This window comes from Macaca nemestrina, chromosome 6 (genome assembly GCF_043159975.1).
Source record: "Macaca nemestrina isolate mMacNem1 chromosome 6, mMacNem.hap1, whole genome shotgun sequence".
Taxonomy (NCBI): Eukaryota; Metazoa; Chordata; class Mammalia; order Primates; family Cercopithecidae; genus Macaca; species Macaca nemestrina.
Genome location: NC_092130.1, coordinates 88,073,486 through 88,217,664, shown reverse-complemented (window position 1 = coordinate 88,217,664; position 144,179 = coordinate 88,073,486). Strand labels below are relative to the sequence as shown.

Here is a 144,179-nt window from a genome sequence, read left to right as displayed (position 1 = left end):
TATTTATTTATTTTTAAATGGCTTTTTGTCCTTTTTAAATTTTTTTATTTTATTTTATTTTTTAATGTTCTCATTGGCATTACCCTTGAACAGGCTTGGGAAAATGTTGTTGTCACTGGGGGGAAAAAAAAATGCCACCTGTAAGCCATTAGGCCTGGGATGAAAATCAAGCCTGAAAGCTGCCAGTGGCTCTACGTTTAATTTTAAATGAGAGGGGGGAACAAGTCAGAGGCAGAGAGTAACTCTATGAGTCCAAGACCCAAAACAGAACATTTGGGACTCCATGCATTTAATCAGTGCCACCATGTTGCTTGAGCCTACACCTGCAGAATGTGTTGTCTTTGTCATTTGTTCTCGGGGAGAATAAATGGAACTTCTGGAAGTGAAGCTTCAGGGATTGGAAGCATAATACGATAGTAAAATTAATATTTAATCAACAAAAGCATAACTATATCAACCCTTTTCAGGATGAGAATAATCCTAAATTTAGAAAAATACCCCAACTTGCCATCGCCCATCATTCAAGTTAAAACTTTCATGATCAAAAGTTTCCACAATTTTTTTCTAGCAGACTGGTATGGTATGGTAAGGGGAGGTAGAGTCTAATGGTAGAATTTTGATAGCTTCTGGAATGCTGAGTTTCTATGTGTGATAATTGCCCTTTCATCAAATAAAATTGCTCGTGACTAGAAAAACTGTAAAAAGACTACTGTATAAAACATTCATATCGAAATTAAAACAAGTCAGAGCAAAGAGCAATTTTGTAGCTTCTCTTGTGTCAAGCACTTTAAAAATTGCATTTACACTTTAATTCTACCTCAGTTGCACTTAGAAATTATGAAATCAGCTTCCAGCTGTCCTTATTATCTAGCATGGGGTCTCAGAGGTGTCTTAACAAAATGAATGTTAAACCCTGTTAAGTGCATTTTAGGAAATTGATCCAAATTAAATGCCTCTATTAAACAATGACCAATGTATTCATGTATTCATTGTATCACTCTCAAATTTGTTAATGAAAACTTTTAAAATGCTTATAAATATTCTGGTATTTTTTGACTCATTTTTCAAGAAATACTTCCAAGATTTGGTCCTTGTTCATAGTACATAACGTATTTAGAAGAACTAACATCCTCATTTAATGTAAAATATCCAACATTCAGTAAAAGCTCAGTGTCTTAGTAAAGCCGATAGCTACAACCAATATGTTTCTTCCTCCATTTCTCAAATCCTTTCCAAACAGACACAATGGTCTTCAATTTTTCCCTTTTTATCTCCTACAAAACATTTCTCCATCAGTTATTCCCCTATATATTGGTATCTTCTTCATCTCCACTGGCTCATTCCCTTATAATTATAAGTAAAAACTGATTTCTTTCTTTCAAAGAATTGAAAACAGGTATTCAAACAAATATTTGTAAACAAACTTTTACAACAGCACCATTCACAATAGCCAAAATGTGGAAACAACCCACATGTCTATCCACGATTAATGGATAAACAAAATGCAGTGTGCCCATAGAATGGATATAATATTCAATTCTAAAAATGAATAAAGTGCTGATACATGCTATACGTAGATAAACCTCAAAAACAGTATGCTAAGTGAAAGAAATCAGACACATATGATTCCATTTATAAGAAATATCCAGAATAGATAAATCCATTGGCAGAAAGGAAATTAATGGTTTCCAGGACCTGGGGGTAGGGAGTGGGGGAAATAGGGAGTGGGGGAAATAGGGAGTAGTCATTATGTTTTATCAATTGAGTCCTACTCACCAAATCCCCAGGAATATCCTTTCCATCTTTAGTTCATTTGACTACAAGTCCTTCCAAAGCAGGGACTGTGTCTGTCTTGTTTACCCATTAATAACACAGTATCTAGGACAGTTTCTAGAAAAATAACAGGTACTTAACTAATATTTATTGATTGACATTTAGAAGAAATTTCTTTTCCAGCTTTCCCTCTCTAGAGGGAAATTAATCTGTCTCCATGGACAGATTATTTTAAGTAAATTAAATATGTAACAGAGAAGACTACCAAGTTACCACCCAGGTAGCTAGAGATCCAAACCCAAAGAGAAGGCTCTGAATTTGCACTAGTTGTTACTGACACAGTAAGTTAATGGAACCAGTAGATCTACTGAATACTGACATTACTGAGCATTCTCTCCTTCTTGACTTTTATAACATCACAGCTTCTGGGTTCTACCTCTTTCAACACTTTATTTCCATTACTGAATTATCATTCCAAACCTGTTTTCTCCTTTCCCTGCACGTTAAACCTTGAAGTCCCCGGGATTTCCTCCTCCAGGTGTGTTTGTCTCATTTCACTCTATTTCTCACCCAAAGCAATCTCCTGCTCCTTCCCACTTTCATCTGCTGTTGATCAATCTCAAATCCATTAAAATGGTCTTTTTCTCACTCATCACCTTAATAAATGTTACTTACCTTTCAGGCCTCAGGTCATTTGTGGCTTCCCAGGAAAGCCAACTTGGAGGTTCCTCCCATTCGCCTTGAAAGATTAGATATCCCTTTCTTTTCTTTATATCACCTTATACTCACCCTTTTGAGAATGCAACCATATTGAATGATGTTTGATTGCTTACTTGTCTTTCTCTCCAAGTAAGCTTCCTGAGTGAGAATGAGGAATATGACTTACTTATTGCTATATTTCCAATGCCTAACACAGAGTGAAAAACCAGTTAAAAAATGAATTTATCTGTACCCCCAACCTCCCTTTCTAAGAACATATCCAATACTTAAAACTGCTTATTTGCCCAGACACGGTGGCTCACGCCTATAATCCCAGCTCTTGGGGAGGCAGAGGCAGAAGAATAGTTTGAGCCCAGGAGTTCAAGACCTGCCTGGGCAATATAGTAAGATCCTGTTCTCCACAAAAAGTAAAAAAAAAAAAAAAAAAAAAAAAAAAAAAAAGAACAACAACCAAAAACCCTGCTTATTTGATCTCCCCGGAGGATCTGCAAGCACTCCAAACTTGCAGATAAAGTCATTATCCCACTCACACTCCAACCAAGCTTTCTAAACACCTAACATAGTAACAACTTCATCCACCATGTTAACTAAACTAAATATTTGTCAATCATCTTGACAATTACTTCTCCTTTGCTCCTAACACTGAGACTCTAGATCCTGATGTCCTGCCTCTTTTTACAATTCATTCTCTCTTCCCAGTTGCTTTGCCACTACATGAGCTCTGATTTTCATCCACCATATTGGCCTTGGATTACCACAGAAACACTTGAAATTTGTTTTCCTTCCCCCAATCTATACCTCGCCTTTCCAGCCTCCTCACTGCCACAGAGCTATCTTTCTAAGCAGATCATATTATGTCACTACTGAAAAATCTTCAGTGCCTCCCTGTCACCTACTGGTTAAAGTACAAACACCTTCCTATAATATAAAACATGCTCTGAAACCTAATCATTTACTGTGCTTGCTGTATCTCCCATTCATTCTGATGAAAATATCTTACCCTCATACCCATACTTAACTAGTCTTTTTAAACAAAACTACAAGTTTCTTCCATGCATCCATGTCTGCACATGTGCTTATAAAAACTTACCCATCTTTTAAGGTCCAACACAAAGACCCTAACCTATTTGAGGCATTCCCAGCTTCTCCAGAAAGACTTCCTTCCTTTTTGTTCGCTGGTAGAGCTCCATCACAATGCATTCTAATTATCACTTTGAACTGATCACATTAAAATTATTTGTTTCTAAGGCTTTCTCCCCACCCCCTCTGAAAGCCAGCTCATTTTGTACAAGTCTTCTTGGCTTCTACTGCAGTGCTGGATATAGACTAAGACACTCAATGAATGTTTGATGAATGAATGAGTGTATGTGTGTATACATACATGTATTTATTTACATATATACATATATATAATACATTGAATATGAAAGTAAATTTGATTATATTTGATTTAAAGTATATTTGTAATTTAATACATCTGTGAATTTCCAAGTAAATGTTACACATTCTGAAGTAGTTATTAAAGAATTCACACTATGGACAGATGGTAAAGAATAACTGAGAATCCTGAAGGATACATATGCGCTCACACATTCTCCTTCATTCTCTCTGCCTCACTTATGCCTTCCTGGCCCCACCAAGCCTGTCACTTTTCATCTTCCCACCCTGCCAATTCCCATGATCAGAGAAGGCAAACTGAAAAGGGTGCCATTGGAGGGGGTAATGGGTACAGAAGGGCCATGTAGTCTCAGCGGCTTGGAAAGAATGCTGTTCTATATAATAAAAAGCAAGTATTGTGAAAACCACTCCTATCCGCCAAACCCGACAGTTAATGAGTTTCCTGATGCCCACGCATCATGTCAGATTGAGACACGTAGGAAAAGAAAAGCTCTCCAGCTTTCCCGTCTTACCTGGGACTGTTATCGTACGGAAATGCAGGTTTGTTCTTCCAAGTAGCACCTTTAGAGAGAGTGGTAGCTTTTGTCTGTTTTTCTACCTATAACATTTTATTAGTCACAAAATCGTTGTTAATGATAAAAATATGAATAAAGCCATATGCCTTGATAATGATGTAGTATCATCCCAAATCTCTGAATTCAAGGGAGTCCTCTTTTTGTTTTCAAATAATGAATATCGTGATAGTCATTATAGATGATAAAAACATCCAAGGATAAATATGAATATTTTGAGGGAATAAAGTTTGGAACTACATAAAATACACCAGGAAAATAAAAACTCGTAATTAGAGGCTGTTAATCAATAGTTTTAAATCTGTAATTTAGATATCAAAATATCTAAAGTCATCTAAATTTGAAGACCCAAGGATTATTGTGGGAGATTAAAACCAAGCTAACATAATCAAAGTACCAGATATTTACAAAAACACTAGATCACCATTTGATTTGTTATTAATGTACTATATCCATAGAGGAAGAGCTCGAATATTTAATATTGCTAATCAGAAGAAAAACAAACATCTAGAATAAAAGTATAAATATCCAAACTACTGTCTTGGGAAGCAATTTATAAAAGTAAGGCATAATTACTTGAATTACTCAGTTTTCAAGTCACTCTTAATTACTGTCAACACAAATTAATATGTTCTCATTTGTCTTCATGTTTAAATAATACCATCAACAATAACAATGGCAAACTCAGAAAGACTCATGGCACCCTGCTCTCTCAAATCTGATGTTGCCCTGAAGAGGCCAGTTCATACCTGTAGGCCACCTGTGGATAGGACCATAGATCAAGATGGCATAACTACTAAATAAGTTCCCCAAATAAGGCTATTGAAACAAAGAATAAAAGCAATAAAACTAGATTTATTTCTGGGCAGAGAGAATGGAAAGCAGGAAGGAGATGTTGTGAAACTGAATTTCAGGTAAACCTATTATAGATGAGGGGACTTGTTAGCACTGTGATCTTTCCTCATACCCTACGTCCTTAACTTCTATTAGTGTGAACACTCCAGTTCTTTAAAATACAGCCATACCATTTTTTCAAGATTAATATATAAAAGAGTAAAAGATTGCTTCTGGGCTAGGAACCTGTATGCTAAGTTTCAGCCTGGAGCACATTTTTATAGCTGAGTTATAAACCTTTGAAAATAGGTGTTTAGAATGGAAATGTTAAGAGACTCCTAACTGTAGTGGCACAAATAGTACTGGCATCATTCATCTGGAAAAGGTATATAGGCAGCTATCGTATTAAAGTTTACATTTCAGATAAAGGAGACTGAAAGTGGTCAGATATATTCGACTGAAGATTTAATTGTTCTTTGGAAAAAAATTGTGGTGAGTCGGGGTGGGAGGGTGCCGGGGATGGGGTGTCAAGGAAGAGGGAAAGAAAGGTTGATATGTCATTTGTATTCTTTTTTAACATGTCATTGAAATATTTTATGACAAACTGAGCTAACTAAAACTGACAGCAAGCAAATAATGGCTGGATCATTACATTGTAATGAATTGTATTGCTCTCAAATTGTGCCTTGCTATTTAACATATTCTGTAAATAAAGTTATGTTGCCCTTATAGAAAACAAATTTTGATTCAGAACACATTATGTCCGTATACACATAGAAGAGGAAAGTTGGAGAAAAAATCAAATTTCTCATTTATATTAGTTGAAAGAGTGGAGCATTTTGAATCCTCTAGATTGTTTGCCTACCTCTATTTTCCTTTTGGAAATAAATTTTCATGTTTTGAAACACAGCACTTCCACAATAAGTTTTGCCTACTTTATATTGTGTCTCTTGACATTTGGAATATATTTTGCAATACACTCTCCTTCCAAATATCTTTTACTTCTGATAAACTCTTCCCTGAAGTTTCCATGCATTCTCAGAAGTATAGTTCTTCACTGACTTACTTATTTTTTTCCTGGACAGATAATTTAATAATATTGTTCAAACAAGGTAAATCTATGAGCGTATCTGAGAGCATGATTACTTAGTAAACTTCATATAAAAATAGTGTATGGTAGTATAGCCAAAATTAGAAATTAGGACCTAAATACTCAAATAATTGAAATCATTCACTTCTGTAGCCATTACTTGGCCATAAAAAAAAAGATGTGAAGGAGGAGGCAGAGAAAAATTAATCTGTCTCCATGGACAGATTATTTTAAGTAAATTAAATATGTAACAGAGAAGACTATCAAGTTACCACTCAAGTAGCTGGAGATTCAAACCCAAGGAGAAGGCTCTGAATTTGCACTAGTTGTTACTGACACAGTAAGTTAATGGAACCGGTAGATCTACTGAATACATTCTGGTATGTGAATCCTCTAATTTATCACAAAACTTAAGTTTGTGAATTCCTATAAAAAAAAACATAGAGGCTTAAATCATGTGATTCCTTGATTCATGTGATCCTTGAGATTTTTACACTCTCTCAAGTTACAGAGAAAAATTATTAAAGTTACTCAGATATTGGGTACTAATCTTTCAGGTGCATATTCAAACCTGATTGGCAAAATCCATGAGACTTCCTGTTTGAAAATATAGCAAATCCTTTATATGTAATAATCACATAAATACAATACAACAATATTTCTAAAACTAACTTTTCAAACTGCTAGAAGAATACATTTTAAAAATCTATTGTCTGATACTGTATAAATAAATCACATGGGTGTTGGTTTTTGTTTTGATTTTTTACTTTCCTACCCTTTGTTGTTATATTGCAGAGCTACAAAAATTCAAAACAATTAAATTAATATGTTTTAATTAACATGTTGATGATTTAATATGTATTTAAAAGAATGACTTAGATATCTAAACTTCCTGAAGAGAAAATACAGCATTTGTGTTCACTGTACTTTTCGCAGAATGACTACATCGTTCAGTGTTCTCTTCACCAACAGATAGAGACACCTAACTGAGACTTGGAAGGTTATAAAAAATCACCCAGCTGTTCACCTCTCAAATACACTTATTTGTCATTTTCAGGATTCTATATTTGTCCTCTCTAGGTGTCTCAAATAGTTAAAAGCAAACACAAGAAGCATTTTAAAGAAATATCTCAATTCCTTAGTAATTTTAAATGCTGTGGATTTTACGAATGCAAAAGTACAGCTAAAAGATTTTTTTTGGGGGGGGTCACATAAACATTCGATGGATCTATTTGTGGTTCTTAATATTTAATAATGTTGTTGCAGGAATTCATTCCTAATCAGGAAATGTGTCATTTGCCCTTGAGCACTGGTCTATGGTCTGAGAATAGTGCCAGGCACATTCCATAGGTCATGTAAGGCGGCCACTTTGTGACTAGCTGTTATAAATAAGGGCTCTGGGGTCAAACCTGTCTGTTCTTTGAAGAGGTTGGGAAGTTTCACCCTGAAAGCAACACCAGACTCGGTCTGGAAACCAAGTCCCCAAGGAGACCCTGGGCAAGCCTTTCAAATAGCTAGGAGTGAGACAGGAGGAACAGCAAATGTCAACTTACATAAACCCATAAGATAAGAGATGAGAAAATAATGTTCTTTTTGCAAGGGCAGAAGTCTAACTTTCTCAGAAAAATAATGTGCAAAAATGGTGGCACTCAAAAATGTAACGGTGTGGAAAAGGCTAGTAAATAAATCCAGGTGTTAGACTGCTTTATAGGTAAATGAAGAGTTTGGATTAAATTACCTGCCAGGAGAAGGGACACACGGAGTTTGGCTTTCCCTGTCCCCGAAAGGGGTGTTTTAGAAAGGCTGTCGGCTTTTTATACAATGAGGTCAGTAAGAATAGTTGGTCTTATTAAACAAGTGCTCTGAATAAATAGACTTATTATAAAGACTTCTACAATGTCACTGATATTTATAGGAAAATACACACCAAGGAAAATGCATAATTCTATCATCCAACAGTTTATGAAATGTAAATTCCCCCCAAAGGTTACCTTTTCAATGCCCACCTTTGACCAATTCTCTCTTGAATTTCTAAGGCCCAGGACATTATCCCCACAGTCCTCTTCCAGGACCAGTCCACCATTTCCATTTCATTGAGCTAAAATAAAATCATTGTCTCCATTACCTCTTCCATTACTTGTCATTCTCATGTCTTATTCATATTTTACACTTAGCGTTTTTATACCTTTTCCCAGAATCCTAAAATCAAAGTTTACCAGACTAATTACACGGTAAGAGGCTGGACAATATTATTTTTATTGTCACCACATCCATTTGTGCTATGGAAACATCTTACATTAGAAAGTATATTTTAACCTAAAACAGTTTTCTACACTCACAAATGGCTGATTTCACATTACTGTCCTGAGAAATGTGTAAAGTAATATATATATATATGTAAATATATATGCATACATGTGTGTATATAAAGTCAGTAAATTTTTTTCTACTTTAAACTCTACTGTATTAATCACAATATCATCCATATATAGCTTAAAGGTAGTATATGATTTATTATGATTTTACATATAATCAAGACTTTGTTATATATGTCCTTGAGGCATTTTCAATAGCTCTGCCCCAAGCATCACTACATAAGAGCACACAGTCTCTAGGTAGAGAACTACTGTACCAAGCATTAGGGAGCTGCCTGCATTTGGTAGTCTAGGCAATAATAATAATGATAATCATCTGACCTAAATTATCATCTCCATCTAATAGAAGTTCCTTCCGTGGTACTTTTACAAAATAACTGGACACCAGTGCTAGTTAGCGGAATCTGAGTTTTGCTCTTCCCAAGTGTAATGTCCTCCCTGCCATCTAAGCAGGCCATGCCAACTCTTAGTTGTGATGCCCCACACCTCTGTACTATTACACTGACCTTTCTTTATAGACATCAACATTTACTTGATGTGAGTCGCAATTTCTTCTGGTTCTATTATGGAAAAAAGTAAAAGGTCATTACAGAGTAACCCCATAGGATGAATACTAATGCTGACAAGATCAGACATCATACAAGTGGGACAGGGGAAAAAAATCCTTTCAGTGGCTCTCTGATTGTCATGTTCTCCGTATAAGCAAGTTGTGTCAAAACACTCTTTAGTGGGAGATACTGCTCTAAACAAGGCAGATGTGAATACAAAGAGAAGTATCTTAAGTCTTAAGATCTTAAGTCAAACATCTTAAGTCTTGACCTGTGAACGGCTAACTTGAATTTGTACTGACTGTTGGAAACGCTCTCTGTCCTGCTGAATGGGGTGGTACTAAAAAAAAGTTCCTCACTTCAGGAACCCAGTGATAGTCATCATGTTTCAGGCAAGAGCCAAAGAATTTCTTTGTTTCAGAGGGCTCAGAATGAGACATTTTTTGTATGTGCATGTTCACCCACCCTGTGGTTTTACAGATACCGACCAACGTAATTGCAATCTCCTGAGGATGCTTATGAGGAAGGTCAACGCTTACTCACTTTTCCCAAGGCAGTCCTAGATTATACCTGTTGTACTGAACACACCCCTTCATGCTCAAAAGTATCCTAGTTTTGAGGATAACTATATATTTATGCTAATTATAAAGTATTCCCAAGTGTTAAGCAATCTAGGACATCACACAGAACTGTAATGTTTACAACCTAGTCCAGATTTTTTGACTGATTATGGTGGTCCCAGAAGGTCTCTCTAAAATGCATATTCCTGAACCCAGTTCTAAGGAGAGACTTAGGAATGTGTTTGCTTAACAGGTGCTGCAGTTGATTCTTCTAAACGATAAAGTCCAATCATTGCCATTCTCAATCATTCCCAAGAGTCTTATCCTATGTGCTGTATTTAACTACATCACTATTTTTTACACTTCCTCTTTCTCCTTTGCCTTAGGAAGATTTCCACTTCCTAAACTTTCCCAAGCTTAATCTTGAATCCGAAGTGCTTCTGCACCTACTTTGCCACATTCCACCCACTGACAGACCCTCCCGCAGGGTGTGTTGGAGGTGGATAGTACCAGCGTGCAAGGGGTGGGGGTGCATGTCTCCTCCCAACTCAGTGATGTCATGTTGCTAGATTAAAATTACCCATGATGAGATTACTGACACCATTCAGCAAACGCTACAAATAAAACCTTTCTCCTTCACCCCTAAAGTCATTTATTAACATTAACCAGCACACCGCCAGCTAAGCATTTACTGCTAATTATTCCATTACCCCTGTAGACAAACGAAACATCAAATGTTCCCTATAGAGAGCCAGTCTTTGTTTTATGTATGTTTAGGTAAGCCAGGGAAAACATTCCACATCAGAAAAATAACACAGTTATCACCTATGATATTTTATCAGAAAATGTTCATTTCCTAAATAACTCAAAAAATTATTTGTACTATAGAATTTTGACTTCAAGTTGAAGCTGTCCTCCTGAATTTCAGTTTTCCATTCAAGCTTAGAAATTAAAGAATCATTTTTATTATAAGAAAGTTTATTTTTATTGATAATGTATAAAATAGATGTATACTTATTATAGAAATATCACATAAACAATTCCTCTTCGCCCCTTATAGCCAAAGATATCTAGTATCAACCCTTTGTTTGGTTAGCTACACATTTCACCCAATATTTTATCATGAATGTTTTTCTACATTAGTAAGTATACTTTTACATGTATATATGAGTTATATAATGCTCTGTTCTATGCATGTCATTTGGTTTAGCTGATAACCTCTTTCTTTAAAATTTTGGTAGTTTCCAAATTTGTATTATTTAACATAGCAATAATAGGAGTGTTGCTGATGATGTTTTTGCATACATCTTTAATTGCACTCAGAATAAATTTATTAATGAATAATTACTCTGTTAAAGGGTACTTATTTTAACACTTTTAGTAAATAATATTAAACTTGTCTTTCAGAAAAGTTGTGCCGGCCCGGTGACCTAAGCATATTGAATTACCCATCTTCTAATGCTGATAAGAATATATTTATTAAAATATATATGCATATATATAAATATATAAATTGATATTATATATTATCTAATTGTTTTTATATCTTTCAGCTTTTTGGTTCTTTTCTGTAATTCTGTGATTGTGATTCCTTCAATGAAATGATCAAGTCATTAAGAAAATAAAAATGTTGAACTTTCATGAGAGATTCATTACAGTGGCTTTGGATTAAATTTGACCTTTTAAATATAAGCTTGAACCCCAAACCAATGCAAATACAGAATCTTTTCACTTATGATCAGAAGCCTCACATTACTTTTTTAAGAACATACTCCAAGGCTTCAGCAATAGATTCATTTGCTATTATTAATATTGAGAGAATGAGAGAGAGAAAATTCTCTTTATTTTCTAAGATAGGAAACTAGAAGAGTTCAGGCTTTATAGAATCTAGAGTCTACAGTGGTGAACAATAGTTCAGCCAACAATCACAGTCTAGTAAAAGGGCAGAGTGTTTTTTCCAATAATACAAAACAGCAGCAATCCATAAATTCTATAAAGACAGTTTAAAAGGCACTTAAGCACAGTTAAGTTAATACAAATATTTTAATCTTTTATATGCATGGTTGAGGTTTCCTTAGATTTCAATCCACTTCATTTCTTAAATAGCACATCATTATTTTGCCTAGTTGAAGAATTATCATGTAAATATTGGTATTGTACTTCAAAGGCAAAAAAGGCTGTTGATTTTCAACATAAATATTCAAAGATTTCTGATATATTTGATAGTTGTTCAAGTAGGTAAGCTCTGTGGGTAAGAACATTTTACTGGAATATATCCAGTGGTTAAAAAACTATCATATGCTCTTATTGGATGTTGCTCATTTAGGCATAGAAGAATTAATACACTTCTCATGTCAAATAATTCCAAGAAGTAGTAGTAGTAAAAACCTGCCTCCTAGGAAACGTACATCTGGTAAAGGAAAAAAATATAAAGGATGATGACTCAAAATTGTATTCACCTTTTATATGCATGTGACAAATGTTTCCTTTTTCTTCTTGTATGACCATGACATTCTGGACCACTTATGTGGATTAGGATGTTATGATTCTTAAAATAAAAATATGTTATACTTATTGAATTAAAGAATGCTAAATAGTCAACTCTTTCAATTTATGAAATTATTCATGCTGGAGGCAAATCCCTTTGTATTTCATGTCAGAGACCTAGTGGGAATCTTCAAATAGAAATAATAAAAAGAAATGTCTACTGATTATAACACATTTTCTTTTGAATGAAAATCCTGTGTTTTGTTTACAAAAAGGAACATCTTGCATATCAAGGAAAAGGCCTGATCTTAAACAGAACCCAGTAATGCTCACAGCAAATCCAATTAGCAAACCTCTGGAAAAAAAACAGAAGAAAAGATTTCCCTCTCTCTCTCTCTGTTTATGTCACATTACTAAGTATATCTAAATCCAAACATACGTATTTTTCTATCAGCATCAGTCTATGGAGAATTTAGTAGACAAAACAGAAGATGCAGTTTCAAAGACAATACATTTTGTCCTCTCTATACTATTGTTTAATAGAAAACTAACAATGACTATTAAATTCAATCGGCTGTCTTGGAGTTTAAGATCTATTTCTTCCTTTCCTTTTCATAGGGACTTTTTTAACCACTAAATTTGTGTTTATGACTATCTGATAAGGAAGTTAGCTATAGGAAAAAAAAAAAGTTGTAGTATGTTAAAGAAACTTGAAAACACATAAGTATAACTTGTATAATAGATAACTAAATTCATGAAATTGGCCAGGTGCGGTGGCTCACAACTGTAATCAATCCCAGCACTTTGGGAGGCTGAGGCAGGCAGATCACTTGAGGCCAGGAGTTTGAGATCAGCCTGACCAACAAGGCAAAACCCCAACCCTACTAAAAATACAAAAATTAGCCAGGCATGATGGTGGGCGCCTGCAATCTCAGCTACTTGGAAGGCTGAGGTACTAGTATCGCTTGAACTTGGAGGTTGGAGGTTGCAGTAAGCCTAGATCACTCCAGCCTGGGCAACAGAGTGAGACTCTGTCTCAAAAAAAAAAAAAAAAAAAATTTGTGAAATGGTTATACAAAATGTCTTTGAATGCCCCCAATTTCTAAACATATGTCACTAATCAGAGCCACCGATTATATCTAAATGTTCCATTTGTCTACATTCTCAAAAACTGGTAATAACAAAGAATAAACAAGTCTTGAACATTTACAAGAAATATTACACAACAGTTTCTATACTAGAGGAAATTCACTGAAAACATTTTATTCTAATTCTTTATAGGACACAAAACCATTTATTATTTTTTCCACCCTTTCTTTTAATCTGCATAAGGTAATCTGGCTAAACGACCTGACCAATCAGAAGAGATGGTTGACACTCTAATGCAGGGGTCCCCAACCCCCAGTCTGCGGACCAGTACCTGTCCACAGCCTGTTAGGAAACAGGCCGCAGAGCAGGAGGTCGGCCAGCTAACATTACCGCCTGAACTCTGCCTCCTGTCAGATAAGCCGTGGCATTAGATTCTCCTGGGAGCACGAACCCTATCGTGCATTGTGCATGCAAGGGATCTAGGTTGTGTACCCCTTATGAGAATTTAACTAATGCCTGATGATCTGAGATGTAACAGTTCCATCTGGAAATCATGCCCCTCTGCTACTCGTCTGTGGAAAAATTGTCTAACACAAAACCAGTCCCTAGTGCCAAAAAGGTTGGGGATCGCTGCTTTAATGTCTTAAAAAGTTGTTTCATATCTAAGAAGAGCAACTAAGGAAAGCCAGGGCTCAGCCAAGGTCCCAGCTAGTGAGAAAACCTGCCCTCATCACTGAACAGAGTGATGATGTCAGACCGCAGCCCAAACACGTCATAAGATGAATGGAGCACAGGTGTGCTCTAGTGAAAGGGGCACAGATACTAACATAAGACCATGTGGATGCAGATGCTGGTTCCAATTTTGTCACTGTGTAAATCTGAGCAATTTATATAACATCAGTGAGATGCCCTTTTTCTAATCTGTAAGATGTGAATAATAATAGTGTCATTTCTTGACTGTTTCGAGAATTAAATGAGATAATGTGTGTAATGATGTTAGTGCTGTGGCTAGAATAATAAATGTGAGCATTTATTGTCAGTAAACATCCAGCCTATGGTAGTACACATGTTGAGAAAATCAGCCCAATGCATACGCCTTCTTCTTAAACAGAAAATGCTAGCTAGAAAAGTTTTTTGTATTTTTCTAATGATTTGAAACTGGTTTCTGTATTTTGGGCTCCAGCAGGTCTGAAAATTGATGTAAGACACGGTGTTCTGTGGCAAACAAAGGGAGACTGAGACAGTCATCCATCCCTATAGGCACACCATCCAACTTGGACAGAGTTAATTTTATAGACCCAGGATATCTGCAAAACCCTAAAGGGACTGTAGAGTGGCTGCCCTGAGATGTCTCAGGTTCTGTGAAGCAGCCAGTCTTCTGGTGGGCTGAGAGACCACAGGAGAGGCCTCTAAAGGCCTCCTGGCTCAAATGTGCATTCTCTATGGTCCCCCCTGAGTGTCACTAACTGATTATACACCAAAAAGTGGGTGGGAGGTTCAGAATAGGTGACGACTCACAGTTATTTAAAATGCATGTCTATGTTACCTGGAGGGAGCCTCCAAGCCCCCAAGAGCAGATTAGCATAGATTAATTTGTCAGATTAGCTAGCTGACATTTGGGGCCCTGAGGGGAAGAACAGGAAACTTTCCGTGAGAGGAGCAGAATGGCAGGGAGAAGGGAGGGTGCAGGCCCAGGATAGAGTAGGAGGGAGAAGCTGTGCAAAGAAGAGAGGAGCAGTCACAGCAACTTTCTCCAAACCACACAGCCCACACGTGACCCTGGAAGGAAAGGACTGCTTCACAGAGGTGCAGGAGAATTCAACCAGGTCCTTGACAATGTCCCAGCAATTCAGTAAGAAAAAAGAAATCCTCCATAGAGGACAAGGAGTACCTCCTCATTATGAACCAGCCTCGGGACACCCAAGACAAAGTGTTTTGCCTATACCAGGTTCAATAATTTTTAGTAATAGGAACTACAATCCATTATAGAGGAAGAGGAGCTTTATCAACAAACAAAAATACTGCTCTGAGTAAACAAAAGAGAACTCCATACAGAAAAGTGCCTCAGAAGCGCTGTTATAAATCTGGTACCACAGTCTCTGTTTTTCCCTCTCCGTCATAGTTTTGGCTACTGACAATCTGCAAAATACTCAATAGGAATCGAGATGATGTGTATGTGCTAATAGGCCGGAATGCATCCCAGGGAGCTGATAGAATTCTAAGTAATATTAAAAGAACCACTTTAAAATATGTACATATGTTACCCAACTGAAATTTTGTTTATTTATCAAAATTAAAATTAATTTTTTGTGGCCAATAGCTATTTTGCAGCATCTAATTTCCCACAGGAAACTTGAAACTTTGAAATTCATTACAGGCCCTTGTGCTGTGAAATAAGTATTAAAAATATGAGAAAATGCCCTTCTTGGTCTTACTGAATTTACCAAGTGTCAAAAGCAAATAGTAAATTAATATTTTGGAGCCCAAGAATCAAAATTTGAGAAAAGGCTCTGTTCTTTAAGAAAAAAAAAGTATATTTTCTCATTTGTTTATTCAAATACTACTTTTTTGCAACTTCATAGATAATCCTGGACACCCAGAACTATTTTCCCAACAAGAAAACTATCTGATAATTAGATCTGAATGAGTTGACTAGTTATGAGGTGAGTAAGAAGCAATATTTGCATCTCTTTAAATATCTGTGTATATATTTGTCATGACCAAGTGAAGCTTTGTCCATTTATGCAAAGCAAACTTCAGCAGAATTTGGAGAGTGAGTCAGAACATCCCTAGGAGCCAAAAAGGCCATTTGCTCTCTCAATCTTTTATACAGAGGATCCAAGTATAATCAAAGGACAGCAGTACCCTTCACTATTTCAATAAATAAACATGAGTGAAAGAAAAACACAGGCAAAAGAATTCAGCCGCTAAAACTCCTTTCCTACATTACATTTTCAGCTTTGAGCACAAGTTTTAAAAATACAGTTTAGGCTTGGGAAACATTAGTTTTCAGGCCATCTAGTCAATTTCCTACAAATGTTGAATGACTAATCATAGAATAATTTCATAGGGTTTTTTGTTGAGTTATTGTTGTTTTGAATGTTCGGTTAAATGATTTACCAATGGAGTCAGCAGTGAAAATTGTTATCACTGGTATAAAACCTTTCTGTTTTTCATCTGGGAGCATAATTTGGTTATTCTTACTCTCTCAGTTGTGTTACTAATGAGTACTAAAAATAATTGTTGTATAACCACTGTTATTCATCACTAAACTTGGAATTTAGAAACTCTAAAAAAGAAAAAAAGCTATTGAGCTATTGACTAGAAAGTCAAGACATGAGAAATAGACTGGAAGTGACATAGTTTCGAGGATGAGCTGTCCTATTGCAGCACACTCAACTTCTGTCACTAGGATATTAAGTTCATGCCCAGTTTACATGGGTGGCATTTAGGAGTTAATGAATTTCTGCCAAAGTGAGTAATGTGGTTCTTTCTCACTGATAAGATTAAGACCAGTACCTTTCCCAAGTAGTGTTAAGTAGCAATGAACTTCTTCATCCTTGTGAACAGAGCTTGACAGACATTGTCAGACTCTCACTCCTGAGGTATCATTGTCATTCACTCTGCATTAACCCTGCTAGGAGCTACTGCTGGATTTAGCCTTCAAAGTCTCCTCATTATTTGACAAGTTAGAAGAGGTAGTGGAACTTCTAGTAATTGGGGAACTACAACTCTATCCCAGCAAGTGACCTTGTCCCCAAACTAAGCTCTCGCTGGCCCCAGGTAGAACAACCTTAATTGGCAGAGTAGTTATTATTGCGGCTCTTCAACAGGCGTATTCCAGGCAAGGAATGGGTGAGAAGAATTTCAGCACAATGCAGTGCAGATGAAATGCTGATAACTCCATCTGAGGCTGGCATATTGTGTGCAAGTGTCACTAACTTTGGATTTATCTCTGTCACTTATTTTCCATCTTAAAGAAGAACTTGATTTAGAGCTTCAAATAATTACCTCCAAATGAATGAGAGGTGAACATATGCAAACAAAATTTTAAGTGGGAGCTGAGGTTTCCTTCTGCCCTCTGACTTTAAAAATCTGATCCCCAGCACAGAGTCAGATTGATATTAAGTTGATATTCAAATAACTTTGGTGAACTTTTAATTCGCTTTTACATTTTTCAGCCCTCTATGCTCCCAAGTACCATCTGAAGCTGGAAACTACAAATAATACAAAGACTATTTCTTGGTTCCTAATAGTTTGTTTTCATGATCAAGTGGATTAAACATTTTAGATCTTACTAGAAAACTCTGAAAACGAAAAGGTTTGAATTCTAATGAAACAATTTTCGTAAATACCTTAACATTGAGATGCCATACTATAATTAAAAATAAATCAGCATGCAGAAGTTTGTCTAACCCTTTGAACAATGGAATATCTCTTTGGTTAGTTATTATGAAATATTCAAGTACTATGGAATATTTTGAAATAATGCTCAAAATCTGTTTGGTTTCTTGAAGCCAAAGCATTGTTATATTAGTCTTTTGACATATAGAAAAATGTGTATCTTAAACCCAAAACTAGAGTTCAACATATTCCTTTGTAACTTAATTCCAGTGGAAAATAGTTCAATGCTCCTCTCCCTGCTGTTAAAGAAAAAAGATCCAGTCTCTTCCGTGTACTTTATCATTATGCGGCACTTGCAGAAGTGTGGAATGGGAACATCCACAAAATGTACATGCTTGTGGCTATTTGTCAAAATAACAACTAAGGAAGGAGGCGCTAGTTTTCTCAAATATTTTCCACAAACTTCCCATGTGAAATATGTCTTACATTCCTCTTTGTTATAAGTAACTTACTAATCTAAGTTGAGTTTTAAAGACTTGGTAAAACTTCAGTGTTTTCAAAAATCATTTATAGTCTATATGCAGCAAAGCAAAAATTTAGAAATGGGGCCATCACTATCACCCTCTGAATTTACATATTTGTGTGGCCAAGGAGCCATTCAAAATGAATGAAGCAAGACTAAAAGACAAAAAATGCACTTATCTTCAGATTAAAGTATGGGAATATTCAGATAAAGGTACAAGTATAAATCTAAATTATCCAAATCCACTACATTATTCTGTAATATTTGTTTTTTTATCATCAAATAAATATGAACTGTATCAATTTAATTACAAGTAAATGTATATGAAAAGCAAAAATTTCTCACCTTGATTTAGGACTACAGGTGTTATATATTTGAGATCTACTAATCCTAAACTTAATCAAACATATTCTTTAGTTTCTCTCTGATAGCTTCTATGATTGGCTCTCATACCTGAGAATTATTATTGAAGTCATATTCATTTTCTCATTTTTTTTTTGCATTGAATGTAAATCCTAAGCTATTCCAAAATACAGAGAAAAAACAGCAATCTTTGACATGCTTAAGAAACTTCAACGTGTGGGATTAGATATATTAACAAAACATAGGAATCTTAAGTGGTCAGGGAGTTAGGGTAACCCACAGTTCCTATTTGCCCAAGACCGAGAAGGATTCCTGGGACATAGAACTTTGAGTGTTTAGTGTAAAACCAGGACAAGTTGGTCCTCTTCAAGGAGACAGTACCTTAGCTCAACTCATATGGATACATTTGTCAAACTTTCCTGCAGCAAATGTGTAGTCAAGTCAAAACAGTTGCTCTTCACCTTAGGGAAATAAAGGATGCAATGGGGAATTTGTTTACAGTGTTGGTTTTAAGATTGTAGAGCATTAGGAATATGAGGAAGTTTCTGCACTCACTTTGGTGGCTTTTTATGAGTATTTTCACCACATCTTTCAAACTCCTGTTCTTAAACACTGCCAAGGTTTCATTAAAAATACAAGCACTACTGCCAAGACAAGAGAGCTGCACTTTATGAAGAAGTAGTAGAAACCTAAGTACAGTTGTATATATTTTACGTTTTCTATCCCAATAAAACATGATGGTTAGTTATGTTGTTTGCTTTAAAAGTCTCTTAAGATTCTATTTTTTCATCATGTCCATAAGCTAAGGAATTGTCTGGAGTAATCTAATGCAATGATATAGGCTGAACCCAGAAAAAAAGAGTATGTCAAGGCACCAGGTAATGGTTAAAAGATTAATAAGTATAAGGGTTTGAGCAGAACACCTAATAACTTCTCAGTAGTCTTCTAAAGTAGCTGAGATCCACAGCTATAGCCCTTGCTGAATTAAACATTTCAGCCCAGCTTACTAGCACCACAATACACAGGTAGAAGTAATAAGTAATAATGAGTTTTGGGCCATTGAACACTGTGAATTTTCCCAGTGTACTGCAATTATAGAAACATCTGTGCTAAATAAGTTCCTACTGAAAGCTAGGAGTGTTTAATAATCCTCACAATTTCTCATTATCAACCCTAATAGAAGAGAGAGTAAACTCTGCAAAAGTTTACCATTTTCAAAGAAAATTGCCATGAATGTGATCATTTCTGGTACTACATTTCCCTGGACGATAAAAACACCAGAGACAACCTCCTTGGAAAAGAACATTAAACAGCAGCCTTAATAACATGTACCATAGCACAAGGCAAATTATGCCACTTTCAACACCCAAACCACTCTTGCTAGAGTATCCCCTGCACTATGACCTGACAACTAGGAGATGGATGTTGCTTCTCAGTTTTCTCTACTGCCTCTGACAGGAGAATGTGGCCTAAAAATACACAAAGCTTTCCTCAGATCTGTCCTGACCACTAAGGCCTCAATTGAAATGGCTCCACACCAGCTGACTGCTTCCCGCAGGGCTCATTCCAAAACAAGCCTAGATTTTAGAGCCAGCATCTGAAAAATCTTAACAACCACGAAGGGTCAGCTATTGCTACTGAAGGGAATGTCACCCCTCTAGAGAATATGAGTGACTTGGATGTGACTAGCAATAGTTGAATAGATGCCTCTTTAATTAGTTTGGGAACAATGCAGCAGATATTACTTTGGAAGAAGGTAGCATATGAGAGCCAGTGAATCTCCATAGCTGGAACTAGTTTATGGAAAAAAAAAAAGTGGCAAACAGAGCCCATCACAGTGTATGACTGCTTCATTATTAGCAAAGAGAAAAAAAGTGATTTGCATCCAACCCTGTCAAAATAATAGCTGGCTTGAGTTCTGTGACTGAAGTGATGGCCTCACTGGTACCAGACAACACACTGAAACTTTTAAAGCATGGTTAAGATGCTTTGGAACTATGCTGATTAAATTTATGTGCTGTCGTGGGTGGGCCAAGATACTCAGACATGTGGTCAAGCACTCTACTGAATGTTTCTGTGAGAGTGTGTTGGATGAAATTAACATTTTAAGCATTGGACTTTGAGTAATGCAGATTGCATCCCATAATGTGGGTGAGCCTGATCCAATCAGTTGAAGGCCTGAATAGCACAGAAAAGTAACCTCCACCAAGCAAAGAGGAATCCTACAGTAGACTGCCTTACAACTTCATCTGCAGCATCAGCTCTTCCCTGGATCTCCAGCTTGCCAGCCCGCCATGAAGACTTTAAATTCACCAGCTCCATAATCACACAAGCTAGTTCTTTAAAATAAATCTTTCTTTGGTTCTGAATCTCTGGAAAGCCCTGACTAATACTGGAACAAAAACAATATTTAGCCTCTATCCAATCTTTCCATTCATTCTACTAGTTAATATCAGCAATATCTAATATTTATATACTAGATAATATGCTAAATTTATTGCATGGCATACATGATACCATTACTGTCTTCATTTGACAAATTGAGGCTTAGAGAAGTTGGTTAAGTTGCCCAAGCCCACATCTCTAGTAAGTGATAAAGGCAGGATGCCAGTCCAGATCTGACCCTTCCAGCTCCTGCATTCACCATCTCCATGATCGACCGCCCCTTCAACAAAGGGATAGCAACAAGAGAGATTATCACCAGTCAATGTGGGTTCAAAGCAGATACAACGTATGTTCAAAGTACACATTTAGGGTAGGGGAAAATATTTTATCTTTGATCACTTTTGTTACTTGTTTTGCAAAGCGGAATCCCAAGGCTGGGATTCAAACCACAGTGCATACTCAATTCAGCTTACTCAACAACTGGATACATTGCCTTACTGAAATTATTTGTGCTTTTAGACCAATGTCTTACTCATCTGTCAACTGTACAGGACCCTGAATAAGTCCCTAAACTTCTCTGAGTGTCAATCTTTTCTCTATTAAAAACATAAAGGATATTCAGGCTAAATGATCTTTCTTATAACCTGGTGATAAAGGAGCTTCAGTTTGAATAGAGAAGTATTTTTTGCTTTAAAAATTCTCTTGAGGACTAAATAAAAATAAATTTGTAAGTGCAGGGGGAAATGAAAAGGCATTAGGCACATATTTGATCTTCTAAAAATCGCTTAAGAGAAAATACTGCCCTGCTCAATGTGGGAACACAAGTAATAATTGGAATAAAGTTTTGATTCCTGTGATTGTGATTCATGAAGCATTTTAACTGGAGGACTTGGTTCAAAGAAGATTTTTTTTTCTGCTGCTGCTTTGTGGAGATGCTGCTTTCATGAACTCTTATTATAACACATTTCCATGAAGTCTAATCTTGGAACAGCCCAGAATGACCTATCCGTTTGTTGCCCCTGACTCTCCACTCCCCTAAATTGCCCTATCAGGCTCAGCCACTCTGAGAATATCACTAGCACTACATTTGGCTCTGTCATTATTTACATGCTTGTCCCTCTAACATTTGATCATAAATGCCACAAAGGCAGGAAAGATACCTTTCATCCTTCAATATTGACAGCCTAACACAGTACCGAGTAATCAATTAGATAGTAAATGCTCATATTTGTGAAATGAGTAAATAAATGATTTAGTGGCTCAGATTCCTCTTCAAAATGACCCATGTTGGTATTTTTAAATAATCAAGATAGCTAATTTATCGAGTATTTATTTGTGCTGGCATTATTTTAAATGGTTAATATACAATGTCTCATTTAATTATACTCTATGAGGCAGGTGAAACTTGGGGAACATTTCATTCACAAAGCTGTTTTAAGCAAATGTGTTTATCCCACTGTTAGCCTACCTAACGGACAACATGCCAAAACATTTGGGCAAGACTCTGTTCAAATTTACAATCTGAAAAGCTCAAACTACAGTGTTTATTTGCTACTTTCTGGTTGCCCAATATCCATTCTGACTGTGTTGGACAATGGACCCAAAATTCCTTTTAAGAAATTAATTCTCCCTTACTGTTTAATAGGAACTTTTTCATAGGAATATAACAAAAAAATCTGTGACCCAAGCTCAGCCAACCAGACTCTTCTGTTGTTTTTTTTTTTTTTTCAATCTATAGCTTGAGCAGAATGAAGCAAAGACAGGAAGTATGGGAGCATGAGAGTTGGAGCCTATAGCTTCTAGCAACAATGGTTCCTTCTACCAGAACCTCAGAATTGTTCCCTGCCCTTCCTAAATCTTGTTCTTCAAATTTCCTTTCCACCATAGAAGCCACTCCAATATTTTTCTCAAAAGTTTTCTTCCCCCCCACCCCCCCTCCACCCACTGGATAAAGTCAGTTCTGTTGCTTACAACCATAAGGTCTTAATTGACGTTGATGCCTACCCCTGGAGAGCAGAATTCTCTCCCCCATCCCCAAGTACCTGCTATTATTTTTGTAGCCCACAGGTAGAAGCATAATAAAGATGCAATTCACATTCTTGGAAGCTTGATGTTCTCTCTGAAAGATTTGCTTTCAATCAGGGTCTGTGACTAGGATGAAACAAGCAAGTACCAAGAGTGCAAAATAGAAGGCACAACCTTATGGTTGTGCAGGTCCCAGACCAGCTCCTGAGAGTAAGAACCTCCTGACATTTTGCACAACTGTGGCTTCTTGACTCATCCTAGTCCAGCTCTGTTCTCAAGCTATGTTTTCTGACAGAGGTGTGTTTCTTTTATGAAGAAATGTTTCTGGCTGTAGGTCCGCAGGACTTCATATTGCACCAATTCTCTCCCAGATACTGTGATTTCAAGGCTGCAGAAGCAGTAGTTGCTTGAGGACTGGGAAACATGAGAGGCTGCAAGGGACATTTGAGGATTTTGAAGAATTGCCCACTCAACTTTTCAGGATCTATGCAGGACTGTCTCCTACTATCATTATTCAAGGCCCAATTCATAGGCAGAGCACACACTGGCTGGTGCCACATCACCACAATATTGAACAATTAGGAAAAGAATATGCTTCTCAGGTCATTTCACAACCACAAAACGTTTTAGGAGGACTGACAACCCCTGAGGCTTTACCAAAATCAGAAAGGGAAACGTAGTGGAACTAACAGGAAGTGGAGCAGGGAAGATTTCAACAGGACTTCAGCAGGAACCTTGTAATTAGAAGAGTGATAAAATGCAGAAGACTTTTAAGAGAGATTGTGAGTCTTTGAACTCTTGAGGGCTTTATAAAAACCATATAAAACTATCTCTCCTGTTAGACATTCACTGGACTTATTATTTTGATTCCATAGCTTAAAACTCTTGGGTGGTTAGCCACATGCTTGTTGAGGGTTCACAAACATTATTAATACTGGAAGAAATAACTGTGTTTATATATATATATATATTTATATATATATAATATATCATTTCTATAATGTTGAATATACTGTTTGCCTCATATTTTTTAATATCATGTTGGTGATGATGTCTGTTTCATACATTATTGGTTTTTATCTCTACTAAAAGAAATCCTACAGCTGAAATTTTCCATGGATCAACAGAGCACATATGGAAATAAAATATGTAGGTCTTGCATCTGTAATAAATAGTTTTTGAAAGAAAGAGGTCATTTCTTCACTTGGTGCAGGCAGCTGGCACAAGCAGAGTAGAAAAAAATCAATTTATTTGAATTAGAACTTTGCAGATATGATTGTATCATAATTACAATGATTCTATCATAGGATGGTGTTCAGCACAGCACTCCTAAGTAGGATAGACATTAAAAAAAAATTGAGTCGTAGCCTTATTCAGAGGTTTTATGTCTATGAAGAATTGACTAGAATCCTTAAGAAAATTACATTCTTTTGATTCCTTTCTGTTACTGTATTTGCATTTTGTTCTGAATTTCCTTTTTTAAATAGTAACCTTCTTGTGTCCTGAAAGTCATCTGTTACTTCTTTCTTGCCCTATGGCCTCACATTCAATCACTTGCCAAGGCCTGTTCATTGTTTCACTCTCTCCCAACCATCCCTTCTTTCCATTTCTTCCACTTGGACAAATGCAATAGCCTCCTATTCCCTAACCATCTTAGCCTTCCTTAAACATTACTGTCTTTTCTTCATGCTCTGAAGCAGTTAATGGCTCCCCATTACCTCAAAGAGAAACTACAAAACCCTTTAAATAGCTTTAAAGTACCTCCATGATCTGGCCTTCATTTATCTTATATTTCTGATTTATAGTTTAGTGTTTCTATTCATAAACTACTTGCTGTTCACTATTTGAACTCTCACTTTTCTGCTTGCATAACTTTATCTATGCTATTTCCTTCAATTGGAATGACCTTACAAATTTCCTACAATCATCAAGTCACAGCTAAAATATCATTTTTTTCCATAGAGCTTTTCTTGATCATACCAGCCAGAAGTCCTCTGAACATAAAATTATTTCTGGACTTGTTCGTGAAGTAGATACTATAATTTTTTATTGCCATAAATTCTGTGCCTATTAGCCTACATGCACATTAATGTAAAATTTCCTGATTAATTAGCCTTCACTTTCTCATATGGTAAGCTAGCCATGTACCTTGTACACAACAGATGAAGCATGAATATTAATGTATATGAGTGAATATAAATGTATATTCTGTCACATATATGTGTGTGTATGTATATATATGGCTGGTCCTTATATTTGTTTACAGTTTCTTTTTCTCCTTTAGTTTTACTAAATATTGGCATAACCATCACACCATTTATTCAGCTGTGCACATTCTCAAATAATGTACATTTCCTTAGGTCTTACACAGGTAAATTATTCTATTTTCATAGGATCATAGAAAGGAGGAAAATCTGCCACCTCATTCTCAACTCCTTCTACCAGCCCTAGAAGTTCATCTCTTCCAGCCCAACTTTAAGATTTTTAGTTAAAGTTTAGTATTTCAGACCTGTGGGGTTGCCCCATATTCAGGGGACTCCCGAAAGCTGAGACTCCCCAGGACTCAATGGGACCAGTGCCACTGTGTTGTCCCTGCCTTTGTTCCACTACTGCTCAGATCTGCAGGTTGTCAGATATAAGCAGCCATTTCTCTTGTAGGTGCCACAGAACTCAGATTCTAGCAGAAAAGTTAAATGCAAAAAGGAAGTATTAGTGTCTATTATACTGAGACTGATCCTCAACATTCCAACTTGATAAACATTTAGCTGCACTCCCTTCTGTAACTCTGGTGTGTTGAAGACCAAAACGGATCCTGCTGCGAGCTGTGACTACAACCTACCAGTGCCTGGTTGTGAAAACTACAATCAGAGCAGTCAAGGACAACATTTCTTAAAACCATTTAATTCTAACATTTTTGAAGGGGTCTTTTTGTTCTGGGTGGAATTGTATCATTTAGAAAGTGAAGAAGAATTTTATTTAACTGTTTTAAAAAGAACTTAGTGGAAGGGTCTTCTACAGTTTCAAAAATTCCCCACAAAAGTTTTATCTTATGTTTTTAATTAAATTGTACAATATTGTTTTAAAATAAATATTATAACTTGCAGACTCTTAAGCTATTTGATCATTGATACAAAAAAAAAATAAAAATCCTAAAAACCTCCAAAAAAAACATAAAGAAACTATGTATCATTTAACTGGATTAACTAAAGTTAAGTGAGAACAAAAGAAAAGGTTTTTCATGGGTTAATATGAGGAGACAACATCAAATAATAATTGGCAAAATGTTATAATAGAAATTTGCAATAATTTATTGAGTATGAAGGAACTGGTGTTTTTAGAGGAGCATCAAAATTACTTGCATACAATTATTATTTGAGTGACATCTGTCAATTGTCTATTTTCCTTTGATGACATTAGATTTAATCAATAACATGTATCTAGACATTATATATGGCAAAAATTTTCCAGAATACAACTATATATTGGGGAAACACCTTTATTTAAAACAAAATACCATGTGAAAAATTGACCTTTCTCAGCTTCAAAATGTCTTAATACTAAAGTTCCTAGTGTTAGACCCATTCTGTAAACATTGTACTTAAAATCATAGGTTTCTCCTTCTTAGGTGCTGTTTCATAAACGAGGAGAAAAAAGTTTAGTACTGTATTAATCAGAACTCTTTTCGATGCACATGGTAGATAAACCAAGGAAACCCAGCTCTAACAAATGTTTTCTTTCCATCACTTCTGTCTGGCTTCTGCTGTGTCAGCTTCAGTTTCATCTCCACCTAGAGTTAGAATGATTTCCGCAGGCTCCACTTCACTATTTTCCTCTGTCTTAGAAGTCCTAACCGTCTCTTGACATCTGATTATCTATGATGGGATCACATGCCTATTTCTGAACCAATTCCTATGGTCCTAAGAGATTCAGAGTCTCATTGGTCAGGTCTGAATTACATGTCATCCTTGGAGCTGAAAATCAAGTCAACTCTACTCAAATCACAGAAACTGGTTGTGAGAAGGGGAAGAACCCCCAGATAAAATGGAAGTGGGATAAATGGATGATGTGGAGTTCAAAAAGCAACAAGTGCCTGTTATGAGTAAGAACAACGCAGTCCTGTTCTTCAAGGAACCTAGAAGTAATGCCAGTTCTACCACAGTTCTGCAGCCTTGGGAAGGTCACTGCTGGGCTTTTGGGATTTTTTTGGTTCACTCACTGTTTTAGTCTCCTAACCCACAGGAATCCCTTTCTAGTCTCTTCTGCACTGTTCCCAGGATAAGGCCCCAAATTCTGAAGAAAGCCCTACATGAGCAGCCTCGGTTTACCTCTACAGCCTTATCTCAAAACTCACTCCGAGTGGCACTCTCAGCTCAAACCACCCAGGCCCTTTGTTAATTTCTTAAACAGGTCACGACCTTCCTGTAACAGGGCCTTTGCACACTCTCTACCTATTCCCTAAACAGCTCTCCTTTCTCCTATTTGCTCAGTGAAACCCTGTTCAACCTTCAGATATTATTCAAGCATTATTTACACAAAGAAGTTTTCCTAACACCACCCCTATTGGGGTCACACTCTACTATAATACTCTCTCATAAATCATATCATTTAATAACATACATCATAGTTTTTATTTTATACATATTTTTGTGATCAGTTGATTAATGTTTTCATCCCCCACTAAAGTATAAGCTCCGTGAGGAATAGAACTATTTTTGCTTACCACTATATCCCTGTGCCAAGGACATAGTCAATACTCAATAAAGATCTGCAGACTAAATGAAAGAATAAATAAAGACACTTTATGACAATGAGTCTCTGAAGTAATCTCTTTCATTTCTGAAGTAATAGGGTTAAACCAAAAGATTTCAAAACATCAATTCCAGCTCTAAAATTCTCTGATTCTAATTAAGCTCTATAAATGCTTCATATTATTAATTGGTTAAATGTTTTGGAATAACACTTCTGAAGAAACCAGTAAAGAAATATGCTTATTTAGCCAGTGGATGTTATAAGTCAATGAATTAAGTTAGTGAAATATTGCCATCAAAATTATAACAACCAGTTCTCCATTTCCATTGATTTAGAATTAAACAAATATTCTCTACCCTCGTATAAGACCATTTAAGGTGGTTTAAAATCACTGTAAGAGTGGTGATTAACAAAATGAACTTTTTTGGAGGACTAAGGCCAGGGCTAGCAATATTATGTGGTAAGTAAACTTTGTCCTCCACACGTTTCCTTTTGTTTTCCATTTCTCTTACTTGGGAGCCATACATACCCCACTATCTACAATAAATGCTCAGTGCCTTCTTTCTCTCCACTGGCTATCCCTATATTAGATCCCCCACATCCACATAAGACCTGCATAATACCCCAATACACACACTGTGAATCACTGTCTTCTAATTCTCCATTAAAACTTACCTGCCCTTGCCTCTATTTCTTCAGAGCCTTGATCTTTACTGGGTGTCAATGGTTGTAATGGGTTATTAACAAGAAAACTCATCCATTCTAATATGTTATGTAGTTAATTAATGTTACCTCCCTCAAGATAATAGGGCATATGTCCGCTTAAAGGCTTTTAAGAAATGACAGTAATGGTGGAAATTTCAGGCACCACTGCAGACTGATGAGGGAGATGGATTTTAAAGCATGGGAGCCTCTCATTGATCCTCAAATTATTCCATGTAGGCAGCTGCCGACTCTGCCCATGAGTAAGCCAGTCTCTCTCTGGAGAACTTTATAAACAGCATGAATTTCACTGTTTGACATGGGTGAAGCATAGTTCTCCCAGCAAATAACCTCTTTTAAGGTATCATCTGTTTATGAAGCTGTGGTTTAGATGTTCTCAAGACTAGGAAGATACTTCTGGCTTCAAAATTGAACAGGTCAGCCTGCCCTGGGAAATAGATGAATTTGAAGGTGTCTTTAAGTAGCCAGCTGATTTACTTATTGTTTTCATTTTGGATTCCTATTCAAGCTATATGCTGCTAGAAATGAAAGAGAAAAGCTGAAATCTCATTGTGTGCCCTGCTCTCCCAGAACATAATTTTTCCCTCCATCTGTGAATATGCTGTTGATATCAGGGGGAGTCACCACGTGCAGAGAGGGGAGACACATGCCAGGAGAGAGAAGCCCATTATGTAGTTGAGAGCTAATTTTGCTTAATCTTCTTGATCTCCATAAAGAGCATTCTAAGACCCCACAGGATTTAAACAAAAAAGATAAAGATGAAGAGGGACTGCTCAAGCAGAGCCAGTGTAATACTTATTTATTAATGTCGTCCATCACAGTGTGTTTACGCAGCTAACCAAAATTTAAAACTGTCTGATTGAGAACAGAGGAGGAAAATGGATTGCTGTATCAAGGCAAAAACACTCACTCCATCGCTATTTACTTATATTTGGAAAATGAAAAGAAAGAATATGAGTGCCACATTAAAGACCTCTGCTTCCATTTAAAATGAAAAGAACGGTATGTAAAATCATAAATCTGTGACCCTAGGTTTATCTTTAAATAGAAAACTCCTCTTGAGAAACTCTCCATGCTTAATACAAAATTAATATTAAAGGAGGCTTATCCTTCATTTTCTCCAATTTCTCCAGAGGAAGGAGCTGGAACAGGGGATCCCAAAATGGCAGCAGGAGAAGAAAAGCTCACAGCTTAATAAGACCAACTTGGAGAGCAGACATATTGTGTCAGTATCTCAGTGGAGAGCAGACATATTGTGTCAGTATCTCAGCTTTGTAAAATACTTTAAAAGCCTCCCGTTCAAGCAAGAGGTAGTGCATTTTGTGGTTGAACTCTTCCAGTGACAAGAAACTCATCACCCCTCAGGCAGCCTATTCTAGTTCTGGATAACTTAGCACATTAGAAATTTCTCCCTTGTAATATTCTGAAATGTGTGCCCTTGTAATTTTCCTTTATTGCTCCTACTCTGCCCCATGGAGCCAACCACACAGAATGAATCAAATGTGTTTTGCACAGTATGGGCCCTCAAATATCAGAAGATAGTTTTCTCTGAACACTACCACCTTTTCTTTCTCAGTGCTTTAATCTGCAGCTTTATAGCTATGAGACCATCGCTGAAAATTTTCCAAACTTCCTGAAGCCTTCTTCCTTCCAGAGGCTTACATCATGAAGCCAGACTTACCTTTTTACTAAATTTTGAAATCTGCCCTCTCTTATGTGGGCTGCTGGTTTACACACAAGATTATCTACTTGGGCTAACAATTTTGGATGTTATAAAATCAATAGGGACCTGTCTGGAGAGGGGAAAAATTAGTTCCTTGTGTATCTTTGAATCCTTTACAGTGGTCCCCAACCTTTTTGGCACCAGTGACCAGTTTCATGGAAAACAATTTTTCTATGGACTGGGGCATGGTGGGGGGTGGGGGGAACAGTTTTGGGATGATTCAATTGCTTTACATTTATTGTGCACTTTTTTCTATTATTATTACATTGTAATATATAATGAAATAACTATACAACTCACCATAATGTAGAATCTGTGGGAGCCCTGAGCTTGTTTTCCTGCAACTAAATGGTGGCAGATCATCAGGCATTAGATTCTCATAGGGAGCACACAAACTAGATCCCTTGCATTCACAGTTCACAATAGGGTTCACGCTCCTGTGAGAATCTAATGCCACCGCTGAGCTGACAGGAGGCAGAGATCAGGCAGTAATGTGAGTGATGGGGAGCAGCCGTAAATAGAGATGAAGCTTTGCTCATTCACCACCTGCTGTGCAGCCCGGTTCCTAACAGGCCATCAACCTGGGCCCAGGGATTGGAGACCCATGCTCTATAACACCTGCACCTACTAGCTTTCTTACAAACAAGGGCTGTAAAATGCATTGAGTGAATAAATGAATGAATGAAGAATCCTTATATTCTAATGTTTGCATAAGGCTTGACATCTTATAACTTTAATTCATTATTTATTCATTATTCATCACAATAAATTTAAGAGGTCAGTGAAAGAAGTATTATTATCCTTATCCTGTAAATGAGAATACTATAACTCAGAAATAAGTGTATTTTGAAGAAAATGTTTTTACTGGGACAAAAACAACTTTGGACTTACTCTACCCTACATTACTGCAGCATACCTTTATAGGCTCTGAAAAAAACAAGATTTCCATAAAATATATTTGTATTATAAAGTCACAGTTAATTTATATTTTAGTACATTTCTTGGCTAGAAGGGAAATACCTAAAAGTATTTTTCCTGATGTAATGAAAGGCCCCAGTAACAAACTATGCCTGCATTAAGGAGGCCATTTAAAAAAAAAAAAAAAAGTCTCAATTTTTTTTTGACAATTAACACTACATTTATAATAAGGAAACACCTCCTTTTTAGATGAGATGTAAGGAGGAATACAAATACAATCTTATTAATCTATTAAATAAACATTTATTGAGAATCTATTGTGTCCAGAATAGCTTAGCATAATAAAGAAAGTCACAAAGAACAAAAGATGGGGCCCAACCCCAAACAGGATAGCCTAATAGGTATGTGAAATAAGGAGAGAATAAAAATAAATGTATGCTAGTGGGATACATTTATAAAGAGTGAAGACTTTCCATGGAAAACCTTAAAGGAATTGTTTTGGAGGATGGAGATAAAGTACATTCCAGGTAATTTATATGAATTGCTCGGCCTTAGATAAACCTTGTAAGGGGATTCAGTATGTCTTGGGCTCCCTTCATTTACCCTCTCTCATCTCTTTCAGGCAACCTTGTTCAGACCTAACTTCTTGCTGCCCAAGGTCCATTGCTGGAAGACAATGGAGGATAAAAAACTTATTCCACAGTAGCAGAGACTTCTTTTATTACTGCTTCCAGGAAAGTTAGAAACTTGCGGATTTATGAAGCTGTGAGCCTCACTCTGCCTCTGGTCAGTGTGCCACGCTCTGCCACTGCTCAATGCGCCCCACCCTGCCTCTGCTCAGTGTGCCCCCACTCTGCCACTGCTCAATGCGCCTTTTTGCCTCTGCTCTCCCTTGTACATCCCACTGACATAGGGAGAAAACCCCCTTCCAGCTGTGCTCAGGCACAAAGAAACCCTTCATAGTCAACATCCATGCATCCAATCGCTCACTCAGTTAAATGGCCCCAGTGAGGGAGATCCTTGTAAGGGCCACCTACTCATCCTATGACTTACTAAACTACTTTTCAGCCTTCACTTCTTGTCCGATGATCTCAAATCCTTTACCTTTTAGTCAATGTGCGTGCTTTACAATTCTTAAATTCTATTTGTGTGTTTTTTCTATATCTCAGTGAAATTTTTCTGAGTCTAATTTGAAATTCAAACCTGGACCCAGTGTTCTCTCAAAATCCCTACTAGTACTATGTATTCATGATGAATTTTTTTTAATTCCTACAAATAAAAGGATTTCCATAAACTTCCCCAACAGTCTACAAATATTTCATGAGTAATGCATGCCAAAATGAGACTCTCGCTCTGGTAAATAGTGACTTGGCATACATGCCATCAAAGCATTTGCAGATTGATCTCTGTTAGATACTCAGGGCCTGGTGGACTGATAACTGCAGCTGTAGAGAAGAGGGGAGGGAATGTTAGGCTTACTCCCAGCTCCCCTGCATACACTCAGTGTCCCTGAATGAGCTAGCAAACCTCGTATGACAATTTGTGGTAACGAAATTGTGATCTTGACACAGCTCCTAGAACAACAGAGTACTGAATAACAACAACAAAAATTGCAGTGAGTGCCATCACCATGAAATGATGATTCATTTGGCAACTGCCATACAATATAACAAAAATATACTCAGATGAAATGAAAGTCACTTCAAATTTATAAAATACAAAAAATCTTTAACTATATATTCAAACCCCAATATCATATAGTTCTAGGATAGATTATATGATGTAGAATGATCTTCTCAAAGATGATTTAAAACTTATGAGGTCATGATTCCCTATATTTCAGGAGCTTGCTTCTCCATTCTCAACTTGACTCTGCTTAAACTGAAGAGGATGGGCTGCAGACCTTGACATATTCTGTGAAACCCTGAAGTAGTTGCATCCCCATCTGTTGTTTTTTTGAGCAGCATATCACACACAGATCTGATGTCCACAGTCACCCCTCCCATTCATGGGCTCCCTTTGTCAGCATTCTCTAATGGCTCACATTTTGGTTCTAGCTTGTCTTAGTGTGTTTTCTGTTGTTGTAACAGAACACCACAAGCTATGTAATTTATGAAGAAAAGAGACTTATCTGGCTCACTGTTGTAGAGGCTGAGAAGTCTAAGATCGAGGGGCCTCATCTGATAAGGGTCTTCTTGCCACGTCATAACATGGCAGAAGGGTAAGCAGGCACCAAGACCAGAGAGAAAGGGGCTAAACTCTCAAGATATTGCACCCAGTCCTGTATTGACAGCACTGATCATTCATGAAAGCAGAGTCCTCATGACCTAATCACCTCTTAAAGTTCCCTACTCTCAACACTGTTAAAATGGCAATTAAGTTTCAACATGAGTTTTGGAGGGGACATACAGACCACGGGATAGCCTTTCACCTGTCAGTCCCTGACTACAGAGATTCCCATTCTGTCCCAGGAAACTTCTGTGGACCTCTGGGCCCTATTTTCCTTTAGGTATCATCTTTTCAATGAGTGTCTACACCCTACATCAGAGTTTATAATTTTCAGAGCACCCACTTACTCTAGAGGAATATTTTTAAAGATCTTCTGAAGAGTTTGTGTCTGTTTCTACTCAACCTTATAGTAGTCTATCAATTTATTAGGTCCTGGGTAAAAGAAAAAAATAGAAACCAATATACAATGCTAATAACTGTGAGATAACTTAATAGATATAAATATTTCACAAAGGTGTTGCACAAGAAGAGGCCCATTAAGTAGATGTGTGAATCTGGAAGAAGAGAAAGGGTAATTCTGTTTAATAAGATGTTTCCAGCATTATCTTACTAATTTGCTTAGGAGCAGGTACAGGCCATACAGCACTTATAAAGTAATTAGAAATCCTTGATAATTGTTTTTTTAATTAACAACAAAATTTGAAGAAAAAAAAAAAAACCTGACATCCATTCCCACTTCTCTTCTGGATTAATTGTATTAGATTCAGGAAAAGCAGTTTATGCACAAGAGATTTTTTTCATTCCAAATTACAGGGTGAAGAGGAGACTCTTGGATACTCTTGTGATTTATGAAAGCAGAGGGCCCCTTTATTTCTACTCCTTTTAATGTTCCAAGAAAACGTGCTGATCATTTCTGACAAACTTTTGGTCTCTTATTAGGGGAGAGAAGATCTCACTGTAGACACTTCCCCCTTAGCCCTTAATATAATGTTCCATCCTCAATTATTGAAGGTTACTGAGTCACATAAGTCCAACCAAGAGAATTTTGATCATCAGCAGTGATGATAAGGCCATCAGCATAAATATAATGAGCCCTGCATGGTCTACAGAAAGCAAACAAGAATATTACTGTGATAAATCTAGACACTTCATACTGTAAGCAAATGACTGATCACTCAGCTGGAATTGCTTCCCCATGGATTTCGGCTTCTATTTTATTTCATGTCAACCATTATGCCTACTACTATGTTCCTCTAAGTCAAGATCAAATATCTCTTCCAGTGAAAGAAAAAGTGCTGATAGGTGTTCCCACCAAAATTGAGTCCATTCTTTTCATTAGAATCTTACCAAATTTTAAAGCTTATAATTTAAAATTCCAATAATCTCTTGAAAATCAGTTTTCTCTGAGAATTTCACCTGCTGCTTGGCTTGATGGTGCATCTGTGTCAGTTTTTAATCTTCTGTATTCTAGAATAAAAAAGAATGCCATTTTTATTTTATTCCCTTCTATGCCTAGGAATTGAGATTGTGTTCTGAGGTGGAACGAAGGATATAGGAAAGACCTCGATCTGTTGCATACATTAAAAAGGTAATTTGGGGAAACGTAAAATGTCCAAATTGTGTCATTTCTGGCCTGTTTTATGGCCACTGAAGGAGATGTAAGACATATTGTCACACTGAAAACCAATCATTCAGAAATTAAAAATATATGTTTAACTAGGTGACCATACATTCTTGTTTGCCCAGGGACAGTCTTGGCTAGTGCCTGTAGTCAGGCATAATTATTAAAAGTGCCATTTTTCACCTCCAAAAGTGTCCCAGTTTGGACAATAAATTACATGGTGATCCTACTTACAACCAAGTTGGAAGAGAGAATTCTTCAAGCTTCCTAAAAATAATCTGCCAGGTAAATAGGAAGTTTCTACTGGTACTCAACCTCAAAGAGAAAAATATAATACTTCAGGGATGAGGGCTTAGTTACATCTATCTGTCTACAGATTTTTATTTTCAAAAATCTTATCTTTATATCTTTTTAATTAAATGTAGAAGTCATCCCCTATGATGAGGATGCACTATTTTATGTGTTCAATCTAACAATCAGCTAACTAATTTAACAATCTAACTAAACAATAGAGATTGAAAATCACAAGACAGCTTACCTATTTTCACCAACATTCCTAGACCCAGAGGATTTGAATAAATGTCCCACATTCATTTATTCATTCAGCAGATATTCAATAAGTATGAAGAACTGTGCTAAGAAAAGTTGTGGGGCATAGACATCAAATCAGATTCGGACACTGCCCTCATGGACTTTATAGTCTAGTAGATAAGATGAGGGACATATGTGATAAATGTCCACAGGAAAGAAGACTATGCAGTACTAATTGAGTCCAGTGGGAAAAGAAGATGGCATTCTTACCAGGGGACCTGGGATATACACTGGCATAACCATTCTGGTTGTTTAAATTTTGAAATACTTCCCAAGCAGTTGATAAAAAAGAAATTCTCCAAGCCAACCTTATGGTGTTCCCAAGTCACTTATTTAGGCCCCCAGGTCATCTTATGGTGCCCCAACATGAGCCGCAGCAGCAGGTAAACAAGTCCAGGAGCATTTCTGGTGAAAATAAGGATGGTCCAAATAGCTGCAGAGTAGATTGAGACAGCTGCTCAGGCGGTGGAGAAGATGCAGGTTGGAAAGGTGAAGGACCCATACACTGCTCAGGAACCCAGTGTCCATGGGCCTGCAGAGCAGTGGCATTGGTATCAACATTATCAGCAGGAGCCTGGCCATGGGCTGTCTAGATTGGTTCACCTGAGAAATGCTGGTGTTCAGATGCATCCCCCATCAAAGCATAGACAGCTGCAACAAAACGCCAAGCTACAGGGGACCTGGTGACTATTTCATTCTATTCCCTATGGAAGCACATTGACATCATTGCAATACAGCATCATTCTCTTGATTTTTACTAAGGGTCAGCATAAGAAATGACAGTATGAATACATTTTCCATATCTTCCGTAAAGGCCACTATTAAAGAGAAATTGATTGAAAATGAAAGTGAAGTGTCTTGAAGAAGATGGCCTATAAGCCTGACAGTGTGAACTAAAAAAAAAAAAAAAAAAAAGTTAAAAAATACAATCAGAAAAAACTACCCTCTGTGAGATTAAAATATCTCTTTGGCCCTATAAAATATTTTCAATCTATATTTGAATATAAAATATTTTCTTTAAAAATATTTTCAATATTTTATTTTATTTTAGTAATTCATGGTTAGGTTATTGTTTATTTCCAGGAACATTTTATTCTTACCAACTGGTATATATCCTTTTATTAGAAAAAGAATACTACATGACTCATGGAATTTCTTTATTGGCCTTTGTGACCTGCACAGGAACTAAATTTAATGTGCAACTGTAGAAAATATCCCTAGCTTCGATTTCAGATCTAATGATCTCCTCTGTTCCTACATATGGCCCTTAATATTTTACCCTTATGTTAACATCTTGTTGTATATGTGTAACCCTTCCAAAATAGGTGACTTACATCAAGTAACAGGTATATTTATGTATATGTTTTATAAAATATCCAATCTTTTGAAATTTTAGACAGAAATTTCAAGAAAGTACTAAATAGATGAAGTGTTCATCTAAACTCTGTGTCTTTGGTGGATAGTGTCCTATTACTCCACCCTTTCTTGAAGGCTTACAACAATTTTTAGCCCATATTTGTTGAATAACAGAATAAATGAATACTGCATTAATAGAGTATTACTGTGTTATTCTCAAGATCATAATGGAGGTCCAACACCACCATAATGATGTCAAAATCCCTTCATTTTCTGAACTAAATGTGCAACAAGCTTGCCGAAAGTATATTAATCATTATCTGTGACCAGGAAATACTTTTGAATTATTTGGATATTTTGTGGCATTTGTTATAGCAGGAATTTTAACTGGAATGCAACTTAAAGAAAATCCTGTCTGCAACCATAATGCAAAACTTTCCACTTAGCAGGAGAACACCCAGCATATCTGCCTCTCCAGCAGTCCATTCATTTTCAGTTTCCAGGGTTGAGGTCCCCCTCTGGAACTATAGCAAATTAAGAGGTGTGTGATTCTTGAAGCTTTGTCTCTTTTACATTAATAAAGACTAATCATGTTTAAACATGTTAGCACAGCAAGTCTGGGGATGTGGGATAGGATGCCAGCTCTAAAGTGAAATTAGTAGTGTGAAGGAAGCTATGTGGAAAGTCGTGGAGAGAAATTGATTGAAAATGAAAGTGAAGTGTCTTGAAGATGATGGCCTGTAAGCCTGACAGTGTGAACTAAAAAAATAAGGTTAAAAAAATGCAATCAGAAAAACTTGGCCTCTGGGAGATTAAAATAACTCCTTGGCCCCTCACTACAAAGCAACTGCATTAAAAGGGGAAAAAACCATACCCATTATATGCATATTGCACAGAAGATACCTTTCAGAAAGGAGTCATGAGCAGAAAATCCTCTGGGTATAAGAAAACAAATGAAGAAGGAAAAAAATGAGCTTGCTCTTTACAATCAGTGAAAACTCTCTCTCTCTCTCTCTCTCTCCCCCCCCCTTCTTCCCTCCCTCCCTCTGAAACATACACACACTGTTCCCACCTTCCTCTCCGCTTCTTTGCAACTCTTAGACTATTATGTGTATCTAAAGTCTTCTGGTCACTCTAATAGCACCCCTGTGACAGCATGAGCCTGCTGACCATCCGCTATTAGTTGTGAAGCTCGACCCCCTCTCCTGCTACTGCATGGGTAAAATGTTAACATTTATAACTTGTTTTTACTGCTTACTGTGATGATGTGTGCCTGCATTTGTCCCTCATGATTACTAGGGAGGATTAAGGCATCACCTTGGGGTACCAAATACTCTGGGTTCATGACCAGAACAGCCACGTGCCCTATATCAAGATACAGAGAGTGGAACCTACACATTTTATTTGAAGCTCCTTTCTGAGAGGAACAGAAGCACACACATGGTGTACAGGTAGTAAATCAGGCTATAATGAGCCACACACTGCTTGTTAAGCATTGTGAGCAGTTCACAAGCTACACGGTGAGTGAGAATCACTGCCTTAGGGTAAGTCGTTCTTACAAATAAGAAGTCGGGACCTCTGAGGCCCATATTCATTTTGCCTAATTTCTTCATGCTAGGTAGGACTTCTATAGTTAAATATTTTTCTTCTCATGTGATATTCAACTACAGATCAAACATTTTGGGCCATTTTGCATTAATGCAAAGTTTCATCATGGTTCACCAATTTCAGGTAGTTAAGTCAATAATAATAAGGAAAAGGAGGAAGAGAAAAAATAATTTATTGTAGGCTTGCTGTGTGCTAGGAGCTTTCTGCACATTATCCCATAGGAGGCTCATGCCACTGAAGCTAGAATTTTTGTTGACCCCTTTTATACGTAGGTAACGAGTTGAGAGAAAAAGGTCAAATCTGCACTTGTGACTTCAAGTGTGGCCATGGAGAACGAGGGCTTAGTTCATCAAAAAGTAGGCATTAGTAGCTCGCAGATTGCATTTTTGTAGTTCTTTACTCCAACCCAACTTTGCAGAAGGGTTCTCACCCACCCGACTGTCCCTAGCAATGCAGCTGCTTCCTTCCCTTCACTTAATTGATCATTTTTAATAGAAGGAAACAGGTAATTAACTAATCAGGCAAGACATCTATTAGTGCAGACAGGCTTGTAGATAAATATTCTATTTATTTCAGGATGTCTGTAAAAGTGTTACATATTGTCAAAAACCTTGCATATTATAAGTAATGCCACCTTTAGCTAGGGGTGTATTTCTTACCTCTAGAGTCTTATGAAGTCATTCCTCTAATGGAGGAATGAAGCTCCTGGCATTCTTAGAGGACGTACCAGTGTTGCAGAGGATGCTAGGTATTAAGTGAAAGGGAGAAGCTATATCCTAATTCCTTTTCGTCCCCTCCTCCCTCCACCCATGGAACTACTGACAAGCTGAATAGCTTATGGGGGTGAGTTGATCAGTAGAAGTGAGTGAAGAAGGCTGAGGCAGACAATTCTCCCAAATTAGTCCACTGCCAGTCTTGGTTCGCTGGCACTTTGACACCAACGTTAGGATGCGAGCTTTATTGCAGTGGCACTTTGGCAGGATACCATTTCACAAGGAGCTTCCAGCTCAGAAAAGAAGAACAGGCCTGTTATTACCAGATGCTTTAAATTCATGGGCCTTGCAAATGGAGAGATGTGTTTGTCAAGAAGTCCACATTTAAAGAAATACTTGATGTTGACTTTTTGTGTGGGGGAAACTCACTTAACCCTCTGAGATCTCACATTTCGGCTAAGAAAGAGCAGTGGTTAGCTGCGTTCTATAGAAGGAATGATAAGCATTACAAATTCTCTTCCAAAATCCAAATTTACTCAAGAATGCACAATAGTAATGAACATTTATAAATGCCAAGAATAAAACACATAGTGAGAAGGGTGATGTTAGATTGTACCTATTTGCCATAGGATTTCACTGGAAGCCTTTTAAGTAAATTCCTCCAGTTCTGACAGATAATTTGTAGGTTGACACAAATGCTGTGATGTGTTGCAGATGCTATAAGCCCTCTAAGGCTGAGACTGTGAGCAAAATCAGCAGTACTCTCCCCGCATTCCCTTTTTTAAGTTGTAAGCAGACAACCATGTTCCATAGGTCACAAAGTGTAAAGGTTAAACCTGTTGGATGTAAAGTGAGGAAAGCAATTCACATGTATTATCTAAGAAACTAGTCTCACTGCTTTAGAATCGTAGGCTTTGAAAGTGAGGAGCTGACTCAATCAAATTCAACTTAGCAAAATTAACCTAAGACACATGTAATGACTGCTATTGACTGATAATTAGTCATAAATGGAAAGTAATTCACAATATGATTAAAACTTTTATTACTGTTTTATTATCATAAAATATCTTTTCTTGTGATTCTTCCAGTACTTGAAATCAACATGAATGTAACCATACAGTTCTCAAACTTTGCACCAAAGCACCTCAGCATGCCAAAATGAATTCATGACAAGATATTTTTAAATTTCAGAGGAAAACACACAGATATTGAATATCTGTCAGATACCCCATAAACTACCAGCTTTGAGTTATTCACAATGTCATTACTGATTCCTAGATTCCTTTTGATGACATCATGCCTTCACAAAACTAGGTTCTCAGCAGTTACTATGAGCAGACACCACATGGAAATCAATATAGAATGTGGAACAGGATCTAAGGCTTTCAAAGTCTCATCCAATTTCAAAGTTTGAGAAGATGCATGAAGCCCAGTAAGCACACACACACTGTTTGTATGTCATACTAGATAAGAGTCAAATGAAAATATATTTTTTCAATTGATGTGTAATTTTTTAAAAGGCCACTAAGTTGTTAGGACATAAACACTCAAGTTTTTTTTTTTTTTTTGGACCTAACCACTTAATTGAACTGTTACATATTTATTTTGGCCTAAAAATGCTGTGAAAAAAAAATTACTAAACACTAAGAACACAGTGAACAAAAAAAGTTTGAGAAGCTCTGATGTAAACTGTTTTCCCCAATCTCTCTCTCTCTCATCTCTCATGCACATGCATGACACACATGTGCATCCGTATCCACACTCTAACCCATAATTTAAAAGTGATGTGTACCTTTTTTTCCATTTAATAGATATTTATTGAGCATCATGTGTGTGCCATGCACCAAATTAGTCTAGATACACAGAGTGAGTGGAACCAATAGTCTCTGCTGTCACAAAGCTTAAGCTCCTGAGACAGGCAGTTGACAAACAAGTAAACACCCAAACACAGAACACAATAAGAAAAGAATAAGAAAAGGTTCTTTCTAGATTTCACTCTCTAACTTCAGGGGCTCCCTTTCCCACTCACCAGGCAACAAAATTATGCTTGGCTTTCCTCCCACAAAACCCTAAGAGAGTCTTAAACCACACATGCCCACTTGCCCACCCTACTGAGGAGTAGGCAACATCATAATCAACATACAGGATTAGAAGTGGCATCAGAGACAGCTCCAATTAGCTCCAATGAGAAAGAGCTCTGGGTATATACATAGTCTTGAGACAACTGGACAGAGGTGTGCTCAACAGGGAGCTTGGATTAGGCAAGAGGAAAAGGAGAAAAGGACCCGGTGGGGACCAGCCTTATGAAAGGCTACATCCTCAGGCAGGACACCTCTGAATGGTCTACTACTCTAAGAATCAGTAATTCCAGAGCATGTCACTTCCCACCTAGATGCTTGGAAGGCTAGGGAATAAGATTGGTTGTTAGAGGATGCCACTGAAAAGAATATGGGAGCCTTCCCATTTGGTCTAAACCAACTCCAGTTTGCAATCAATTCTCAGACAAACAAAATTGTGCACAAAGTATCTCCCATCCAATGGAGGCTTTTCTCCTTCTCCTCCCTACTTCTAGCAAGAAGGATGACTAGACACTACCAATGACTAGACTAGTCATGACTAGTATTATTAGATACTACCATTGTACCCTTTTCCATAGCTCTACATAGAGGTACTTGTGCCGTCTCCTTACCAGAAATAGCCATGCTTAAACAACAATCACCAAACAAATCCCTTGAGAATTTAAGTAACAAGGGGAATTTCAACTAGAAGCAAACTCTACATTTCTATGCATGCATTTTTATTCCAAAAGGATTGTGGATGATGACAGAGAAAGTAGTGCCAGAACAAACCAAGTATTAGCGAGAAAAGCAAATGGAGATCTTGCCTCTCCTAACAAAGTGAGATTTCTGGACTACAATATTTGTCTTCCTTCTTAGACTTGCCTGATATTAGCAGTGATACTTGGAAGAGTCAATCACTCTGGTACCATCACAAGAAGGAAAGTAATTCTAAGTGATAATTTAGAGCCTATGAAGGATTTTTATGAGACTCCTCCTAACTGAGGAACTCAAGGGAAATCAAATGATCTCCTACCTACATTTAGCAAATTAGAGTTGGAGAGTATCCTATGCCATCAGACTTAGAGCTGGGCAACTCACTACATGCTTTCACAGCAAGAGGACTAGAGCAATTTGTCTTACAGAAAGAAAAAGTAGAAACAGAAGGACAAGAGAATAAAAGGCATTTTGAAAGGTGGTGCAATGTTCAGCTATCTCAACATGTGGAGACAATGCTTCTTGTTGCTTCTGCCTTGCTGCAAGGACGGTTGTAACTATGGAGTAATCTGCCAGCCTCCTTCAGCTCATGAACCTTCTAGGTAGGAGCCATACTCATTCCCTCATTGACACGTGGTGCGCAATAATGTCAGCCGTGCCTCTGCTGTCAGATGCTCTCAGCTGCTGGGGAATCATCTACCCAAGTGTGTTCTCTTTTTTCATCTGAATCAGAGTAGTCCAGCACAAAGAAAGCAGGTTTTCAGAAGAAAATCATTAGCACTTGAAGGATTTCTTTTAGAGAAAGAAACAATGTTTTTAAAAAGCATGATCATGTTGTTCAGTACACATCTGGGTACTTAATGGCATGCTGTCTTGTTTTATTCTCTACTGGAATTGCTAAAGTCTAGAACTGGACATGACCTCAGACCTCATCTAGTCCAACCCTTTAATTTTAAAGATTTTAAAGAGAACACCTTGGAAAAGTTTTCTGGCAGGGAAATAATCTGGAGACAGATTTTCAGATTCCCAGACTGGTGTTTGACTCTATTCTGTCTGTCTCAGATGTTTTAGAAGACAGTAAGTTTAGGATTGCAAATATGCCTGTATCTTCATCATAATTCTCAAATACTTACCCCCAATGAATTTCCAAGGTTGTTTACATTTTTCTTGTAAGTCTAAGAAGGAGAAGTTGTAAGAAAGAGAGAAATTCAGACAGAAAAAAAAATATATGGTATGAAGACTTTAGATATTTTTTAAATTAGTTCTAATAATAGCTATCAATTATTTAATGCTTACTCTATCCTAGATACTGGAGATGAACAGGTGGGCAAAAGTATACAGTGATCCTGTGATCAAAGAGCTTAAACCTAGTGGAGGAGTCATACATTAATTTAAAAGAACAGAAACCTCAGCACTTTGGGAGGCCGAGGTGGGGAAATCATGAGGTCAGGAGTTCAGGACCAGCCTGGCCAAGAGAGTGAAACCCTGTCTCTACTAAAAATACAAAACTTAGCCAGGCATGATGGCAGGCACCTGTAATCCCAGCTACTTAGGAGGCTGAGGCAGAGAATTGCTTGAACCCGGGAGGTGGAGGTTGCAGTGAACCGACATCACGCCACTTCACTCCAGCCAGGGTGACAGAGCAAGACTCCATCTCAAAAAAAAAAAAAAGAAAAAGAAAAAAAAAAACAGAAACACATTTATTGAGTGTCTTCAATGTGCCAGAAACACTGACAGAGCTCTTACTCGTTATCTCATATAATCCTAACAAAAATCTTCAAGATAAATAATATTACCTTTACTGACATCATTGCCATTTTATATATGAGAAAACCAAGTCACCATGAGTTTAAGTAAGATCCATAAGGTCTGGCCAGTGAAGGTGGAGAGATGAGATTTGAACCCAGAGAGTCTGAAGCCGGACTCCAGGCCCGACTTGCTTAACCACCATTGGCTGCCATGATGAACTATAAAATAGGAAATGTGGCAGGAAATGTTCCATGCCATTAGAGAAACCCACAATATTTTCTTCTGCCTTTCAAAGAAAAATAGTTATTTAACTTAAAACTGTTAACCTGAAATCGTGGACCCCTTCGATCTGAGTTAAAAGGAAGAGTGCAATCTATTTGAAAATAGAGGAATGACTACTTCCCATTCTACTCTCAATTACCACAAGGGACAATAACCCAAATCTAAAAACATTTTATAACACCAGGACAAAACACCTCTCATTTAACTTATGTGGAGCACTCAAAAAAATTCACGTGACCTTTGTAATGGGCAAACCACTGTGATGATGTAGGCCTTTAGTTACTGGGCGGGCATTACCCTCTGGCCTGTGCATGGTGTTAGCAGTCCTACTTCTTGTCTCTATGCTGTAAATTGAAGCATTTTGCTATGAATCTTGCCTTTCTGACTTTGAAGGTAGGGTAACCAATTATCTCGGATTTCTTGACACCAAGGTCTTTTCCAGGATGCAGACTGGAAAAACTGGGACAGAGCTAAAAACCAGGACAGTCTCAGGCAACCTTGTGTTCCTACTCATGCTTATCATGGTGGCTGAGTGCATGAGGAATTGATATAGCCCATGTGAGTGGGAAAGATCCGGCCCTGCTCATTTCTGGGTAGCCATGTCCATCTTCATGGACTCCATTGCTAATCATAGCTGATGAAATTAGTGGTTTCTTTACTTAGCACAGTGATAGCTCCTCAGTGAGCTCACCCTCCTCTTCATATGACAAAGCCACAAAAACATCTTGGCTCTCTTGGGCTATAAGATTGCCTGAGCTCCAGATGTGGCTTTCATTTGATCCTCAACATGGGCATCTTCCCTGTTGCAGGACTCTGCGGCAGGCCACTCTGACCATCACCCCAGTGACTATGCTGGTAGCCGGCCAGCTGACAGCCTCAGCAGACTGTGGGAATCTGAGGTCATGTCTCAGGCTTGTGTCTGCCTGAACAAGCCATTCTGCCCTTCCAGCTCTGCTGCAACCACTTCTTGTTAGGAGGATTTGCCATGAGAAAGTTTTCTCCCAGAATTCTATATAACAAATATGCATAGCATCCCTCTACCGAGTCTTCCTTCTCCACCCATTCCCCTTAGTTTTACAACCCCTCCCACTGCTCGCAAGGGTTTGAAGCCAGAGAGGTGAGCCTGGACATGAATGTCTCTATCCTTACATTTACCTCTCTCTTTGAATGACACTCTTTCCCCATCAGAAGACTTTATGTTTCCTCCTAATGGGAACTGTTTTTGTTATTGTTGTTGTTGTTGTTGTTGTTGTTGTTGTTTTGAGACAGTCTTGCACTGTCGCACAGGCTGGAGTGCAACGACGCAATTTCAGCTCACTGCAACCTCCGCCTCCCAGGTTCGAGTGATTCTCCGGCCTCAGCCTTCTGAGTAGCTGGGATTACAGGTGCACGCCACCACACCTGGTTAATTTTTGTATTTTTTAGTGGAGACGTGGTTTAATCATGTTGGTCATGCTGGTCTTGAACTCCGGAGCTTGTAATCCACCCGCCTCTGCCTCCAATGTGTTGGGATTACAGGTGGGAGCCACAGCTCCCGGCCCCCAGGAACTTTTCTAACATCACATTCTATATATCTCTACAATGGAGCTGGCATGTAAAGGGAAGCTCGTGAAATTAGAAAACCCTGAACTTAAGAACCGAGGTTGCTACTCCAAGCTAAGCAGTGGCCTTCTATGCCAGGGGACTCTGCCTGAAACAATAAATGCTGTTGGCTCTATGAATAAAAAATTACTAAGCAACTTGCTAAATACATCAGCAATACTTGCAAAAATATTAACCTCATTATGCTTTTTAGTTGTTTAAATTTCATACTGTCTTCTTATTTTTTTCTCTATTTTTTATCACCATGATAGCAAATGAATCTATGGCAACGTTGCCTCTGCCAGAATGAGAGAGGAGGAGCCCTGCACCTGAAGGAGGGGACATGTCAAAGAATATCTTCCTTCTGCCCTGCCAACAACATGCCACCCTGTTAAAACAGCAAGTGAAATATAACTATACGACAACCATTCAGAAGGGTTATTTAAATTCATTTCCTAAAAAGACTTTTTTTGGATCACCAGAAAAAAAAAGCTAAGTTTTATCTTCACAAATGATAATTTGTGATAGATTTGTGAAGATAATTTGTTTGCTCGCTGATCATTTTTATTTTAGATATACTGCTGTACCTCGTGGTAGTCTTTTCATGAGAATATTTGACATAGACTATTTGAGCCTACTAGGTCCCAAGAGGTCATCTAGTACAGCCTTTTAAAAAAATTTTCATAGACTTTATTTTTTGGAGTGGTTTTAGGTGCACAGCAAAATTGACAGGAGAGATTTCCCATATACTCCCAGCCACAATGCTGCATAGACACCCCCATTAATAATGTCCTCCACCTTCCTATCAATCCCAAATAGTATATTTGCTACAATAGATGAGCCTGTATTGATGTATCATTACCTCCCAAAGTCTGTCATTTACATTAGGGTTCACTCTTGCTGTTGTACATTCTATAGGTTTGGACAGTTGTTTAATGACATGGTTCCATCATTATAACATCAGAGTATTTTCACGACCCTAAGAAGCCTCTGTATTCCATGTAATCATCCCTCCCTCCCAGTAACCCCTGGCAGCAGTGACTGATCTTCTTACTGTCTCCATAGTTTTGGCTTTTCCAGAATGTTATAGATTGGGAATCATGCAGTATGTAGCGTTTTCACATTGCCTTATTTCACTTAATCATATGCATTTAAGTTTCTTCCATCCTTTTTATGGCTTGAAACTTATTTCATTTAGCACTGAGTAATATTCCATTGTCTGATGTACACCAACACCTCAATACACTTTTGGTATAGCCACTTTGAAAGACAGTTTGGAGGTTTATACAAAACTAAACATTGTTTTACCATACGACGTGGCCAATTGCACTGCTTGGTACTTATTCAAAGAGTTGAAAACTTTTGTCCTCATAAAAACCTGCACACAGATGTTTACGGCAGCTTTATTCATAATTGCCAGAACTTGGAAGCAGCCAAGATATTCTTCAGTAGGTGAATGGCTAAATAAACTGTGGTCCATACAGACAATGAAATATTATTCAGCACTTTAAAAATTTTTTTTTTGTTGGCTAACACAGTAAAAATATTTTTAAAGCAACAGGATTATGAAATATTTCATTTCCCCCAAAAAGAAATCTTGCTCAAAAACTCCATATTGAAAAAGCAGTGGTACTCCGTAGCTGAGACCAGGATGGAACCCTGGAGCCGAACCCTCAAAAGCTTCTGCTACACAGGCATAGCAGAATTTCAAAGCATCCTTTTGCAAAGCATTGATGACCACCATCAAAGACTGGCAAAGCCTGATTCCCAGGCCACCTCACTGCTCAAGATCACATTGCAGGTTTGGCTTACTGACGGTCTCCACTATTTCATGCTTACACATATTTTAGAGTATTTTAACAAAGGTTTGGTGCATTTACTAAATATTTTTAGTCGTATGCCTATTTACACATCTTTAAGTTATTTTGGGACCTGATTTTCTTTTTAGTGATGACAAATCTTTAGGCTATACATCAACAGAAGAAAGTGATTCAATTTTCAAAAATTCTATATTCAGAAAAGGTTGCTTAAAAAAACAAAATGCAGCTCTACTATTTACCAGCATCTCTTTGAATGGGAACTTCAAGAACTCAGTTGAATCCTGGAACATGCCAAACATATCCCAAGAGAAATTTCAGGAGACAATTCTTTCCAAGAAGATACTTATCCGCATAAGCAAATTATTATCTCACATAAAGCAAATAGAATGAGAGTTGGGGATTTAAACAATAATATCGGGTTAAAGAAAAAAATGTTAAACTGGCTGTTCAGATCACAAAAAGGTGAGAGCCTTAGGGGTTCTAAGGGTTTTTTTACAAGTCTAATTTCTGAGATTTGAATATCCATTAAGTTGTCTTATACTTTGGAGGACTTTGTGCAGATGTTTAAACTTCAAGAACTATGAGTTCTTTAAAGCCATGGAAGATTGATTTCATGTTTTTCTTTTACAGCATTTTGATGTGGACTTGGCAAAGAATAAGGTTCCTGTGCTAATTTCCTCTTGCTCTATGTAATTAGTCAGCATTTTAAATGAGGTAACAGGATATAATTGCCTACTGACCATTGCAGCCCATTTGTTTATGACACACTCCCCAGGCTTTTAGATGTACAATATTATTACCCACCTCTTTATTTGTGTTGCTGTCTCTTTCCACCTTTTTAATTTCTCCAGTTCTTCTCCCCTCAATCTCTGCTTCCTTTGTGGGTAATGCAAGAGGCTCTTTTCCTTCCAGCTGGCAAGGCATTAAGGAGGTCTGAGGGGGTGTACAAGAGTGACTTACATACTCCCTGGAGGCCAATTACACTTGGAATCCTCCTGATCTGCCCTGATCAGGGAGTGGGGCTTCCGCTCACAGTCTATTGTGCTAGCTCTGAGCCACCTGATCTGCCTGGTCCTACCCAGGACTTAAATTAGGGTGTCACCAGTCCTGGACCCATGTCAGGGCCTCTAGGTAACACTGGGGAATAAATTAACATACTACTGTTGTTCCAAAGCCACATGGACACCATTATTTGAAACCCATCAGCAATAAAGGAGGCTGTTTCACAAGTCTCAAGAAGAAAGGGGATGAAATAGCATCATGCAATTGTGTGTTATTGCACTGTGTCTTAATACAAAAATTAGCATGTTGCCTTTGTTAGTTTGGTGGAACAGTGATTACAGTTTAATATGGCATCACATTATGTAGCTAGTAGTATAACTTTACAGCAAGCATTTCTTTCAGGATTGCCAAATATTTATTTTTTAAAAAGAAAAAGAGAGAGAGAGAAAAGAAAGAAAGAAAGAAAGAAAGAAAGAAAGAAAGAAAGAAAGAAAGAAAGAAAGAAAGAAAGAAAGAAAGAAAGAAAGGAAAGAAAGAAAGAAGGAAAGAAAGAAAGAAAGAAAGAAAGAAAGAAAGAAAGAAAGAAAGAAAGAAAGAAAGAAAGAAAGAAAGAAAGAAAGAAAGAAAGAAAGAAAGAAAGAAAGAAAGAAAGAAAGAAAGAAAAGTTCAGGCTTTATTCATGTGTTACCTAAACTTACAATCCTAACCACCAAAAGGCTAATGTAAGTGGTCAAGCTGGTTTAGAGGAACACTTGCATAACAAAGCAAAGACAGAAAGAAAGGATATGGGAAAATGACTAATAGGCAAGTTAGCAGACCTCAAACAAACTGGCTCCAAGTAAGAATTATTTGAGAAAATATGTGTTTCAGAATCAATAGCAATACACTTTACAGAATTTTGGAAAGCAAAGAAGACTTTGAATTTATTGAGGACAAATCTTGGCAGGACATCATGATGAAATGCTTTCATTTCACAGCAAAAAAAAAAAAAAATACATATTTTTGTTGAGATTTCCTGCATTCTTTTTGGTTTTTTCCAAGGCAGTATTGCTACTGAAACTGTGCAGTGAATTTCCACAATAAGTTTCATAGTCCTTCACATTCAAAGTACACATCTATTAGGTAATTACATTTATCTGTATATTATCCATTTTACTTTCCACTACTTTTATAATCTGTATTATAATGTCCTGAAATGAACACAAAAGAAATGAACTCAGTTTTTTAAATTAGGCAATAAAATATTTTTGGGTAGATCATACTTTCATTCTTCTCTCTTAAAAAGCTATGTGTATAACAATGTATGAAGTAATATTCAATCCGCTACTATTTTAGAAAAGTATAGATCAGAAATTATGAGTTTTTATTCCATAATAAAATGGCAACACATAGTTAATATAACTCCTAGAATATGAAACATTTAAATAAATTATTTGCTATTTTAAGAAACTCAAAGTAATCAAATATTAATCCTGATTTTAGAGTATATTTTATATCTTTTTTTGAGAGAAATAATTTTAAAATTGCATAATCACCTCAATTTTTATCTTTCTGTATAGTTCAGATTAATTAGGAGTAGCGGGTAAAATTATGCCAATAATAAAAATTATTAAAATTATTTCAAAAGTATTTTAAAACTAATTGAAATTTATGACATGTAAGGAAATACTTAACTATATGAATCATGACAGCTTGAATTTCTGTTCAAAAGTAGTTAGACATATTTTGTCACAACTTACGTCTTTATAATAGTTGTTTAATAAAGAGTTCAGATAAAGTGGTTTTAAAAATAGTGTCTCAATAATGAATGAACAAATATATGAAAGTAATAGAAATTAATAATAAACATGAAAAAATGTCAGCCTTATAAGTGATCACATAAATAAAAATAACATCAATAAGATTTTTATAACAATCAAATGTATAAAGACTTAATTTAAAAGTTGATGAAGGTATAGTGAGACAAGTACTCAGTAATAGTAACGATAGTGTACGTTTCTGAAAAGCAATTTGACTATATCACAGTCCTTATAATTTTTCATATCTTTAGTTAATTTTGCTTCTTAGACTACATATTAAGGAACTAATACAAAATTTAGTCATAAATGTATGTATCACAATTTTGATTACATATTGTTAATATAATCAAAATATTATTACTCAGTTGTGTGACAATAGGTTAGTGACTATGTAAATTATGTTGTATAACATGTAATATCATGCAGCTATGAAAATCAATTGCTAAAAAAATTTTGTGAAATGGAAAAATGCGTACAACATGATTTTAAACTTTAAATGCCAGATTCAAAACTGAATATACAGCTGTATTCCAATCATATTTTAAAAATATATGTATATCTGGAACATTTGCTCTTAGAACTCAGCCCCATGCTGCGGGGAAGTCCTAACAGCCTCATGGCAAGGATCCTAGAGAAAAGAATTAATTTACTTGCCCAACAGCTCCAGGTGGGCTTAGTCATGCAGCCATCTCTGTCAAGGTGCCAGATGTGTGAGAAAAGCCAGCTAAGACCTTCCAGGTCAGCCTGTTTGCCAACTGAATGTCACAAAGTAACCTCAGGAAATGCCGTGTGAGAAAAACAACAAATACCTATTAAGCCCTGCAAAAATCCCAGATCTACACAATTGTGAGACATAATAAAATGGCTGTTTATATGTAACTATATGGATGTATAAAGATGTAGATGTGGACATAGATAAATGAAGATAGGTAGATATGAACCTAAAAGAAATGATTAGAAAGAAATACTCTAAAATATTAATGTGGTTATCTTTGGTTAGGATGTTTATCAACAAATTTTTAACAGCATTTTGTACTTATCAGGTTTCCAATGATAAACTTGTATTGCTTTTATTTCAAATATAATTTTTTAAAAAAGAGAAATGTGTTAATCATTATTGTTTTAAATAAAAAATATATCTTTAACATAATGTATCCAGAGAAATATAGCAAAAAGGGCTTTGGATTAAATTACCTGCTTTGAGATTTAAACAGTTTAAATGACTAAGTTGTTAAAATTCTAAAAATGAAAATGTTTTCCTTAAACATTTGCTACTCAGGCTCTTTTAATGGATCTAACCAAATTTAGAAAATAGCAATCGACTACTTTATACATGGGTGATGTTAGGCTCTGAGATCTTCAGTGATGATAATGTACTCATATACTGGAATCTACCTTTGGATTGGTGAACCAGATCATTCATCCATCAGTTTATGGACATTTTTAGTTTTGTTCATCAGCTTCATTTCAAATTCCCAGGATCTGAATTAATTGCAGGTGTCTGCTTCCAACAGGAGTGTGGTCTTTAAATTATACATGTCACTGCATCACTTACATCATGTCACATCCTGTTATGTTTCTTCCCTCCACAAACTAGCTTAACACAACACGACACGAGAGAAATGCATTGACATGGTACAAGATGTCAAAAAATAAATACTACGTTTTAGCAGATAATATGGTACAGATATTTTGAGTTATCTGAATTCTTTTGAGAATCAAGGTAAAGTAAACCTTCAACTGGTTCTGTAAAAGCTGATAGCAAAATCGTTTGGGGTTGCTTCCAAGTTATTTCAACTTAAGTTTGCAGATTTTAAAATGTTAAATGATAATATGGTACAGGAGAAACGTTGTTTATTCAGGTGGCATTTGAAAAATCTATTACAAATAAACTATGAGGAAATTGTGTAGAACGGTGACTTATCATGGAATAATGGTCATGGCTTCATGAGACAAGAGCACTAATACAGAAGGAATGTTGTTTTAATATGCTGTACAAGCAAGAGTCAGGATTTGCAATCAAACTGCTAATGCATTAGTCCATTCTCACACTGCGATAAAGAACTACCTGAAATTTGGTAATTTATAAAGAAAAGAGGTTTAATTGACTCAGTTCTGCAGGCGGTACAGGAAGCATGGCTGGGGAGGCCTCAGGAAACTTAACAATCATGGGAGAAAGTGAAGGGGAAGCTGGCACATCCTCACATGGCCTAGGCTAGTATGTGTGTTTGTGTGTTAGTTTTTAACAAAAAAGATTAAAAATTTAAAAATAAAATTTAAAAAGCAATAATTTAAAAAACTACAGAATAGGGATATGAGGAAAATATTTTTGTACAGCCATACAATGTGTTTGTGTTTTAAGCTAAGGGTTATTACAAAAGAGTCAAAAAGGTAAAAAAGTTTTAAAGTTTATAAGGTAAAAAGTTATAGTAAGCTAAGGTTAATTTATTATTGAAGAAAAATACTTTTTAGAAATTTAGTGTAGCCTAAATGTAAAGTGTTTATAAAGTCTACAGTCACGTACACTAAAGTGCTAGGCCTTCACATTCACACACCATTCACTGACTCACCCAGAGCAACTTCCACTCCTGCAAGCTCCATCCACAGTACGTGTCCTTTTGGAATGTACCACTTTTTATATTTTATACTGTATTTTTACTGTAACTTTTCCATGTTTAGATCCACACATAATTTACATTGTGTTACAATTCCCTACAATATTCAGTACAGTAACATGATGTACAGATTTGTAGCCTAGGAGCAATAGGCTATACTATAGTGTGTAGTAGGCTATAGCATTAAGGTCTGTGTGAAGGCACTCTGTGAGGTTTACACAGCAACAAAATCACCCACCAAGGTTTTTGTTTGTTTGTTTTTTGTTTTTTGAGACAGAGTCTCGCTCTGTTGCCCAGGCTGGAGTGCAGTGGCGCAATCTCGGCTCACTGCAAGCTCCGCTTCCCGGGTTCACACCATTCTCCTGCCTCAGCCTCCGGAGTAGCTGGGACCACAGGCACCCGCCACCACGCCCGGCTAATTTTTTGTATTTTTAGTAGATACGGGGTTTCACGGTGTTAGCCAGGATGGTCTCGATCTCCTGACTTCGTGATCCACCCGCCTCGGCCTCCCAAAGTGCTGGGATTACAGGCCTGAGCCACCGCGCCCGGCCAACCAACGTATTTCTTAGAACATATCACTGTTGTTAGCAATGAGTAACTGTACTCTGCTAAGGACTGGCTATACAAAAACTAACGAAACCTTGTTCTTTCTCTCTAGTGGAAGAGAGAGTTACATAAGCCAATTGTAATACAGTGTGATTCCTGCTTATAAAAGGGGGAAGAACAAAGTAGACCTCCCTAGAAGAGAGCGATAAAATCCAATTGGATGTAGAGAAAGTTTTGCAGCAGAGGAGGCATTTGAACTGCCTGAGTGACCAAAACCACATGGCCCTGAACAGAGGACCAGGAGAAATGGAACACGCATACTGCATGGGGTGGAAGGAGGGTGGAAAAAAGAGAGCAGCAAGTTGTAGATTTGGACGTAATCTTTGGTAATGAAGAACTATGCAAGACTTTTAAGCAGAGAAGTATGAGCTGATCAAATCTGTGTTTTAGAAAAATCAATGAGGACAACATGTAGGACTTCAAAGGAGGAACTCACAAGGAGGGAAATGAAATAAGAGCTACTCAATAATCCGTGAAAGAATTATGAAGGTCTAATATTTTTATTAAGCAAAAGTAAGAAAAGGATAAATTACAATTATTTGTACATATTATATAATGTATAATAAACATAATTATACTTGGTTCTACTTCTTTGTCACTTTTTAGATCAGATTAATCATGTATATTGTGTCTACATTGCCACAAAATGCAATGTTAGTAGAATTTAAGTTCATAAACAATAGCTAGTGACTAAAATCGTATCTCAATTAGGGTCTATGTTAGGAAAGAAAAAATTATAGCTGCTAATCTTGAGCTAAATTTTTTCAGGTTCTCTTGATGTTTATTCACAAGATAAGTGATTTGTTGAAATAGTACAGTTTTATTCCTTTGTTGAAGGTGGCAGAGAATAAACATGTTATGGTGCTTGTCTCAGGCTGGGTTCCCAGAGAGCAGAGCCTGAAGAAGAATCCTCACAGCAGGAGTGAGGAAGAAGCAGGTAGACAGGGAAGGAGAGGGAGCCGGTACAGGATGCCACGATGTGTTTGAAGCTGGGCACTGCTAAGTGTAACTAAGTGCTCCAGCTCCCTAGAAGCTGTATATCCAACCTCTCAGAATGAGCTGTCTGAGGAGGCAAAAGGAGGAAGAACTTTTCCATCAGCTCCTCCTTTCTATGGGTTAAAATGTCACCCTACTAACTCCCTACACATTTCTGAGTTGCATATGCAGAGACCCCAAGCACCAAGCTCACCACGTGGTGCTCCACTCTTGACAATCAACACCTGTGTAGTAGGTGAGTGACCCAGAGGGGCACCAAGTAGGTGCTGTCAGATTGCACCTGCATGAAGTCATTCAGAGCCCACTCAATTGTAGCTGCAGCAGTGGGGGTAGGACAAGGGAGGTGACACCAGTGGTATCTAAAGTGGTGCCACCAGTCGTCTGATCCAGAGCATGAATTCCAAAACAGACAAAACTTATTACACAATCAGAATGATTTATGAAAATTAAATAACCTTCATTAATTACTTTCTTTTTTTTTTTTTTTTTTTTTTTTTTTTTTTGAGAGGGAGTCTCGCTCTGTCGCCCAGGCTGGGGTGCAGTGGCCGGATCTCAGCTCACTGCAAGCTCCGCCTCCCGGGTTTACACCATTCTCCTGCCTCAGCCTCCCGAGTAGCTGGGACTACAGGCGCCCGCCACCACGCCCGGCTAGTTGTTTTTTGTATTTTTTAGTAGAGATGGGGTTTCACCTTGTTAGCCAGGATGGTCTCGATCTCCTGACCTCGTGATCCGCCCGTCTCGGCCTCCCAAAGTGCTGGGATTACAGGCTTGAGCCACCGCGCCCGGCCAACCTTCATTAATTACTTTCTACAATCAATTTTTGCCAAGAATTTGTCTTTGATAAAATATAAACACAGTAATGTAAAATTATGTAAATTTACACATTGCTTACTCACTCAATAAATAATCTGGTTTTTGTCTTAACCATGCTGTATGCCAGAATTTCAATACATTTAATAATGTAATTCACTGATCCTAGCACCCCTTCATGTCTCTCACTTCTTTCGTGTCCTCTTTCCTTCCCACCTTGGATTCTATGGTCCAGTCTTATAATTATTCACTTGCCTATATCAACTTCTTCACTCTTCTCTCTGGGGTCTTATGGGACAGAAGAAATCAGAAAAGAACTTCAACAACTCTTACAGCCACATCCTCATACCTTCCTGTGGTTTCACTCCTGTGACTGTTCTTACGAGGGTCCAGCTTCTCCACCTCTTCCCATTTTCCCTGGTTCTATCTCATCTTGTTTACTGAGACATTGCTTGAGAATTTGACTTCTCTTTCTCATCTATAATCAATTTTCTCTACTCGATTAGTATACAGTATGCAGACATACTAGAATGTTCTGATCTTTATTTAAAGCCTCTCTTGACCACACCTCATCTAGTAGCCCACAGCCGACTAGCTAACAAATCCTTTCTCTGCTCCCCTTGACAGAATCTCTCCTTATCTTTTTCTCTCTCATTCTCCCTTGAACCTCCTCCCATATGGCCTTCATTCCCTCCTCTCCATCAAGCGTTCACTTGTCAAGATTGGTAACGCCTACCACACTGACGAGTGCAATGGCCAATTAGCAGACCTCATCCACTTCAATGTCAACAACATAAGACACAGATCATCTCTTCCTCCTTTTAAGCTTCTTTATTGTTTTCACTTGGCTTCTGGGGCAACATTCCCTGTAAGTTTCCTTCCACTTCCCTATCTGTTCTTTCTCATTCTCTCTGTTTATTCTTCATCTTCTCAACCTCTAAACTTTGGAGAGCCTCAGACCTCAGTGTTGTGACTTCTGTTTTCTAAGTGCACTCAGGTTTTAGATAGCCTCATTCAGTTCCTGTGGCTGTAAATAACATCTATTCCCTGAAGCAATGTCTCCCAGATGTAATGTCTCCAGTCTTCATCTCTCCCCTGAATTCCAGACTCAGTAACATCCAGCTGCTTGCATGAGTTTTCTAAGTGTCTAAAAAGCATTTTCAACGTAATGTGCCAAAAACAAAATTCTTGATTCCCTCTCCTTTACTCCACGACAAAAATCCAGCTCCTCCCATTGTTTTCTCTATCTCACAAAATACTTTTGCAAGACAAAAATCTCATAGTTATCTTTGTTTGTCTCCCCTCTTTACATCTCATATATGATCTATCAGCAAACTATATGTGCTCAACTTTCAAACTATAACCAGAAATAGAACATTGCACTACTCTCGTGCTACTATCCTCATCTAAATGGTCATCATTGCCCACCTGGGTGATTGCAATAGCCTCCTAACTTAGCTCCCTGCTTTCCACATATGCCAACCACCCGCCTCCAGCTCCAACCCTTCTGTCTACTCTGCGATTCTTTTAAAATACAAATCAGATCATGGGACTATTCTGTTCAGATCCTTCCAGTGACTGGTCGTCTCACTCAGAGTAAAAACCATCATCACCTCCAAGACCTTCAATGATATCGCCATCCATCCCGCTCTGACATTATTCCTTGTCACTTTCTACCTCACTCATCCAGCACCAACCACACTTGTCACATTGGCTTTTCTCTGGGCATGTCAAGTACACTCCTGCCTCAACAGTTTTCCCCTTATTCCCTTGGCCTCAGATAGACTTCCTCCAGACAGTCACATAGCTTGGTCCTTCCCTTCCTTCAAGTCTCCACTCAAATGACACTTTTTAAGAACGCCTCCTCAACCTCCTCAACCAAGCTGCATTACAATTTATCCTCTTCATCCGTTTTTCTTTTTCTCCGCAGGGCTTAGAGTCACCTAATAGGTACTTATGTGCTTAATTACTTATTTCTTATCTTTCTGCCCTACAAGGATGTAAGCTCTACAAGGGCAGGGACATTGTCTGCATTGTTCATTTCTGTTTCCCTAATGACTGGCACACGGGAGGTACTCTGTATGCATTTGTTGAATGAATTAATAACATCAATAGTTAAAAACAAAAGGGATACTCATTTATTAAATTTATTTAAAATTAGTTTTACTAAAATTGAAAACTTTAATTGACTCTGCATAAGAGAGAATTCTAAGTGATTTGGGAAACCAAAATGGGTTTAATTTATAAATTTGGTAACAGAAAATTAAATCCAATGTGTATTTTTCACTCTGAATCATTAAAACCCCAATTTACACTTAATAGATGTGTGATTTTTCTCCAGCTACTTTAGTTACCAGTGTAAGAGTACAAAATGGAGAAACACTTGGCATTAAATAGGACAGGAATTTCTCGAGGTGACATCGATGGTGAGAGAGAACCAGGGTGTTGATATATGCAACTGTGTGACTATAACAATAATATAAACCTAGGAATATAATGTAGGAAAAGAGAGAAGTATGGTAAAGGGAAAGGTGGTAGAATCAGTGGATTCTAACATTAAATATTCCAATTTACAGCATGGATAAATCAGAGGGCAAGTTTCTTAAAATGAATGTATAAACTGTGTATATTAATACACAGTTTTATTAATATTAAATTAATATTATCTCTGCTTACATTTCTATAAGCAGAAAGAAAATCATTTTATTTAGTAATATAAGTTCATGAGGAAAGATGTTTACATTAATTTCAAAATACATAAATTTAAAAAGATGGTAAAGAAAATCAGTTTTACTTGACTGAAACCTAATTGCCAACCTTCAAATGATAAAACATAGCTCATTAACATTGAATTAAACTTAAAACGAATATCTGGAGCTTTCTTTACTGAAGATCTTTACATTTAGACAGTCTCATCGTTGAAATTATTCTGCAAGAGCCTCATTATAATGAAGTTCCAACGGAGACTATTATTATCTTTTTATTGCAGTGTTGCATTAGATAAAACCAGATGTTAATCTTCAGTGTTCAGGTTACACTCCACGTACAAACCCAGTCTATTTCCCAGTGAGCAGATGGCAGGCAAAGTCTACCCGAGGACTAGCACAGCTAACGCCTCAATCTTCGTGAAGTTGATCACAGCGGATGATATATTCTTCCTAACGTGTAACTCTCATCATCATGACATAAAATGACTTTTATCCCCTTTTTGTCATTTTCCTTCTGAGTATAATAGAATCAAAATCTAAATCTTAATTCCGCTTCAAAGTCAAACTGGATGTCATTCTTCCCCACACCCTGGGAAGCCCCGTTACGACACTTATTTTATTTCTCAATCTCTAACCTTTTTCTCTCTTTATCAGCTCTTTTCCATCTGCCTTTAAATCAACAGGAACTTGAAAAACCATTTTAAATAAATGCTTGACCTCAGGATTTATTCCAATTGCTATTGTTTTTTCCCCGTCTTCCTTTTGCCACTCTTGTGTGATCTCTACTCCCTGTTGTAATTTCCACAATCTCTTATAAAATGGTTTTCCTACCACAATATCGTTAAAAATCTCTCCATCTGAGAACACATGTTCCCTCCCTCTCAGTAACTGAAGTGGCCTTTCCTCCATCCCCCTCTCATCCTGAGTTTCTGAGCCGCACGTGACCCTGGGGTTCCAGGCCTCCACACAGAAGCAGCACAGTTACCATCCTTTAGTTAAGATTGCCCCTCCTCTCTTTCCTTCAATGGCTCCTGTTCCTCCCCGCATTTTATCTGTGGATGTTTTCTAAGCTCAGCCTCTTTTGCTAAACTCTTTTTTTCTGCTTGGAGAACATTTCTAAATGAACTCTAGCATGTCCAGTATAGGCTTCCCATTTTTAACATTTACAGGCCTGAGGGATTTCACCTGGATTATAAACTCATATTTCCATCCATCCACAGAACACCATTTTTGCAAATTTGGCCTGTTGGAAATGAAATTCATTTTTCTCTAATCCAGGCTGTCACTAACCAACTCAATTTTAATACCAAAATTGGCTTCTTTCTGCAGATTTAGCCTTAGAGTCATGTATCAATTCTCTTCCTTTTACCCCAGGACTTAACCTCTCATCAAGTTCTTTGAATTATTTGCAGCAATAATAACAATGATAAGACTTACAGATGCAATAGCTTGAACACATTTCATTTTCTCCACTTCTACTACTCCCAACCTAATTAGGATCTGCTGTAATGAAATTACTAATACAGTTTCCTCACTTCCTTCAGTTTTCCTTCCTCACTCATTCACTTCCAATTCATTCTTCCAAAACTGCCAAATAAGTCTTTCGATTCTTACCATGGTTTTCAGATGCTCATTAGAATTTATATAAACTATTAGGGGACCAGATATACACATGTGTTTCAAATTTACAGTCTAAGCACCGCTAATGGCTTATTTTTCTTATGGATCATGAATGAACCATTGACTGAAAAGATAGAAATGACCAGCTTTAAATTTTCCTAGTACCTCCATACTGGTCAGGATAAGTTTGGATTAGGCTACAGTAGCACACAATCCCAAAATCTCACTGCTATCAAGCAAAAAGTTGTATTTTAGAGAACTTATATTCACTACAAGCTTGACATCTTCCAAGTACTTAAACTCTTCTGATGAGATCAGTGGTGATATTAACAAATGCCACCTTTAGATATCGGCTAACGAAATGTGTCATCATTTTGGAAATCTGAAAATTCAGTAAACAAATATTTTCCAAAAGATCAAAGTATGATGATCAAATAATCAGAACCATGCATGGGTAAAACGTTTATTCAAAGTACAAGGCAGGCCAGTGGATTTTAATGATGCAGAGTACAAAAAGTTCATTAATATCATTTTGGACTCTTCATTGCAACTGCACTTCAAGAAACTATCACTTGTCAAGTTAAAAGGAGAAATGTGCATAATTCTCCCAAATGGATATTAAACTGTCCCTCCCTTTTTCAACTACATATCTGTGTAAGGCCAGATTTTCCTCATATACTTTAATCAAAACAGCATATCACAACAAAATGAATACAGAGGCAGACATACAAATTCAGCTATCTTCTGTTAAGCCTGGCATTAAATTAGAGATTTGAAAAAACGTAAACAGCAATGCCACCCTTCTCACTACATTTTAGAGGGAAGGGGTTGGAAAACATAGTTGTTTCTCATAAAATACATGTTATTATTTTAACATATATTGCTTTATTATTGTTTTTAAATTAACTACTAAATAGTAATAGTACTTTTCTAATTTATCCGTTTTAATCACTAATAAAATAATTATAAACAGATATAGCTCACATAAACAAAAGCCCATCAGCGTTGTCAATACTTCTTAATAATGTTACAGAATTCTGATGCCAAAAAATTTGAGAATCATTGGTCTAAGTCCCATCTGGATTTTCTTCCTTTCTTTTTGTTTCTGAGGTCATAGAGTCCTTTTTGTTGTTGTTGCCTGAACTAAACATATTTCTGCTCATATAAAGTCTTTATTTATTTATTTGGTTATTTCATTTTTGTCTGTTTGTTTCCTCATGGTCCACTCACTTTCTTAAACCCTATATTAATCCAAACAGTCTTTCTATTAATTTTTCTGCTTTTTGGGTATACAATGAAATCACTGGAAAATAATGAAAACTGAATCTTCTTTCTAAGATACAGCTTTATTCTTATTCATTAGTGTTATTGACTCCTACTGACAGAACAATATTAAGTAATAGCACAGTAACATTCATTTTCATCTTAATAGAAATATCTTCAGCGTTTCTCAAAAAATAAGATGACGGTAATTAATTGGTAATGCAAATGCTTCATGATGTGAAAAAAAAATTATCCTTCTGGTCCTGGTTTAATAAGAATTTTATCAGAAAATACGTTAAATTTAATCAAATTTATTTTGGATGTGGTGAACAGAATAACAGCCCCCATGGATGTCCATGCCCTAATCCCCAGAACCTATGGATCTGTGATCTTACACAGCAAAAGGTATTTTACAGATGTGATTAAGTTAAGAACCTTGATATGATATGGGGAGATTATCCTAAATCATCCTGATGAACTCAATGTAATCACAGTATTCTTACAAAAGGGAAGCAGGGGAGTCAGAGTCAGCATAGAAAATGGGATGACAGAAGAAAAGATTGGAGGGATAAGAGGAAGGGGACACAAGCCAAAGCATGCAGATGACCTCTGGAAGCTGGAAAAGCATAAAAACAGATTCTCTCCTAGAGCCTCCAGAAGGAATGCGGTCCTATCCACCCCTTGATTTTAGGACTCCTGACCTCCAGAACTGTACGATAAAAAATTTGTTGTTTCAAGTCACTAGGTTTGTGATCATTTGTTTCAGCTGCAATAAGAAACTATTCCATTAGGCATCACTCATATTGATCATATTACCTTTATTCTGCAATCTATGACATAAATTTCAAATTAATATGTCAAGTAATAATGGATTATTATTTTATTTGGTGATTAAAAACTAGTTTCGGTTGTGGTGTTTTATTATTTTAACAAAGTTCTGTATTTTATTTTCTGTTATTTATTTGCATCTGTGTAGTATAGTAATGAGATTAAGCTGTAGTTTTTACCGCTATGCTAAATTTGTCAGGTTTTGTTATTAAAACTCACTTGCTTCATAAAATTACTTGAAAGATGTTCTCTCTGTATGCTCTCAATCAGCTTATGTACTACAGGAATTTTTAGTCATTGTAATTTCGAAAGCACAAAAGTTAAAACTTGAGTTTATACCTTAATTTTTTTTTCCAAAAAATGTAAGCCTACCTATGTTTCTTTTTCTTTACAGACCAATTTTGATAACTTATGCCTTGTTAGGAGCTTATCTATTTTGTTGATATTTGGAAAATTATTAGCATAGTTTGTACAGTTCTCTTAAAGTATAATAAAGTCCATTTTTATTGGATGATTGCCTATCAAATTGCCTATCAAGACTCCCAAAGATAGAGAGAGCCACTACTGATTTTCTAAAGAAATTTGTTATTCCGTCACCAGTGAATGTTTCAATGTTTCATTGAAGACAATACTCTCTGGACCGTCTTAGAAAACAATTAAAGTGAGCAGGTTATACATAATTTCAAGGCAACACTTATATCTAAACACTTATTTCCTTCCACTTTAAAACATTAAAGAATTTCTGTTATCTCAACTTGATTTAATGTAGGCCACCACAAAAAACAGATTTCAGTCAATCATCGGAGCAAGCTATTGGCACCCTTCTCTGCTATGTTGTGTATTTCTAAGTCACATGTGCTCTGCTTCATGATCATTTGGTACCATCTTATGACTAGAAGGTAAACTCCATTGAGAGACCTGAATAATAGCATCCTCTTTTTATTATTATTATTATTTTAGACTGATTCTCACTCTGTCACCCAGGCTGGAGTACAGTGACACAGTCTCGCCTCACTGCAACCTCCACCTCCCGGGTTCAAGCAATTCTCCTGCCTCAGCCTCCTGAGTAGCTGGGACTGTAGGCAACTGCCACCACGCCCAGCTAAATTTTTTGGTTTTAGTAGAGACGGGGTTTTACCATGTTGGCCAATCTAGTCTTAGGTGATCCACCTGCCTTGGCCTCCCAAAGTGCTGGGATTACAGGTGTGAGCCACCACACCTGCCCAGAATAGCCCCTTACACTTAAACTTATGCATCTCCTGCAACATTTTGAACAGTATCTTGTACATACCAGTGCTAGTAATTTTTGTATTAACTTCATAAAATAAAGGTTTGATCCACATCTTAAAGAACATTGAAATTAAACCTTTATAACAGTTTTAAGAAATAACAAATAAATATTTTAATTAAAATTTTGTATTTATTTAATTTTATTTTAATCCAATGGACAAATAGGGAGGCATTTGTTTTTCTCATTTAATTACATTTTGAGCCCTGAGTCAACCTTTTCTCTGCACTTGGGACCTTTCCATTTTCTAGCAGGCTAAGTTCTTTGTAAGTGTACTGGTTGCTATGTGAGAGCCATAACATACAAATTGAGATATAGAGTGGAACCGTAGACACCTAGAAAAGCGAACACCTAATTCCTTCCTATCTGCAACTGGGAGCTTCATCACTAACATTGCAGAAAAGTACATTTTTCATTATAAGAAATAACAAACCAGATTTCTCTAGTACCTACTTGAGAAATAATACATTTGAGGATATGTGGTGAAAATTAATGATCTCAGTAGTACTCTAGTGGCCTGAAAACCTTCATGAACATCCCTAAACACCTTACCTAATGCCAAGAAGCAGCAGGCACTGTGGGGAACAAATAAGCCCATAATTACTTAGCTTTTTATGAAATGATTTTGCGAATTGTTGAGTTTCTTCTGACACAATCTGAAGTGTAGACTTTTATTCCAGAACGTGTCTAAGTGTTAAGGACATCACATGTCCTAACACATGTGGTTGGAGGGTGGTGAATAATAGGTAGTGACAAAGTATCCCTGTGCCCAGTAACTCAAATTCCATGGGAGAAATGAGTCTTTACTTTAGTGGAGCGGACTTACTTGTCAGTGGTCACTTACCCAGCTGTGGTCTATCAAATGTTAATAGAAGATTGTAATGAACACTTGAATAGGCTGGAGCTCTACAAATAAGAAATGGCTGTGTATTCAGAGTCATTTTACAAACTGCAGCTATCTTCAGAAAACTAAGATTGCACTTTCCTTCCTCCCATCCCATTTTTTTTTTCAACTTTATTTTGAAGTCATAGGGTAGAATCTGATTCATACCACTGATGTCTCTTTGTTCTCAGTTCTACTGCTTTCACAGAAATGCTGTAGGCAGCCAACCAGAATGACTAATTTACTGGAGAAGTGATCAGAGTCCATTCAGTTGCCACTATAAAATAATTCATGTAAGACAATGGTGACTGCTTGCACTCCATAGCAAAAGTTTGTCCCAGAAACCACTTGATTCACCCCCAACATACTCATCCATGAAGTTAAAAGTCTCATCTAAAACATCCTGCTCATAATCAATTTGTTTTTCATATTATAAATTAAGAAATGAAAATAGAAGAGATTTTTTAAAGGTAAAACAAAATCAAAACATTTTTCACATCACTCAACTACATTTTGCTTTACAAAATTTAAATATTTTAAATACTATTTTTATTGTATTTAGAAGCAAAATTGCCTTACCTGAGCTAGTTTCAAAAGAAGTTCTTTGTTGTATTGCTCTAGCAGGTGTTAAATATTCAAGAACCCATGAATATATACTGGGTTTGTCATTTTTAATCTCTTAAAAATGTTATTCACCAAAAGCATAATAATAAATACCAATACACTTAGGCTTCGAATACAGTTATAATAGAATTACAGAGACTCTCATATGTGCCATTGCTCCAAAAGGGCCGAGTTACCCAGTTGCATGAACTTTCAATGGGTTCTGTCAGATAAACTGCATTTTACAACTCACTCACCACCGAGATTTTTTTCGAGTATATAACTACCAAACATTTTATACCTGATTTTTTCCATTTTTAAATAGAGAGAGTTAAGTATTCAAACAGCTATTCAATATTTGGAATTACTGTTTCCCTGTAGTTTTAAAGATAAAAACTGGAATTAAATTATTATGAACAGTAATATTTGTCAAAACATTCAGTTTTGGAGTCAATCTTTCCAGAAAATTGCTACTCAAAACCAAATGAAGTAAACAGATAATAAAAGAAGACCACAATATAGACAGAGATATAATAGAAAAATAAAGAGACTAGAAATATAACAGAATGCAATGTTTCCAGTCTCAAAAATTATAATTTTGTTTATGCTTACCCTCCCCTTAGTATAATAAATAGAACCCATTCTTATAGGATAGGGATGGCTTACACAGAAAAGTTGGAAGGACTCAGAAATGTCATATGGAACATCAAAAGAACATAATTCCATAAAATGCCCTGGGCCCAGTCCCCACTTTCAGACTTATTTCTTACCTATTTTCATCTGCCTTATTCTTTGTAAAAATATTAAGCTATTTTTAATTCCCTAAACATCGCAGGCCTTCTCACATCACCTTGTCTTTAAGAATAATGTTTTCTATTCCTTCCATCTGATAAATTCCTGTTTGACCATGTTTTTGCCCAAACATAACTTCCTCTGGGAACTTTTCTCTGACTGCCAAAGAAAGCCTAGATTCTCTTTATGTTCCCTCCACGTGTTATACAGCTACATTATGAGAAATGCTCTCATTTTATTCATTTTACCATAATTATGTACATATTTTCCTCCCCACTAATCACTTATTAAGCACCTTTTTTGAGATCAAGAATTATATCTGATTCCTAATATCTATTACTGTGTCTGGCACATTATAGGTGATCAGTAGATTTTTTTAAGGAATCAAATGAGGGAATCAAAAGTAACAAAGTTATGAATTCTGCCTGAAGTTTTATAAGGGATGTTTTGAAGTGGGAACTAAGGAAGTATATATTAACAACACTTTCATGAATGTTTCTAGGTGGGGACTTCAAAATAGCAACTCTAGAGCTAATTAGAGTTGTCATGAAACTAAACTCAATAAAAGAAAATAATATGTAGATAGAAGAAAAGAGAACTCGATACTGATCTATAGGAGTTTACTTTTCACAAAGTGTAGAGGTGAGGAAAGGAAGAAAAAGAGTGGACTACCAAGTGTTAAGAATAAAGGCAGGCATCATTCTCAGCAAACTAACACAGGAGCAGAAAACAAACTTCATGTTCTCACCCATAAGTGGGGGTTGAACAATGAGAACAAATGGACACAGGGAGGGGAACATCACACACCAGGGCCTGTGGCGGGGGGTGGGCAAGGGAGGGAGAGCATTAGGACAAATACCTAATGCATGCAGGACTTAAAACCTAGATGACGGGTTAATAGGTGCAGCCAACCACCATGACACACGCATACCTATGTAACAAACCTGCACGTTCTGCACGTGTATCCCAGAACTTAAAGGAAAATAAAAATAAAAATAAATTTTAGAAAAAAATTTTTTAAAAAGAATAAAGGCAGGAATGAGACCTACTATTTGATAGCATAATAGGGTGACTATAGTCAATAATAACTTAATTGTATATTTTTAAATAACTTAAAGATATAGTTGGATTGTTTGTAACAAACAATCTCCTGCCTGTAATAAAGGCAGAAGACTGTGCTGGAAGCCAAGAGAAGTTTTCCGTGAGGGATGAAATGGCCAACTCAGTGACATGCTGCTAAGAATGTGAGTAAAGTCAGTATAAAGTGTCCCTTGGACTGGGCAATACATAGGCTTTTGGTTATCTTGACAAGAGCGATTTGTTTTCAGTAGTGGGATGAAAGCCAGATCAGAGTAGGTTAGAGATTGAATGGGAGGTGAGGAAGTGGAGACAGTGCACAGTTAAGTAGTTGATATATTTGGTTGAGAAAAGGGAGAGAGAAATGGAAAGGGGCTAGCTGAAAGGAATGTGGAGCCAAGAAAGAATTGTTTTTACCATGGAAGATATGAATGGCCCACTAGAAAAGGACAGATTGGCATTGTCGGACAGAAGAGATAACTCCCAGAGAAAAGGCTGTATTTGAGAGGCGATGGGATCCAGAGCACGGGCAGGGGCTTGGCCATTGATCCCAGGTTTGCTCTATCCGTTAACAAGGAAAGAACAGATACAGATGTAAAAGCAAGCAGGTTCCCATGCATGACAGCAGGAAGATGAGAGCTAATTTCATCTCAAAACTCTTGGAGTTGTAATTAACACCATATTCTTTAACTCATGCCAAAAGGATATAGTTCACATCTGTGTCAGTCAGGATAATCTGTGTATTGTAGTGATAATAGACAATCCCACATCTCAATGGCTAACAGTAACAAGAGTGTGTTTCCCATTCACACTGTTGTGCCTATCACAAATCAGCCATAACTTGACTCTACTTTGCCCTTTACCTGGAACTTTGCTGATGGTCATTCACTGGGAAAAGGGACTAATCCAACTATGCTTTGACTCTTCTGCCTGAAAGTGACATACCTCACTTCTGCTCACACTTCGCTGGCTAAACCACATCAAAATGGCATGCCTGAGTTAAATAGTGCAGGAATGTATAACCTTCCTCCAGGAAGAGACATTGCAGAGGAGGAAAGCCGTGGGTGAAGAGTTATACAATCTATGACAAGTCTTATAAATAGTTCATTCATGTCTTTCAGTTAGTAAGTCTGAGGCAAAGCTAATATTCCAAGTCATGGATTTTTTTTACTCCCGTAACTACCTATTCTCTACATCCATGCTTGCTAGACTAAAATGACTAACAATTACTCATGTATTCTAGAGCCTTCACTGAGCTATTACCATTAGCTAAGCTGTCACTCCAGCTGTAGCTCTAGTCTTCCCTTGGTAGACAGATGGTTACAGGTTGTTTCTGCCATTCAGTCATTGAATAAATATTTACTATATGCCAGCTCTGTCAAGGTCAGTAAGATCCAGCCCTTCTATAAAGGAAAGTATTATATTTTCCACATGATTAATGGGTAAAATATACTCTTTATGATCTCATACATGTGATTAAATATCTCCTAGGTTTGAGAAAACTATAGGAAAACATTAAATGTGAAATATGGGTGTCGATTCCTAAATTAAATTACGCATTCACTGTATCTTATGACAATTGAACAGATTTTCTCTTTATTGGAGAAGAAATGCCTTTGAGAAGTTCTATTCTTTGGAATTGTGCCAGAATTGTGCCATTTTTATTCCAAACAACATAACAAGTGGAAAAAATTAATCACTTTATTAATTAATCAGGTAACTGTGTAGGATAGATTCATTGGGGAAACGCTATAAGATTGAGCCTTGCTCTGCTAAGGTTCAAAAAGCAGAAAGACTCTTTTAAGTTGTAGAATTCAGTAACAGACAAGAGAAAGAAAGCAAGGTGGAATTAGCTCATCTATAAATAAAGAAATATAAGACTTCCATAAGCCTTACATAAATTAAAACACCCCCATTGATAATTGACCAGCATAGCAATAAGATAGCAGAATATTTTCTAGCAAATACGGTATACCCTTTAAACAACGTTCTTGGTGGTATTTTTCTATATTTAAAATGATTCCTGTCCAGGGCATATTGCTACTTTGTATTCCTCTTGATATTTTCATTTAAAAGAGAGCCTCTGTGCAAAATAATGTCCTTGTCTGTCCCTTCCTCATACAAACCTCCAATCAAATTTAATAAAGCTAGTTTGACACAATGCCAGCCTACACTTGGTTTACCCTTGGTCGACTTTAATAGGGTCAAAAATATTTTCGCATTGGCAGTGTACGCATTAATCATTTTTCCAGAGGATTTAGAAAATTGGAAGAGACAAGGCCAAGCAAAATTTTAAATTAATTGGGCCTACCCCAGCCTTCCAGGGTCACCTTGTGGCAGTTGTCCCACATTTTCCAGGTCACGGAGTTCCTGTGTTTCCTACAGCTGCCATGAGGAGAGATCCATGCTGTGGGCACACAAAGGTGAAAGAATTTCTCTCAGAAAGTGCGAATTTTCCTACGGCAACCACAACAATTGCAGTTTCCAGATTGTCGCCAGACACCAACCACTTAAATAATGCATGCTCGGCTGACGCCTCCACTTGTGCATTTTCTAATCGAGTAGTCAGGAAAATTTGCAAACACTCTGTCATTTACCATAAATCCACTGCCTACTCATAACTACAGAGTAATTAATTTTAGTGCTGCTCAGAATTATTAATTTCAGCCAGAAAATCTCTTTTCACAATTGCCATATCCCCCATTTTATTTTCTTCCACTAATATTCATCGGAAAGGTTGAAGCGGTTTTCTCATAGGAGAAAGCTTATTCAGAGTAATGTTATTGAGAGTGTAGTGTAATAGCAGTAACGGAATCTATATTTCTGGGTCTCATCCACAATCACGTGCTCCAGAGTGTCCGGCTGACTCACCAGATGAAACTGGCAACATAAAATGAAGGCTTTTATGAAAGAAGTGATATGGTAGTCTATAAAGCCTTGCTATGTGAGAGACAACCCACCTCCGAGTTTGGTTTTTCTAATATAAGGTAGTAATCATCTATACCCTCCGTGCAGAAAACACCTTCAGCCTTTTGAGAAAATTAGCAAATATTATTTTTCACTTGTTAAACAATTGACCAAAAAGAAAGTAAGAATCTTTACCAAGTGCAAAAATAACTTGTAGTGGAATACACAATTATGAATACACTGGAATAAAATTCTCAGCAATCACGTGTATATCTAACATACACAGAATGAAAATTGAGCATTAAATATGGTGCATTTTCTCTTGATAAGGCTAAATCTGGCACTCTCATTTGACATTAGTTTCCTGCTAAAGCAGCTGCATGATATGCCATAAGAATGTCCATTTATAAATAGGTAATGAGCATGAGAAAATTGGTACAGCTTTGTTTGACTAATGGCCAGATCACTCCCTATCAGTAGCAGGAACACATAGCTAGCACAAGTATTGGCACTTTAATTGCCATGGAAGATTTCGTTTCCACTTTCTACTGCATGAATGATCAAGAAAAAAATGGAAGAAAAGTAAACTAACATCTAGAGCTGTAAACATGACTCACTGGGAAATCAGACATGGTTAAGTAAATTCCAGGATGTTTGTGGTTATCTGGGTCTAAACACTGCTGATAGTTCTGACTGCTCTTGTTTTTAACTGTTTTTCCCCTGGGTGTTTCTTAGCCCAAGTGCATTCTTACAAAGACCTTCAACCTTTGATTATGAACACTCTGATTGCAATATAGCAAAGAAGAGATGTGTCAGTACTAATGAGACTACCTAGTAGAATGCAAAATGCTCTCACCAAGACCACAACCTAGTGAGAAACTAATGATTGAAGAGCAAGGGTGACAAAACCTGACATTGTTTCCATCTTTGTGGGTATCTTTTCTTCATAATAAGATAGAGTCATTTTGAGATGATGTAACTACAGTTACATTAAAATTAGAAAGTTCCTAAAAGAGATCAAGTCACTGACACATAGAAAAAGATCATAAACAGGAAAAGTGTGTCAGAAGGGAGTTTTAAAATAATCTTTTTGAACCTCAGAACTCTATGGGAATCTTGAGGCACTTGACATACTTGGGGAAAGTTAAAAAGAGTCACTTAAAACCTTAGGCTCAGTAGCATCTGCCCCACCTGGGAATCTGTTAGAAATGCAGACACTCAGTCCCCACCCCACACCTATTGAATCTGAATCTGCACGTTGACAAGATCCAGGTAATTCATGAGTGCACTAAAGTTTGAGAAGCACTGGTCTAAGACATTGTTGTAGAAGGTAAAGAAATTTATATATATTTCACAAATCATTGCCAAAAATCAACTTGCCACTTCTATTTCAAGCTAACTAACTGCTTTCTAGGTCTACACATCTTTTTTTCTCCCTCAAGTTTTTCACACACACTAATAACCTTGTTCCAGACAAGGATACAATGAACACATCTTTAAGAAATGTACCTTCATTTCAAGTCAAGCCTGGACCAACATAAGAATGAAGCAAAGAAAACGAAAAAGCTAACATCTCTGTTGTGCTGTTAAAGTTTCTGGGTTTATATCCATGGATCATCTCATCTCTCCCAATCTGGCCTCTTGTTTAGAGTGACAGATCTAACAAACATGTCTTTGAAACTGCAATTTTTTATTTTCTTGGTTATGGGGCAAAGCCCTGAGATTACTCCCAAACTGATGAAACAAAATTATCTTTTCTAAAAAAACTATTCAATTGCCTGGGCTATGATAAAAGGTCATAAGAAAAAGGGAGAAAAAAGGAGAAAAAAAAAAAGAAACGTTTTTTAAATCACTGTGATAAATAATTCATACATTGTATAACTAATCCAGAAAGTGAACAGAGTTCAACACCATTAATTAGTCATTACAAACTACTGACTTGTACAATAATATCAGTGGTGTTTCTGGAATAAAATACTAGGGAGTTATGTTCAGGGTAGAGTTAAGATACAGGACTTTTCCAAACACATGAGTTTTTGCTGGAAATATTTGCTACAAAATTGAGCTGTTATTGAAACTCTACATTGTTTAATTTCATTTTTTCAATTAATCACATACATTTAAATTTTAATTCATTATATTTTGTTAAAAGCATTATTGTGCTGATCTTCACTGTATTTTGACAGAAAGCTGAATTCTTGTTCACAAGTATAGGATTTGTTTAGCTCCAGGCATCTGTGTTTGGATTACAAGAATGCTGATTGGTTCACTGCCAGGGGCACCCAAAGGTCAAGCTGTCCTTTTTAAAAGTCTCTCTCTCTCCCCCACCCCCCTTTTTTGTCTCATTAATCAGAGTTAAAAGACAGTGGAAAAAGCAATGACTTGAAGTCATTTAATTCTTTTTCAAGGCTATTTTTAAAAGCAGAACTCAATGTTGGTGTGAGGTCAAGTCACGTGAGTGCAGATCACACTGGCACACTTAGGACAGGTGACCTGAAACCTTTCAAAATGACATCTGTCACAGAGACAGACACAAGTTTTTTAGCCCAAGAGCTTGTTTCCTGACATTTCATTTTTCATCAGATTTTGAGAGAAGGGAAAAAAGATGAACTTGAAAAAGTCTTGCCAGGGGCAGAAAATAAGATCAGGTTTTCTGCAGCTGCCTGACTCACCTTTAAAGGTTAAAGGTCTAACAAAAGTGAACAAAAAAGGTCTCAGCTTGATGTTATTGGATAAAAGGACATGTTATTACTTTAAATATGTTTCTGAGACTTGCATAACCATTAGGCAGCATTACAGGAGAAATGGAATCAGAGTGAGATTACAGACCCATTTTAAATCCCAATTTTAGAGTTTAGTCATGGAGCAAATCAAATCCAACCTCACCCATTCATCTGGCACAAGAGATGAAATCCACAGGTGCATGAATTTTCTCATGAATTGAATCATTTCCTGCTCCTATGGTATTGAAATGGCTACTGAAATTTAGACAAAGTATAGAAATTCTTACTTTGGACTAGAAAGACTTCTGCACTAAAATACTTACATGGTTTATCTTGACTTAAAACATTAGGGAAAACACATGCTTTTGAATAATCAAAAGAGAAAATAATTGGAAGTCGGAAAAATACATGGGCTATAGTATTAGCTCTAGTAAAAGTGTGAGCTTGGGCAAGTGACATTTTCATTTCAGTTTTATCTTCTACAAAATGGGGGAAATAATACCTATCTCATGGAGTCGCAATGAGGATAAAACAGGATAATGTAATTGCATGCTGCCAAATAGAAAATGGTGTATCCATGGGTGGAAACCATACTAGCCTCATCTTTTTCTTTCAAGTGCTGAGTACAGAACCTGACAAATGCAGCATTTGATAAATGGCTCTTGATTTGAAATGGAAGGTAGTACTTTCTTTATTATTAGTTAACCGATTATTTTTAAAACTGATTCCAGGAAATTTTTCAATGAGAAACAGCGTGATTAAAGGTTGGGAAATGTTTTGTTTTGTTTGTTGCCTTTTTAGATTATCTCCAAATAAGGATATAGGAACAAGAACTTTGACATTCACTAAGCGACTAAGCATAGTTATGTTGATATAATTTTCAATTCTATGGAACCAGGCAAATCAAACTTATTGGGGACAGAATTGCTCATATTTTCCAAAATAATGGTTCGTATATTGCCAACTGGATAGTGTTGCCTTGACTATCAAGTGAGAGATTTGATGTTCATCTTAGCCAAAATGCTCATCTTCGTATACAATCTGAGAAAATACAGAATTAACTGGCTAAGTAACAGGAGCTAAATATTCTACGTCTGGTCAATTCTTTGTGAAAACCAGGCTCATCTTGATAAGCACACCATCATAGCAGTCTCAAAATACTGACTATTTATATACTGTACTGACAACTCCCCCCTACAAAAATAGGACAACCTTTAATCACCAAGATGATATTTGGTGGGGGGGCCATAGACCTAAACCATATCACTAGTAGTGCATATTTTGAAATATGTAGCAATGAAACCATATTTGTATGGTCCTGTTCTTATTTGAGAACAGATTCTGTTCTTCCTTTAAATAAAATTATTATCATATTATTAATACATACTTCAGTTCTTGGTTTTGAGAGGAGACTCCACAAAAATAGTGAAAATAACCTGGATCCTTGAATTTATTTTTTAAGCTCCTCTGGGTTTCCTTAAGAAATTCTTGCCTGTTGCTATTTTGGAGAAGTTGTCTAGCTTTTGTAGTTCACAGTCACTCTGGATTATTTTCCTGACAAGCCTGAGAAAAGCTTTCTTATACAAATTTATTTATTTTAGTTTATTTTATGAGATATTTTCTGCAAGCTTCGGATACTCAATAGTTCTTTTGACAACAGATATTTTAGTACTGATCACGAAAGAAAACTGCATGAAAATTTTGTTCTATACTACCTGGAACTTAAAAGTACAGACATTTCTAAAGAACAACTATATAAAAATTCCTCCAGTAATCTTTGTTGTACTTTAGCCATCTCTCTAGCCTTACTTGACATTGTAATTTCCTTTTTTTTAGATTAATTAATGTGTTATACTGGATCATAATCCATTTTTGTCTTTCTATATCCTTTTCCTCAATTCTTGATGCAATTTCCAATACCGGATTTTAAAGGGGCAAATACATTTTTATTATTTCTACACTTGTGTGTAATCTGAGGTACATAATCTGTACACGTCTGCTTCTTAGGTATTTACTTATTCACAATGACACAGAATTTCGGTACTAGAGTTTGTAAGTGCTACTTGATATCCAAGAACAGGCTGGACTCATTTATGAGACTTTTAAAGCCATTCTTCTTCAAAACAAAAAGTTATATTGTTCTAACATCATGTGAACTAAAGTGCCAGAGTTCAATTTCAGTTCAGACGTAGAAACCCAGAAGATATGAGTGGATTTCCAATTTGGTGGAATATTTCAGATTTAGTTTCTGAACTGTAGAAGAGGGATGATACAAACAAAGCAACACTTCAGAGTCTGTCAATAAACAGACATTTCATACACTGGGTGGCTTTGGGCAAATAGAAAGGGCTGTTAAAAGCTTTAGCTTCTTTTCCTCTGTAAACCACTCACTTTTTAGTCAAAAAAGGTGGTTCTTTTTATTTGAGTAGGATTTACACCCGATCAGGTAAACAGACTGTGACACGGGTATTCGAATCTGTCCACTCTTCTTGGCATCCCAATCTGCACTGATCACATTGAGGCAGTCTTTCGCAACAGCCAATACTCGTAAACCAGGAAACTCCCACCTCTGCCGTCTCATTTGAGGCACCGCTGTGCAAAACCTGTCTTCAGCCCCTCCCAGTGCCTTTCCTTTGGCCCATCTTTGTTCTCTCTGCCAGTATCGGACTTTGCCAAGGATATCATGTATGACCCTTTCTTCTTTAAACAAAAATAGATTTTTTTTCTTTTCTGATGACATGGGCATATACACTTGCTCATTCGAGATAGAAAAAATACCATCCAGGAGTGTATTTGCTTTCAGTCACTTTTTCCTAAGCCTTGTTTTATGTACATAAAGATGTACAAAACAATGATTTTGTATTCAGATTTTTCACCATATTATAAGCGTTTCTTCTTCATTGTATTTAGGTTGATGCAAAAGTAATTGTGGTTTTTACATTGAAAGTAAATGGCAAAAACCGCAATTACTTTTGCACCAACCTAATGGAAACCATTTTTTAAGACAATCTTACTGGCTGAATAATATTCTCTTGATATAATCTTCATGGTGTATTTTGTGTTGTTTGTCCTTTTATATATCCCTTACTGAGCTTTTTACTCATTTTTAAATAATTTATATCTCTTTATAGATTAAAACTTAATCACTTGACATCTTCAAAAATATTTCCCAGATTTTTACTTGTTTTTTAAATCATTTAAGATTTGTTGATACTTTGAAGTTTTTTATATATGTGTTGACAAGTATATTTATCTTTATTTTATTTTTTATTTTTTTTGCAGTTGCTCATTCTATTTTTCGTACTTTTGGTTTTTCTCATTGTGTTTTAAGCTTGTAAGTTTTTCCCTAAGCAGGTGAGTTTTTGCTAAATTATGTCTTTTCTGAGATTTGATGGAGACAGTGTTGACTTGAAATAAAGGGTTAACGAATAGTAATCTTATTATGCCAGTTGCTCTCAAAGTTTGGTATCCACAAGAATCACCTAGGATATTTGTCATAAGATTTTAATTTGAAGGGCTAGTGTGAGACCTAGGAATTTGCATTTTTAAAAAGCACTAGGAGTGATTATGCTGAGATAGTCTATGGACCACACTGGAATTATGTGTTCCATATTTTAAAATTAGATGAGCGATTTCAACACATGGTGCTGGAACACTTGGATATCCATATGCAAAAAAATAAAATGAATTTCAATCCATATCTTGCACCATATACAAAAATTAACTCAAAATGGATCATATAAAAAATTAAAAATAAATGGATCATAGACCCAAATGTAAAACCTAAAACTATAAAACTTCTAGAAGAAACCATAGAAGAAAATCTTTGTGACTTTGGGTTACGCAGATATTTCTTAGCTATGACACCAAAAGCAAAATCTATAAAATTAAAAAATTGATAAATTGGATTTAATTAAAATAAAAAATTTCTGCTCTTTGAAAGATATTGTTAAGAGAAGAGATTGAAAAGACAAGCCATAGACTAGGAGAAAATATTTTCAAAGCACATGTATGGTAACATATTTGTATGCAGAATACATCATTTTTTAAAAACTCTTAAAACATCATGATAAAAAATTAAATGATGAGCAAAATATCTGAACAGACATTTCACCAAAGATGTATATGATTGGCAAATAATTGTGTGAAAAAATGCTCAACATTGTTAGTCATTAGGGAAAGACAAATTAAAACCAATGAGATGCCACCTCAGAGTAAAAGAAAAGACCATATCAAGAACCAGTGAGCATATGGAGAAACTGGAACTCTCATACACCACTGGTAGGGATGTAATATGATGCAACCACTTTGGAAAATAGTTTGGCAGTTTCTTAAAAAGTTAAACTGGCCAAGAAAAATGAAAGCATATGTCTGTGTGAAGACTTGTACCTAATTGCTCATAGTAGCTTTATTTATAATATCCAAAAGCTGGGAACAAATCAAGTGTCTATTAACAAGTGAATGAATAAATGCATTGTTGTATATGCATACAATGGGAAGCGATTCATCAGTAAAAAGGAATGAAGAATTGATACATGCAACATGGATGACTCTCAAAATAATTATGCTGAGTGAAATAAGGCAAACCAAAAAAGTGCATACTGTATGATTCCATTTACATAAAATTCTTTAAAATGCAAAGGAATCTATAGTGACAAAAAGCAGATCTGTGGCTGCATGGGGATGGGTAAAGAAGTGGCAGGGAGGAACTACAAAAGTATCTTGATTATGTTGATGGTTTCATGGGTATATAAATACATCAAAAATAATAAATAAAACATAAATTTGACTAGAGATTCTAGAAGTCTGTGGTCTAACCTGATTTCCTCTCCCTCCTACCCCTTACTGGGATAACTCAACCTCTCATTGGTTAACTGTTGGATCTCAAAGCAAAAGCTTATAGATGGATTTCCAAAACTTTGTAAAAATGAGATACAATAAAAATTGTTTTATTTTGTTTTGTTTTGATTGGGGGTGAGCCCATGGAAAATCAGTCTGCCTAAAACAAACTACATCTGTTATAGATTGGGTGCTCCAGGGAGAAGACTCTGAGATGGAGTTTCCTGTGCAGGATGTTTATTAGGGAGTGCCCTTGGGATCAACCCCTATAGAAGAAAGAAAGCAGTATTTGGTAGAGAGAGAAATAAAGCTGTGATAGAGATGTGGATGCTTCAGCCAACCCCATGGGACTCTCTGGTACAAGAAAGGCAGTGATATACAGAATTAAAACAAATAAATGATTTTCACATGACTACTAATTATGACATGCATACTAGGTGGCAATTAGTTCAGGTGAGGCTCAATTCAATGTTCAAAGGATGTTGCAAAGGGTGCAGCTTCTTGCTGTCTCACTGTCCCACTTTCCATATGTTCTACTTCAAGTTTAGGCTCCACTCAGTGGTCCCCTCCATTCCAAACTTATGTGATAGAAAACGAAGACTGTGATTACATACATCACATCCTCCCACCAACAACTCCAGTGGAAAAAAGAGATCAAATGTCTAGTAGTTCCTGTGAAAAACAAAACACTTGGCTTAAAAAGAAAAATCATCTAGCAAAAGTCTCTTTGCATCTCTTCTATCAGGCTATGTGGCCATATGTGAACCAATTCTCCTTGTCAAGAGACTGGACTAGGCTTATTGGCACAGCCTTGTAACTCAGGTGAAATCAGCTCTTCCACAATGGAGGCGGGATTATTTTATTTTCATAGGGAACTTGTGGGTACTTGCATTAAAAAGTAGAGGTAATAGATGCTGAACCACAAACTAGACTAGTGCTGTAGTCAAACTACAGTGATTTAAAGCAAAGGCACTGCAATGAGGGCATTTCAGGGACGGAGATAATAAAAAGGGCCCTTTTTGGAGCACAGGGGTTATCTGATGGCCACTCAAATATTATCACAAATGGACAGCTGACCCTGCTTACTCATACACAGTCTGTTTTTATTTTCCCGATGAGTAAACATATCCTCTTCTTTTCAAATTAAAAACTGCAAGAAATGTCAAAAATGAAAAAACACTTTAAAATTAAACTCTATTAAAGAAATGCTAGTTCCAAAAAGACATAATTGGGCTCTCTAAAACCTGGCAGCTCCCAAACGCCAACAAGTTTTTCTCTTCGCAAGTCTGTTCTCAGCCATTCCAAGAAAGGAACAGAGAAGAACAGAGCTATATCATTTTGATGACAACCCACTTCTAATCCACAGGATCATATGCCTTTGCACCCTGCTCAAAGGAAACTTGGCCTAGAAAAGAATTAGTTTCATAACAAACCAGCCATTCTGAGAATAGAGGTGAGAAGAGATCGGGTGGAAGAATCCGAGACAGTGTTGAGGAGTTGGCGAGTTTTAATTGCCAGTTCATATGCAGCTTCATGATTGTGCACAATGACCGGAGGAACTTGGCTTCCAGTTCCTCAAACTCTTAAGTCAGGAGTAGAAAATAACAAAATCTGGAAGGTGTTTCATCCTGCTAAAAATAGGGGGAAAAAGAAATGTTTTGAGTCACTGAGACAAATACAATTATTTCAAGGCAAATAGATTACTAGGAAAGGTCAGCATCTGCAGCGTCATCTCCATTATCCTCATCCAGCATTTATTAAGTGCATGGTTTGCAAGACATGCCAAAGTTCCTCTCTCACAGAGATTATACGCCAGTACTCAAGTGCATGGTTAGCTGGGCAAATGAAGTTTAGGGAGATTTAAGCCCAAGGAAAGCTATAAAATTGGGAAGTCGCTATGAAGCAAAAGCAGCACAAAACAAATTGCATATGAATAAAAATTCTAACTAAGGTCCAATCAAAATAAGACGTGTGTAACATCTGATTAGAAGAATATTTAAAGATTACAATTTGGGAAATAATAGAATTTAAGCCCAATGCCAAAAACCTTTAGGAGGAGAAACATGTTAAATGGCTAGAGAGATCATCCAGCAGCTTCTCTTTCCTGTGAATGTATTTGAATAGCACTATTCTTTAAGCCTCTTCTTTTATTTCTCCTTCCCTGCCTACTTTCTCTTAGTACTTCCTATTTCAAGCAAGCTTTACACCCAAGAAGTTACTGCTGTTAATGAAGCAAATGGTAGTCATGAAACTCAAGCTGGAAACAAACAAACAAACAAAAAACTGTTTAAGTTCTAATAAAGCATCTTACAGATTAAAACCAGGTAGATGAAATGTGCATAATGCTTGCTTTTTTTGTGGTGCTTTGATGAAATAAGCAAAAAGACATGAAAAATTAGTTGCATTCAACCAACCTTTTCCCCTCATCACCCTGTCACCCAACAGGCCACTAAATACACTAGAGAATGATTCTGGGAAACAGAAGACATGCTCCTTTGGTTTTCTTGATTTTCTCTCATTTCTGTGAATTTAATTTTCTGTGTGAGCATGTGTCTGAGCTGGGGCAGACAGATTGGTGCAGGGTTTCTTAAAAACAATTTTTTGCTCCATCAGACACAATATATTCTGCTGAAAGAGAAGAAAGCACTATACCCGAGGGACAAAAAGTTTCCCTAAAAGTTTGTTCCCTCAAAACTTTACAATGGAAAGCAGCGTCCCTCTTGGGTGATTTAATTTAATTGTTATGTTTTTTAACTTTGTTCTGGGGAAAATTAAGCAACCATCAGCTGCACTTCATAGACAAATACCACTTTTTGGTAGATAGAACACAAAACTAGGAATCGGAAAACCCAAAAAAGAAACCTGGCACAGTGCTGGGTGATTTCATCTCCACACGCCTAAATTTCCTGTTTGCAAAATGAGATAGAGCTTCCCACTCGTCATTTCTTTCTTGGAGATGCTGTGAGGATTAATAGTCTTCACTCTGATTTTTTCTTCCAAGAAGAAGCAGAGACTTTTAATGGTGCAAAAGGCGCATCTTGATAAGTGTGGAGAGGGCAACACAGATTCTGTACTCAATTTGATGGTTAAAGGTAAGACATGTTCTGGGTGCGTGAAGGAGCTTGTAATTCAAAGAGGCATCAGACACAAATAGATAATTGAACACGGAACATGTTAAGATACATATGTGATCAGATCATACTAAGTCTTAAGAGGTACAGGGTCCTGGAGGTTAAATGCACAAACCCCAAATCACAGTTCTGGAAGCAGACTTTTAGCCGAGTGACTTCGGACAAATTATTTAACTTCCCAGTGCCCTAGTTTCCTTATCTGTAAGAAGGAGGTGAAAAAGTAGTACCCCCTTCGTAGGGATAATCTACACACATATGAAGTATTCAGAACAGTCAATGCCTGGCATATAATAAGTGGCATTGTTTTTATTATTAGACTGAGTAAGCTCATCCAAACATGGAAAGGTGGGAGGAGCTCTCCAGGCAGAGGGAACAGCATGAACTGCAAAGGCTAGAAACTGTACAAGTGTTTCGTTTTTTGCTTTTGATTATAAGAAATGTCCTATTCTTAAAGCATAAAGGACCAGGTAGATGACACCAATATGAAAAGTTCATGGAGACCTTTGTTATGAACTTGGACTTTATTTTGTAGACAATGAAGAGTCACCTAATAGTGTAGTCTAGGAGGTAACATGCTCAGATTTGTGACGTGGTAAATAATTGAAAGAAGATGATGACAGCATGTGGTGGCCACAATTCCTCCACCCCTGTATCCACACCTCTTTATAATATGCTTTTGGGGGTTTTCCTATCAAGAGGTGGAAAATACTTCCCTACTTATTTAAAATAGGCTGACTTGGGATTTGTGTTGTCTACTAAAGTGCGGCAAAGTTATATTGTGCCATTTCCAAGCCAAAAAGTCAAGAGGCCCTATGTTCTTCCATCTACTGTCATGGAACCCTGCCTCCACTGAGTGAACAAGCCCATGCTCACCTGCTGGAGGATGAGGCAGGGCCAAGCTCTTGAGCCAAAACCACCCCAGACCAGCCAGCTTCCAGCTGACCTAATAATTGACTAGAGAGCCAGCCAAAACCAACTGCCCAGTTGAACCCAGCCTAAATTGCCAACCCACCGAATCATGGGGTAAATAAACAGTTGCTGTTTTAAGCCATTAAGTTTTTGAAGAAGGTTATTATGCCACAATACATATATACACACAGTATAAAATTTTTAAGTAGCTAAATTTAAATAGTAGGTCTACAATAGTTAATATATACATGAATATGCCAATGAAGGTATAAATGACCATTGTAAAAATGACATGTCTTTGTAGGGAATGTTACAGTTTACAGTGAGCTTGCTTCCTTTTTCTCTTTTCTTCTTCTTTTTTTAAACAGAGTCTCACTCTGTCACCCAGGCTGGAGTGCAGTGGTGTGATCATGGCTCACCACAGCCTTGACCTCCCCAGGCTCAGGTGATCCTCCCACCCCAGCCTGCTGAGTAGCTGGAACCACAGGCACTCACCACTACACCCAGCTAATTTTTGTATTTTTTGTAAAGATGGGGTTTCATCATGTTGCCCAGGCTGCTCTCAAACTCCTGGGCTCAAGCAATCCATCCACCTCCACCTCCCAAAGTGCTGGGATTACAGGAAGGAGCCACCATGCCCAGCATAGTGAACTTTCACGCAAATAACCTCACTACTATTAAAACAACTCTTGAAGTAGTCTGAAATCGATATTGCTATTCCATTCTATAGAGAAGTTTGTGTGATACACAATCACATAATTGGGAAGTCAGACTTTAATATAGGACCGCTGACACCTGGTTTATTTTTTAACCATATCATTCTGTTTCCCCAGGAAAATGAACAAAGATATCATTTGTTTTCTTTCTTTCTTTATTCAACAAATACTTGAGAGTTTTCTATGTTTCAGGTACTGTGACAAATACTTAAACTATAGGGAGAAACCAGCCAGACATAATCCCTGCCTCTGTGGAGTGTTAGTGAGGGACATAGGTGGGTAAAAAGACAAGGACCAAACAATGCCATGAGTGTTGTTACAGCAGAAGTTCAAGGTGTTCTTAGAGCTTGTGGAATTAGGAAAAGCCTTCTACAAGAGGCAACATCTAAACTGAAATCCAAAAAATGATTGGGAATTAGCAAGACAAAGAGGGGAAAGAAAGTAACCCAAGTAAGAAGGACTAGCATTGCAAAATCGTGGCACATTCTTGAAACTGAAAGTAATCAATCACTTAAATTTATAAGCTGTTCATACATAGTAAGAATGGGGAGACGAAAGCTGGAGGCAATACGGGAAATTTAACTTTACAGGATTCATGGGATTTGGCCAGTATCTTAAAGACAATTGGAAGCCATTGAAAACATTTCAGGCAGGGTGGTGACATGGTCAGATTTGCTTTTCACAATGATAACTCTGGCTTGAATATGGAGACAGAATCGAGGGAGGTAGCGGAATGAGGAGACACCAGTTGACAATTTATGAAGGTGTGGCTGTAATGCAGGTACGGAATGATGATGTCCTGAAACAGGGTAGATGGCAATGAAGATGAAGAAAATTAAATAGAATTAAGTGTTTAGGAAACAGACACAAAGGCTTTCGTGTTTAATTAGATATTGACTAGAGAGAGGGCAACCCCAGATTGCTCCCTTGGGCAAGTGAGTGAATGGGAGTGCTATACACTGAGATGGGGGCCGCTGGAAAGAAACAGTGTGGGAAAAGTAAATATTAACTCCAATTTTAGGCCTTTCAAGTACGATCTTCCTGTGGGATGTCCCAAAGGAGATGTCCAGTAGGCAGTTGAGGAAACATGAATGTAAAGAAGGGTGGATTTCGTCTCTGTAGTCTCTGAAAGGATTGTGGATGCTGTGGCATAACTAGATTCAGCTGCAGCTTAGAATGGCCTTTCAGTAGTAATGGTATGGGGTGATGTGTTGTGTGCCTCTTCTCTTGGTCCACAGGGGTAAGCACTGTGATGAGCAGCTTCTAGAGGGTTTAATCCTCATGATGATCAGAGATGGGTATCAGCAGTAAGTGACAGCAAGCTAGTGGTCTAATTTGGCAAAGGTATGGATGGAAGTTGATGGTGTGCAAAGAACAGAAGTGTCATGCCCTGGTGCCCAAAGAAAGGCAATCTTATTAGGTCACTCTTGCTTCTTTCTATTACATAGATTGGCATAATCAACAATTTATACTAACTCATTTCATAATGAAAGCATCTCTGTGAGGTCAGCAAACATATATGGCTATTGCTCATTCTATAGGTGAAGACACTAAAACTTAGCAACTTGCCAGCTCTCATAATCAGTAAGTGGCAGAGTTGGGATACTAGAATTCCAGGTCCCCTTTTCTAAATCTATCACTTTCTTCACTAAAAAGGGAGTCTATTGAGAAAGACTCAACAGCACATAACATATTAAAGAGAATTAGAAAGGAGGATTAAGAACTTTATGATTTCTGGTTTGGGAAACTGGAATACTTGTAATATCTCCAGCCAAAATTGAAAACTTGAGGACAGAAAAGAGCTTGGGCGAGAATATGACTTCAGTTTTGGAATGAAATTGCTGAGCAAAAAATGACCAGGTGAAGTCTCTAACTATGACAGCTCTTGTCTCTCTGTAGCTGTAAATCAAGGGCCATCTTTTGGATCAGCAGGATGGAAGCTGGAACTTTTCAGAAAATAGCCTCTTCAATCCCTCTCACATCCACCCAGTCTCTTTGCAAAGAAGGTAATTAAAACAAACCATAGTTCGTGGCAATGTTCAGATTAATGAAATTAAGAACATAAAATAAGGATATTACTGAAGAGTTAACTCAGCCTCAGAAGACAGCTCCTAAGCATGGCTTACAATACTTTTAATTATAGTTCCAGGTTACCCACGAGGAAAAGGGCCATATTTCTACTCACTTACCTAGAAGAAGCATATGTGTCTTAACTGATAAATGTGTTTAGATGAAAGGAGCCAAAAAGGTTGTTATTTATTAGAAAATACCATAACTAGAGCATCTCAGGCTATATTTTTTCTTAGTACCTTTCTGACATTTGCTTTGAAGGTCGTGGAGATGACCGAGTGCAAAGAGGTTCACAGTATTTGGGGTTATTTATGCAACTTCTTGTGGATGTACAATTTAAGCTTGGCCAGTCTGATCACTCTGGAATGAGCCCTGGCCAAGTGGCAAGGATTAATCTGCCAGGAGACGGTCTTCCATAAATTATTTGGTTGGATTTTTCTTTTTTTTCGTTTTCCTGGTTTAAAACATTTTCCTCCAATAAATAATCGAGTTGTACACTGGAAAACGAAAATGACTGACCTCCTCAGAAAGTAAAAGAAAGTCTGAAAATGGAAACTGGAGAGTTTTCCCTTCTAGTGTCTACCGAGTGAGAAAATGTACTTGTTTATTTGAAATACCAGCAAATGGGCTCCCACGTAATGAAATATTTATTGAAATTGCTTCTTTGGCCCTCTACAGTCACTGATAGGGTTTAACGAGAGTCAGGTAAGGAAGTCAGAGTGAAGGTACGTCTATTTATTTATTTATGGTTCAGGCCGTTTCGACCATAAGGTTTATGTTGGGAAATCATACAGACAGGGCCATACATGACTGACAATAACAGTTACTTCCCATTTTCATTGAATTGTTTGCCACAGCTCAGAAAAATCAATCTTGAGAGATTTCTGTATTTACTTGGGTCAGTATTTAAGCTTTTTCTCTGTTGTTAAAATATATTTAGGTTCGTTTTAATTAAAGTTCACAATGTTGAGTACTTAATATTTTTTTTCAGAATTCTGTGACTACCTTCATTCCCTTTTTTGTTATCTACTTTCTGTTTGTTTATCTGTTTGTGTGTTTGTTTCTCTAGCCTTTCTATACTCTGAGAACCAGTTTTAGTTCACCAACCCAAGCTAAGGGCATTTTCCATTCCTTCTTGCTTTGATCAAGATATATCTACCCAAATTAAAACCATGTCTGTACAAACTATAACAATGACCCTGTGAAAGCAATTATTTCAAAACAATGCTTAAAATAAAACATCTGTATGAGCTATGCTCAGAAAGAATGAGAAGTGTCTAGCATTCCAAAATCTCATATATGCCAAATAAAGACATCCCAGGGAGAAAAGGATCATCTCTGTTCTTCAGAGAACGCTGGGTGATACTGAGGCTCTGTGAATTTTCATGAGGTTCATCATGATTTATTGAGAAAGCTTGAGAAAGTCACTAACTGGGAGTTGCAAGAAATAATATCCAGTGTTACTTAAAAAGCATTCCAACATGTTTATTTTTGCTATTTCTGGCTTTTAGAAAGCTAATAAATTAAGAGAAACATAGAACTTTACAGCTGAAAGCAGCCTTAGAGACCATCTAATCAAAGCTTCTCAATTTATGAATAAGGAAACCAGGATCCAAAAACATCAAGTAGATTGAACAAAAGCACATAGATAGTTGGCAGCAGACCAAGAACTTGAATCCAAATATCTTAACTCTTACTTCAGTGTTTTCTCAGCAATGTTGAATAATTACACTATAATCATTATTATCACACACACACACACACACACACTCTCACACACTCAAACAAGCTAGAGAAACCAACCATATACATAAGTCTAATAAAAATGTTCCAAGATGGCCCATAATTTGAGCCAGCTGCTAACTTCTGACACCCATATGTGTTTCAAACAATGTAATGATGCCATGGTGTGTTGCCTAGATCTGCCCTGCAGGACTAGACCCTCATTCCCCAGCTGATGGAAGCGCTGGCAGTCACCACTCTCAACAGTTTCTCCTCGGGACTTGCTTTGGCTGAAGAGAGCCACAGGTTAAAGCCCTGCATTGAGCGACTGGTCAATACTAGGGTGTAAAACCCTAGTTCCCCTACCTTAGTTTGAGAGTTATCCCAGCTCCAGAACTCCTCATGTGGTCATCATAGGCTTGCATTGCCATTGCATTATAGTTGGCCTTCCCCTTCTACCCAATCCTGTTGCCTTCACTCTCTCAGAGGCATTGATTCTGAGAGCTCTACCTCCAAAGATGCCGCCTGCCTGCAAACCTTCTTCTCACAGTCCACCTCCCAGAGAACCTGGCCAGAGACATACAGTGTCATGCCTAAGAGAGGGGCTCTAGAATCCAACTGCCTGGGTTTGAATCCCGGCCTTGCCACTTTCAAGTTATGTTCCCTTGGTCAAACTACTCTCTCTAAATCTCCTTTTGATCAGTTTATATAAAAAATAAAAATAATATTAGAGCCTAACAGATAGGGTGGGTATGTATTATATGAGATAATCCATGTAGAAGTCATAGCATAGTACTTGGCACAGACTAATTGGCAGTATCAGTCAGGATGCTAAAGGAAACAGATGGCACATTCAAAATAAAGGACTATTTACAGGGGTGTGGGCAAAGCTAAAGCAACCAATAGGGAATGGCGAGGCATCCAGGGACTAGGAACAGTGGGAAGGCAGTATCAGCCCTAGGTCTGACAGGGCAAGTAGTCAAAACAATGTTGCAGAGCCAGGAGAGAGCTGGAACTGGGAAAGAGGCACCCCTGACAGATTCAAAGCAGCAGAGGAACTCATCCCTGCCAGACCACGACAAGAGAGGGAGAGAGCAGAGAGAGCAGAAATAAATACAACGGGTTCTCTCGCCTCCCACCCCCTGCTTTCCTGCTGGTCAACCAAATAGAGCCAGAACACAAAAAAGAAGAGATGCCAGGAGAATCAATATGTAGAGATCAGCACTCCCACCACCCCCTTACCACACACTCCCCAAAGAACGGGACAGGGCAAAGAAGGGCAGAGAAGAGATCTAGAGGGAAAACAGAACAATCAGCATGGTGGCCCTCAAAGGTTAGCTATTAGCCCAATTTGTATTATTCCTGCATACCCTGTATTCAGACTCTTGCTGTTCATAAAAATGCAAGCTAATCCAAATCTTGATTAAAAGATAGAATTGGAATTTTCTTAAAAATAAGTCCAACAAATTCATTAACATAATATCTGGCATATAGTTGGTGCTCACTAAATGTTCTTTGATCAATAGACTAATTGACTTCTTATAAATGAAATAAAATTTTCTTCAATAGAAAAAGGCAAAAGAAAACCCTTTGGGAAATGAACTGACTTTAACATTCTCAAGATAATTTCAAGTTACTAAAAAATTTTAGAATTGTCAGGAGTTATATTTGCTGAGTTTCTTAAAAGAACGTTATCAAATAAATGCAACTTAGGATTGTTATTTCTCAGCATGATGATAAAAGGTTGCAAGAATAAAATTTTACATACAAAAAAATAGAAGAAAATAATCGCCCCCAAAGTGATTTTATTAAAGGTAAATATAAAATATATAAATACTTTCTTTAAATATAAATGTATATAAATATAAATTATTCTGATGAGAAAGTTCTTTTTTCACCTGGATGGAGATCTTCAAAGGATCTTTTTAGGAACAGAGAGAAGAATTGCCCTTTCTCCTGAACGGGAAGAAGAGTAAGGCCTGGAGACCACACAGGTCTGGAGTTTACACTCCAGATCCACAGGTACTGGCTGTGTAACTTTGGATATGCTTCCTGCCTTTTTGAGTCTCAATTTTTTTCTCTGTAAGCCGGTGTGGGGAGAGGAATTTCTATCTCAGAGGGTTACAGGGACAAAAATGATAAACCTAGTTCATAGCAAGCACACAGAACTGATGGTGTTAGTTCCTTATCCCACTACATATATATTTACGTATACACACACAGTTGCCAGAGACCTGCCTGTCCTCCATCAAGGAAGCTTGGATGTTGCCAGTGAAGAGTGACTTGTCACACTTTCACAGGGACACTAAAAAGTTCCAGAGATCCCTGAAGAGCCCAATCTCCTGATTCCAGACTCTGAACACCTTCCAAGGTGTGGAGCATAGGCCTTCTTTAAGATGTGTAACCAGAAGTTCTCATCTTGGGGTCTGTGACGTAAAAGGATGAAAAAAAAATGTTGTCTGGTTCAGTGGAGATGGTCCACAGATTACATTAGATCCTCAAAGAAGTGTGTGATCGAAAGAAAGATTAAGATGCCCTCCACAGTAATAATACCTCAGCACCCGCCCTAACCACATCCCAGCAGCTAGCCTCTCCTCATCTGGTCATGGAGGGTGCTAGAGGCCCTCCATTAACCTACATTCCACATTTTCTTCAGGAAGGTAAAGAAAGGAGTTTTTAATCTGTGGATATTGTGACTTTACTTCCTGAAGTTTGAATGTCAATTTACATAATTCAGTTTCCAGCATATCTAGTCTGTTCTTCCAATCCAATATCCTTTTTTATTATTATTTTAGATTTTGCTGAGGCAAATCTTTTGATTGCCTTGAGGTTTGCCTGCAAGCTTTATGCAGTGGACATTTTAAAACATAGGTTAATATTGATGAAAATATAATTTCTATGAATTAAATGCAATGCTTTTATGTTCGAAAAACTGAGGTTGTTTCATTAATAAAGTTATTATAAGATTTTTAAGGTAATCTTTCCTGTTTTTATTAATCATTGAAATACAGTTAACCAGATGTTTCCATTACCTTGAAAAACGTTATCTCTTTAGAATTTGATTTTGTATTTCATGGATAAAGGAAAGAAGAATTTCTCTTTAATTTGATTAGCGTAATGATAATAGTGTTATTTAATGATTTAACATACATATATAGCACTGCATGCTAGACACTCTTCCATGAACTTTATATACATATCAGTTTATTTAATCCTCATAATAATTTTATGAGATAGGTAATAATATTATCACTATTTTTTTAGATGAGGAAACTAAAGCACCGAAAGGTTGATTTAACAATGTGCCCAAAGTTACACAGCTAGTAAGGGGCAGAGCCAGGATTCAAACTCAGGCAAGAACAATAAACAGTGGCCACAATAAAATTAACAGCAGCTAGTGTTTGTTGACTACTTACTATGTGCCAGGCATTGGGCTAGGTGTTTCCCCTGCATTATCTTACTTAGACAAACAAGAATATCTTGTACATACTAATTTTGGCACACATCACAAATAAACAGACAAGCCCAGAGATGTAAAGTAATTGGCTCAAGACCACGCAGTTAGTAAGGGGCAGAGTCAAGACTCAATTCAGGTCTCTGCTAGCTCCACAGCCCCACGCTCTTAATTACAGTGTTTTATATATATATATAAAAATAAATATATATATAAATATATATAAATATATATAAATATATATAAATATATATAAAAATATATATATAAATATATATAAATATAAATAAATATAAATGACTATATATATATATATATATGACAATACAGAAAGGTTGTCAGCCATCAGGCAAAACCGAATGAAATTCAATGAGAGAATAAACATCCCTCAGCCTGTAAGTTTCTGTTCACTTTCTGATAATAACTGAAAAGGCTGAGGATGTTTGGTTGGCTTGCACCTTTATTGCAGGCTCTCCTCTCCTCCTCTCCTGTTCTCCCAAGCCGTCTTCTGCTAGCTCCCTCTCTCTGAGACCACAGAAAGAGTGATTAGAGTGACTGAGTGGGCTGTGACCAGATTTCCTGTCCATGGGCTCTGGGAATTAGAGGCAACCCTTCCCCCCTCCCCACCCCCACCTCTCCACACAGGCAGAATACCCGGAGGTCTTTTCTCTGGAGACTGTTGTTAATCTGGTCTCCTGGCCCTGAAGAATGAGAATCTGGGCCAAGATATGTAGCAACAAAATAGCAGAAGTCAGCAATGCAAATAATACAACTGCATTTTAAAAACTGTGCCTTTCCAAAACTGTTTCACATATGTATTGTCTCATTAGGGCATTTCCTATGGGAATTATTGGAAACGGAAACTGGTTCAAAGTAGTATTTGATACTTCTGAGTTTCTGTGTTTACCTCTGGCTTCATTATTATTAAATATTGCCTTCCCTCTAATGGTTTTAAATTTGTATTTGAACTTTTTCTGTTTACTTAGGAAGAGACTGATACTTTCTCAAAACATATTTAATTTCTACCAGAATTTTTTAAAGGACAAAATGATTACCATCTTGTCACAAATATTGATAGCTTTGTCCTCAATTTAGATGGAACATCACAGGCTTGGCACTTAATCACACACACACACACACACACATATATATGTATATGCCACACACACACACAGACATATATATGGACTGAATGTTTGTGTTACCCCCAAAAAATTCATATGTTAAAGCCTTAACTCCCAATGTGATGTTATTTGAACATGGACTTTGGGAGGTAATTAGGTTTGGATGGGGTCATGAGTGTGACATCAGGGGATTAGTTCCTTTATAAGAAGAGACACTAGAGAGCTTGAGCTCACTTTCTCTCTTCTCAAACAAATGCACACAGAGAAGAGGCCAGGCCACGTGAGCACACAGTGCGACGGCAGCCAGGAACAGGCCAGGAAGAGAGCTTTCACCAGAACTCAACCCTGCTGGCACCTTGATCGTGGACTTGAAGTCTGCGAACTATGAGAAAATAAATCTCTGTTATTTAAGCCCCCTACTCTATGGCATTATTTTTATGGTAGCCTGAGCTGACCAAAACAGATTAATATACATAAACATATAATATAATATATAATATAAAGAGACATACATAACACACCAGAAAGTGAAAAAGAAACATTGTATTGAATAAATAATTAAATAAATACCTAAGAGGCCAGAAACTTCCCAAGTTTTGGGTCAGACTCTGATATAAAGCAGACAGTCTAACTGAGGCAACCTCAGATTTAAGCTCGACAGAGGTGGTAGGAAAGGAAACTGCCCAAGGAGCCATTGATAGTGGCCACAAAAGGATGGTACAGGTGGTGGAGAGGAGGGTAAGGCCCTTTGCTGAAAGCCCCCACTCTGAAGTTGTGTAAGGTGACAAGAAACAGAGGAAGGGTTTTTGTTGGGGGTACAGGAGACTGGCCCCTGTGTGCTTACTGTTCAAGAGGAAGAAGATCCATCTCTGCTTCTGACAGCTTGGTCTTTTGTGCCCCTAATTGTGGCTTCCCTGCTACTGGAGCGCTTGATTGGTGTGGGAGAGCAGAACCAAAGGCCCTGTGGCCGGGTGCAGTGGCTCACACCTGTAATCCCAGCACTTTGGGAGGCCGAGGCAGGTGGATCTCTTGAAGCCAGGAGCTTGAGATCAGCCCGGCCAACATGGGGAAACCCCATCTCTACTGAAAATACAAAAATTAGCTGGGCATGGTGGCACATGGCTATAATCCAGCTACTAGGGAAGCTGAGGCAAGAAAATTGCTTGAACCTAGGAGGTGGAGGTTGCAGTGAGCCAAAATCGCACCACTGCACTCCAGCCTGGGCAACAGAGTGAGACCCTGTCTCAAAATATAAAATAAAATATTTAAGGAAAAAGCAAGAAAACAAAACAAAAACAAGAGCCCTGAGCTCTTAGCAAGCTTGGCTTCAGTCTATTGAGTTTCCTGGTGAGTTAAATGACTCACTTGGGAGTTACTGGTACCTTCTGGAATAATTACCAGTGTCAGAAAAGACAGAGAACAGGTCTCCATCAATAGTACCAAAAGAAATATTTCTACAGAGCCATCGAAAATAATGAGAGAAAAAATTGTAGAGAACCAAACAGGGCTTTTATTTAAAGAATTTTAATTTTGCTGTTATAATACTTAAGTGGTGAAATTTTTAAGTAAGTGCTGTCAGCTCTTCCAAAACCTTTAATAAAATTAGTCAGCAAGAAAAGTGATGGTCCAAGCAAGGAAAGATTGGAAAGGAATTAAGGAATTTCTTGATGTACTAACTTATGCAACTTTAATGGGGGCAGATACAGTCTCAATTTTTAAATATATGAAGGATTTTATTACACTATCTTTTAGAGGTTTTTTTAAAAAAATTTATCTTAAAATTTGATAACAAGAATACCAATTCTGCTTTTATCCTAGAACTTAAATTTCCAAGACAAATGTAACCTAATCTTTCAAAGCTGAGGAAACTCACAGAATTGCTGATCTTTAAGATTGCTACTTAAGACTGATCGGTTTGGCTAAGAAGTCAGTGAGCCTGAAGAAGATTTCAGATTTTTTGGGGAATAAGTCATTGTCATTGAGTGAGTCAAACCTAGGATGAAATGAAAATTCACAACAATATTTTCCTAATTTTTTGGCTGTTACATGCGATAAGTTCTCAGCCTTCGTCATATTAGATATTTTTTCCTGACAAAATAGAACAGGATTTCTACCTAGTCAGTGGATGACTTGTGAAATTCCCATATTTATTTGTATTTCCTATTGAGTTAAAATAATTAGTGCAAAAGGCATGTGGCATTTCTAAACTTTAAAAATTGGAGGTTGATTTATACCATGATTTTGGAGCTATTTAATCTGGGAAAGGCCTGGGACCCTTCCTCTCGAATGGACTTTTTAATCAAGTAGGATACAGGGTAATGAATCGGTGCCAAACTGGAAGAAGTTTTCAGTAACACTTATCCAGTGCTTCCTATGAGGCAGACATTCTTCTAAATGTTTTGCAGTACAGGCCCATAGTCCCTTACTGGTAATTCTAAAACCCAAAAGCCTTTGAAACCAATTATTTTTGTAACTCAGTCAGCAGCAAAACTTGGCCAAACTCATTTGGATGCAAAATCTGTTCTGATGTTTAGCTGCAGAAAGTGTTAATGTTCGGTTACTGATCGGTGCCCTAGATTCCACTGGGGTATTACATAAGGTATGGTATATTACATACATATAAATTAATTGTATATAATACATGGTAATGTTTATGGTAAATATTAGGTACTTGTGCCATATTACCTTTCTAAAATCCAAAAAGTTCCAAATTCCAAAACTTATCTGACACAAAATATTTCAAATACAGAAAGTATTTCCCATAAGTCTCACAATTCTCTACAGTACACTTTTAGTGTTCTGAACTTACAAAGGGAAAACTAAGACAAAGAGAATATAAACACATAGACACAGTGCTCAAGGTGATACATCTAATAAGTGATGGATCTAGGATTTGAAGACAGAAAAATCTGACTCCAGAGCTCATGCTCTTAATCACTGCTCCATTATACCACTCCGAGTGACCTGCTAATGGGGTATATTTTCAATAAATCTTCTTTTTGTTATTTGTAAACGAGAAGGAGAGAATATAGAGAGTTATGACTAACAGCCTCCAACTAGGTAATTCACCCAAGGAAATTCAATATGGGATCCATTTACAAAGGGATAGAAAAAACTTAAAAGGCCCAACAGGTGACTTTGAGGCAACCCAGAGATTAGCCAGACTCAGAAAGCTACCACTACCTCTAGGACTAAAATAACAAAGAGAGGAGGTGATATTACTGAGGCCAAGAGTCAAGGAGTTGTTGACACCATGAACTGAGATGCTGTCCTACAAAGGCAGCAGACACTGCCCTGGAGACTGATGGTCAAAGCAAGAGAGATGGGGAGAAACATCCTGGTTTATCCCGTTCTCTTGCCCTCCAATCCCCCTTGGGTATCATCATTATCTGAACCTAGCTAGAAGCCAATTAGCAATGGAACCTGGAAAACATAGTTTTCAGGGATAAATTCTCTATGCTACAAAACAGAGTAGAGCAAAAGAGAGAAAAGAAAACTGGATCTAAGGGCAAGTGATCAAGTGACTACTATATGAATTTGAGAGTAAAAAATGTTGGATAATAGATTAAGCATCAATCTGAAAAGATTTGACAAGTGATTGCAAAGGAAAACCCTAACAAAATGAGTTTTCCACATTTAGTTATTAAAGAAATATTTATTAAAGACCTTTATATGACAAACATGATCAGTGAAGAAGGTAAGCTCCTAAAGGGCAGGGAGCAGGTTTTGTTTATTTACAAAAATAATTTTTTTCTTTTTAACAAAAATTAAATTCAAGCAATGTAAATGAAGAGTCTTGAACCTCGGTACAAAGAGCCAACAGTACATAAAATGGGAGAAAGGCTTTCTTAGAAGCATGTACAGAAGGGACTTCAAGGTTTTAGTCAACAACAAATTCTATGAGCCAATAAGATGAGGTGACTATAAGAAAGAAAACAACTGAATCTTGGGCAGCAGAGTTGAAGCAAAATATTAAACATAGTAGATGATATTCCTATCCTAAAGCTCACTTGTTGGATTAATTTGGAATGATTTTTGAACTTCCAGCCATCATTTAAGTACAGAAGAGAGATGAAGTGGTGAAGACACTCAAAACCATGTCCAAAGAGCAACAATTGAAAAACCAGGGAATATTTAACCTGGAGAATAAAAGGGTTAGAAGATATAAAAGCACACACTTCAAATAATTAGAAGACATATACTGGAGTATCACCTACTGCCCACCCACCCTCTCCACTTGGAAGAGATAGTGCCTCTACCACAGTCCTGCCCCCTAGAGACCCATGCAACCACCATGCTTTACACATGCATATCCCAGCAGCACTCCAGCTGCACGTGACTGAACCAGTAGTTGACAGGCAGTGAGTGGCTTATTCACCTATGCCAGCACCTGGAGTAAAAAAGGTCAGTTAGGCCGGGTGCAGTGGCTCACCCCTGCAATCCCAGCACTTTGGGAGGCCCAGGCGGGTGGAGTTCCTGAGGTCAGGAGTTCAAGACCAGCCCAACCAACATGATGAACTAAAAATACAAAACGGGTGATTATAGGTGGCTCACACCTATAATCCCAGCACTTTGGAAGGCTGAGGAGGGTAGATCATGAAGTCAGGAGATCGAAACCATCCTGGCTAACATGGTGAAACCCCTTCTCTACCTAAAAAAAAAAAAAAACAAAAAAAACAAAAAAATAGCTGGATGTGGTGGCAGGCCCCTGTAGTCCCAGCTACTAGGGAGGCTGAGACAGGAGAATGGCGTGAACCCAGGAGGCGGAGCTTCCAGTGAGCCGAGATCGCGCCACTGCACTCCAGTCTGGGCGACAGAGCAATACTCCGTCTCAAAAAAAATACAAAAAAAAAAAAAATTAGCTGGGCATGGTGGCAGAAGCCTGTAATCCCAGCTAATCGGAAGGCTCAGGCAGGAGAATAGCTTGAACCCAGGAGTGGAGGTTCCAGTGAGCCAGCCAAGATGGTGCCATTGCACGCCAGCCTGGGCAACAAGAACGAAACTCCATCTCAAAAAGAAAAAAAAGAAAAAGGGTCAGCTGGACCTCTCACTAAAACGGAATTTGGTTTAGAAAACCAGTTAGTAATAGAGGCAAATGCTAAAGAGAAGCCAACAGATAAGAGTTGGCCCACAGCAAACAGAGGACACATGTAAACTAAAATGATGAGCGAGCAAAACTCCTTATAAGCAGAGAACATTCTGGAGCAGAGAAAAGAAAACAAAGCAAACTTCAGAATGCAGCCAAGGTGCTCAGAAGGAGCAAGGGACAAGAACAAGGGAGAAAGAGAGAGAGAGCAGAAAAAGGCAGAGACAGAATGAGGTCCTAGGAAGCTGGCTTTGTTCCTGCTAACTTCTCTCTTTTGGTTCCATTCCATGTGGATCCTTATAAGAAACACCCTTTTTCTTAAGGTAACATTTGTGAGTTTCTGCTCTTGCAAAACAAAAATAACTAAAACAAACTGTTGTAAGAAAAAAAAAATGAATTAAACCAGTTTTGTATAGTCTTGAGGGCTAAACACAAATTGGTGGAAGCTCCAGAGAGACTGGTTTCTTTCTAATAGTCCATTAAATGTGTAATGGGCTGCCTGAAGAAACAGATCTTTGTTTGCCACAGAGATGGTCCAAGCACAAGCCACTAGTCATATGGCAGGGATTCAAACCCAGGATATGGTGCCATGACTGAACAATTTTCAAGGCCTTTCCAGCCTGGAGACTACATCATCTGATTCCAGGTGCAAAATTCTACATCTTGAGGTAATACAGATGGCTTTCATAATAAGAAATACACAGTCTTCTAAAATAGTTTTTTCTTTTGTTTATTAGAATACTTTTCTGTCCAGTGCTTTGCCATCTTGATCTTCTTTTCACTCAAATAGGAAATAACAAGCCCAGCTACAGTTTTAAGTTCAGCAAATAATGTTTTAAGTGTTTCTGGTTTTGAGATAAGACACTGGTCATTTTGGCATTGATTTTTTTCCATTAATTTTTAAATTTACGTGTATTTTTCAGTAAATTTAGTTCATATGATTTTGATTTGTTTACACTTAGCTCCCTAAAATGTGTGGTTTAGCAATTTGATGACTATGCACCTTCTCATTCCTCTGTCTCAGAACCAGAAAGTCATGTGTTGCCAACAGGACCAAAGTGAAATCCAGCTGACATAAATTTGGATACAAATCGAAGAAGCCATAAAATTCAAGACCATTCTAAACTTGGTGATAAAAGTTCTCTTGTTTTCAAAAAGTTACAGACAAAACAAGTTCCAAGTATAAAGTACTTTATAATGTTTTATGCAAACATGTGTTGCACAGACAAATGGCAGTGGGACAGCTGCCTCTCTTGTTACTCTGCTACCACAATTACCAGAACTTGTGATTATAGGAGGTTGTTGCTTCACATGAGGTTGTGTCTGCATCCTCAAAGAATCTGGTTACCCAGTGAAGAAAGCCAGTAAACCTGATCATTTAGCAGAATGTAAACCAAAGCACTTCCAGTAGACAAAATGCTTCTCATTCACAGAATTAGTTAATGTTGATCGTGGTAGAAACTTGAAATCATCTCGGCCAATCCTTCACTCTACCAATGTGTTTTAAATGGCTGTTTTGACATTCCATGTATATAACCTTTAAAATTCTGATGACTTGGTCCAGGCATGACTTTAATTATAAAGTCAAGGCACATATGGAGCGGAGAGAATATTTTCCAGGAAAACCTAAAGAATTATGTTTTATGGGTATTTTTTTTCCTTTAAATGTGTTTGAAAGAGTGATAGCACTACCGGTATATAGAAGATGTATATTTTATATACAATTTATGTTGATACAAATTTTTAACATATATATGCTAATTTTCTGTGAGACAACATTGCATAAGTCATATATTCAAAACAAATACCAAAAATATATGACTTACATAATTAAATCTCTATGTATTAAACTTACACATGGGTATAATCTTTCCAATTTAGAGATATTTGCCTATGCCAGGGTCCATGTATTCAGCAATGGTTGAGAAAAAAATAAATCTTTAACCCAAAGTTGTTTTTCCCCTTTTTTTTTTTTTTTTTTTATTTTTTGAGACAGAGTCTTACTCTGTCACCCAGGCTGGAATGCAATGGTATGATCTCAGCTCCCTACCACCTTGGCCTCCTGCTTTCAAGTGATTCTCCTGACTCAGGCTCCTGAGTAGCTGGGATTACATGTGTGCACCATCACACCTGGCTAATTTTTGTAATTTTAGTAGAGACCGGGTTTCACCATGTTGACCAGGCTGGTCTCAAACTCCTGATCTCAGGTGATCCACCCACCTCAGCCTCCCAAAGTGCTGGTATTACAGGCATGAGCCACTGTGCCAGGCCAGTTTTTTTCTTAATGAGTTCAGTGATTAAAGGTTTGGGCCACTGCCCTTATGTCACGTTCGGCACCTTGGCCTAGTTAGGAACCCAGGCCTAAGGCTCCACCTATTGATCTTCCTTTCTCCCAGAAGCCCCTGGATATCTTACCATATTTACAAACTTTAGTCTTCAGTATTTGAGTTTCTACTAACTACTGAGATTTCAGAAGACGGCTCATCAGGCTTGAACAGCCATTATCCAGACCACCCACTGCCTCAGATCTCTTTTATTATTTATGTCACCCATCATTCAACTGAGACATCTTGTTTGTCTTCATCACATGACAGAGAAGAAGCACAAATCTCAATATTTATTGGTTCTTGAGACCTTGTCTTTCCTTTCTGTAATTTAAAAATGTATTTCCTATTTAAAATCTCCTTCTTCCAGAAATTTCTCATTCTACCAAAACCAGTAGTGCTTTCCCTTCATCTACTCAAACCATACCCCATAGTTCAGGACCCTACTCGAGTTTCACCTGTTGCAAAAATCCCTGATCCTCCAGCCCTGTGTAATCTATGCCAACTTTGAAACTCTCATGTATATATTCTTTACCACCTTGTTTTAGGCCCACATTTTATACAAGCTTAGATTTACTCAGATTGTTTATATGTTGTTCTTATCTTCCTAACTAGAGTAGGGACTCCTAAGAGGAGAGAATTAGGCTTTATACAATCTTCCCATTACCACAGTGACCAGTAAACTTCAGGACCTGAAGAAGATGTCAAATACATACCAGTTACTAAATAGATAATTATTATATTTCATTTCTACTTTATAAATTATAATACAGTAATATTTCTGCCCCTAGCTACAACAGATTCATTATCTCTAAAATTACCATATTAATTTATAAAAACATTTGTCATCTATTTAAAAAGTTGTTTATAATATTTATTAAAAAGTTATGAACTTTGCAACAAAAAATCATCCCTTTTAGTAATAAATTAGTTCAGCTAACAAGCGTTTAAGTTTTAATCCCTACCTTCCAGAAGCTCACATTCTCATGAGAGAAAGGCATGTCAATAAATTAAGATGTAATGTAAAAGTGCTTCCAAAGAGACAAGGTCTACCACATCAAAGGCCAGAAAGGAAGTAACAACTCCCAGAGGTTCTCTAATCAAGTTCTACAATCAAATGATTATTATCCCACACAACTTGGAGGATACAAATTCTAAGCCAATTTTTAAAACTTGCCTTTATTGTATAAAACTAGAGTGCTTTAAACTAATAAGATTTATAATTTGTATTGAGGGTCACAGCAAAGTAGACAGTAAAAATAAGAAATAATTTTTTAAAAATCTTAACAAAAATCATATTTGGAGAATGTACATTTGAAAAAAATGTGAGATGTGAAGTCATATTAATGAAAGTATAATTAGCTTTTTATTAAAAATAAAAACCGCACTCACCTGAAGCATCTGTCTGTTTCAATCATGTTATTTACTGTGGTTTTGTTTTTTCATGCAGTGCAATTCCTTGTACACATGCCTGGGGACTGGCATAGGTCCAGTTGGCTTTTATTGGGGCCTATCTTTTGTTAAAAATTAGTGTAAGATGAAAACAGTGTATCTATTTTGCAATCTTGATATTACATGACAATTTCAAGATCTCACTGTAGATCAGTGTACACATCAAATGTGTGTCTTAAAACTCTTTGAATTTATTGTGAATGTTCATTTTTACATCTTCTTTTTACATTTCATGATTTTATTATCTCTATTACGTATGTATGAAATATGATAATTAAATTTCATTTTCTTCCAGAAGCAAATGGACTAGAGTTTTGACATAACTTGTTTTGAAATAAGTTCATCTGATAAGTAGTGGCTGGTAGCAAGGGAAAGCAATAAGACTTACAGATCTTGAAAAGAAATTTAGAATAGTAACTTAAATAAAGAGTAGTCTACGGTGGAAGGAGAAACAAGTATGAAATCTAAAGAAGAAAAAAATATGCATCATCTGTTGCTTTTTCTAAATTATAGTTGACAGTTGAAGCAAAAATTATAACACTTTCTGATGTGGTTCTAAATGTATATAGAAGAAATACTTAAGACAATTATATAATAAAAGGAGGAGGAAGGGGTTTAAAGAAAGATGAGGTTTCTATACTTCATTTAACCGGTAAAATTGTGAAACCAATAGACTATAATAAATTATGTGTATGTAATATAATACCAAAAGCAATCACTAAAAATATTATACATTTAAAAACACTATAGGTAAATCAAAATGAAATTATAAAAAACACTCAAGTAATCCACCGGACAACAAGAAAAAGAAAAAAAGTAAAATGAAACCAGAGAGACCAAACAAAACAAAAACTAAAATAGCAGACTTAAGCCCAAATATGTCAATAATTACGTTAAGTATTAATTTTCTAAATATACCAATGAAAAGGTAGAGATTGGCAGAGTCGATTGAAAAACATAACCAAACCACATGTTGTCTAAAAGAAACTCACTGTAAATATAACGATACAGGTAAGTTAAAAGCAAAGGATCGAAAAAGATAGATATGCCAGCATTAGCCAAAGGAAAGCAGGAGTAGCTAATAGCTACTTAATATCAGATTAAGTCAACTTCAGAGCAAAGAAAATGACCAGAGACTATGAGGAACATTATCTAATGATAAAAAAGGTAAATCTACAAAAAAGATATAGCAATCTTAAATGTGTATGCACCAAATAACAGAGCTACAAAATATGGGAAGCGAAAACTGGTGAAACTGAAAGGAGTAATAGACAAATCCAAATAAGGCTGGATACCTCAATGTCCCTGTAGAATGACTGATAGAAGTAGACAGAACATCAACAAGGATATAGGAAGACTGAACAACATCATCAATCAAAAGGATCTAATTCACATTTTTTGGACACTTCATCAATAACAGCTGAACACTCATTCTTTTCAAGTGTCTGTGGATTATATACCAAGATAGACCATACTCTGGACTGTAAAACAAACTTCAACAAGTTGAAAAAAATAGAATGTATTCTCCCACCATAATGAACTGAAAGTAGATATCAATAACAGAAAGAAGACAGGAAAATCTTCAAACACTTTGAAACTAAACAACATAATTTCTAATAACCCATGGGCCAAAGAAGAAGTCTCAAGGAAGTCAAAAAATACACAGACCTGAATGACAATGAAAATACACATATCAAAATTTGTGAGTAGAGCTAAAGCAATGCTAAGAGGAAATGTTATAGCACGAAATTGATATATTAGAAAAGAGTAAGTCTCAAATAATAATCTAAACTACTACCTCGAGAACCTAGAAAAAGAAGTGCAAAATAAACAAATCAGGCAGAAGGAAGTACATCTCAAAAATAAGAGCAGATGAATGAAAATGAAAAGTAGAAAAAAATAGAGACAACCAATGAAACAAAGAGCTATTTCTTATAAAACTTTAATAAAACTGACAACCCTCTAGTAATACTGACAAAGAAAAAGAGAAAAATTACCAGTATCAGAAATGAAGCAAGGGAAATCACTAAAAACTCTGGAAACATCAAAAGGATAAGGAAATACTATGAACAACACTACACACATAAATTTGACAACTTAGATAAAATAATTCAATTTCTTAAAAACCACAAACTACTACAGCTTATCCAATATGAAACAGATCATTTGAATAGTCCTGTAACTATTAATCTGTAATCTGAAAACTGCCCCCTACCACCAATTCTTGTAGTTCATATGGTTTCACTGGAGAATTCTACAAAACTTCTAAAGAAGAATTAATAGATAGGTGATGTCAGTAAGATGGTAGAACAAGAAGCACTGAATCCTCCTTCACCTAATGAATACACCCAATTCAGCAACAATTCGTAGACAAATTCACTTTGTGAGAAATCCAGAGACTAATTTTAAGGCTCCTGCACCCCAGACAAACATGAAACTAGACTCATCAAAGCTAATACAGATATTTGGGCACCCTGTCACCAGAATTCCTATCCCTGGCACAGCACCTTAAATTTGCAAGTGCTGCACAAGTTTCCAGCTTCTCTGAAGGGAAGGAAAGAGTTGGTCTGCATGTTCAATATCCCAAGAAGCTATACAAGGAACTGGATTCTGTCTTGCCTGTCTCAGATCACTCACAGGTCCAGCATAAGCTAGCCATGTGGGGGAGAACAGAGACTGCAGCTTGGGCTAGTAATAACCATAAACTCCCCCAGCTCAGCACAGAGCAAACAGACAAAAAACAAAACAAAACAGAAAACAAAAAAAACAGCCACTAGCATCCTCCCTGGAAAGGGAAATAATTGGTCTGTGTATCTAAGGCCTCAACTTTTTCAAGGGCTGCCCAAAGAACTGGCCTCTATCTTACCTGTTCCAGTGACTGACAGGACCAGGCATACCCTAGACACCTTGGTACTGAAAATAACATAGAAAGCAAGTTGGACCAAAGTGAAGTCTTGGGGCCCACAGGGTCTCTGACCAGGCTGATTGGTGAGGGTCTTTTCCTGCACAAGGCCAATTCATGAAGTCTGAGAGAGATCACTTTGTCTAATGCACAACCCTAGCATAGAGAGTCAAAGAAAATGAAGAAATAGGTAAATATGTTCCAAATTCCTGACAAATATTTCAAACTAACCATCATAAAGATGCTCACCAAGGTTGGGAAAATGAGGTCATGCATGAACAAAGTGAGAATTTCAACAAAGCCATAGTAAACATCTAAAAGTATCAAACAGAAATCATAGAGCTGAGGAATACAATAACTGGACCAAAACATTCACTACAGGAGTTCCACAACATACTAGATAAAGCAGAAGAAAGGATTGGTGAACTCAAAGACAAGTCACTAGAAGTTCTTCAATCAGAGAAGGAGAAAGTAAAGAAAGCTTAAGGGGTTTATGGAGACCATCAGGTAGACCAATATACACCTTATAGAAGTAAATAAAGGAAACGAGAAAGTACCAAAAAGCTTATTCAAAAAAAAAAAAATGGATGAATACTTCCAAAATCTGCAGAAGGAAATGGGACAAACTAGAAATAAAAGGAAAGTATCTCAACATAATAAATACCACAGCTAATATTATACTCAAAGAAGAAAACCTGAGAAGTTTTCCTTTCAGATCAGGAAAAAGGCAAAGATGCCCATTCTCACCACTTCTAGTTAACAACTACTGGAAGTCCCAGTGGAGTAATTAGGCAAGAAAAAGAATTAAAAGGTATCCAAATCAGAAAGGAAGAAGTAAAATTGTCCCTGTTTGCCAATGCTATGATTTTATATAGAGAATATCATAAAGACTCAATTAAGAAACTGTTAGAACTAATAAATTTAGTAAAATTGCAGAATACAAAATCAACATACAAAAATCAGTTACATTTTTATGCAATAACAATGAACTATCTGAAAAGAAAATTAGGAAAACAATCTCATTTTCAATAGTACCAAAAAAAAATACTTAGTAATAAATTTAATCAAGGAGATGAAAGATTTGTACACCAAAAACACAAAATACTGACGAAAGAAATTAATTAAACACAAGCAAATGGAAATACATATCCTCCTCATAAATTGGAAGATGTAATACTGTTAAAATTTCCATACTACCCAAAGAAATCTACAAATTCAATACAAACTCTGTTAGAATCCCAATGGCACTTTTTACAGAAATGGAAAAATAATCTAAAGTTGATATGGAGCCACATGAGACCCCAAATAGCCCAACAAATCTTAAGAAAAAAAAAGCTAGAAAATCACATTTCCTGATTTCAAAAGGTATTACAAAGTGATAGTAATTAAAACAGTATAGTACTAGCATTTAAAAAAAAAACATATACTCCAATAGAACAGAATAGAGCTGAGAAATAAATTCACACAGATGTGGTCAACTGATCATTGAAAAGGTGTCAAGAGTACACGCTAGGAAACAGCCTCTTCGATAAATGGTATTGGGAAAACTGGATATCCATATACAAAGAATGAAACTGTGCCCTTATCTTATACCATACACAAAAATCAACTTAAATGGATTAAAGACTTAAATGTAATACCAGAAACTATAAAACTCCTAGAAGAAAACAGGGGAGATCTTCATAACATTGTTCTTGGCAATACATTTATGGTTAGAACACTAAAAGTAGACAAGTGGAATTACATTAAACTAAAAAACTCTGCACGGAAATGGAAACAATCAACAGAATAAAAAGGCAACCTACAGAATGGGAGAAAATATTTGCAAACCATATATTAGATAAGGGGTTAATTTCTAAAATATATAAGAAATACTCCTACAACTCAATAACAAAAAAACAAACAAACAAAAACAAAGTCCTAACAAGTAGGTAAAGGATTTGAATAGGCATATACACATTTCTCCAAGGAAGTCATACCAATGGCCAACAGGCATATGAAATGGTATCCAACATCACCAATCATCAGTGAAATGCACAAAACTATGAGATATCACCTCACACCTTTCAGGATGGTTACTATCAAAGAAAGAGAGAGACAAGTGTTAGTGAGGATGTAGGGAAATTGGAATCCTTGTATTTGGTTCGTGGGAATCCAAACTAATGCAGCCACTATGGAAAATAGTATAAAGGTTCCTAGAAAACTTAAAAACAGAACTACCATATGATCCAGAAATTCCACTGTCAAATATTTATCAAAAAGAATTGAAATCAGGATATTAAAGAGATATCAGCAGTTCCATGTTTACCGCAGCACTATTTACAAAAAACCAAGATGATTATGAACAGATTACTGGATAATGAAAATGTGATACGTACATTCAATGGATATTATTCAGCCTTTAAAAAGAAGGAAATTCTGTAAATTGCAATAACATAGATGAACCAGGGGAACATAACGATAAATAAAATAAGCCAGTCACAAAAGGACAAATATTGCATTGGAAGTATATAACTGGAATCCTAGTTATATGAGAGTATTCATCTGAAATCTAAAAAGTGAAATTCGTATAATTAAAGAGTAACTTGGTGGTTGCCAAGGGATGGGGGAGGAATAAAAGGGGAGTTACCAATCAATAGGCATAAAGTTTCAGTTAAGAAAGATGAATAAGTTCTAGAGATCTGCGTATCTATAGTAAACAATACTGTATTATATATTTAAAATTTGTTATGAGGTTTGATTCCATGTTAAGTGTTCTTACTGCAATGAATTTTTTTAATAATACATTTTTAAAATGACTAGTGGAAAAAAGAATTAAATACAATCTACACAATCTGTTCTAGAAAACAAAAGAAGATTAAACATTTCTTGATTCTTTATATTAAGCTCTTAGAATACCCTAATACCAAAACCAAAGAGGTACTAAACAAAGAAAATTATGGACCAATATCCTTCATGACTATACATGTTAAATCCTTCACCAAATGTTAGCAAATAGAGTTTAGCAATATATGAAACAAATTATACACCATAACCAAGTGGGGTTTACGCTGAAGATGCAAAGTCCAAAATTTGAAAAATCCAATGTAATCCATTATAGTAACAAGCTAAAGAAAAATTCATATGATCATATCAATCAATGCAGAAAAAGAATTTGACAAAATTTAACACCAATTCACAATAAAAGCTGACAGAAAAATAGGGATCTCAGGGAACTTTCTGAACTTGATAAAAAGCACCTACAAGAAGCAAAATTAATGGTAAAAGACTGACTAATATTCCTTAATATTGGGAACAAGCCAAGCACGACTCTTTTTCACCACTGTTATGCAACATAATGCTGGAGATTCTAACCAATGCATTAAGACAGAAAAGGAAACAAAATACTAGTCTAAGAAGGAAATTAAAATGCCTTTATTTGCAGAAGACATGATTGTCTACATAAACAATACCAAAGAATCTTGAAGAAGAAGAAAGAGAAGGAGGAGGAAAGAAAGAAACTCCTAAAAGTAATAAATGAGTTCATCGAGGTCATAGGATACAAAATAAATACAGAAAAATATATTGTATTTCTATATGCCAGAAATGAATATGTGACCACTGCAATTAGAAATATGATACTATTTGCAATTGCTCAAAAATGAAAAAGATATAAATCTACAAAATATTTACAGGACTTGTACACTCAAAATGACACAACACTAATCAAACAATGTCTAAATAAATGGAGAGACATTCCATTTTCATGGATTAGAAGACCAAATAGTAAATCTATCAATTCTCCCCAAATTGGTTCCTATTAATATCTCAGCAAGAATTTTTTATAGATGTATACACAGATTATTCTAAAGTGTTTATGGGAAAAAAAGAAACTGGAATTGCTAAGACAATCTTGATAAAGAATAATAAAGTGGGAGACATGATTCTGCAGAATACTAAGTTTTACCATACAGCTACAGTGTGGAATTAGTAAAGAGATCAGTGCAACAGAATGGAGAACTCAGAAATAGCCCACATATAAATGCTCAACTGGTTTTTGATGAAAAGTCAAAAGATATTCAGTGTAGAAAAGCCAGACTTTTCAATAGGTGGTAGAGCAATTGGACCACCAGAGGCAAAAAACAACAACAAAAAACTGACATAAACCTCACATCTTATAGAAAAACTAATGCAACATGTATTATAGACTTATATGCAAAATTCTTAGCTATAAAACTTTTAGAAAAATACAGAAGGAAATCCTTGGGATCTAGGACTCACTAAGGAGTTCTCAGACTTAACACTAAAAATATGATTAATAAAAGGAAAAATTAGTAAACTAGATACTATGAAAATTTAAAACTTTTACTGTGCAAGAGATTCTGTTAATATACAAGCTACAGAATGGGAGAAAATATTTAAAAACTACATATCCAGCAAACAAATCATGTTTAGAATATATTTTAAAAGCCCTTAAAACTCAATAGTAAAAATCCAAGCAATCTAATTCAAAAAGGGGTGAAAGAAATGAAGAGCCATTTCGCCAGAGATAATATATGGATGGCAGATAAGCACATGAAAAAATGTTACAAATGTACAAAAGAAGAGGGGAGGAAGCAGAAGAGAAGTTAGTGTGGCTACAAAAGGGCCACATGAAGAATCCTTGTAGTGATGAAATGTTCTATATCTTGACTACAGTAGTCCCTTCCTGTGCTTGGGGAATGCATTCCAAGACACCTAATGGATGTCTGACACCATGGATAGTTCAAAACATACACAGCTATGGTAAAGTTTAATTTCTAAATTAGATACAGTAAGAGGTTAACAATAACATAGTAAAATAGAACAATTATAACAATATACCAGCATCACTACTCTTGTGCTTTGGGGCCATTAGTAAGTAAAATAGGGGTTATTTGAATACAAGCACTGTGATACCACTACAGTTGATGTGATGATCAAGATAGCTACTAAGTGACTAAGGTAGGTAGCATATACAAAGGGATGATTCATGTCCTGGGCAGGTTGGAATGGAACAGCAAGAGATTTCCTCACGCTACTCAAAACGGTGCAAAATTTAAAACTTATGAATTGTTTATTTCTGAAATTTTCCATTTAATATTTTCAGACCATGGTTAGCTACAGGTAACTGAAACTTTGGAAAGCAAAGCCAAGGATAAAGAAAGGACTATTGTATATCAATGTCAATGTCCTGGTTGTGATATTATATATTATAGCTTTGCAAGATATTATTGAGGGAAATGGGTAAAAAATAGACAAGAACTCTCTATATTATTTCTTACAGTTGCATGTGAATCTTACAGTTATCTCAAAATAAAAAGTTTTATTTTATTTTATTTTATTTTATTTTATTTTATTTTAGTGGAGACAGGGTCTCACTCTGTCACCCAGGCTACAGTGCAGTAACACAATCACGGCTCGCTGTAGCCTTGAACTCCTGAGCTCAAGCCATCCTCTTGCTTCAGCCTCCTGAGTAGCTGAGACCACAGACATATGCAACTGTGCCCAGATAATTTTTGTGTTTTTTGTAGAGATGGGGTCTCACCATGTTTCCTAGTCTGGTCTCAAACTCCTGGGCTCAAGCAATCTGCCCACCTCGACCTCCCAAAGTGCTAGGATTATAGGCGTGAGTCACCATGCCTAGCAAAAACTTAACTTTAAAAAGTAACCCAACATAATGGCTGGTATCTTTTACAAAAAATAAAGCATAGAGACATCAAAAATCATAAATAAGGAAAACTAGGCATTTTCTTTCCAAAATATCTGCCTAACAATATAAAACGGGAAGTGAACTGAAAGCATTAAAAGAAGCAATATACATGAGCAAAAACTAATCTCAAAGGTTGTATTTTTCCACACATAATAAATTTTAAAGAGGTTATTTTTTTATACATAGTGATGTAATAAATCAGTAATATAAAAAGTAAAGAATAAATTAATGTGTGCAGGCATTTACATTTAAAATGTGTAAAAATATAAAAAGAATGGATTTTGAATTTTACATTGCTCGAAATTAAGAGTTCATTCAGAATAGTCACTGTTTAAGCAGACTCATGCTTTGTTTCCATTAAATTATGCAGCAATTTAAAATAAGAATGTATTGGTCTGTTCTCACACTGCTATAAAGAAATACCTGAAACTGGGCAATCTATAAAGAACAGAGGTTTAGTTGGCTCACGGTTCGATGAGCCGTACAGGAAGCATGACGACTTCTGGGGAGGCCTCAGGAAACATTCAATTATGATGGTAGGTGAAGGAGAAGCAGGCAGGTCTTACGTGGCTGTAGCAGGAGGGAGAATGGAGGAAGGTGCCATACACTTTTAAACAACCAGATCTCATGAGCACTCACTCAATATCATGAGAACAGCGCCCAGGGGGACATTGTTAAACCATTAGAAACCATCCCCATGAGCCAATCACCTCTCACATGGCCCCACCTCCAACACCAAAGAATACAATTAAACATGAGATTTGAGCAGGGACACAGATCCAAACCATATCAAGGAAAAATGAAAGACAAGGCAAAAATGAATTTAGTCTAATATACTTTGCACCTCTAAAAAGTGCCAAAATTTTCATACTCATGATACATGCCTTGATGTATATGTACACCATATATCCGTGTCTGCATTTACAAAGAACATGCTCTTTTTACTCAGGTCATATGGTACCAGGAAGTCACTGCAAAATTAAATAAGGAAATTAATGACCTAACTTTGGTCGTGTGTGTGTGTGTGTGTGTGTGTGTGTGTAACATTTACATATAAACAAATGCTAAACAATTGGCTTAAATGTTTCTGTGAAATTGAGTCATTATTAACTGACCACTTTGCCAAGTGTGTTCACATTTTAAATTACACTGAGAAATGTTATACAGAGGGCAGATACTAATTGGCTCATTGTTTGAGTGAAGTGATTGGGTTAGGAGTTAACTAACCTGGTCAGTCCAGTCAAAGTAGTCATTCAGATTGTGTTATACAGGTACATCTTAAAGTTTTTAGGTCATAGACATTGTGGATAAAGGCATTTTTTAAGATAATAAATACTTCAGAAATTCGAAGTTTCTTTTTGACTGATCTTTAGCAACATCCTTGGATTTGAGGAATAAAGAAGTGATAAACATCAGTGTGTTATTAAGTCCTATTTTTCCTTCCTGAAGATAAACTCCACCTTTATTCTTCATTTCAACTTCAACCACCCTTGTTCTGGCTTTCATCACTTATATTTAAATGCTGCTGCAACCTCCTCTCTGGTCTCTCTGCCTCTAATTGATTTTTCCTCCGATCCTTTCTGAGCACTGCACTTCTTAAAATACATTTTTCTATTTTCACTCCCCAACTCAGGGCTCCATCATGATTCAGTGCCGTCAACTCCTCTAGCCCTTCCCAATCTATTCCAATCCCCCATTGAGCCTTGCTTCCTGCAATTCACCCCCACACACTTCACCCCAAGCAAGTGTCCTCACATGCCCCTGTGATTACCCAAATCTGCCCTCATGTCTCAGATTTTCCTGCCTGAAAATATTCCCCTATCAACCCCACTGCATTCTCTTTTAACCTTCCTTTAATTTCCATGCTACCCGTACTTCAAGGCCGAGCTCAAGACTACCATCTTCAACAATCCTTGACTTCCCAACCTGCAGTCATTGTTGTTCCTGATTGTCCTCTTATCCAATTCATTCATTCATCTGCTCTACGCAAATATCTTGAGGTATTATTTGTGTGTCAGTTACTTTGCTCATTGTAGTACTTCTTTCATATCACTTAATTTTGTTCTGTGATTAATATATTTGTCAAATAAAAGGGATCATGCCTTAATATTCTTTTCCAGATCCCTCGGTACTCAGCAGTGGAGTTGGCATATTATCATCACCATTAACACCACCAATATCGAACATCAACTGAACTGCTTCTACCTATAGTCAGTACTCTCCTTGGCCCTGAAAACTCAAAGATGTAAGATATGACCCTGTAATCACAGTTTAGGTGGGGAAAAAAGTGCCAAATGAATGGTGTGTACTATAATGTTAGAAGGCCTCAGATGCAGGCGCAAGCACTGAGACAGAGCATGACAAAGGTGATGCAGCTCTAAGTGTTTTCCATTATTGTGGTGGATCCTGCAGTGACTGACCCAGCCTCCTGGGGACTAATGCACCCATTTCAAGCTGCTGGGACTATCAATATCAACTGCTGTACCCCTCACTGGTGATTGCCTGCGGCTGCACAGGATTACAGCCCCTCCCAAGGGGCAACCCACAGGCAATGATTAGTTTATTCAGGGAAATAGAGGCCCAAGTGCCTTTGTTTCAATTTCAGTCAACTCTGAAGGGCCTTATAACCTCAGAGCTCTGGCTAACATAGGTAGAGACCTCACTTGCAATCACGCTTCAGCTTCTCACTCTATCCAGTACTTCAATGATTACTTGGTTTTAAGTTATCTTCCAAAACCACTCTCCAATAAAACTTGGGCTTGGGCATGCAACTTCCTATCTCACAATCTGGTTCCAAGGATCCCAATCTACTTTCGTGCTTTCAAAAGAAGGGTATAGTTACCTACACAGTTCCTAGCTAAAAAAAAAAAAAAAAAAAAGTTCTAGTTCAGAACACTAGCAAACAGATGCCCTATCTTAACTTTTCCAAAGTTCTTGGAGTCAGCAGGAATTTCTGTCTCATCTCTCACAAATAAAGAAACTGAAGACTAGAGAGAGGAAGTGTCCAAGACCACACATCTAGGACATAGCAGGTCCAGGACTCAAACCCTGGCCTTCTCAATCTTACCCAGTGTTCTTTTGCTACACCAGACGGTTTGGAAAGTGGTCTGGTATTAAGAAAAGAATATGCACATTAAAGGTAAACTTGGGCTTTTCTTTTCTACCAGTTACTAACCATGTGATTTTCAGCAAATCATTTAACTTCTCAAAATTTAATTTCTTAGGTGGCTTTGTGTCTATAAAATTGACATGAACATACCTCTTCATAGCATTATTATGAGAATTAACTGAAACATAGAAGACACTATTTCCTGTTCTCATAAAGGAGTGGTGATGTATAAGATCAAAGACGTTTGTAAAGTTCAGATTATGGAACTTGGAATATTTTCCTGATCATCCCATTGAAAGTGACCTCTCCTTTTGATCATCTCTTATTTAAAGTGACCTCCTATTTCTCTAGAATTCCACATATTGTGGTTCACACTACTCTTAGAAACATGCACATTTTATTTTTTATAGGCTTTATTTTATAGTTATTTGCCTTAATTTTCCCATCAGTATGTGAAGTCTTTGAGGGCCAGAATGATCCTAGACATTTCTGTACACGTCTCAGAGCCTTGCTCAGTAAGTGTCAGAGAGTAAATGTTGCATGGATGTATGTTGACTGTGCTGATACATGCTAAATAAATGGATACTTTGTGGTGCTGCACCTGCCCCAGCAAGTCGTCATGTGAAGGCAAGAAGATAATACATTTACTGTGAGAACAGGCTACTCTGGAAGACATAGAGGAAGTTGCAACCAAAGGGAACAGTGAATTGAAACATCCAACCTGCCCTATAAAAGAATGTGGACCTATGGACGTCAGATTTTCTTGGTACTGACAAGCAGCTAAATCACTGATTTTAAAAATCACTAAACTCATTTTAATGAGTTTTAAAAGCATGGTATTAGAGTAAGGGTTACTCTTATGGGGGATAAGAGTAAAGAGTCAGGGGAAATGGGAAGTGCTGCTCCACTACTGTTCATTCCCGGGAAACATGGAAACAAGGACTAGGAAGAGGGTTCCCCCAACAGTGCGCATTTACAAACACTAATCTCAGTCAAATCGGAAGTGAAGACTTTTGCTGAGATGGAGGATGGGGTGGAAATGCTGCTGTAGGAAATGTGATAGGGAGTCAGCAAAAGAATTGTGAGCAGCCATAAAATTAGAAAGCATGACTCTGTACAGATCCCAGTCGGAACAGTTTTGTGATTTTCAATAGCAACACTCAACAGCCCAGCTGTGTGACAAGAGAAATAATATAGTAAGGATGACCTGGGTGGAGAAATTCTCTTCCTTTGACTTATGCCTTGTGCATGTTCATAGATTTAAATATATATGATAGAGTGTCAACTCATTAGAAATATTAACATATTGAATCCTAGCTCTTATCCTCCTATCGGAGAGATGGTATAGCAGAACTACTAAGAGCAAAAGCTCTACAGACTAATAGTCCTAGATTTGAATCCAGTCCCTATTCCAATTGGCAGCATATCCTTGGGAACATTATTCAACTTCACTATATATTGTATATACAATAGTACATATCCCTTAAATTAATTGTGAGAATTAAATAATGCATAAAACATTTTAACACAGTGCTCATGAATGCTGAATAAATGCTAAATAACAATACATGAGGAAAAGAACTTGGCACACACAAGATTAAGCACTACTTGGTTTAGAGCTTATGAGAATTAGATCAGAGGTTATGAAACTAGCACTTATTATAGTTTATAATTAAATACAATTTTCTCATTTATTATTTACTCCCCAACCGACTATAGATTCCATAAAGGCAGAGACCTTCTCTGTTTTGACCAATTATCGCCCAAATATAGTACTGAACACCTAGCAGGTATTAATTAAATAACCAGTTAATTAATTAAAATGAGCAAGCTATTAAGCTAAGACAATGATCACAGAAATACTTTATTAGGAACTTGTGTTTCCAGATCACTCTGCAAGTTATCATACTGATTAAAAAATAAATAACATAAACAACAAATCAATCTAACCTTCTTCCAAGTTTCTAGTTAAATGCCTTTCCTTCCCCAAACAAAAAATAACCTGCCATTTTGTTAGTTCTGTTAAACCTCCATTCCTTCAGTGACTCCTCCCTCCCCAGCCTACAGAGTGTGTGCGGTATTGTGGGTGTGTGTGTGGTATTTTGTGTGTGTGTGTGTGTGTGTTTTCTCATCACAACACTTTTACTTTGTCACCTAGAGCAGCCCTTTCTTTCTGTTTACAGTCCCTGCCACTATTCCTACTTACTGTCCACAACTGCTGCCACTTTGATTTCCCTCTATAATTTGATGTTTGTATTAGAATCTTGAATCCCTTTAGAACTTTCATCAAACAGTATAATCAGTAACATATTATAGAAAGTGACCATCTTTATTTATCCTGAAATTGTACATAGAGTAAGCAGACAAATATTTGTTTGGTTGTGTTATCACTTTTAAAGCAAAACTCCCGAAAGCATTTTTTAAGTAGAAATTGTGAAGGGATACTGGATGCCAGGAGTGTAAAAATAACTAAGATGGGAAGTTGCCATTTCCTCTGCTAATTGACATTACTGTGTCAGAGTTTTCAGCTTTTCAGGGCTCATTTTTGCTTTTTGAATACATGAAAAACAACTAGAGACCTTCACACCTTTTGCAAACTGTTTTTTTACTGGAAAGAACTTCTTTAACATTGGTTGACTGTGAGCAATGCTTATTTATTTTCTTATCTCTCTTTCTAGTAAATAATAGATCTTACCTAAAAATGGTTGAGGCAACCCTAAAGGCTTTGTGATTCAAGCATTAAATGACAATCTGCCATCACACTAGCCTCCCCCACTGACAGGGAATCCTTCCTCTGGATCTTCAACAAGGGCCCCCTGATCCACGCAGCTTTGAGAATATTCAGCTAGTAGAATTTAGATCATATTTGCTATGTATGTCCAGCTATTTTTCTTTCCAGTATGTTTCTTGAATTCACCCTTGGTGAATACCAAGCTACCTTGATGTAGCTTCTGGTAGAAATTAAATATGATACATTTCAAGGATGTAAATTAAAGAAATCCTTTTTTAAAGATAACTCCTCTTGCCTGAAATAATATTTTAATTTATTTATCATCGATTTTGGTGTTGAAGCCATCTATATTAATACAAAAGAAAGAGTAACTTCCAGACTACTGATTTACCTCACCTTCAGTCAAATTTTTAAAATATTTGGAAAAACTGATTCTGGGTAATTTAAGCCCGTACAGCCACATGAGTAAAGTGATTTGGCTGTTAATAGGAAAGAAAAGAGAAATAAGTTTAAGTAAATAAACCGAAAAAGCCACCACATCACAGGTTCACAAAATAGCAGAAACAAGGTATTTTTGTTAGGTGAAGGCTCTCTTGTGGAATTAGGTGTATGAGTTCAATTTCATATAGCAACGGAGCCCTCAAAGAGGAGTTAATTCAAAGATAGAGAGTAAATAAATATTCCTTAGTGAAACAACTGCATACACAGAAAAAAATAGTCAGCATCAACATGTCAGAGACAAACCACGCTAATGCACAGTCAGATACCCAGAAAAAGTCAAGTATATGTCTTTTGTGAAAAGAATGCTAATTATCAAAAAGCTCATGAAGACTTAACCTAGCCTTTTTGTTTCTTCAATAACAATTATAAACTTTGAAATTGAAGCTATGATTCTGTTATTGTTTCATATCTTTGCAATTCCTATTACTCATCACATACTAGAAGATCCCTCCATAAGTAAGTAAAATAGTTTTCTAGGAGGGTACTGGGGTATCATGAACTCAAATGAAGCAGAAATTGACCCAGTAGAACATGGGTAGTCTCAATGAGTTAAAGTATCTTCCAAGTGCTATGTGTTTGGAGAAGGATTTTTGTTTCTAGAAACAACAAATACTCTCAAACCAGTTAAGTAAGCATTCATGCAAAGTCCACTATGTGCAAAGCCCCATATTTGATACTTGGAGAGACAGCCAGGAACAGTACATTTGTCAAAGGAAAGGTAAGAGATAACAAGTAACTTTAAAACAAGGCAGAATATAAACATATTATATTGGGGCTTAAAACAATGCACCATGAAAAGAAACAAAGATGTATTTAGTTCAGATTAGTTTGGGAGTTACGGGTGGTCTTCAGCTGGAGAAAGAGCTTATTTACTATTAGTTATTATTTTGAAGAGTTTCTTTTCTTATAATAAAAGTGTCATCCAGAGGGTAGCATAAGTGTGAATAAATGATTAAATACAATCAAAACCTGAGGCAAGCGACTTCTTTTGGCTTACATCCCGAAGACTCCTCCTGGGCAGACTTGAAGTTAAGCCAGACGTGCTAGCCCAGTTGCGTGGGCCACTTTGGCCGTTCGAGCTTGGATTAGCTTTTGGTGGACTGACCTGGATCTCCTGAAGTGACCCATAATTTCCAAGACCACTGGTGAAAAACCCGCTCATGAATCTTCAGATCTCAACACAAAGTCTGTGAGCCCACATACAGCAACCATTACTGGAGCCGCACACGTGCCCTCTGTAAGGCATATGTATTTTAAATATTAAGCACACTTTAAAAGTTTGTTTTGCCCAGGATTTTAAAAATCACACTAAAAAACTACTGTAAATATTTAAAGAAGGATCCAGTGTTGAAAAATAAAACTTTTAGGTTTGTCCTACTAGTCATCTTTAATTGCACTGTTATCTCTGCCTCTTTTTTCCTACAGAGCAGTCACAGTAGTTCACAGAAGCCTGGCTTCTGCACAATTTTTGAAAATAAGAGTTTACATTGAAAAACATTGGCATTGAGAGATCAATCACCTAATATGCGAATAAAAACCAACAACTAAATTTTAACAAAGGTCCAGCAGCCTTCTCTTGGTCTTTTCCTAAGTGCTTAGTTTGCCATTCTAACTGTAACCTAATCATTGCTTTTCTGATTCAAATATCAATACTTAATATTTATCACCAGAATGCTAAGTTAGATGGTCTGGCCACCTCCTCTTTAACAAGCAAAAATGATCTAAGCACTAGCCAGGCTTTGATGAAGCAGGGAATGAACTGAAGGGAGCCTCCTTCCACCAACACAGCAGCAATGTGTTTTCTGTCTCAACTGAACGTCCACAAATTTGTAATTTATTTGGGAAAATATGTTGCAGATAAGCAAAAAAAGGCATCTGGAAGCCTTCTTGCCAAATGGTAACTTTCTGGAAGTTTCCTCATCTAGAAGTAATTTCTGGAAAATTTCTTGATTAATACAAATCCGTGAACAAACTTAAAAATGATGGCTTTGTTATTGCTTTGGCACAATATGTTAACAACACTGTGAGTGCTGCCAAAACTCTGAGAGTTCTTTCATGCGGATTATGGTCTTGTTTACATATCCAGCTGTACTGAGGCCTTGTCCATGGTGGTAACCTAACAATGTTCCCAGTGGGGGTGCCCATTAGGGGAGGGGAGACTAACTGAAGTTTAGTTTGTTTAAATTGAGCAAGAATGCACAGCGGCACTCAGATCTTTGGGGAATGTGTTGGAAGCATACCCTTTCTGGGATCTGTTTTCGTTTATTTAAGGGGGATGTTTGCATTGCTCAAAAATTGCAATACACAAACTTGCCATGCAAAATGCCTTCCACATGTTTACTGTGGTCTATACAGAAGTGAGTAGAAAACACAAATAGTGCTTGATTGAAGTAAAATGCTAAATAAAATAGTAATTGCTGGCCTTGGTCATTTTATTAATTAAAACCCCAAACCGCTCTCTGTTATATGTATGTGTGCATACATGTGTAAAGTAAATTCTCCCAAGCATGACCATTTAGATCTGATAGAAAATTCATTGAAGAAATTGAATCTGGAATTGTGAGAAATTTGTTCCCGTTGATAGGACATTTATGTAAAATTTTTGTTGTTTTGCACTGATTTGTATACATGGACTTCACTGAGATTTTACTTTACAGGTTCTAATAACAAAATAACAATTGTTTTTCCCCAAAGGACAAATGTGAGAAACAATACATGTTTTCTCATTTTTGACAAAAATTTTAGCAGCGTTTTAGTTGCTGCATGTTATTACTAAAAACGAATCCGGGATATGAGTTGCCTCTACTCTTACTTCCTGACATTTATGAAGTCTACAAATGAAAATAGTCTGTTCAGAAGAAACTTCCACTTTTTGTGCTTTTATCTTTGCCAGTAATAGAGAATCAGGAGTAGACCAAGGAGACCTCAGGCAACTGCGGTAGCCTAACTCTGTTAAATAAAGGCTCCGCACAAAGTATTTCTTGTCTGACACCAGCTGAGAGGCCAAGGTGCTTCTGTTTTGTTGAAAAACGCACCAAGGTTTAACTTGATCTATTAGATATCATTTAGGTCAGAATAAAATTCTTATTGGAAAACTCATAATTCATACAGTTTTTAATTCTTCAAATTACACCTTAGGTCAGTTTTACCAAGGTAATTTTCATCATGGAATTTATTTATTAGTTTAATCAAAAAGCGAAACTCCAGTAAGTATTTTTCCAAAAAAGCCGGTTTTCATTTCTCAAAAAGAAATCTATTTTAAAAACTAATTTCAGTGTATAACATTAGCTTTGGTATCAGTATGTCAGGATTTTAATTAAATGTATTATGTTATTTTGTTCTAACATAGAAATCTCATTAATATGCAAGAGAAAAATATAACATTCCCATTGTCTATGGAATTGTTGAGTCAGTTACTTCTGTGTCTCTTACTTAGCATTCCCACATGAAAATGGCATATTCTGTTTAAGAAGGTGCAATATATTCCCACACTGTTACCAAGCTTCAAATTTAAGCTTCAAATTTAAACCATGATCACTGGATTACAAAGCCATTTTTATTTTTCCTGTCACTGAGTTTTACTCCTACATTTTTTTCAAAAAATCTCATATATTAACATACTTTTAAGTCAATATTAACAAGGAGAAGTAAACAAAATGTAAGTGCAAAGAACACAGCACCAGGCTACCTAGGTTTTTACACTTATTTCTACTTACCAGTTATATGCCTTTGCGCAAGTTACATATCCTGTCTCCAGCTCTGTTTCCTCATCTAGAGAAATGAATTAATAATGTTAACTTTCTCATTGGATTATGTTGAAGATTAAACGAAATAATACATGTATAGCACTGAAAAAAGTGCCTGGCATATAGTAAGCCCTCAATAAATGGTAGGTATAAAACTAGTACTAGAAGGATTGGCCATTAATTTTAGTTAATTTTAAAATTCTTTTTAGAATTGTATGTGTTTTAAAGCAGTTAATAGAGTCATGTTAAAAAATATCCAAGACCTTGTTGACACAGTACTTCTAAAAGTATTCATAATTATGCTGACAATATCAGACAGTCAAACCTGGAAATATTTAGAAACTATTAAGTTTATGAAAGACAAGTCTGACTAAATCACTTAAAAGCAAGCCTGTTGCTATACTATTTCTAAAATTCTTCTAGGGAAAACATTGTGAGGTTAAAATAGAACAAAGAATAGATTGTGACACATTCCTATGGGCTCTAAATAATATTAATAATGATCATCTTAATATTCAAATGGTTTCAGAGCATCGTATTCAGTATATAATTATTCTTCACTGTGATTTATTTTCTTGCATTCAAAGAACGTATTCTTTAGTGACAATTTTAAAATACTGTATTAAATATATTAGGTATTCTTTTTTAACAATATTCTTAAAATAGAATACTCTGAGTATCTAGAAGGAACTGCTAAATGTGTCCATAGTCTGACAATGGAATTTCCTTAACATTTTGTCCAACAGAGCTTCAGTGAATTGGCACCAATGATAACCATTCTGGGCTTCTGGGTTATTTCTCTACATTTTCAGTGCTACCTTGGTAGATACCAGGCCAATTTCCTAGATAGGCCAGAGCAAGGGAGAGGTGGGGATGTTTCACTACCATTTCTGGGTTAGTTCAGCACAAATTATTTCCCAATCCTGTTTCTTATTCTTATTTGCTTCCCAAGGACATAAACAATATAGAGTGTTAGGAAAACAAATATCTTTTAGAAAAAGTTTGATATTTATAATTTAATAATTGAAAAAATAAGATAGATGTTTCTGTTTTCTAGAGATGCACTATAAAATTTCTTTATTAACTCACTGGAATAAGTAGGTTAATGAGCCACATAGGGTATTTTAAAGTACCTGTTAGATTATTGTCACAGCACCTTTTAAATAATTCACCCTAATTTTGTTCAAACTGGCACCCAGCATTTGGGATAAGATTGATCAGACCATGTTATTGTCTGATGGAAGCTGAGGAATTCAGGAGCAATAAGTTATGATGGCACGCTTGAGAATTGTTGGAGACAAATCTTCCTCCTGAAATTACAAGTTCATACTATAATATTGTCATGCCTTTGTATACCATTATTTTATAAATGTTTATGAAAATCAGTTTCTTTAAATAATCCTTTCTCTATGCTATCCTTTCACTTTTATTTCCTAAATAAGGAAGGCTATTTATTAAATCTTTAGAATTCAAAGTCATTTTGGAGGAAAAAAGAAAGTATTTTTTACCACAGTAGCGAATCATTCCTAGCTGAAGGCGGCTTTTGTTCTCAGTCATCGGTTAAACTGCACTTTCATAGCCTAGTGCCTTCTACCAGAGCCTCTTGATATATTCACATAAATGATGGAAGATGCATGAGACGTGAAGGTGACATGTGCAGTCTCCAGGAGGAAACTGATGCCCTGGTTGCTCGCTAAGGAGCCATCCTGGCGTCAGCGGCATACGCAGCCATGCGGCTGCCCTCCCAGCTGGAAGGAAGGAGGTAAGCAGCAGCTGTCAGCAGAAAGAGATGGGAAAGGGGCAATGACTCTCCAATTCACAGAAATAAAATTGTTCATGAAAATTCCCAGTAATGCCCTCCCATAGCTGCATTCCTTCCAAGACTTCTGACTGACTTCCCTGAAACTTCTTTCGTCTTCTGGCTTATCAGTTGTTTCAGGGTGATGTATTACTCAGCCACCGCCTGTGAAGTGAACCAGAACAATTTGAGGTTAATTCACCTCTCCCAACAATAATAAAAGTTTGTTCGTTCAGAGATTCAACAATGAAATTGTTACTGATTAGTCCAAATCAAAAAATCTGCACTTCTGTCATTTCAAAAAGATTTAATTACCTTTTCCTAATGCAGTATATATGCCCCATTTGCCAAGACAAAAGAGCTATTATTCAAAGGAAAAAAATATTGCTGTAGCAAGCACAGTAACTTTTAATATTTTCACTGCTGAACTGTCAAAATGTGAGCACTCCCACCCCCTTAAAAAATGAAAGTATGGAACTATCGCATAACCTTCACTTTTATAGTAAGAGGTTTCTAGAATATGACAAAGAAAACATAGCAATTTCAGCCAGGTCATAATTTAGTATAAAATAAAACAAGACATTTAAACCCAAGGAGGAAAAAAAAAAAAAACCGAGAGTGGTAGAACTATCCAACTATGTGTGCAATTTCCTTGTGCTCAAATTGCATTTTCTCCCTTCAGTGTTATACTGAGCAGGGTCTTGCCCTCTAGATTAGAGACTTTTGCATTAGAGGAAACTAGGTTATGTCTTCCACTGTCAGAGACAGAAATTATGAGCTGGAGTGCATTTTAGCCAGTCACTCTGAAAAATGTTCGCCCAAGGGGGTAATAATTAGAACTGTTTTTGTCAGGTGACTGCATTTTAAGCAGTGATGTGTCTGAGAATCTAGCTAAGGGCTTTAATATAAATATAAATATTTTTTTCAGTCAGCATTGTGGCTTGATTTTTTTTTTTTTTTGCTTTGCTTTTTATTTCAAAAGTAAGCACTTTTCAGGAATTATCAGCTAACATGTCCTACAGTCTAGCATGATGGTGACCTGATAATATAATAGCCAGCAGAGAATGATACCCAAGCAGCCTGAGAAGTTAATGCATAAAACAATAAATGAATTCATTTTGAGATCACCATGCATGTACGGGCACAAATAATTAGTCTGTATAGATTGCTTAGAGGAGTCTAAGCCCAAACATAAAATGGTTTTACTTCTAAATTATTGTTTTACTTATTTAAGTAGTTATTTAATGCAATTTAATATGGTAGTTCACACAAACATAAATAAAATATACAAAAATACAATTGATGCGCTTTTGGATTACTTCAAAGTGGTTTGACACATTTGGGGTCAAGATCCCATGGGCGGTGGGTTACCTAGGAGTTCTCTGTTATTTATTAAGTTGTCCAAATCTGAATATAACCTTTTTAGACAAGAATGGATCATTTTAATATTTGTTCCCATTACAAAAGCATTATGGAAAGATGGGGACGAATGGAAATAATCTCATATCCTTTGGCTTATAAACTTTAATAAAGACTATCCTTTTGTTCCTACAATAACCCTATCTTTGCAAATAAATGAATCACTTTCAATTATGAGTTTCTCAGAACAAAAGGTCATGTTTTCTGTAGAGTCTTAAAAATACCACATCCCATCCCCATCAGAGTATAAATAATGAATAATTACAAAATGAAACTTTCCTCCTGAAAATTAGCTTTAACTATGTTATATCACAGGAAATAATAAATATCAATAATTTGAAAGTAACTAATTTTCTGGAACTATTCTACTTTATTTATCACAGACCATTTGAAATCTTTTATTTGTTAATTTTTAAAGACTGGGTCTTGCTATGTTGCCCAGGCTAGAGTGCAGTGGCTATTCACAGGCACAATCATCACAGACTACAGCCTTGAACTCCTGGCCTCAAATGATCCTCCCACTTCAGCCTCCTGAGTAGCTGGGACTACAGGCTGGCACTGCTGCACCCAGCCTGAAATCTTAAACTTTCTATTCTAAAAGGGGTTCAGTTGGAAAAATGTTGACTTTCATTATAACCAATTATAAGTAGTACGTCTTTCATAATATCAGAAGCATGACATGACAAAGAATAAGCTTCTACAGTGTGAATTCCCCCCACTGCCATGTAACTCACCTTATCTTGCTTTGCGTATATCCACGTTGTAATCTTCCAGTTTGAACTTTAAATTGCTTTTAAAAAAAATTGTGCTTAAAACTCTGTACTAAAGCTGATTCTCTCCCTCTCAAATGATCATACCTCCTTCTCTTTTTCCCAAGGTCCTCTCTGGGTATAAAAGGATAATCCCATGTTCTCATGGTGACTTACATACTAGCGTCTGGGTCTTTGCTGGCCTCTGCTGGTCTGTTCCCCTCTGTATCAGGTTATTGAACACCCTGTTCTAGTGTGCAATATTTTGTGCTTTTTACTGCCCAGTGCTTTGGGGGTGTGGAGAGGAGACAGAGAGGTCACGGTAGTAACTATTCCCAAAGTCCTTAGATCCTGCTGTAACCTCCTATATCACAGTCCCTGTACTCTGCAGCATCGTTGTTCCAACCCCAGGCTTCTTGCATTGCACTGATTCTCTTAATAACAGGACACTCTAGAAATTATGGAATCCCTAGATAATCTCATGGGCCATGGGCAACCAGGGGCATTGTTTAATGCACTTGTCTAATGCTTCCTTCAGCATTTCTAATTGACCAATCGTGTGCTGCCATATTAGTGTTGTACCATGATAAACATGGGATTTCTTCAAGGAATTTGAAAAGTTCTCAGGATAGAACCTGAAGCAACTATCAAGCTTAACTTAACCCCTCCCCTTATCTATGAACCCCACAATTTTAACTAGATTTTTCTGTTAGCCTTCACTTTACTCCAACCCAAAGGGTTTGAGCCCAATTAAGCATACATTTGACAGAACTCTTATCTGACCCCTTGCCATTCATATGCCTTTTCTGTTTTCCCTCTTCTCAGACCTTTCTGCCTAATTTCCCTTCTCTTCTCTCAGTAGCTGTCGCTATGTAACATCTTCCTCCTTCCCTTAGTTTAACTCACTCTTCCCTTCACTGCATCATAGTGATGAAGGAGTTTCAGGAAAATTAACAGATTATTAAAGACAGAAGAGACAATGACATGTGTTCTGGAGGGGGTGTTGTCTCCCGGCTCCTCCTCTGTTCTTCTCTGCCTTTTTTGTACCTCACGGACAGGGAGACAGCAAAGCTATTTTTCCCAAGTTCCCTTGACTTTCTGTTAGATTTTTGCCAGTGGAAGGCAGGCACTGGAAGAAAAGTGAAGAAAGAAGGAGGCCATTTTCTTCCCAGCTTCTAAAGGCAGTTTCAGCAGCCATAACAATGATAGGTATATGTGGCTCCAAGTTCTACTCAGGTAACCCAATTTCAACTTCAGCAATCTCACCTGCATATGGACTCTAGGTAACACTATTTTCTCCTTTGGATTTCTAGGCCTATGGGTAGTAGTGGCTTAATATAGGTACTACTTTCTAGGTAACCTTACTCAATCAGTGCCCCAGCCCTTCTAATACTTTGAAACTAATTCACTGTATTAACTCTGAAATTCCTGAGTTGGATTATGTTTGTGTGATTAAACAGAGAAAGTATGTCAATCATACGATCTCTATTACATTTTTTTAAAGTCTACCTGTGGAAATATTATTAGTTCCTTTTTGTTAAAACCGTGGTTGAAAAGTATTTGAAGTAGACTTCTGGAGTAGTATGTATTAACCATCAAGACTGTCTAAAGAGAATTTTTAGTCTTATAAGGCAATTACTCTACTAGGGCCTAAATGGAATCTATAGCCATTTAGAAAACAAGAAACGTTCATTATTATGACTCATTTTTGGCCATATATTTCTGTAAATCATGGACTGCCTATACTCTTTATAAATTTTCTTTGGGTTCAGGAAGGAATACCAAGTACTTTTCTGGAGTCTTATTGCTTTCTGGCCTCTCTGACTTCCCTTGCCATTTTGACCCACATATGGAAATGAGAATTACAAAGTTTTGTGTCTCTTTCCTTACTCATCTAGCACCACTAATGCTGCCACTCACTTCAAATTCCTTACTTTGAATGAATTACTGCCCAGCAAGCTAGGATGCCTGCAGTAATAGAGCAATGCTGTAGGCCAAGGACTCCAAAGACACAAATAAGGTATACACACACACACGCACACACACACGCATTCAGTTACCCATCCATTTTCCTTCTAAACCAGTGGCCTGTTAAGTACAGGAACAGGTTTACTTTTTTATCTTTGTATCTCTAGGTTTGTTTTTTCCCACAGTCAAAAGGTATGTGAATAACTTTTAGAACTTTTATAGAATTAGAACCATAAACTTATAAAAGTAAAAAGAGCAATAGAAATCACATTATTCTACTAATGATTATCTCTACTATAACATATCATTCCTATCATAATTTTTTAACTCTTCCTAATTTATCTGTGAATGCCTTCCTTAAAGGAATGTCTGATTTTTATCTTACCATCCTGTGTTTAACACAGTGCTTAAAACACAGGGAACATTCAATAAATGCTTGGTGAAAAGGAGTATATGAATAGATGAATGAGTTAATGGCTTACTGAAATAATGAATTACTAAGGAGTCAAATATCTTGTCCAAGAATGCAGCGCATAAGTAGACTAACAAGGCTAAATAGCACCTAAATGATTCAAGTTTTCTGATCCCGAGTTCAGTGTTCTTTTCACAGACCTTCTTCTGAGTTAACATTTTTAGTGTTTTCTCATAAAAGAAGTTTTAATCCTTTGCCATCAGAATAATGTAGAAATGTGGGTGAAATAAGGAGAGATGCTGTTACACTTGTCGAAACAAGGCAAACCATAAAGAAAGGGCTCGGTTCCTAGTACCAGGTTCAGAAGCAACAGTGAAGTCTCCAAGACCAACTGGAGAATAGAATGATAGGCATGCATGATAGGGAGACAATACTGAGCACAATTACCCTGCAAGCTCAGTTTCCACTGGGGTCACTCTGTGCCTGTTTATGGAAAATGTATCATACATAATCAGCAACATACACTGAACTTCCATCAGAGTAGAGATAACTTCAATATCTGCCTACATTATCATTATTTTTTCCCAAGAACAGTATATTCCACTCATATGAACTGTGTAAAAGAACAAAAACCCACAAGATATGAAAGTGCTCTTTCAGAACATGATTGCTGTAGAAGCATCACTGATTTTAATGTATAATGTTTAGGAAAAATGTATTCAATTAGCTTCTCTCTCAACATGTATCATTTTTAAAACAAAAAAAAAGAGGATAAAGAAATGTCATTGAAAGATAGATACTATTAAAATTCTGTTACAAAAATACTTCAATTCCTTTGTTTTTATGTTAAATCCAACTGCAAATCACAAAACCACCTCATCTAAGACCCAAAACAAAATTGAATACCCATATTAATACCCAAAATTTTTGGTAGAAAATTAACACACCATAATGCTTAGGGGAAAAGCCTGATATACCACCATTTGGTTGCATCAGTTTTTCCCAATATGAGATGGAGTAGAAATATGACATTTGATATTATCACTGACGGTTAATTCTGTGAACATTTTAATATTTTTCAGATATCCCAAGATTTATATTTTTCCTTCCTCAAATGAAAGCAAGAATTTAAATACCAAGTCTTTCCTTTCTTTTGAAAAAATAAATGCTATAATATACCTCCCAAGGTTAATCTGTGTCCTTGCACCTCCAATGAATCTATGGCAAGAATGTTTTTTATTGCTCTGCCACATCTAAAATTGCTTAGTCCATACTCTCTTAGACACATCATTTTTCAAACTCAAACTTCCAAGTTTCATCAGAAAAGAGCACATTACACTAAATGCAAAGCAAATGATTACTAGCTCATCTTCTAGGGATATATGCATTCTTTGCCAAACAAGCAAGCCCATGTGTTTTAGTTTGAAGAAAGAATCTTGCAGCAAGCAAGCACTCCTAATATACCATAGACTTTGAATGATTCTTTGGCAAACTGTAAAGTAGTTTGTTCTGGAAATTGTATGAGCCACGGAGCCCTTGCCCTCATCATTTGACTTGTAATGGATGTAGTTCCAAATAAATAGTTTACATTCCCAGCCTTGGCTTTTTAAAAATCTCTTATTAATTATCGGCCTATTGCAGTCTGGCTTCTTTCTCCCTACTCCAAATCATGCTAGAAGGAGGAGTAGAAGAAGCCTTTTATGGATAGAATTTGTTACCCCAAAATTCATATGTTGAAGTCCTAACCCCAGTACCTGTGAATGTGACCTTATTTGATAATAGAGTCTGCAGATGATCAGGATAACTGAGGCATTAGAGTGGGCCTTAATCCAATCTGACTGGTGTCCTTAAAAATAGGGGAAATGTGAACGCAGACACAGACGTGCATCCAGGGAGGGCACCACAAGGAGATCAAGTCGGAGATCAGAGTGACTTAGCTAAAGCCAAAGAACACCAAAGATCACCAGCAAATCACCAGAAGCCAGGAGAGAGACATGGAACAGATTCTCCCTCACAGCCCTCAGGAGGAATTTCCCAACTCTGCTAACACCTTGATCTCAGGCTTCTATCCTCCAGAACTGTGACACAGTGTCTGTAGTTTAAGCCACCTCATTTGTGGTACTCCATTACAGCAGCCCTAGGCTAATACAAAGCTTCTGTTCTAGAAATGAGCAGACCTGGGCTTTGCATCCATCTTTTCACACAGTGAAGGTTTCCCAGAGTTTCATCCTCAGCCTCTTCTCCCTGGGAAACCCCACAGCCTCCATTGTCATCTTGAGGCCAAGTGCAGTAGCTCCTCCTTATATGCAGTTTTGCTTTCTAGGGTTTCAGTTACCCATGGCCAACCATGGCCTGGAAATATTAAGATATTTTGAGAAAGAGAGAGAAAGCGAACATTCACATAACTTTTATTACAGTATGCTGTTATAATTGTTCTATTTCATTATTCATTATTATTGTTAATCTCTTATTGTGCCCAATTTATAAATTAAACTCTATCACGGACATGTATGTATAGGGAAGAAAACATAGTATGTATAGAGTTCACTACTGTCTCTGGTTTCAGGCATCCACCAGAGGTCTTGAAACATATCCCCCAAGGATAAGGGGGTGCTACTGTACTTCCATATTTCCATGTCTAGCTCTAGCCTCTCTTCTTTGATTCAAAAATGTATTTGTGACTGCTTGGTCAATATCTCCAAGTGATTTTCTTGCAAGGATCACAATCAAGTTCACCCCAAGTCTGCTGCTGCTTCTGGGTAAATGGTTATCTCATCAGTTAACAGCATCACCACCCACTCAGTAAACCAAGATAGAAAGGTGAATTATATTTAACTCTTCCTTCTCCTTCAGTCATTATATCAAGTAATTCCAATTAAACCGACCTGTGAAAATTTCTTTAATCCATTTCATCCTTTCCAGTCATGCTATTATTTAATACTATGTTGGTTGGAACCCAATTACTTGCTCCAGCTTCTCCATGAGTCTTCTGAAGGTTCTGCCTACCTCCAAACAACCCTCTGTGCCTTTTACCAAAGTCATTTTCTGCACAGTGCCTATTATATCTTCCCTATTCAAAACCTTTGTTTTTCCACTACATATAAAACTAAGGTGAAATTTCTTATCAAACCACATCAGGTCTTTCAGAATCTGATTTAACCCTAACATTCCAACCTCATCTTCTGCCACATCCCACCTACATCCAACCCCATCTGAAGATGCAAGAGAACTACACTTTTCTGAACACTTGAAGGCACTCACGGCTATGTGACTAATTTTGGCCAATGGCCTGTGACTCATTGCCCCATATATCACTTTCAGGCCAGAGTATTTAATTGTCAAGATGAATCCACTAGCACTCTCTTTCCTGATACAGCGATCAGAGAGGAGGCTCTGTGATAATACCAGAGAGAAGGTCCCTGAGACACTGCATGGCAAACAGTTGCTAAAGAGTGAGCAGACTTGCAGCCAATTTTGTGTAAATAATAAATAAACTGTAGTTATGTTAAGCCACTGAGATACATGAGAGGTTTGTTGCTGGTGCATAAACTAACTTTCTGTCTGGTATATCACCCATATCCACCAATCTTTTTATACTCCTATGTACTATGCTTTGATTCACATGTTAAAGTGTGTTGGTTTTACATTAAATTGCCACTGGTAGGTGTATTTTGTGGCATTTTCAGTGTAATGATATAGTATATACTTTAAGAAAATTTAAAAATAAAAAAACAAAGACTATTATGCATGCCATAAAGCTCAGTTCAGTTGCTTCTCCTTGAAGGTCATCTTAAATTTCGCCTCCTCCCCAGTTTCTCATACTCATTTTTTTCTGCCTTGTCAAAAGAGTTGCTTTTTATCTTTGGTGTCTCACCTTATCTTATGGTTATTTATTCATCTCTTTTCCCTTCAGTCACACATTTTAAAAAAAAAAACTGTAAGCTCCTTAAGGTCAGGACCTGTATCTAACTTATTCTTTAATCCTCCTAAGCACTTCACATAAAGTGCAAGCCCATTGTCTGTGCTCTTCATGCATTGTCTATGCTCAGTAAATGTGCATTGGATGAGTTCAGTTGTAGAAAGTAATAAATGGATTTTTTTAATAAATGCACCATCTCTCTGGAAATCCACAGTGCTCACATTTTGTGTTATGAGCTCATTTTAGAGTGATTGGATGACTTTTATTGGCTAATGTCTGCCATGTGGTAATGTCTTCATTTGCTGAGTTGATGTTCCAAATCTTACAATTCTTCGTCATAATTATTAGTTTTTCCCCTGAATTTTGTGCTTCATTGAGGTTCTAAAGGGTAAAATTAACCTCCCAGCTTTTCCTCCATAAATTTATAATTTCATTGTGATTTCATTGCTAGATTGGCTTCCATTTCAGAGGTTTGTCCAAAGTTTAGGTGATTATGTGTCTGTTGTTTTTCTCTTCTCTCCAATATGGTTATTTCCTTACAGTCTAACTTGCTCAACTGCATAGCAATAGATACAGCAACATGAAATTCTAAATACTACTTACTTAGAAAAGGTAAATCTTAAGGGAAATGAGACATGTTTTTTCACCTGTTAAAATTATATGAGAATTTATGAAAATAAAGACTCATTCCCATAATATTCTTCCCTGCTCTGGCATCTGTTTACCTGGACATAAGTCAATGTTTTCTGTGGAACACAACATTGTAAAGTGTACATTAACAAGTTCTTAAGGGATATCATAAGCATAAAATCTGTTTAGCTATTCAACAATATGAAAATTTGATTGTTTAACTTGAACTAGAAATGTATGGCTTCAATTTCACTAAAGTTATACATAATTATATAGATTAAGACATGCATTTGGGAATTTATTACTTCTCAAAATTGGTAAAGCTATCATAGACATTAGACTCATAAGCTATGTAATTGCTTGTAAATAGATACATTGTAGGTGGAAAAAAACATTCATTTAAAGGGTCAGAAAATTATGTCTGGCTGCAAAACTACATTTGAATGAGTCACAGAACTTCTTGAGACTCTCTGGGGAAAATATTGAAATACTAATTTTTACCTCACTTGCCTCAGTTGCTTGTCCTTTGTAAAACTAATTTGTAAAAGCCTGCCTCCTTGTCCATCTTTTAATCCCTCCAGTCCTAACACCTGGCTCAGCCAGTTACCACTCCTATATGTACCTCTTTATCAAACTGTGGACCCAGTGAAGCCCTGCAAGGAGTAAATGACCCTGGGCCAGTCAGGAGCTCAGCATCAAGCAGATCTTGTTTCAGGCCTTCTAATAAGCAGACTTGCCCTTTTGTTTGTAATAAAGACTGTGCCTCATACTTCATGTTAGTAATCTTATTCCATTGCTCCCGAGTCTGCTCTGATTTGCTGCCTATTAAGCGAGCTAGTTGAGTGGTTTTTCAAAGTGTGTCCCACAAAAGCATCAGCAACATATGGAAACCTAAAGAAATGCAAATTCTTAGACTCCACCCCAGACCCTAGTGAATCAGAAACTCTGGAGGTACAGTTCAGTAATGGGGGCTTTAACAAGCTGTCCAGGTGTTTTTGATGAATGTTCAAGTTTGACAACTAGTGGGTCGGTTATTTGGCTTTAATTCCTCTTATTTCCATATGCCTGTCTGCTCTCTTCCATCCATCATCAAGTCCTCACGCCAATAGGGCGAACTTCTTTTGGAAAGTAGAGAGGGAGTAGGAGAGATTTTTATGCCAGATTCAAAAGCGTGTGACTTTGGGAACAGAAAGAAAGGTTGAAAAAGGAAGGGTAGTCTGTTTCATTGTCCAATAATACACTATGGAAAATTGTAGTAAATGCAGCTGTAATAAGTGAAAAAAAAAATTGTCAAAGGAAAGAGATGTCAAAAGAGAAATTTTTAAAGTTTTGCTCAAAGCTAGGACGGTACTATCCCTGCCCCGGGCATTTTTAGAGGGACACCAATAAAAAAATGTACTTACTTTTTTGGTGGCTAGACTGTGTTTCTTTCAATTCAACACCGCGGAGATAAATACAGAAACCAAGTTAATATTCAGGTTTTACAAAGAAGCGTCCTGCCCAGTTCAGTGTGTTATGGGACAAGAAAAGCATGGGACAAGGAAAACCGAATCAGCAACTTCATTATCTATCCCTCTGCCTCTCTGAGCTATTGTTCACTCAATTATCCCCACTCCTTTATTCATCCTTCAGCCTCCGTTCTCCATGGTTCCTTCTCTCTCACTACGCAAACCTAAGAACATCATCATCGTATCTTTTAAGAGTCTTCTTTAATCATGCAAACACCCCATAGGCACTACCCTAAATATGCTCTTCTGTTTGCCTACAAGTTTCTATAACTTGAAAGGAAATTCACTTTCAAAATCTCAACTTTGCACATCTGTTTATTCCTTGACCCACTATAACACACAGAAAGTCACAATGGGTCAAGGAATAAACAGAAGTGCACAGAATTCTACGGAAAGGAACTTATATCATATCCATCAATGATCCATTTAGAATATCCAATAGTTGGGGATGGGGCGCGTCCCGCGGAGAGCACGGCTTTAGCCGGCAGTACTCCCATATTTATGCCACCTGCCTCATCCATATGAGACCCTTCCAGGAGAACCGGGCCCAGCAGCACTGGGGCAGTGGAGTGGTAGTGAAGAAGCTGTGCGAGCTGCAGCCCCGGGAGAAGTGCTGTCTGGCGGGCGCTCTGTTCAAGTCCATGCAGCTGTAGCCCTCCATCCTGCGGGAGATCAGCTAGGAGCACAACCTGCTCCCCCAGCCTCCTCGCAGCAAATACATCCACCCAGATGACGAGCTGGTCTTGGAAGATGAACTGCAGCGTATCAAACTAAAAGGCACTATTGACGTGTCAAAGTTGGTTACAGGGCCAGTCCTGGCCGTGTTTGGCTCCGTGAGAGACGACGGGAAGTTTCTGATGGAAGACCACTGCTTTGCTGACCTCGCTCCCCAGAAGCCCGCACCCCCGCTTGACACAGATAGGTTCCTGCTGCTGGTGTCTGGCCTGGGCCTGGGTGGAGGTGGGGGCGAGAGGTTGCTGGGCACCCAGTTGTTGGTGGACGTGGTGACGGGGCAGCTTGGGGACGAAGGGGAGCAGTACAGCGCCGCCCACGTCTCCCGGGTCATCCTTGCCGGCAACCCCCTCGGCCACACCACCTAGAGCAGAGATTCTATCAACAAGGCCAAGTACCTCACCAAGAAAACCCAGGCAGCCAGCGTGGAGGTCACGAAGATGCTGGATGAGATTCTCCTGCAGCTGAGCCCCTCAGTGCCGGTGGACGTGATGCCTGGCGAGTTTGATCCCACCAACTACACACTCCCCCAGCAGCCCCTCCACCCCTGCATGTTCCCGCTGGCCACTGCCTACTCCATGCTCCAGCTAGTCATCAAACTCTACCAGGCCACCATTGATGGAGTCAGATTCCTGGGGACATCGGGACAGAACGTGTGACATTTTCAGATACAGCAGCATGGAGGATCACTTGGAGATCCTGGAGTGGACCCTGCGGGTCCGTCACATCAGCCCACAACCCCTGACACCCTAGGTTGTTACCCCTTCTGCAAAACTGACCCGTTCTTCTTCCCAGCGTGCCCACATGTCTACTTTTGTGGCAGCACCCCCAGCTTTGGTTGTTGGTGACTGTCCCTGACTTAACTGCCATGCAGACCACCTGCCTCATGAACCTGCCCAGCCTGGCGCCCCAGTCCATCAGTTTCTCTGGCTTCAGGGCAGAGTACCATGACCTGGGAGGCCTGGGCCTGGGCCTCTGACTCAAAAAGGTGGTTTTGACCAGAGAGGCCCAGATGGAGGCTGTTCATTCCCTGCAGTGTTAGCATTGTAAATAAAGCCTGAACACTTGCTGATGCGGGGGGAGAAAAAAAAAAAAAAAAGAATATCCAATACCAATAGTTTTAGCTTTTACCTTCCATGATCCCTCTGGAGTCTAATATTATTGCTAAATCCTTCACTGAAACACTGTCCTCTCACGGTTTCTAACATGAAACTCTCTTTTTTCTCTTCCTCTCTATGGCTATTGCTCTCCAGCATCCTTTTAAGCTCATCATCTCCTACCCTCCTTTTATGTTCTGAAGCTTCTCCAAATTCTATCCTTGTCTCTCTTTTCTTCTCATCCTACATACACTTATCAAGCAGTGTTATCATCTACCACCAGCTCTCTTCTACCTCCCCAACCTAAATTAATCATAGCACTATTCTGATCTTCAGACTCTTAACTCTAATTTCTCCGATTATATTCATCTGAAAATGCCAAAGGATATTGATATATCATCTTCCTTTCAAGACTGTATTTGGTCTACATGTTCTGTCTCTCATTCATTGCAAAACCTGAACCCTGGCATTTATTTATATTTGTTCTGTAAGTATTTTTCTCCTTTAACCTTATATCAAATCAGTGAATAAAAGATTTTATTTATTCTCTCCATCTTCACTGCTTCTGCCAGTCATGGTGTACATTACTTCTTGCCTGAATTACTGCAGTTGTCTCATATCTTGTGTCTGTCCCCTTCACACTGTTGAAAGTGATATTGTTATATTAAATGAGAGCAAATCTAACTGCATAAATTTCTCAATAGTTTCCCATCAAAGACACTATAGAATCTGCCATCTCTTAAGTGCATTCAAATTTCCTCATAAATTGGTATATTCATACCAAACCAAGCTGGCTTTCACCTACCTTCACTCCATTTTTTATTTTTCCATTATACCTCTGATTCTCTGAGTATACATTTTTTGTTTGTTTGTTTTTTGAGTTTTGGTTTTGAGACAAGGTCTTGCTCTGTCACCAAGGCAGGGGTGTAATGGTGCAATCACAGCTCACTGCAGACTGGACTTCCTGGGCTCAAGCAATCAGCCTCCTGAGTATCTGGGACTACAGGTACACGCCACCATGCCCAGCTAATTTTTAACTTTTTCTGTAGAGATGGGATCTTATTATGTCACCTAAGCTGGTCTTGAACACTGGTCTCAAGCAATCTCCCTTTCTCAGCCTCCCAAAGCTTTGGAAATACAGGCATGAGCCACTGACCCAGCATCCATGCACACTCTTTTTTTAAGATGAAATCTCACTCTGTCGCCCAGGTTGGAGTGCAGTGGCATGATCTTGGCTCACTGCAAGCTCCGCCTCCTGGGTTCAAGCAATTCTCCTGCCTCAGCCTCCTGAGTAGCTGGGATTACAGGCAGGCGCCACCACACTTGGCTAATTTTTGTATTTTTAGTAGAGACAAGGTTTCACCATGTTGGTCAGGCTGGTCTCGAACTCCTGACCTCGTGATCCACCCACCTCGGCCTCCCAAAGTGCTAGGATTACAGGCGGGAGCCACCGCACCCGGCCCACAATCTTATTTTATAATCATCTATTTGTGTCTTTCTCCCCAAGCAAGTTCTTGATATCTGGGACTATATCTTCGTTTTTGTATCCACAGCATCCACCACATGTAGAGGTTTCTGGCATGTAGAAGATGGTCAATAAATGACTGTTCAGTGGGTAAGTAATTGAATCAATGCCATTCATTCAATTTAAGATTCCCCACTCCCACTTGCACATATAGAAAACACCTTCTCATTCTCAACGCTCCACTGAAAGTTTACTCTGTGAAAAAATTGCTCTGGTTCCCACAGGCCAAATTCAGGATTTCTTCCCTGTGATCTTTATATACATCTCAATTGTAGAAGTTACCACATTTTATTGAAATGATTGTGTATTTGACTCTTGGAGTAACCTAATTAATACAACTGGGCAAAAAACAAGATAAATTTAGAGCATCTAAGAAAAGAAAAAAAAATTCTCTAAACTACATTTTACTAGTTTACTAGTTCCTAGTGGAGAAAAATTAAATTAATCTCAAATATTCAGAATACATGCACATACACACACACACACACACACACACACATTCTTGTGTAGGGTCTATTTTATTCAATTAAGGTTTTAACTCTATAATTGTATAATTTTATAGCCCTTTCAAATATTGTTTCAGTTAGATATTTGAGCTAGGTGGACACAAATGACGATGGAAATCAAGGTTCTGATGCCTAAAATGGCAAGAAAAAGAAAGGATAACCCTAAAGCATTGGCTGCTCAGCTCTTAATCCTGGCTGCATATGTTACAAGTTACACAAGCACAAGCACAGCTGCTTCTCTACATTTGTTTCCAATGAGCGGCTGTAAAGGGAAATAAAACTACAACAACCTACCTCTCCAACTCCTATTTCGACTTCCGTCTCCTTCCTGGAAGGGATAGAAAAAGCATTATAGAAAATAAGGTTTGAACATATTATTATTCACTAGTAGAAAAGACTCTGTAATTTTATTCTACTTTTTATTTAAAACAGAGCCTAACATGCTTTCTTTTACTTAGTAAGTGATATAAGTGTTTACAAAGTGAATAAATTCAATCATTTAATATGCTAACTGCATATTAGTAATTGTGTGATAAAAAAGTACTTTCCCCCATTACCTCATTACTCTTGCTACTAGCACTCTGAAAATATGACAATACCATACAGCTGGCTAACTGCAAAGTGCTGAGAGGGACATGTTGAAAACTTCTTACCAAACTAGGAAGAACATGCAATACATATCATATCACGTACAGATTGGTGTAGTCATGGCTGCTACTACATTATCCCATCTGCTGTAATGCCTGTCTACTCTAAAGGAGCTTACAATTTAGAATAGAAGCAACTATGTGGGGCTGTAATACAAGATAGAAGGAGAAAGAAATCATCTCAATAGCTCAGCCAGGTGGTCAGAGAAGACTTCATGGCATCACAGTCAGACTATGAGAATGAACAGTCTTTCCTTATGTGGGGAAGGAGGTGGGTGAGAATAAAGTGGGCACTGGGCACTCCAGGGAGAGTCAGTTGCCTAAGCACGTGCACAGAGGCTGGTTTTCCTAGTCTCTGGCTAAAGGAAAATCCTGGCTCCTTTCTGGTCCTTTGTTCACTGACCACAATATTAAAAAAGAAATCTTAATTTCACTTAGTTACTTGTGCATAGGCCCCAGATGATTAAGAATTGAAAACATGGAGAGAAGAGAAGAGGAGAGGAGAGGAGAGGAGAGGAGAGGAGAGGAGAGGAGAGGAGAGGAGAGGAGAGGAGAGGAGAGGGAGGAGAAGAGAAGAGAGGGGAAGCTTGAGTGAATATCAGGAGAAGCTATAAAGTGCAGGACCAGAAGCCAAAGCCTCAAGAGTTTGTTTCCGCTCCGATACTCACCAGTCACGTGTCATGAGGATACTTAGCCCTTCTAAGCCTCAGTTTCCTAAACTCTGCAATGAGGCAACTAGATCAGAGGAGTCGCAAAGGTCTCTTCCAAGTCTAAACATCCACAACAGACTAATTACCTGAGTTCTCTGCCTCTCCTTGTCTATTATTCATTAGCATCTCCAAGGGAGCAATAAAAGGAAGTGAAATTTAAACCAGCCAATTTTGCTGCTTATCAGCTCTGGGAAAAGATTTGACAGACCGGGAAGCTGAGAACTATCTGTTAACTTCAATCATCAACACAGTCCCTGCCCGCCATTACACAACAGATAGTCTAGATTTTACTTTATTTTTCTATTGAAGTTTCTTTTTTAATATCTATAAAATTATTTTTATAATCCCCTTTTTATAGGTCCACAAGGTCCTAGAGGCCATCATATAACATTTGAATATTAAATACCAGTACTATATGACTTGCTAGAATGATCTCAGTCAGTTTCAAATTCACGTTCTGCTCACACAAATCAAAGGTTGTTACCCATCCAAGCTATTTGACTGCTAAAATGGACAAGTGGCACTGTTCATAACATGAGGATCACAAATAATAACCACACTCTCTTAATGTTCAACAATTATACCAACAACCAATTTTCATGTCTCATTTATGAGCCAGGCGCTGTGCTAAATGCCTTATATGCTGTCTTAGTCCGTTTTGTGCTGCTATAACCAAATACATGGGATTGGTAATTTATAAAAAACAGAGATTTACTTCCCACAGCTCTGGAGACTTGGAAGTCCAGGATCAGGGCACCAACATTTTGCAAGGCCCTTCTCACCATATAATCACATAACAGAAGGTGGAAGGACAAGGAGGGAACAAGCGGGGGCCAAACTCGCCCTTTATAATGGCATTAATTCCATCTATGAGGGTAAAGTCCTCATGGCCTAATCATCTCTTAAGGGTGCTACCTCTTAATATTGTTACAATGCCAATTATATTTCAACATGAGTTTTGGAAAGGACAAATATTCAAACCATAGCATATGCTAAGGGCTCTTTATTACTGTTGCCAAAACACTGGAAAGGAAGCTCCACGTGGGCAGGGACTTCTGTTTGCTTTGTTCCATACTGATTCCCTCAGGATCAAGAGCAGTGCTCTGCACTATTTATATGCTCAAATTCCAGTGGTTCACCCTATTTACCACCATACTGTGAGTCATAACTGATACACTAGTGCTCTACCCTCTGTGAAAAGCTGCGCTGTGGGGGCAGCTCTGGAAGCTGCCTCTAGCATGTATCACTGGGGTGGCCTTGACAAGTTACTCACCTGTTGAGATGCTTTTGTTTCCTCTCTAGAAAGTGGGCATGATGGCAGCACGACCTCATACACTGGTGGGGATTAATATCAATTGCATAACAAACCACGAAAAACAATGATTTAAACAATAACACTCATTTATTTTTGCTCTCAAATCTGCAATTTGGACAGGGCTCATCAGGGAAAGCTCATTTCTGCTCCACACAGCATTAGGAGGGGCAGCCCAATGGAGGGCAGGATGATCCACATGCAAGACAGACAGCTCACCCTCAGGGCAAGAAGTTGGTGCCAGTTGTTGACTGGGGGAAGCCCAGGTTCTTCCCCACATAGCCTGGGCCTCCTTGTGGCATACTGGCTGGGTTCTCATGGAGAGCATCCACAGGGAGGAAGTCCGGCAGAAGCTGTCTCCCCTCCTTTTGACTTAGCTTTGGAAATCACATAGCATCATTTTTGTCATCTCTATTCCTTTTGAAACAGTCACAAAAGCCCATCCAGCTTCAAGGGGAAGAGACCTAGATTCTGCCTTTTGCTGGGGGAGTAACAGTGACATGGTTTGGCTGTGTCCCCACCCAAACGTAATCTTGAATTTTCACATGTTGTGGGAGGGACCCAGTGGGAGGTAATTGAACCATGGGGGCAAGTCTTTCCCGTGCTGTTCTCGTGACAGTGAATATGTCTCACAAGATCTGATGGTTTTATAAAAAGGAGTTCCCCTGCACAAGCTCTGGCTGTCTTTGCCTGCACCATCCACGTAAGGTGCGACTTGCTGCTCCTTGCCTTTCGCCATAATTGTGAGGCTTCCCCAGTCATGTGGAACTGTAAATTCATTAAACCTCTTTCTTTCGTAAATTTCCCAATCTCGGGTATGTCTTTATTAGCAGCGTTAAAGCGAACTAATACAGGCAGAGTTCTGGAAAACATGCTGAAGGGAAAATCTTGTTGTGGTCATTTTTGGAATATACAAGCTCCCACAGCTTGTGCCCCTGAATCTGGTTTTCCTCAAAGGAAATTTGTACTTAACTAAGGAATGATTGGAATGTCCAGCTACTTTGTGATTAGGTAAAACTGCTCTAATAACATGAGATAGCCGGGTACTGTTCACTCATCAGCCACAGTAACATGTGAAGGTTGATAATGGGGTTTTCTCATGCCCCTTGGTAGATAGATAGGGAATTCCCAAGCGCTGGGCCATGGAACCTAGAAGGAAACCAATCCATGTATCAAACTGAAAGGGTGGAGACAAATCAGAGAATGGAAACTGATCAGCAATGGAGAAAGAAAACAAAGATGTATTGAGTCGTTGCTCATAAGAGCTATTTGCTTAGGTTGTAAAATCTTCCTTCAACCTGTTCTCATGAGCTTGACTTTTTATTGACCAAAAGCCCATATTTTCAAGTCATCATAAAGCTTGAAAATTTCACAGTGTAGCATCTCCATATTAAATCCTCACAGCAATTTTATCAGTAACATTACCCTAAACGTGTCCAATAGACTACTCTAAAGCTGGCTTCCCGTGGGGGAAGTCGGATGGTTTCAGCTATAAATGAAGTTCAAACTTTTTCAGAGAAAGTGTTTCTAGTCCAGTATTCAAAGTCCTTTTATTGGGATAGCTCAGGTCCCATGCTGCCCACACACCTATGGCTATGCCAGAGGAGTATAACATGGTGATTGGGCCAAGAAAATGACAGCACACAGTTTGGACATTTCTATCATTTAAGTTTCTCCAGGCAGTTTATAGAGAGGTTAAATAAAATGGGCTCTATGTGGCCTGTCATTTCCTTTTCTTTTTTCACGTCAAGAAATGGCCATTTGTTTCTAATATTTCTTTTCTCTTCCAATCAATTTCTTATCTATAACAAAGTATCTCTTCTGATCCAATTCTGTGAAATTCTGAAGCATCAGAAGGATGTTTTTATAAAATGGTTCCATTTACAAGTAATTCTATAGCAAAGTCCCTAAGGACCATGATGCAGTGAAGTTTTAGTATAATATTCTCTTGGATGCAATAATCCATCCATTGTAGCCCATATCATGGGATCCTTGGTTTAATAAGACTTTTGCTTCAAGGCATTCAGTATCCATCCAGTGCACTTAAGAAAATCAGGTAAAACAGGTGTTTCCTCAATTAACAATTTAGAGTTTTGTTACACAGAAAATAAGTGAACCAAACTAGAAGATAATATTCCTAACAAAACATACCAGTACTCCACATTTCCTGTTTTCCCAAAGACCTTGAATGAATCACTTCATGTATGCATTTTAAAGTAATTAATTTAATGCATGCTTTGGGGGGGGGGAAATCATTATTTACAGCAACCTTACATTAACCAACATGTATTTAATCATAAAAGTCTGTCAAGCAATGAAGTGTAATTTTTAATATCTACGGAATTAACATAAGTAGTATGATTAACTGAAATTTCCAATTTTATGAAAAATCTTGCTCAAGTATTTTAAAATAAGTAGTGTCCCTGTTTACAAACATTTTTAATCATGTTGTTTCTTAAGTTAACTCATTGGCAGTTTTTTTAACTTTGGCAGAACCAGAACTTCTCCCATGCCATATAAAAAATGAATCCGTTGGTCATACCCTACTTATAATTCATTGTTGATTGCTCTCAGAAGACTAGAATCTATTCTAACATACGACCCAAGATAATTCTCACAATGAAGTAAAATTAAATTTGATTCCATTCCCAACTCTCTACAAAAATTTAAGCAAGTCATAAAAACCAGTTCTTCAGGGTTTTTTTTTTCTAAATATTACAACTTATAAAGAAAATCCAAAATTTGTTTGAAGTCCTAAATAGTTTATCTGAAAACATTTCAAAATATCCTCAAAGAAGTTCTGAGAAAAAAGTACAAAACAGAATGAAAGCAATTGGTAGAAAGACACAGGGCCTAGGCGTGTTCTCACCCAGGCATGGTTTGCTCTGGTCTCCACGTACCCTGCCTGCTCAATCTATGACTTTAGAAGAACAAATTTGAAAAACAAATCAAATTTTTCCAGCTTTCATCATTTATACAAATCTGTTAACTTCAAAGAGAGCTTTGTTTATGGTTAGGGTGACTAATTTATCTCCCAAACCAGGACACTTTTGAGAATAAAAGGGGATATTCTTAATAATTAAGCCTGCTCATTAGACATAAACTGGACTGTCCCGGGTACACTGGGACATAGGTTCACCCTACTTATGGACAGCGATGACTTGGTTAAGAGAAATGAAGTTCAGAATGAGCAGTTGTTCACTGAAAACTTCGTAAAAATCTGCATTGAACTGACTTTTTTCCTTTTATTTAAAAAATCCTGAAATCTTATTGGGATAAGATCCCAATTCTTGCACTGGACTTCTTTAGCATCTTCACTACGCTACTATGGATTCCCCCCAATTTCTTTCATACTTACCCTGATAAAATAGATGACAAATATATCCAAATTGACACAAACTCTGGACAGACAATATTCACAACCAAAGTATTTCTAAGAGTCCATTCTACTATTATCTTCTAAAAACCTGGGGATTTAAATGTGTCTATCTAAAGCAGGATGCTGGGAATTTTACTGACATTTCCCTGAGCTAAATTCTCTCACCAAGTACTGCTCAAAGCTACCTACTTCTTCTTAGCCCCTGTGGATCCAGAGTTCCCTCATCTGCGAGGCTTATAGTTGGCTATATACTATGCTGCAGTTCTCTGATGACTGGGTTGTTGCTGTTAAATTACATGAACCGCTCTGAAGGAATCAGATCTTGAGATAGCTCCAAAGGCAGGTTATTTTCCTTTCATTCCCAATTGAGTCAGAAAAATTTATTCATTTACTAGTCAGAAAATAAACTTGATGCATGTTCCTCTGGAGATCCATGTGCTGTACCTTTTTATGGCAAAATGCCACATGTGCATCAGAAACAAATACTTGGTCACGTGGGCCATGGCCACAGCTGCTTGGGCCACAATTCACTCAGAGCTTGTAAGGCAAGCAAGGCTGAATCCAGAAACCACTGCAGAAACAGGCCCCCAGGGAGGTCCAGGTGGTGCCTTTCCTTCTGGGGTCCCTGAGGGTGCCTTCACACATGCTGGGGGTGCTGGCCTGCTGAGACTGCCTTCCCACACCAACGGTGGGGGTATCATAGGTGTAGACACATTTTTTTGTGGCAAGTTCCCTGCCTTTGTACCCCCGGACCACAATCCCTGAATGCTCTGCCACTGCCATTGCCACTGCCAGCTTATCCCCACCTTCTCCCAATTTTTCATAATGGTTTAAAAGTAGACAACCCAATCTCCTTTCCCTCAGAGTAAATGGTTATCAAAATCACACGTGGACTTACTCTGTGTGTGTGTGTATAAAGTTTCAAGGTATTTTTGAATAGCACATGTCCCCAGTAACATAAATGCTTTGAATCATTGACCGTCCAGGAATTGGTTAAACATTATGAAAGGAAAAATTTGGCAATTAAAGTATTAGGGGAACTAAGATTTCATTCCTCTTACTGGAAAAAAAAAAAATCACCATTATTTGAAGCTTACCAAAAAAAGAATTTTTATGGGCATATTTTAGCCTACCATGGTATAATCAAGCATTTTTATGGATCCCATTTATATTAATAAGGCAGTAAAGGAGGAAGCGTCAGATAAAACAAATGAAGTCTCAGAAGCCTTAAGAGCCCATGACAAGACGAAAGAGGAACCCCTGTCTCCTGATTTTGCCAGCTAGACTGGATTCATTCTGCTTCCAAATTATTTACTTTTTCTTTGGTCAATGTGGGAACCCTCTGACCAGTCAAGAAAAGTAGGACTTGATGGCCCATCATGTGAAAAGCTATTAACATAACCACAGTTGGCCCTGAAATATGCTTTCAAGAATTTAGAAGATTTGCCAACCCCTATTTGAATTTTTCTTCAGAAAAGTGCACTTTTATTAACACCCTCTTCCCTACTGTGGATGAAAATGGTCACGATATTCTCATGGGAGAAAAAAGAACATTCTCAAGAGCCTCTGTAGATGGAGAAATAGAATTTCTGGCCAAGAATAAAAGTGAGGAAGTCTGAAATGTTTAGAGCCTCTGATTAAACCTTCAGTGGTATATTTCTGTTAGACAAAGCATTTGTCACAAGTAGCTTGTCTGCTTGAGTATGATTTATGTGGCTGGACTGAAGTTGGCTGAATAATTTATGCTATTTATTGTTCTGGAAAGTTTCTTTTCTTAATAAATAAATAAATAATGCTGTGTTAAGAGAAGAGGAAAATAGTGGTAAATGTCAGTCACATGAGGAGAGAAAAAGTTGTTTTTCCATGTTGGAAGCTAATAAAGTGTATCTAAGAGGAATGGTCCCCACATGGAAGGGCAGGACTCTAATAGGTGAATATGCTCAGCATTTTCAATGAAACCAATTGGCTAAGAGCAGCTGTCAAATAGGTGTGAAATGAGCTAAAATTACGAGCGATACACTTTCTTTTAAGGTACTTTGCTTTGTTCCTTACAGTGCCTTGCAGCAAAAAAATTTTAATTTAAATACTGAAAATGGAATGCAGCTATATTGATTTAAATTCACTAAGCAAGTATCGGAATCTATTTCCTGTTTCCTGCATAAGTGCGGAGTGTGTGTGAGTCTATGTATGTGCTCCCGTGTGAATGCTGTCAGCTTACCTACTATTTATGAGTGAGTCACAGTTTATTAGAACTTACCACAATGTATATTAGCATAAAACACATAACTTGAATTGTCAGTTTATAAAATTTTCAGAATGTATGATTATAGTTCTGTTCTCACTGTAGATTTTTATATAGCTCCAGTTGATTTATCCTACCTGCTGAAACACCAGGCTGAAATGAAACCTTGCTTGTTTTTTGTTAGGGTTTGTTTTTATGTGTTGGGTTGGGTTTTAGGGTTTTTTTTTTTTTTTCTCTTTGGTTACCATTTTATCACATAAATCTTATTCTTGAAACCTACGCCAAAGACAAAGTTATAGACAAAAGAATGGATGGATGAGTGTGCAGAAACACATGTGGCTCAATTCAGCTGAAACTGTTTTATAGATAACTCACTGTAAGCTATGACTAAAAATATTTGAAATGTTTACAGGCTGCATAATATATATGTTTGACATATTAAAGGAGACTTCTATCAGCTGCTCAGTAACCATTCCAGAAAAACGCCTTAAAAGAACTCAAGCAAAATCACAGCCCCTCATCTGCAGTGCTGTTTCTAATTTGAAGGCAAATTCATCTCTGACATAGAGCAGATTCTGTGCAGGTGGAAGCAAGCCCCTCTCTGCTCCTCTCTCTGCCAGTCAAATTATGTCATCAGTGAAGGATCACTGGTTTTTAATGATACAGTGGCCTCCATACTGAGAAGCAGTCCTAGCAGAGCAGTATGCATAGCCAATAAAATGGCTGTCACCAAATTACAATTGACACTTAACATCACTAAATCTGCAGTGTAATTCCTTGTGACAGTTGTGTAGGTATATTAGAAGAAAATAATTTACTTCAAACCCAGCATGTTAGACACATTTTCCTGAGCGTAATTCATGTCACATTTACAGTAGCCAAAGCAAGCAGTCTCGAGGCAACCTTAATTCGGGAAGAGATCATAGATACTAACATGTTCATTGAAGTATGATTATTTATGCATGCAATAAACAAAGCTAGAGCAGTTGTTCATTGTAGGTTTTAATTGTTATTGGGGGTTTTAATTGTTATTGGGTTTTAAATGAATATTAGCCTCTTTTGCTGTAGGGAATAAGAAAAACTATTTAAAAAAAAACAAAGCCACATTTTATATGGAAAACAGGCATCAACTAAAAAGTCCATTTTTCAGGATTAAATGGACATTCATGTAGCCCTCACTCCTACCACAACTCCATATTATATTTGGACTTGAAATTCTGTGCCCATTACCACTTGACAAATGTATACACATCCAACTTCCAAAATGCAAGTAAACTAAAAAAAAAAAAAAAAAAAGCCAGCAACTGTATTTCTCTTCTCTCAGAGTATTAACATTGGGGAACAAAGGTTTGTGAGGCAGACATGGTTTCTTCTGGAATACTATTTTGGTGCATTCATCTGGAGCAGATCTGCAGAAAGACCCTTCCCTGGCCTTATAAGCATATATAAATATGTGACAGAGTTAAAGGTCTCCGCTCTTCAGAATGAAGTGGTTTGAATGTCTGGTGAAATGGGACTGCAAAAAATTCATTCCAACTTTGTCTCTAGGCAATTCACCTTTGGCCCAGTGATGATATGAGTCTTTCTGCTGATGGGGGAGATATAATAAGTCAGCTCAGGCAGTCTTTAGAAGGCAGGGGCCTATTTGTTAGCAGAATGAGGCAGGTGTACTCTTCTATGGGAGATTAGCTCATCCCAGCACGATAATTACCTCACAGGAAGCCCTCAAGGTTACACATCAAATGCAGGAGCTGCAGATCCAGTCCTGGAAATGGGCATGCCTGTATCGTTAAGTAGTCTTACTTTAGAAACTCCAAATTTAAAAACACAAATCAGTGAGTGATAATTTCCCTGTCCTTTCATCAAGACATTAACACGTCTCCAGCAAGTGCGAGCTCACTAAAAAACAATAGCCTGGATTACAGTTTAGCTTCCAGGTGAGGGAATTAACCTCTGTCTGTGTGTCTTAGTTGATTTTCTTATCAAAGCGGGGAACTGCAAACAAGAAGTAAGAGAACCCACATTTGACTGGCTGAGGTCCTTTGGGATGCCTCTGC

General features: G+C 37.2%; 1 long non-coding RNA gene and 1 pseudogene across 1 annotated transcript; one reads left to right on the top strand and one right to left on the bottom strand.

The window, feature by feature from the left end:
- Window positions 1–68,507: 68,507 nt before the first annotated feature.
- On the bottom strand, window positions 68,508–130,132 carry LOC105491954 (uncharacterized). The gene is made up of 4 exons (XR_011624264.1): window positions 129,868–130,132; window positions 119,078–119,532; window positions 117,540–117,594; window positions 68,508–68,820 (listed from the first exon to the last, which is right to left on the bottom strand). It is a non-coding gene; the product is annotated as an uncharacterized lncRNA (long non-coding RNA).
- A 287-nt stretch (window positions 130,133–130,419) lies between these two features.
- On the top strand, window positions 130,420–132,350 carry LOC105492000 (DNA polymerase delta subunit 2 pseudogene; annotated as a pseudogene).
- Window positions 132,351–144,179: the final 11,829 nt, after the last annotated feature.